Genomic DNA, 143,109 nt, shown 5'->3' with positions numbered 1-143,109 from the left:
GCAATTTGTTATGTGACTTGTTATTTATTTAGGCTTGCCATAACAAAGGGGTTGAATACTTACTGACTCAAGACATTTCAGTTTTTAATTCTTAATTAATTTGTAAAAATGTATAGAAAAAAATGGCACTTTGACATTATAGGCCAGTGACCAAAACATCTCAATTTAATCAATTTTAAATTCAGGCTGTAACATAAAAAAATGTGGAAAAAGTAAAGGGGTGTGAATACTTTCTGGAAGCACTATATGTATTGTAGCCTATTCTGCAGTGAATGCAGTGAGTAGCCAACACAAGAACTGGCATGAGAACTGAATAGCGCACAGATGACTTACCATGAATATTCGAACGCGATTGGGAATTCTAACTGACCTAATTGGCTTTTGTTTATCCAGCAAGTTTAGTTAATCTCTGTTATGGTAGGTACATGGTTTGGTAGCTCTGCCATGTGAGATCATTGGTCATTTTGCATGATCGTTAGGAAGTTGAAGCACTTTTAGCAAATGTTGCGTAATACAAGCCACTACATTGTCTTAATGGCCCAGGGCTGTGTGTCGATACTATAGGCTTTGGAAGAAGACGTCAATGATTTCTTGTATAAAGCGATGTAGTGTTGCTTAGTGTTCATTTTGGTTTCAAAATCATTTGCTTGTTTCAGATTTTTTTTAGACTTTGAAATGCACACAAATGGTGGGTTGCTGATCTATCAGTTTGAGCCTACGCACAACCTTGTCTTGAGTCAAGGGAATGCAGGAAAGATAAGCCATGCTATTTGTTTCAAGGGAAATTAAGACTATAATGCAAACTAGACCAAACAAAACTTCCAATCAGCAGATGAGCTACAGTAACTTGACCTGACCTCCATATATCTATACACCTCAAACCTCCAACATAAACGTCCAGCACCACACCCCCTACCCACATCCAAAACCCCCATCGGAAACCCCAACACACCCAGCGCCCGATCCCCAACCCCTTATACCCCCGATGCCAAGCACCGTTGTCTAATTAAACAGCTAAATTGGAGCATTCACTGTGAACATGCCCACGGGGCAAGCCAAACTGGGGGGTTGGGACAGGCAGGGGGATGGGGAGGATGGCAAGGTGAGGGGGGGCAGGATGGGTAAACTTATGGGGTCTCTGTAGTAGGGCAGATGAGGGCTGGAAGGGGGAGAGGGTTTGGCTGGGGGGGGGGGGGGCTGATAGTCACATAAGAGGACATCGCTCCAGCAGACGTGAAGAGAGTGCAGTCACGCGTGAGCGCCAACTGGGCCGCTGCTGCCTACGTCTATCAAATACACATGGGAATGAGAGATATGCAGAGCACACGGGATAAACTGCTTAGTAGTATACACAGGACAGATACACACGCACGCACGCACACAAACAGATAAAAGGAACCACATAGGACTGAACACAGGAACACATGGGTACGCACGCGTCAATGTTGTAGGGTTCAGGCCATAGCAAACATTCTAATAACCACTATTGCTCATCCCCACTCCTCCAATTACTATCGCCATAATATAAGTTGATTATGAATAAGAATTTGATCTTAACTAACTTACCTAGTTAAATAAAGGTTAAATAAATAAAATACAAATGATGATGAGCAATAGATGGTAAACAAGACAGAAGACTGATTGAATAATAGGAGCATCGTATTAAGAAAAGGGGGCTATACTATCAGTGGTAGACATTTTACAATAAATTAGGTACACATTGGATTTGATTGTGACCACATTGAGTATGATAAAATGGTTTAATATAGCTCATATTTACAGTATATGGCTATGTCGTGCGGGTGCGGGGACAACAGAAAGGCCCTGGCATATGCTGTCTGGGGAAGTCAACGTGATTCATTGGGAACCCCAGAGCACACAGCCATGCACAGACTGATGCTACAGGGCTGCCTGAAGTCATTACATCAAGATAGCTCTGGATAGAGAAATCGAACAGCAATGTCATGACTGAGGTTCACTTCTATGATGTCCTATGTGATCATCGAAGCGCTGCTTTATTTCTCTAATAAATACAAAAATAATAATTGTCACATGCGTCGAATACAACCGTTGTATACCTTACAATGAAATGCTTACTTACAAGCCCTTAACCAACAATGCAGTTTGAAGAAAAATAAGAGTTGAGAAAAATATTTACTGAATAAACTAAAGTAAAAAAGAAAAGAGCAACAATAAAATAACAATAACGAGGCTATATACGGGGGTTGGTACCAAATCAATAGGGGGTTACGCGTCTGTGTGTTCCTGTTTTATAAACCGGGGATGTTAAATTGGTCTAGAGAAACAGATCTGCGCGCGTGCATACAAACATCAAAAATACAAATAAACACAGTCCCCCCTCCTAGCTCTATCGAGTCTGTGTTTTAGAGTCCCGTTTCTACACCCCCACGGGACAGGAATTATGACCGTCACAGTGGCCGCAGCAGCGCTCGCTCAGAGCGAGGCAGAGGGAGGCTTTGTGCGTCTGTGTGTCACTGGGTGCAGATAGCCCATCTGTAATCATGCAGCATAGCTCTGAATCCCCTCCCTCACCCCGTCTCTCTCCGTGCGGTGTCTTGATAGAGGCGTTGTGTGCGTGCGTGCGTGTGTGCCACGTTTGATAGATTATGTACTTATTTGGTAACGAGCATCACTGCAGATCGGCCATTTTCCCCGTCTAATAGTTGAACAACCATAGCTCCTCAAGAGGATTTCAGACCAGTTGGGCAGAACTCTTCCCCTAAATCACCCTCTCTCCGCTCCTAATTCCCCCCTGCCAGCTCCCCCACCTCGGCTAACCCCTCACCGCCCCCCACCAACCTTCGCCTCTCGAAGAGAAAATGTCCCTTTGTCAAGACTTCATAGACCAGTTGCTGAAACATCCAGCCAATCCCTTTGTTTTATATTACTGTATATATATATGATCATTGTCATATACAGCTCTATTTGTTACAATGCATCCATCCATTCACAATAGCTGGGAATTTTTTTAATAAATTGCATATTTATGTCATGATGTCTGGGCCTTTCGCCAATGCTAATGACAGGTTTCAGAAATGTGCTAGATTCTTTTTTTTAATCAAACAGGTTTATTTATGTTACGATATTTTGTCATCATGTTTGGCTTTGTACTCATGAGTCTTATCCAGAAATACAATGCAAATTCCTTATTTACGGCTCCTAACCAACTGTGCTATTTAAAAAAATGTTTTCGCATTGTTTGGAACTTATTTTGTACATAAAGTTTCTGCTAGCGTCTCTTATGACCGAAAATAGCTTCTGGACACCAGAACAGCGATTACTCACCTCAAACTGGACAAATAATTTTTTTCTTTAATGAGTCCGGAGCAAAGGATATGCTGCTTTCCGGAGACCAGGCCCAAATCACAGTCATTTGCGTGAAGAAAAGGCGGAGATACAGAGGGAGAAGGTCGGGGTGCCTTGTGAGGATTCGGAAGCGAGTGAGTAAATCGCCACTACCATCAGTTCTATTGGCCAACGTGCAATCACTGGAAAACAAACTCGATGATCTACGGTCGAGACTATCCTACCAACGGGACATTAAAAACTGTAATATCTTATGTTTCACCGAGTCGTGGCTGAACGACGACACAGGTAATATAGAGCTGGATGGGTTTTCCGTGCATTGGCAGGACAGAGCAGCTACGTCTGTAAAGACGAGGAGCGGGGGTGTATGTCTATTTGTCAATAACTGCTGGTACGCAATGTCTAATATTAAAAAAGTCTAGAGGTATTGCTCGCCTGAGGTAGAGTACCTCATGATAAGCTGTAGACCACACTATCAACCAAGCGAGTTCTCATCTGTATTATTCGTAGCCATCTATTTACCACCACAAACCGATGCTGGCACTAAGACCCCACTCAACGAGCTGTATAAGGCCGTAAGCAAAAAAGAAAATGCTTTTTGACATTTTTTTTTGTTGTTGACATTTTAGTCATTTTTAGCAGATGCTCTTATCCAGAGCGACTTACAGTAGTGAATGCATACATTTCATACATTTTTCATACATTTCATACATTTCTTATTTTTAATACATTTTTTTTTTCCCGTACTGCGGGAAAAATGCTAATCCAGAAGTGGTGTTCCTAGTGTCTGGGGATTTTAATGCAGGCAAACTTAAATCTGTTTTACCTCATTTCTACCAGCATGTCATATGTACAACCAGAGGGAAAAATTTGCCCTCAATTTGGCAAATCTGACCATAATTCTATCCTCCTGATTCCTGCTTACAAGGAAAAACTAAAGCAGGAAGTACCAGTGACTCGCTCAATACGGAAGTGGCCAGATGACGCGGATGCTACGCTACAGGACTCTTTTGCTAGCACAGACTGGAATATGTTCCGTGATTCATCCAATGGCATTGAGGAGTATATCACCTCACCTCAGCTTCATCAATAAGTGCATGGACGACGTCATCCCCATGTTGACCGTACGTACATATCCCAACCAGAAGACTGTGCACTGACTTGTTATTGTTGTGTAATTTTATTCTATTACTTTTTATAAAAAATGTACTTTAGTTTATTTATCAAATATTTTCTTAACTCTATTTCTTGAACTGCATTGTTGGTTAATGGCTTGTAAGTAAGTATTTCACGGTAAGGTCTACACCTGTTGTATTTGGCGGATGTGACAAATACAATTTCATTTGATTTGAATAAATCACGAGGCAGATCCCTTCTGGGAACTTCTTCAACACCCAATTAGAGGTACTGTATTTGGATCCAAACATTTTATACAACAATTAACAACTGTGAAAACAAAATGTCCTCCTTATTAAACGGCTGCAGTCTATGGCAGAAGAGCTTCCATCAATTCACCATATGCATGGCCTGGAGCAACCTGCCACAGCTCACTGGCTAAATGAACATGCTGTGTCTGGCCAGATGTTTGCCTAATTTGCCAGGACTTCTATATGCTAGGCATTTTTTCCAACCCTGTGTGTGTGTGTGTGTGTGTGTGTGTGTGTGTGTGTGTGTGTGTGTGTGTGTGTGTGTGTGCGTGCGTGCGTGCGTGCGTGCGTGCGTGCGTGCGTGCGTGCGTGTGTGTGTGCATGCATGTGTGCTTTTGTGTGTGCATGCGTGCATGCATTATAATGAGTGCTAGGCCTATGTACTGCATATACTCTAGAAAGAGACAGATAGACATCAAATCAAATCAAATCAAAGTTTATTTGTCATGTGCGCCGAATACTTACAGTGAAATGCTTACTTACAGGCTCTAACCAATAGTGCAAAAAAGGTGTTAGGTGAACAATAGGTAAGTAAAGAAATAAAACAACAGTAAAAAGACAGGCTATATACAGTAGCGAGGCTATAAAAGTAGCGAGGCTACATACAGACACCAGTTAGTCAGGCTGATTGAGGTAGTATGTACATGTAGATATGGTTAAAGTGACTATGCATATATGATGAACAGAGAGTAGCAGTAGCGTAAAAGAGGGGTTGGCGGGTGGTGGGTGGCGGGACACAATACAGATAGCCCGGTTGGTCTGCCCAATTGAGGTAGTATGTACATGAATGTATAGTTAAAGTGACTATGCATATATGATAAACAGAGAATGTAGCAGCAGTGTAAAAAGAAGGGCTTGGGGGGGCACACAATGCAAATAGTCTGGGTAGCCATTTGATTACCTGTTCAGGAGTCTTATGGCTTGGGGATAAAAACTGTTGAGAAGCCTTTTTGTCCTAGACTGGGCACTCCGGTACTGCTTGCCATGCGGTAGTAGAGAGAACAGTCTATGACTGGGGTGGCTGGGGTCTTTGACAATTTTTAGGGTCTTCCTCTGACACCGCGTGGTGTAGAGGTCCTGGTTGGCAGGCAGCTTAGCCCCAGTGATGTACTGGGCCGTACGCACTACCCTCTGTAGTGCCTTGCGGTCAGAGGCCGAGCAATTGCCATACCACGCAGTGATGCAACCAGTCAGAATGCTCTCGATGTTGCAGCTGTAGAACCTTTTGAGGATCTCAGGACCCATGCCAAATCTTTTTAGTTTCCTGAGGGGGAATAGGCTTTGTCGTGCCCTCTTCACGACTGTCTTGGTGTGTTTGGACCGTTCTAGTTTGTTGGTGATGTGGACACCAAGGAACTTGAAGCTCTCAACCTGCTCCACTACAGCCCCGTCGATGAGAATGGGGGCGTGCTCGGTCCTCCTATTCCTGTAGTCCACAATCATCTCCTTAGTCTTGGTTACGTTGAGGGATAGGTTGTTATTCTGGCACCACCCGGCCAGGTCTCTGACCTCCTCCCTATAGGCTGTCTCGTCGTTGTCAGTGATCAGGCCTACCACTGTTGTGTCGTCTGCAAACTTAATGATGGTTTTGGAGTCGTACCTGGCCATGCAGTCGTGGGTGAACAGGGAGTACAGGAGGGGACTGAGCACGCACCCCTGTGGAGCTCCAGTGTTGAGGATCAGCGTGGCAGATGTGTTGCTACCTACCCTCACCACCTGGGGGCAGCCCATCAGGAAGTCCAGGATCCAGTTGCAGAGGGAGGTGTTTAGTCCCAGGATCCTTAGCTAGTGATGAGCTTTGAGGGTACTATGGTGTTGAACGCCGAGCTGTAGTCAATGAATAGTATTCTCACATAAGTGTTCCTTTTGTCCAGGGGGGAAAGGGCAGTGTGGAGTGCAATAGAGATTGCATCATCTGTGTATCTGTTTGGGCGGTATGCAAATTGGAGTGGGTCTAGGGTTTCTGGAATAATGGAGTTGATGTGAGCCATTACCAACCTTTCAAAGCACTTCATGGCTACGGACGTGAGTGCTATGGGTCTGTAGTCATTTAGGCAGGTTGCCTTTGTGTTCTTGGGCACAGGGACTATGGTGGTCTGCTTGAAACATGTTGGTATTACAGACTCAATCAGGGATATGTTGAAAATGTCAGTGAAGGCACCTGGTCAGCACATGCCCGGAGGACACGTCCTGGTAATCCGTCTGGCCCCTCAGCCTTGTGTATGTTGACCTGTTTAAATCTTTGGTGAATCACCACAAACGTTCTATTTTCACCACTCTGCCCATTAGCACTGAGGTAAATTGTAACGTAAAGAGTAAAAAAAAAAACTTGCAGGTGACTATCATGCTGTACAGGCTCTTCAGAAAGTATTCAGAACCCTTGACTTTTTCCACATTTTGTTACGTTACAGCCTTATTCTAGAATGAATTAAATATTTTTTCTTCCTCAGCAATCTACAGACAATAACCTATAATGACAAAGTGTGCACAGGTTTTTAGAAATGTTCGCAAATAAACAGAAATACCTTATTTACATAAGTATTCAGACCCTCTACTATGAGACTCAAAATTGGCCTCAGGTGCATCCTGTTTCCATTGATCATCCTTGAGACGTTTCTACAACTTGATTGGAGTCCACCTGTGGTAAATTCAATTGATTGGACAAGATTTGGAAAGGCACACACCTGTCTATCTAAGGTGCCACAAGTTGACAGCTCATGTCAGAGCAAAAACACAGCCATGAGGTCCAGGGAATTGTACACAGAGCTCCGAGACAGATCTGGGGAAGGGTCAAAAAGATGTCTGCAGCATTGATGGTCCCCAAAAACACAGTGGCCTCCATCATTCTTAAATGGAAGAAGTTTGGAACAACCAAGACTCTTCCTAGAGCTAGCCTCCCAGCCAAACTGAGCAATCGGGGGAAAAGGGCCTTGGTCAGGGAGGTGACCAAGAACCTGATGGCTACTCTGACAGAGCTCTAGAGTTCTTCTGTGGTGATGGGAGAACCATCCAGAAAGACAACCGTCTCTGCAACGCTCCACCAATCAGGCCTTTATGGTAAAATGGCCAGATGGAAGCCACTCCTCAGTAAAAGTCACATGACACCCCACTTGGAGTTTTCCAAAAGGCATCTAATGATTCTCAAACCATCAGAAACAAGATTATCTGGTCTGATGAAACCAAGATTGGCCTTTGGCCTGAATGCCAAGAGTCACGTCTGGAGGAAACCTGGCACCATCCCTACGGTGAAGCATGGTAGTGGCAGCATCATGCTGTGGGAATGTTTAGTCAGGATTGAGGCAAAGATGAACGGAGCAAAGTACAGAGAGATCCTTGATGAAAACCTGCTCCAGAGTGCTCAGGACCTCAGACTGGGGGCGAAGGTTCACCTTCGAACAGGACAACGACACAAAGCACACAGCCAAGACAAAACCAGAAGAGGCTTCGGGACAAGTCTCTGAATGTCTTTGAGTGGCCCAGCCAAAGCCTGGACTTGAACCCAATCAAACATCTCTGGAGAGACCTGAAAATAGCTGTGCAGCGATGCTCCCCATCCAACCTGACAGAGCTTGAGAGGATCTGCAGAGAGGAATGAGAGAAACTCCCCAAATACAGGTGTGCCAAGCTTGTAGCGTCATACCCAAGAAGACTCGATGCTGTAATCGGTGCTAAAGGTGCTTCAACAAAGTACTGAGTAAAGGGTCTGAATACTTATGTAAATGTGATATTTAAGTTTTTTATATTTAATAGATTTGCAAAAATCTCTAAAAACCTGTTTTTGCTTTGTCATTATGGAGTATTGTGTGTAGATTGATGAGGGGAAAAACCGATTTAATCAATTTTAGAATAAGTTTGTAATGTAACAAAATGTGGAAAAAGTCAAGGGGTCTGAATGATTTCCGAAGGCACTGTATATCTAGTGGGCAACATACAGTTGGAGATGCAACAGCTGTCCCCTGATCCACTGATCCAAGGATCATTGGCAGGATCTGGCAGAAGAGGAGATCTGTTGTAGATTGGTATCAGCAGAGTGTGTTCCCACCTCGGCCACTTTCTGCTGGCTTTCCCTGTGTCTCAGACACCCCCACAAGCACAGACACCACCCCAGCCCAGATGCTCTCTGAGCCTGGACAGATGTGCCCCTGCCACTCTGTCACTGTCAAGGAGATGGAAAAATGTGTGTTTGTTTGTACGTCTACGTGTATGCGAGATGTGTGTGTGTGTGTGTGTGTGTGTGTGTGTGTGTGTGTGTGTGTGTGTGTGTGTGTGTGTGTGTGTGTGTGTGTGTGTGTGTGTGTGTGTGTCACAAGATAAGGAATCCCAAACTTTCCTCTGCTCCTATGTGTCCATCATGGCACAGAGAGTGACAACAGGTCACAGACCGAGACACAGCGAAGTACAAAGATCATTAGAAGGAAATATATAAATACAGAGGGGGAGAAGGACAGCTTTAAGGGAAAAAGGGTGAGAGGAGGGAGCGACAGAGAGAGAAAGAGAGAGGCGAGAGTGAGCGAGAGAGTGAGAATGTGTGTGTGAGAATAAGAGAGAGGAGAGAGAGAGAGAGAGAGAGAGAGAGAGGAGAGAGAGAGGAGGAGAGAGAGAGAGAGAGAGAGAGAGAGAGAGAGAGAGAGAGAGAGAGAGAGAAGAGAGAGAGAGTGTGTGTTACTGAGGTCGGACACTGACCAGGGCAGTTCAGAGATGCTTGGATGTTTTTTAGTGCCGGGTTTGCCCAATAGGTCACTTCTGCAGTGAGCATTACCACAGGGTAATGGTACATGACTAAAATACTCACCGTGTGTGTGCGCGTGTGTGTGTTTTGGGGGAGGGGTGGCACCAAGGCCATATGAGCTATACACATTTTGGTTACATTTAGTTTCCACCATTTCAATGTTCAAATAATCTCAATATTATTTCATATCAGTAGACGCAGAGGCCAAACATACAGCAGCAGACTATTGAACCCTGGAACCAGGGATAAAACAACCATGTCACTCTTCTTTGAAGACAAAACACACAAATAGCTGTATCACTATCTATCCTACATTCCTTCACTGTAAGAACCTTGAAGTAAGCTTAGTTGACCCAACACCACTTTAATGAATATGGTTAAGACACACAAGGATTAATTGCAATTGATTTACCCTACATCATAGCTCAAAGTAAAGCTGAAATACAATGCATCGATATACTTTCCTATTTACCAAACCGCATAATGTTATGAAGCTGCGATCTTACTTCGGGCAACTTGTGTCTGCCGTCACAGTATAGTAGAGCATGAAGTGTCTGAAGTGGTTTCTCTACTGGTGGATGTGATGCATTAACGCAATAGCCCTGTTAGCACTCTAAGAGCCAAAATGATGTCCTTCTGAGCTGCAGTGTGAGGATCATTCATATAATTACAGCTCTCAGTGTCACCGGTGCTCATGTTGTTTTTCGGTTAAAGATGATCAAATTGGGCATTTCATGTGGACTAAATTACAACACCCCTCAGCAATTTGATCACTTATGCCCTGGTGCTATTAGGCTGATCCTTCTAGTCCTAGCACGTGGGTATCATATCCATTAACAACTCAAAGTATGCCCAAAGGTAAGAGGCAATTAGTTATATTTGTGAATGGCTCTTAACTCTCATGTTATTCTAATAGGGCTCACGTTTTACTGCAACGTCTTCATTAACTTCAAGGACGTGATTTTAGCCAAAGACTCCTCAACAGAAGTAAGACGAGATGTTGACGAGCCCGAAAGGGCTGCTAGTGCCCGAGAGTCTTCCTCATCACAGGGAGTGTGATGGTGCCTTTGAGGGTGTAGCTACCTGTTCAAGTGTCATACTGTATGTTATGTTGATAACACTTTACTTATGGCACCACCATCACATGTTATAATGCCTCATAAACATTCAGACCAACTTTATAGATGTTGCTTTCCCCCATACGGCCCACCAAACCTTATAACCCCACAAAAACTCTGAAATGTCTGAGAGTATGACGAACGAAAGCAAACTTTATTCAGAACCCGACAGAAAAAGGATGGACCGAAATCTCAGTGTCCGTTCAAATAAAAAAAATTCCAAAATAAAATGACAACATTGAGCAATACAGTATTTCATTAATAAGTGAAGGTCAAGCCATTTTACATATCCCAAACGGTTTGTTTCGTTTCAACAACATTCTTTTTGGAGCTTTCAAATGGCATATAAAGCAGGATACGGACAACCAGACATGGTGTGTTCTTAGTAAAGGAGTGGGAGCAGACCCCACTGTAACATGAAGGCTGGGTGTTCAGTCAAATTGACTTTTGTTTGAACAGTGTATCAGTAACCCCAGGCAAATTTGGAGCTTCGTCACTCCCTGCTAAAAAAATTGTGTTTTGTTTGGAACTCAGTTTGGAAAGGTACTCACATTGCTTTTTGAAAATCCCTGTGTTGTTCTTACACCTGCCACTGAGCTGCCACTGAGCTGTCACTGAGTTTGGAGGCTTCAAATGAGGTTTTTCAGAAGTGTACTACTGACTGAAGTGTCCAGCCGTCACCTTAGCAGTGGCCTCTGTCTGGTGCTACTAATTAATGGTGAAGAGCCCAGTTGAAAAGCCATCTTTCTTTTCTCCCAGAGACCGGAACTGCATCCCAGTCACCGCAGCCCTGCTCACGCCTGCCCCCTGCTCGCACTGTTGCTAAGCAACACATTCAATTCCAGTGTTCCGTATGTCCAAACAAGTCAGAGCTCCTGTCAGCGCAAACAAATCATGAAGTCCTCCGTTAGCTGAGCCGTAGACAGCTCCTAATACAAGACGACGTCAGTAAGTACAACAACAAAAACAACAAAAACAGCAGAGACAACAATAAACAGTTATAAAAGGACTGGGCAGAAAGCAGATTTCAAATGAGAAGAAAACAAAACAATTTAAATCAACTTATACTTAAAAGATTTGAATACAAAGCAGAAAAAAATGGGAAAATAACTTTCTTCAGACAGGACCAGCCTGTTAGTTCTGTTTCGGCTCATCCCAACCCATCCCACCCCCACCCCTTACCACACCCAGGACCCTTTACCCAATCTACATTTCTTAAGCTCTTCCTCACACAGTATGAATGAGATAGCCAGCTTTGTAAAGGCCTTGATCCTGTACTATCATGACTAGCCACACTACAAGAATGACGACTCCAGAGAGTCTCATCTCAGGTGACCAATCGCGGAGCAAGGAGACTTCTCTTTAAGCCCAGTGTTGACAATGACATGATCAGCTTATCCCTGCCACCGGTAAGCTTCTTGAGGCGTAGTGAGTAAGCTCTTGACTCTTTCAATGCTACGGTTAAAAGCTCATAGTGAAGGATGATTTACCTTTTATGTGTTACGTAAACGCAAGGTCAGAGGATTTAAGAATGATCAAAATGAGGCTTAGAGGAACCAGGGGGACTCTTCTCCTTCGGGTAAATGAAATATCAAAGACTATTGGACAGTATAAGCGGCCTTATAAATATCACCCCACTCAATCAACGTCTGAAGTTAAACACCTTGAGATGAAGAAGAGAGTGGTTGACTAAAGAAGGAAGAAAAAGTCTCTCATCCTCTATCATCCTCTCTATCATCCTCTATCATCCTCTCTATCATCCTCTAACATCCTCTCCATCATCCTCTCAGCACAGCATGTCCTCCGTCTTACTGTTAATGGCCCGTGTGAATGTTGAGTCACATAGCACTCCTTCGCTCAGTCTATCCTCCCCACTACCTCTTTTAAGAGCGGTGTGCTTGCCATATCCCTCCCCCAGGACCCTGTTTCATTGCTGACAGATTCAATGTCCTAAAAGAAATACTGTGGAGGTCGCCATGGAAATAATTCATTTAAGGCCCACTCTCTCAACCCCCCCCCCCCAGTTGCGTTACACTGGGTACTCTGGGTACTCTGGGTACCGTTCCCTCTCATTGCCAGGAATGTAGAGGTGGTCACCTAATCCTTTTTTTTTATAGCAAAGATCCCATTTTACCGTTAACATCTTCAAGTTTAATTAAGGGCGAGGATGATGGATGGATGGTACACACGTCAACATTACAAAGAGGTGAGATGCTGTGTTTACAATTGATATTTTCTTATATCATTTCGCTCTCACTGTCATTATAAAAGGAAGTCTGCACTAACCTATGCTGGTGAGGTGTGTGTGTGTCTGTGTGCGTGTGTGGGTCTGTTGTGTATGTGTTTGTGGGGGATGGGGGGGGGGGGGGGTCATGAAGAAGACCAGTATATACTACACAGAGTAAACCATGGAGGGGTAGCAGTCTTCTTTAAAGAGGGCTGTCAGTGGGGGTGGGGAGGATGTTTGGGGAGGCCAGAGGGATTAAAGAGAAACCCCTTCCTTCCCCCTTACTTTCCCTTCCCTTCCCCACCCCGCACCCCCCTTTATCCGCTGGACCGGTCAATGGAGTGCCTCTCTGGCCACCACTGTCTGGGTTCTACTCCCTTCCTCACATGATGGAGCAGCCCTTGGCCTTGTCCTTGCCGAAGGTGGAGGAGAGGAGGTCAGACTTGCCGGGCAGAAAGAGGAGTCTCTTGGAGAGGCGTCGGGCGGGGCTGGGCTTGGTGGAGGGCTGCAGCTTGTTGATGCAGGCCAGGGCTGCAGTACGGAACACACTGTGGATGCTCTTCTCTGAGGTGAAGGCTGAACACTCCAGGTAGGCCTCCGCACCTAGTTGCTTGGCCATGGAGGACCCCTGCAACACGATGGGAAAGAACAGGAGTGAGATGGAGGGGGAGAGAGAGAGAGAGAGAGAGAGAGAGAGAGAGAGAGAGAGAGAGAGAGAGAGAAAGGGAGAAAGACTCACTTGCTCATGTGAGATGGGTGTCTGCTTCTGATTGGACAGCTCCATAAGCGTGCATACGTCTGTGCGCAGGTCTGTTTTACAGCCTATCAGGAGGATGCGTGTGCTGGGGCAGAAATCCAGGATCTCTGTCTTCCACTGCAATGAAAAGGACATATGACTGTTAAAAGGTTGTTATAATGTATCATAACCACAGCTGTAATGTACATGGTACACAGAGAGAATGATCACGATGATTGTGATGATGACAAGGAGGAGGAGGAAGAATAAATTGACAACAGCAACGATGATGATGACGATCACAATGACAAGATCCTTACCTTTTTCAGTGCACCGTCAAATGAGTCTGGACGGCTGATGTCGAAACAGAGGAGCACAGCGTCTGAGTCGCTGTAGCACAGGGGTCTGACGTTATCGTAGTATGGAGAGCCTGTAGGGTCAAACAGATCGGCTGGGGTCAGTCACAGGGCTTTCAAAAGGACGGTACCAAACGAATGAGATTCCATTAGTTGCAATAAGAATGATTTGTACCAGAACAGTATAAAGACTAGTGATGGGAAAAGAAAAAAAATTGATACAGTTACATATTGGGATATTATTTTTGACTAAATATCGTACCATTTTGACAATATTGCAATATTATTTTTGTGCTAGTTTGCTGTACCTGCACCAAAACTCAAGTATTTTTCCTTCATAGCTTGTTCTTCATCTTCTTTGTAAATAGGGAGCCAATTTGTTTTCAGCACTTTCCGTGACTGATCGTTTTCTCATGGATCTCTTGTCCCTCTGCAGCAGACATATGGTGTGCAATATATTTGGAACATCGAATCGCAATAAAATCAGTGTATCGAATTGCAATACACAAAGAATTGTGAGAATCGCAGTAAGCATCGTGTCCGGCACTTAAGTACCATGATAATATCGTATCGTGAGGTCCCTGGGGCAATTTTCATCCCTACTAAAGACCAAGAATGAGGAGTGTTAGGTGCTTGGTGTATTGTAGGGTTGGGTGCTGGGATGCTATAGTAAAGGCCAGGGCTGGGTGCATGGATGCTATAGGCTAACGATGGCTGCTGGGTGCTGTCAGACAAAGATGCTTGAGCACTGCTCTCAGACTATTAACACAAGGAGTCTGTCCCCCCACACAGCACAGGACACCACCCACTCCCCCCCGGTAACTACGGCAACAGCCTTGGTAGATAATGTTTGAATCCAACCCTCTATTATACCCCCCCTGCACCCGAACCATTCTCCGCACACACACACTCCAATTTTCTTCCTCCCTCACCCTCGGATCTACAGTAAGTCATTTCACTAAAGCCCCACGCCTTCCCACTCAGTAGAAGAACTCGCCAATAAATCAAATGAACACACAAGTAGACAAACACACACACACACACACACACACACAGAGAAAGAGTAAGAGAGAGCCACAGTACACTATAACTGGATCCCAATCCCACCCCTGCGTTACCCAAAGGGGTTTATATTGAACTCTTTGTCTGTGCAGAAATCCCACTTGAAATCAGATAGAAGAAACAAAGATCTCTCTATCAAGGGAGACACTTTCATAGATTGTTGTTCTAAGAGTGTATCATGTATGAAGCAACACACTGACATGATTCCTAACACATACCGTATGTATGTGCAGCGTCGTTAGAATTATTATTATTTTTATTAATTAATTAAAAGCAACAACAACAAAAAAGGTAAAAGTGTTATAAATTGAAGACAATTGCGAAGAAAATCTGTGTGTGAGCGTTGGGTGTGTGTGCGTGCGCGCGCGTGTGTGCATGTGTGTGTGCGTATATGCTTGCGGGCCTATACGCCGAAGTGTAAAAGTATGTTAGTATGTTAGTGTTGCAAAGGGAGGCCCCTGTGCTAAAAACAGACTCTGACTGAATGTCCGTCCTCTGTCGTGTTCCCTCTTGGCTTACCACACCAGCAACAGATTCCGTTTCCTCTCCCTGCTTCTCAACCTACTCCGGAAACGTATTAAACGCGAACTCAACCAGGTAATAATGAATTAAGAAAAGCTTCATCTGTGGACGTATGACCTAGGTACGCCTCTATGGGTAGTGCCAAATGCATTTGGATGACACTAGGATTCCCTCCTGCTACTGCAAGCGTGACACCGTCTTCAGATCCAATCCGTTATTAAAAGCCTAACAAATGGTCTCCTGTGAGGGAGACAACTGTCAGACGTTCACAGGGAATGGCTGTATAAACAGTCAAGTGTGTAAAGGCAAGAAACGAGGCAACTGAATAGTAGCGATTTGACTTGTTTTTCCAGTAGGTGACAATGCCAGCATTTGGCAGAGAGGAGCCCAGGGTGATGTAACACTGGGGAAACAGACATGATGATGGCTCTGAGCCCTGGAGCTGAGAGAGGATACAAGCCATGATACACCTCCAACACACACACCTCACCTCCCTGGATGTGGACTCACACACACACACACACACACACACACACACACACACACACACACACACACACACACACACACACACACACACACACACACATACACACACACACAATACTGGGAGAAGGAGGAGTATAAGAACCTAATGATAAACTATTTGCTTGTTGATGGAGGCTGGAGAGGCAACGGAAAAGAGAACTAACGGAGCATCTCACTTTGAGTCCGCTCACTGTGAGAGAGATGGTGAGAGCTTGATCATGAACTCAGAGAGGAGCGGCAGGGGGAATCGTTAGGCACAGCAACTCTGTTACACAACACAACACAGCACAGCCCACTCCACAGCAAAGCACAGACAGCAGCCTGACCCTAAGGAACCCTCTGCCTCTCTTCACACACCCTCAGCCAAGGAAGATAAAGAAATAACATGAGAATAAGATCTCAGAGAAAATTAAAAAAATCTCAGAGAAAATAATTACATGGCTGATCATCAACAGCAAGTCTCTCTCTCTCTCTCTCTCTCTCTCTCTCTCTAACTTTAGTGATAGTACAATCAGAGAAAACCATGATATGGCCATGAACGACAAGAGCACTGCCAGGATAGGACGTTAGAGAGATAGATTCAGAGCTCAGAAAGATAGAAGCGACTAGACTGTTTTGTGGAAAAAAATAAAGGTGGGAAGAGCTGGGCAGAGCTTTAAAACAAGGTGTGAAAAATGTAAATGGTACTTATGTAATGGGACTTTCGCTATGGAGTGGACGAGCATCCAATTTGGTCCATCTCTTTTGAAGTGAAACAGACAAAATGAAAGAATGAAATCCTGTGATGTTTTCTATTATATACGGCATTTTGTACACGCTTCCCACTGGGCACAGACGTCAATTCAACGTCTATTCCACATTGGTTCGACATCAGCCGCCCAGACTCATTAGACGGTGCACTGAAAAAGGTAAGGACCTTGTCATTGTGATTGCATCATCATCATCATTGTTGCACGCACGCACGCACGCACACACACACACACACACACACACACACACACTATTCCCACCACTCATGCAGAGGCAATCCCCTGGCCAATGAACCCCCCCCCCCGGCAGGTCAATTGCCACGACTGAACTCCACGGAGCCCAATCAGAAATCCCCGTGATAGAGGTTAATCATAGCAGCCCAACAACATGGAACTGGTCGTGTTCTGTTGATCACGTTCACCGGTTTCAAGATGTCAGTAGGTCACCACAACACTGTGTGTGTGTGTGTGGGCGCGACCGCTATAGGTGTCATATTTTATGTAGAGCCGACAAGTTATTAGACATTCCTCTAGTAAGGGGGTAGGTGGCGAGAGGGGGATATATTTGTCTCCCGGGAATGAGATCACTGTAGTGTCAAAATGAATTAGGCCTACATCATTCTATGCCTTCTAAACATAAATCGAAGGGAGAGGAGACCGAAACAGAGAACAGGCAGGCACGCAAATGGTCATTTGCATTAAAATGTTGTGTCACCTCTGTCTGAGAAAAAGGCCTTCCTCCACAAACTTCTCAGACCTCAGCAGCCTACCACATCACTACCTGTGATAGGCAGCAGGACAACAGTACTGTATAAAAGGTTCAACAGATCGCTATCTTAAAGGAAAACAATAAACAACTAACAACCATCCAGTATACACTACGATGCTAAATAAGACCACGAGACAATGGGCCTTTAGTTAGCCTACTGTTGTTTACGCAAACTCTCTGATTGCATTGTTTTCAGGGCGGGTGGGAAAGGAACTGTTACACTGGAAAGAAAATACAAGTCAGGTTTTACAGTACAATTAGTCTGAGAACTTGAATGTTGAGACAAATTTCAAATGGCGTGGTTTTGGACTTAATTTCACGCAGCATGAACCTCCTACACTATATCTACAGGTAGAGCATCTTGTATAGAGAGACAAGACAAACTATAACCTTTGTTATAAGACATTATTAAGGCATATTATACCTGGATATGCTCAAATCCATGCTTCAATTGCTGTAAGGGTATATTGGATGTATGCACGGAGAGCGCAGAGTGTAACACTCACCTGACGTGTCCCAGAGACTGAGCTCTACGCGCTGCTCCTCCAGCTCCAGACACGCTGTGTAGTTCTCAAATACCGTTGGAACGTATGTCTGTGGACACAGAAAGGCGCGAGTTCATTAGCGATGCATTATAATACGGTCAGTCATTGTGAAACAGTCACCCCTGTAATCATCAGCCGTATTAGATTGACACATAATGAGCATCCCAGTCTGTGGCTACTGCGCCATCTGTCTGACCGAATAAGGCATCTGAACAGTTTTACTGTTTAGAAAGGAAAGCATTTTATACATCTGGTCCTGCCCCTTGGTATTTTGGACCTATTCATTTATATGTGTATTGAAGTAGTCTAAAGCGTAGTATTTGGTCCCCATATTCCTAGCACTACATTAAGCAGGTGACTCTACAAACTTGTTGGATGCATTTTCAGTTGGTTTTGGTTGTGTTTAAGATTGTGTTGTTCCCAATAGAAATGAATGGTGATCAAATGATGCATTGTGTCATTTTGGAGTCACTTTTACTGTAAATAAGAATAGAATATGTTTCTGAACACTTCTACATTCATGTGGATGGTACCATTATTACGAATAATAATGAATGAATCGCGAATAATGCTTTCATGACTCCAACATGACACAATACATTATTTAATCACCATTCATTTCTATTGGGAACAACATAATCTGAAACACAGCCAAAGCAAACTGCAAATGCTTCCAACAACTTTGTGGAGTGAGCTCTACGCGCTAAGCACTCCATTGGAAATGAAGCACTCAATTTGAAATTTCTCTCAACATTGAAGTTCTCAGAGGAATTGTATTGACTTGCATTTCCTTTCCAGTTTACTCAATCTTTCCACAAGCCCAGAAAACAATGCAATATTAAACTTCTATTCGTTATTATCATAGAATTTGAATGACATTTCTATGGCTATTGTCATCTCTTTATAGTCTGTGTGGGTGTTATAATCCAGTCAAATGTGCAAGGTGTAGACATTGCATACCTCAGGATAGGAATCCTTGGCCAGGACTTGCAACATCGCCGTTTTTCCGCATTGAACATCCCCAACCAACACTAGTTTACATCTCGCCACCAGAGGCTGGGTAAGTCTCCTTTCCTTCATTGTAAATACGATTTGGTTGACGAACACAATAAATTGATATGCGAAAGAAAAACACGTGTAAATCCTCTGTCAGTTATCAGTGCATTCCGCCGGGATGCTGTACAGTACACCTTCGTTGAAGCTTGCTGCCAGCGGTATGCGCTGAGTTATGACACTGCTGAACTTTACATTGTCGCGCCAACCAATGAAAATGAGCGTTCTGCTCATTGTTGCGCAGAATGCGTTTCGACCGCATAGGCTACGCAAGATCAGGGTTGGTAGTCAGTCAACTTTGTTCTAAAGTATACAATTGCGTATAGTCTATCCCTGTCCAGTGCATGATGTGTAACAATGTTACTTCACCGCTTTACCAGCTTCAGTTCCATTTTATAGATTTCATTGACACCTTTATTTCACCCTAGCTCTCTATCTCTCTCTCACACACACACACACACACACACACACACACGCACGCACGCACACACACACACACACACACACACACACACACACACACACACACACACACACACACACACACACACACACACACACCCACACACACACACACACACACACACACACACAGACCAAATCATCTGAAGGAACCCTTCCATGAATAAATCAATGGAAAGTACTTGCTCACTTCTTCATGTCAAGTGGTAGCTTTTTCTGCATAGATTTATACGAAAAATGCTGTTGTGTGGATTTCGGAAACAATGTTTCCTGACAGTAAAACGCTTATCTGAACTCAAAGTTCAAGGGATCACAGCCTTGGCAAGCAACTTTGGAAAGTGTTGCCTACCCACAGACATGTGGCCCCAATGTGTGGACCCAACTCCACTATTTATATTTCACCCCGATCTTGAACAGGATTTAAAAAATGAAGAAGAATTACACTTATTTGTCTTCTCATCAACTTCTATGCATTTGGCAGGAAACCAATCATCAGAACAGAGAAAATGCCCTATGTAACAGAGATGGAGTATGCAATGACTGACTGGGTGCAATGTGCAGGTGCAGCCAGTGTGTTGAAAAACATGTTTGTGTGGGAGTGTGTCATCAGTGTGTGTGTGTGTGGCATGCTAGTGTGCCTGTGAGTGAGCATATGGTCATGTAAGAGTTAGCGTGTGGTGACCGTAACACAGACAATCAGAGCACACTGACTGCCAAGCCCGAATAGATAAAAGATGGCTTCATGACTCTGAAACACCACAGAACCTGCAAAGTCTGCCATTTGGGGAGGAAGTGGAGCATGCCAAGTTATACAGAACATCAATGGATATACACACAAACAGCCACATACTGTTATGGCATGAAATGCCATAGTATAAATCAGCACATTATAGCAACGAGGATGCTCTTGTGCGCATGGAAATTTACAGCACAGCTCGAAAGACTGGGCTGCAGAGAACCATTTACATTTTAGTCAATGAGCGGACGCTCTTATCCAGAGCGACTTACAGTGCATACATGTACATATTTATTTTGTACTGGTCCCCCGTGGAAATCAAACCTACAACCCTGGCGTTGCAAGCGCCATGCTCTACCAACTGAGCTACACGGTAATAACCCACCTTCAAAAAAGGATACTCCGGAAATAGTGGACTGTGATAGAATAACACATAGCCAAACATGTTCTTAAATTGTCCCTGTTTTGATGTATACATTCTTATCATGTTGACTGTTTCTTTTAAACTTTAACACTGTACTTTCAACCTGACCTCTTTTATCCATCCCTTTGCACCTCTCTCTGCGTGTCAGCGGGCTGCCCAGGAGGGGGTTGTCACAGGCTGGTGTGAAGCTGGTTTTAGCCTGGCCAAGTGTCACCAATGTCAGGCAGAATGTGTAGTGCTCCCCCTGGTAAGGCTGCAGGACCAAGAGGTAATTATGGAGCCCAGAAATCTCCTTCCACCAGGGATACAAACCCACACTGGGGCTCAGGCAGACTCCCAGGATTTTAGGAGACAGAAAGAAAGATTAAAGGGGGAGAGGGAGCGAGAGAAGGAGATGGAGTGGGAAGGGAGGAAAGGAATGCCCCCTTTTTCAGAATTTGAAATGTTCCAAGTGACTAGGTGAAGTAAGGACAGCACACAGGCACATTAGCTAGTGACACCTTTTCTCTTCTTCCCAATTATTCCTGTCAGTGGCCGGTAGCGTAGCGAATAAGAGCGTTGGGCTCTGTCGATGTGCCCTTGAGCAAGGCACTTAAACCTAATAACTCTGGATAAGAGCATTTGCGAAATGAGTAAAATGTAAAAAAATAAAATGCTTATATGCTGTTGCCAAGGCAATCAATTTAGGTTGGCAAATCCTCGAACATACACTACATGACCAAACGTATGGGGACACCTGGTCGTCGAACATCTCATTCCAAAATCATGGGCATGCTGCGGAGACTTGCTTCTATTCAGCCACAAGAGCATTAGTGAGGTCAGGCACTGATGTTGGGCGATTAGGCCTGGCACGCAGTAGGCATTCCAATTCATCCCAAATGTGTCCAATGGGGTTGAGGTCAGTGCTTTGTGCAGGCCAGTCAAGTTCTTCCACACCAATCTCGACAAACCATTTCTGTATGGACCTCGCTTTGTGCACGGGGGCATTGTCATGCTGAAACAGGAAAGGGCCTTCCAAACTGTTGCCACAAAGTTGGAAGCAAAGAATAATCTAGAATGCCATTGTATGCTGTAGCATTAAGATTTCCCTTCACTGGAACTAAGTGGCCTAGCCCAAACCATAACAAACAGCCCTAGACCATTATACCTCTTCCACCAAACTTTACAGTTGATACTATGCATTGGGGCAGGTAGCGTTCACCTGGCATTTGCCAAACCCAGATTCATCTGTCAGACTGCCAGATGGTGACGCGTGATTCATCACTCCAGAGAACGCATTTCCACTGCTCCAGTCCAATGGTGGTGAGCTTTACACCAGTCCAGCCAACGCTTGGCATTGTGCATGGTGATCTTAGGCGTTTTTGCGGCTGCTCGGCCATGGAAACCCATTTAATGAAGCTCCAGACAAACAGTTATTGTGCTGACTTTGCTTCCAGAGGCTGTTTGGAACTGGGCAGTGAGTGTTGCAACCGAGGATAGACGATTTTTATGCGCTACGCACTTCAGCACTCAGCGGTACCGTTCTGGGAGCTTGTGTGGCCTACCACTTCGTGGCTGAGCTGTTGTTGCTCCTAGATGTTTCCACTTTACCATAACAGCATGTACAGTTCACTTGGGCAGCTCTAGCATGGCATACATTTGAAGAACTGACTTGTTGGAAAGGTGGCATCCTATGACAATTGAAAGTCACTGAGCTCGACTTTATACACCTATCAGCGGCAGGTAGCCTAGTGGTTAGAGATTTGGGCCAGTAACCGAAAGGTTGCTAGATTGAATCCCTGAGCTGACAAGGTAAAAATCTGTTGTTCTGCCCCTGAACAAGGCAGTTAACCCACTGTTCCTAGGCTGTCATTGTAAATAAGAATTTGTTCTTTTAACTGACTTGCCTAGTTAAATAAAAATAATTTGAAAAAATCAGCAACAGGTGTGACTGAAATAGCTGAGTTCACTCATTTGAAGGGGTGTCCAGTACTTTTGTATATAGAGTGCCTTATTGCCCTTGCCTTTTATTTTCCCTATTGTTCTTTTTCTTCCTCCCTGACACACTTGCTGACAACGCATGCACGCGCACCAGGGCACCGGAAAACGTGTGGCGAGGCGGAATTTTGCCACATCCCTTTTGATTTCGTTTAATAAAATATATCGACGCAATGTGTTAAAAAGTGGGGCAAAGTGCAGGTAAATTTTTTCTTTTCTTTGATATGTCTAATGACTTGTCAACTCGCGCACAATTTCTCTGTCCTTCACATCCGGAGTGCTCCTGCAGATGCTTTGCGTATTTTGACCAATCAGATTCACGGAAATCGCAGGTCGGGCACAATGCACAAAGCTCAAGGCTTCACTTCCCTCCGGTATTAAGAAATTGTGATAACAACAATCACTCCCGACTAACAAAAACAAAAACTCTATGTGCCTAAAGCAATAGCTACCTGACATGCTGTATCGCATAGAAACGAGACCATTTTTTTCAGTCTGATCAATTGTAGGCTACTACAGTTTTTTTAATCGCTTTGATACTATTTTCACAAGTTTGAGGTGAATTTTCAAAACTCTTAGTACAAAACTCCAAACTGGTAACGTGAGCACACTTTCATTGTGCGTTCGTTTTGTTTGTAGACATCTTTCACCACACAACCATTGATCCAAAATATAAGTTTACTGTAAACTATAATGACTACATTGGTTTAATCACCAAAACACAACATAATATCTTCTCAATTTAGTTATTTAACAACCAATTGCAAAAAAATTTAAGATACATGTTTCAAAATTGCTCTTTGAATGTAGTATGCTACAGTACTGTAAATCACAGTACATTACACTGTTTTCACATTAGGCAATACACTTGCACTACCCATTAAAATTGACAGATCACATTTCCATAATTTCTATCCCATGTGTGATCAAAGGTGTGATCATTGAAGAAATCTTTCACAATGTAATCAAATTAAATAAACTGTCTTGAGCATTTGGCCATAGGTTCTCATCGAAATCACAGTAAATATCATATAATTGTTCATGCACCTGGAGAAAAACCTTTTGGTATGACGAATCCAAGCCTGACATCGATCTGTATTGAAATCATTGCATTCCTCATACATGGCCAAAAGGAGGGTGATACACTCATGAGGATGGCAGTCATATAGTGCATTTGGAAAGTATTCAGACCTCTTGACTTTTTCCACATTTTGTTACATTACAGCCTTATTCAAAAATGGATAAAATAGATTTGCCCTCTTATCAATCTGCACACGATACACCATAATGACAGTTCCTTTGGGAAAGTATTCAGGCCCCTTGACTTTTTCCACATTTTGTAACATTCCAGCCTTTTTCTAAAATGGATTAAATAAATACAAATTCCTCAGCAATCTGCACACAATACCCCACAATGACAAAGTGAAAACAGGTTTTTAGAAATGTTTGCAAATTTATAAAACCTAAAAAACAGAAATACCTTATTTACATAAGTATTCAGACCCTTTGCTATGAGACTCGAAATTGAGCTCAGGTGCATCCTGTTTCCATTGATCATCCTTGAGATGTTTCTACATCTTGATTGGAGTCCACCTGTGGTAAATTCAATTGATTGGACATGATTTGGAAAGGCACACACCTGTCTATATAAGGTCCTACAGTTGACAGTGCATGTCAGAGCAAAAACCCAGCCATGAGGTCAAAGGAATTGTCCGTAGAGCTCCGAGACAGGATGGTGACGAGGCACAGATCTGGGGAAGGGTAGCAAAACAATTCTGCAGCATTGAAGGTCCACAAGAACACATTGGCCTCCATCATTCTTCAATGGAAGAAGTTTGGAACCACCAAGACTGGTCAGGGGGGTGACCAAGAACCCGATGGTCACTCTGACAGAGCTCTAGAGTTCCTCTTTGGAGATGGGAGAACCTTCCAGAAGAACAACCATCTCTGCAGCACTCCACCAATCAGGCCTTTATGGTAGAGTGGCCAGCCGGAAGCCACTCCTCAGTAAAAGGCACAAGACAGCCTGCTTGAAGTTTGTCAAAAGGCACCTAAAGGACTCTCAGACCATGACAAATAAGATTCTCTGGTCTGATGAAACCAAGATTGAACTCTTTGGCCTGAATTCCAAGCGTCACGTCTGGAGGAAACCTGGCACCATCCCTACGGTGAAGCATGGTGGTGGCAGCATCATGCTGTGGGGATGGTTTTCAGTGACAGGGACTGAGAGACTAGTCAGGATCGAGGCAAAGATGAACGGAGCAAAGTACAGAGAGATCCTTGATGAAAACCTGCTTCAGAGCGCTCAGGACCTCAGACTGGAGCGAAGGTTCACCTTCCAACAGGACAACGACCCAAAGCACACAGCCAAAACAATGCAGGAGTGGCTTCCGGACTCTGGAGAGAGCTGAAAATAGCTGTGCAGCAACGCTCCCCATCCAACCTGACCGAGCTTTAGAGGATCTGCAGAGAAGATGGGAGAAACTTCCTAAATACAGGTGTGCCAAGCTTGTAGCATCATACCCAGGAAGACTTGAAGCTGTAATCACTGCCAAAGGTGCTTCAATAAAGTACTGAATAAAGGGTTTGAATACTTATCTAAATGTGGTATTTCCGTATTTTTTTGTTTAGAATTGTGTAAAAATGTATAAAAAACTTTTTTGCTTTGTCATTATGGGGTATTGTGTGTAGATTGATGAGTGGAAAAAACCAATTTTATCAATTTCAGAATAAGGCTGTAACCTAACAAAATGTGGACAAAGTCAAGGGGTCTGAAAACTTTCCAAAGGCACTGTATATATATATCATACTTTTTATGTTTCTACTTTACAGACGAGGTTCTCAAAATCTGTAGTAAACAAACCAGTGTACATGTAAAATCCTCAATTAAGAGCAGTCGGATTAAGTAATAGTAAAATGGATTTTAACAAAAGAGAAGAGAGTCATATCTAAAGTAATGTGAGCAGTGCATTGTGAAAGGCAATTACTTTATATGAACATGCATTGCAATGTGAAACTGATTAAGTTTGGTGAAAATGTGACTGTATGATTTTGTGTTGTACTTAGTCAGTGTAAAATGTACTCACTGTTTTGAAACAGCTGCCTTTTTGATTATCTGTTTTGAGTTTTCTACTAAGAGTTGTGAAAATGTATCATATACTTTATCACCAAAATTATTAAAAAAATCTGTAACAACAGCAGCTGCGTAGTCTAGCCTACTATGCTCCCTGTCCCTCTGGTCACTGGACAGGGTAAACAAAGCAGTAACGTTGTGTATTCAGAGCCCATTTATTTGTGAGAAAATTTGAATGGGATCAAATTTGGTTATATTCAAACTACTGACTAGGCGATCTAGACTTTTTCAATCCAAAATGATTAACTGGATTAATCAATAAACACAATATCTGACATAGACTGTGAGTAAATTTTTTATTGGGCCTGCAGTTGCATATGGCAGGACTACACGATGCAAACCTGCATAAAGCAATCTCAGCCCTGTGAATTTTATTGTCCAATCATGTTGCTTTCTCTGTGTCTGTGTATAGGAACCCCCCCTAATACTTTAAAACATAATTCAGATGAACAAGTATAAGGTTGCTGCAGTTTGGCAGCGTTTTCATCCTCCCCATGGCCAGGAGTTTTTCCAGGATTCTTTTAAAAGCATGTGACCTGATTAAAAAAACTCTGGTCCCATCATAGTCCATAATAAGCCTTTTTACAACAGATTAGTCACGTCATCACCTTATAATGTCTAGAGTTTTTCCTGGTTAGGTTACCAGGTCAGGAAAAAGTACAGGTCCCCCAGACACACACACACACACACACACACACACACACACACACACACACACACACACACACACACACACACACACACACACACACAGCTCTTTCCCTGTCTCTTCATAGCCTTGGGCACCTCTGTGTGTTTGTTTCATAATGATGTGTTGCATAACCTAGTCTGTTTCAGGCATGATGTGGGGAAGATGTTCACTGTCCCTCCTTCTGAGCCTGTTTTATTAATCATTTTCAGAGAAGATTTCTTCTTTATTCTTTTCCCACTAAACAGATTAGATGTACCATAGTCATTTTTTGCAGCCAGTAGTACTATACTTCTAATGCTATAGTAATAGTGGGGTGCACCTCTGCGGTAAGGCTTACACTATGATGGTTTGACCAGTTGTGGTCGTGGTCAACCCATTCTCTGGAACGCTTAAAGCTCTTTGACCGGGTATGTCCCATTAGATAACACAAAGTGAAGGGGCTGTATACATAGCCCAGTGGGTGAACATGTCACTGCTATCTTACTTATCAGACCCCACTGTCGTGTGTGTGTGAGAGAGAGCGATACACTAGTATACTCAGGGAGCGAACATGTATGAAATAAAGCATACAGTGCATTAAGAAAGATTTAATATGTGAGAAACGTAGTATGCTTTACACGACATCGTCCATGAAGGGCTGTAGATACTGATACTGTAGATCAAGACGCCAAAGAGATAAGCAAAGTTTAGGTTTTCCTGAATCTAAAAAAAATACTGTGGTCTCTAACATTGGTAAGTGCTTATTTCTTCAAAATAGCCACCACCACAATAAACTGTGTCGCAAGAAAATGATATTCCATCAGTCGCGCAGTAGGATGGGCACGACCAATAAGCAGAAGAAATCACATCCAGCATGCCTTGCAGCCACGGAATTTGCATAATTTAAACAAGACGTGGTTGAGGGGGTTGCATTATGCAAATAAGGTATTGATTAAATTATATTCTATACACAAATGTCATCATAAAAAGGAAATTCGGAGGAAATGTTTAGCGTTTATTAATTGCCTTTGAACATGCTACAGTTTTTACAGTAATTAAAACCTGTTATGAATAAAACAACAAGTCTATTCGCATTATGTTAGATTACTTCAAATATTGTAAAAACGATGGACTGCACTACCTATTTGATGTGAAGTGGAATCTTTATCACTTTCCAAACTCAGACCTCGTGAAAATTGTCACTTGTTCAACAAACAAGTCACAATTGTTCAGATTAGCAAATACGAATCAGTTTAGTGGATACTTCTTTGCACAGGCAGATTTCCAAGGCAGAAATTATAATTGTTTCCATTTTAGAAGATCTATCCAAGATTCACTTCAGAGTGAAGAACAGCAATCTAATCCTGGTCACAGGGAGCCACTGAACCTGTTAGATAATTGTTTTAGTTCACTGCTTAAAGAATCAATTGAATACTTAAGTGGCCTACTTACATTACTATGTGGGTGTGTTTCTCTAATAAATACATGGCTCTCCAAGAGCAGGGCTGTAAACCACAGTATTGGAGTATGAACATCAAACTAGGCTGTAGCGTACCCAACACCTGGGTTGCATTCATTAGTCGGATTCCGTTGCAAAATGTTTTGTCCGTTGCAAAACGTTTTGCGATGGGAACCGTTTGCCGTTTACTCTAGGAACCAAACGGAAGCAAACAGAGCAAACGGAACGAAATGGGGACCTGACTTTGTCCAATAGAAACCTGCGTTTTCGCTGCAAAACATTTTTTTGGTTTGGAGTAAACGGTTTCTGTTGCAAAAGGTTTGCAACAGACAAAACATCTTGCAACAGAATCCGACTAATGAATACATCCCTGCTTTTTAGGGGTTGGGTAGGTTGTTGTTAGTGATGACTGGGGTTATGTGGAAGTCATTATGGATCACTTTTAGAATCCCAGGGAGGAAGGAAGCTTTCTGCGCACACTAGTGCCAAGGGCAGGGACAGGAAGTCATCCAAACAATGGAGTTGCACTTGCTGATGTTAGGCTCTGTGCTGTCTGTCTCGCTGTCTGAGGGGAGGAAAGTCCCACATCACCTCTTTAAAACACCACTCCCATTTCCTCACAATGCCACCCCCTCCATCCTCCTTTCAAAACTATAAACCATTGTTTTTGGCAAAACAGAGCATGCCTATTTTTTTGGAGGTTCTGTCAAGTAAACAGGCTGTGGCAATTCTTACATTTACATTTTAGTCATTTAGCAGATGCTCTTTTCCAAAGTGATTTACAGGAGCAATTAGGGTTAAGTGCATTGCTCAAGGGCACATCAAAATATTTGTATCCTAATCCGCTCAGGGATTTAAACCAGCAACCTTTCGGTTACTGGCCCAACACATTCATAATTTATAAATACTGTGTGTGTTCTTTTAACCCATAAAAATCACACCCCCCCCTAAAAATTGCCCACTTCAGACCTTTATGGGCGGCAGGTAGCCTAGCTGTTAGAGCGTTGGTCCAGCAACAGAAAGGTTGCTGGTTTGAATACCCGAACCGACAAGCTGAAAGAAGTCGGTCTACGTGCCCTTGAGCGTGGCACGTAAACCTAGGGGCGCCGTACTACTATGGCTGACCCTGTAAAACAACACATTACACTGCACCTATCCGGTGTACGTGACAATCAAACATATTTGTTTCCTTTTTTTTTATGCAGAAGTCTACTTTTAACAATTGCCACAAAAAATTGCATGAGGAACAATGCAGATGCAAAGTTTGGTAACAGAACGACAGTAAATGCTCCCTCAGTTTTTTGTGACCACGTTAAATATCTACTCCGAATGAACATTCAAAGATGACTGAAGAAAGAATGGGGTGTCAGCTATGATACGACACCTTGAGTTTGAAAAAATCTCTTTTGGTTATCGAACTACAGTAAGTGAAGTGGATGGTAAAAGAATGACATCATGGGTCCTTGATCTGTACTATACAGAAATGCATAATTATGAATGTCATTATCTTCACGGTGATGTATCCTGAATAGGTACACAAAGGTAGAAATATGTAATATCCACCGTTGCATGTTTGGGTATTATTAAAAAAACTGGCTATTATTCTAATGAGCTCTGCCACCAAACAAGACCACATTTGGTTGGTCCAGACCGGACCAAATCTGTACCAATCATAGACATCTATATTTCACAAGTTTAAACATCACAGTACAGCACCGTAGACCACAGTACAGTACAGCACAGAACAGTAGAATTCAGTACAGTACAGTAGAGCATAGTACAGTACAGTAGAGTACAGTCAAGTAAAGTAGAGCAGAGTATAGTTCAGTACAGTAGCATACAGAAGCAATTAAAGCAATTAAAACCTGTTATGAATAAAACAGCAAGTCTATTAGCATGATGTTAGATTAGTACAGAAGAGTATAGTACAGTAAAGTAAAGTAAAGTAAAGTAGAGTATAGTTCAGTACAGTACAATACAGCACAGTCAAGTACAGTAGTAGAGTATATTACATTATATCAAATCAAATCAAATTTATTTATATAGCCCTTCTTACATCAGCTGATATCACAAAGTGCTGTACAGAAACCCAGCCTAAAACCCCAAACAGCAAGCAATGCAGGTGTAGAAGCACGGTGGCTAGGAAAAACTCCCTAGAAAGGCCAAAACCTAGGAAGAAACCTAGAGAGGAACCAGGCTATGAGGGGTGGCCAGTCCTCTTCTGGCTGTGCCGGGTGGAGATTATAACAGCACATGGCCTAGATGTTCAAATGTTCATAAATGACCAGCATTGTCAAATAATAATAATCATAGTAGTTGTCGAGGGTGCAACAAGTCAGTAACACAAGAGTAAGTGTCAGTTGGCTTTTTCATAGCCGATCTTTAAGAGTATCTCTACCGCTCCTGCTGTCTCTAGAGAGTTGAAAACAGCAGGTCTGGGACAGGTAGCACGTCCGGTGAATAGGTCAGGGTTCCAGCAGGTCTGGGACAACAAGTCTGGGACAGGTAGCACGTCCGGTGAACAGGTCAGGGTTCCATAGCTGCAGGCAGAACAGTTGGAACTGGAGCAGCAGCACGGCCAGGTGAACTGGGGACAGCAAGGAGTCATCAAGTCAGGTAGTCCTGAGGCATGGTCCTAGGGCTCAGGTCCTCCGAGAGAGAGAAAGAAAGAAAGAAAAAGAGAGAATTAGAGAGAGCATATTTAAATTCACACAGTTGCCGATCTTACTTTGCTACCTGACTACCTCACAGTTTTTACTTTTTCATTACCGTATATTTTTAGTTTTTCCCTCACTCAACTTTTTTCATTCAACTTTTTCACCCCGGAGGTTTTATCTGGACATGGTTCGTCAGGACTTCAAACAGCCGAAGCTAAGTAACATTAACATGATGCCTTCTAATTGCAGTCGTTGTACTTATAATATACAGGAGAACGATCGCCTTACGGCAAGGATAGCTGTGCTGCAAGCCCAGCTTCAGACGCAATCGTTAGGCAAGGGTAATTTCAGTGTAGGAAAGGATGAAACAGCGTCTGTGCCACCAGTAAGTACAGATAGTAACATTAGTATAAACCCCCTCGCACGGTCCCCGCAGCCGGACAACTTTCTCATGGCTTCTGGAGGGAAATGCTGTAGGAATGTTCAACCGGTGTCGCTTATTCAGCCGACAGAAACTTTCAACCGGTTCTCCCCATTAAGCGAGTCGGAGTCGGAGGCCGAATCTTCTCTGGTCTCTACTCATCCCGTTGTGGGGTCTGAGACGCCGAAGGCTCCCACCATTAGCTCTGACAAATTGAAAACCCTAGTCATTGGCGACTCCATACACTGTTTACCAGGGGGCAGGGCTACCGACGTTAAGGCTAATCTAAAGACGGTGCTGGCTAAAGCTAAAACTGGCGAGTGTAGAGAGTATAGAGATATTGTTATCCACGTCGGCACCAACGATGTTAGGATGAAACAGTCAGAGGTCACCAAGCGCAACATAGCTTCAGCGTGTAAATCAGCTAGAAAGATGTGTCGGCATCGATTAATTGTCTCTGGCCCCCTCCCAGTTAGGGGGAGTGATGAGCTCTACAGCAGAGTCTCACAACTCAATCGCTGGTTGAAAACTGTGTTCTGCCCCTCCCAAAAGAGAATTTGTAGATAATTGGCCCTCTTTCTGGGACTCGCCCACAAACAGGACCAAGCCTGGCCTGTTGAGGAGTGACGGACTCCATCCTAGCTGGAGGGGTGCTCTCATCTTATCTACGAACATAGACAGGGCTCTAACTCCTCTAGCTCCACAATGAAATAGGGTGCAGGCCAGGCAGCAGGCTGTTAGCCAGCCTGCTAGTTTAGTGGAGTCTGCCACTAGCACAGTCAGCGTAGTCAGCTCAGCTTTCCCCATTGAGACCGTGTCTGTGCCTCGATCTAGGTTGGGCAAAATTAAAGATGGCGGTGTTCGCTTTAGCAATCTCACTAGTATAAAGACCTCCTCCATTCCTGCCATTATTGAAAGAGATTGTGATACCTCACATCTCAAAATTGGGTTACTTAATGTTAGATCCCTCACTTCCAAGGCAGTTATAGTCAATGAACTAATCACTGATCATAATCTTGATGTGATTGGCCTGACTGAAACATGGCTTAAGCCTGATGAATTTACTGTGTTAAATGAGGCCTCACCCCCTGGTTACACTAGTGACCATACCCCCCGTGCATCCGGCAAAGGCGGAGGTGTTGCTAACATTTACGATAGCAAATTTCAATTTACAAAAAAAAAACAATGACGTTTTCGTCTTTTGAGCTTCTAGTCATGAAATCTATGCAGCCTACTCACTCACTTTTTATAGCTACTGTTTACAGGCCTCCTGGGCCATATGCAGTGTTCCTCGCTGAGTTCCCTGAATTCCTATCGGATCTTGTAGTCATAGCAGATAATATTCTAATTTTTGGTGACTTTAACATTCACATGGAAAAGTCCACAGACCCACTCCAAAAGGCTTTCGGAGCCATCATCGACTCAGTGGGTTTTGTCCAACATGTCTCTGGACCTACTCACTGCCACAGTCATACTCTGGACCTAGTTTTGTCCCATGGAATAAATGTTGTGGATCTTAATGTTTTTCCTCATAATCCTGGATTATCGGACCACCATTTTATTGCGTTTGCAATTGCAACAAATAATCTGCTCAGACCCCAACCAAGGAGCATTAAAAGTTGTGCTATAAATTCTCAGACAACCCAAAGATTCCTTGATGCCCTTCCAGACTCCCTCTGCCTACCCAAGGATGTCAGAGGACAAAAATCAGTTAACCACCTAACCGAGGAACTCAATTTAACCTTGCGCAATACCCTAGATGCAGTTGCACCCCTAAAAACTAAAAACATCTGTCATAAGAAACTAGCTCCCTGGTATACAGAAAATACACGAGCTCTGAAGCAAGCTTCCAGAAAATTGGAACGGAAATGGCGCCACACCAAACTGGAAGTCTTCCGACTAGCTTGGAAAGACAGTACCGTGCAGTATCAAAGAGCCTTCACTGCTGCTCGATCATCCTATTTTTCCAACTTAATTGAGGAAAATAAGAACAATCCCAAATTTATTTTTGATACTGTCGCAAAGCTAACTAAAAAGCAGCATTCGCAAATGGAGGATGGCTTTCACTTCAGCAGTAATACATTTATGAACTTCTTTGAGGAAAAGATCATGAGCATTAGAAAGCAAATTACGGACTCCTCTTTAAATCTGCGTATTCCTCCAAAGCTCCATTGTCCTGAGTCTGCACAACTCTGCCAGGACCTAGGATCAAGGGAGATACTAAAGTGTTTTAGTACTATATCTCTTGACACAATGATGAAAATAATCATGGCCTCTAAACCCTCAAGCTGCATACTGGACCCTATTCCAACTAAACTACTGAAAGAGCTGCTTCCTGTGCTTGGCCCTCCTATGTTGAACATAATAAATGGCTCTCTATCCACCGGATGTGTACCAAGCTCACTAAAAGTGGCAGTAATAAAGCCTCTCTTGAAAAAGCCGAATCTTGACCCAGAAATTATAAAAAACTATCGGCCTATATCGAATCTTCCATTGCTCTCAAAAAAAATTGAAAAAGCTGTTGCGCAGCAACTCACTGCCTTCCTGAAGACAAACAATGTATACAAAACGCTTCAATCTGGTTTTAGACCCCATCATAGCACTGAGACTGCACTTGTGAAGGTGGTAAATGACCTTTTAATGACGTCAGACCGAGGCTCTGCATCTGTCCTCGTGCTCCTAGATCTTAGTGCCGCTTTTGATACCATCGATCACCACATTCTTTTGGAGAGATTGGAAACCCAAATTGGTCTACATGGACAAGTTCTGGCCTGGTTTAGATCTTATCTGTCGGAAAGATATCAGTTTGTCTCTGTGAATGGTTTGTCCTCTGACAAATCAATTGTAAATTTCGGTGTTCCTCAAGGTTCCGTTTTAGGACCACTATTGTTTTCACTATATATTTTACCTCTTGGGGATGTCATTCGAAAACATAATGTTAAATTTCACTGCTATGCGGCCAACACACAGCTGTACATTTCAATGAAACATGGTGAAGCCCCAAAATTGCCCTCGCTAGAAGCCTGTGTTTCAGACATAAAGAAGTGGATGGCTGCAAACTTTCTACTTTTAAACTCGGACAAAACAGAGATGCTTGTTCTAGGTCCCAAGAAACAAAGAGATCTTCTGTTGAATCTGACAATTAATCTGGATGGTTGTACAGTCGTCTCAAATAAAACTGTGAAGGACCTCGGCGTTACTCTGGACCCTGATCTCTCTTTTGAAGAACATATCAAGACTGTTTCAAGGACAGCTTTTTTCCATCTACGTAACATTGCAAAAATCAGAAACTTTCTGTCCAAAAATGATGCAGATAAATGAATCCATGCTTTTGTTACTTCTAGGCTGGACTACTGCAATGCTCTACTTTCCGGCTACCCGGATAAAGCACTAAACAAACTTCAGTTAGTGCTAAATACGGCTGCTAGAATCCTGACTAGAACCAAAAAATGTGATCATATTACTCCAGTGCTAGCCTCCCTACACTGGCTTCCTGTTAAGGCAAGGGCTGATTTCAAGGTTTTACTGCGAACCTACAACGCATTACATGGGCTTGCTCCTACCTATCTTTCCGATTTGGTCCTGCCGTACATACCTACACGTACGCTACGGTCACAAGACGCAGGCCTCCTAATTGTCCCTAGAATTTCTAAGCAAACGGCTGGAGGTAGGGCTTTCTCCTATAGAGCTCCATTTTTATGGAATGGTCTGCCTACCCATGTGAGAGACGCAGACTCAGTCTCAACCTTTAAGTCTTTACTGAAGACTTATCTCTTCAGTAGGTCCTATGATTAAGTATAGTCTGGCCCAGGAGTGTGAAGGTGAACGGAAAGGCTGGAGCAACGAACCGCCCTTGCTGTCTCTGCCTTGCCGGTTCCCCTCTCTCCACTGGGATTCTCTGCCTCTAACCCTATTACAGGGGCTGAGTCACTGGCTTACTGGTGTTCTTCCATGCCGTCCATGGGAGGGGTGTGTCACTTGAGTGGGTTGAGTCACTGATGTGGTCTTCCTGTCTGGGTTGGCGCCCCCCCCTTGGGTTGTGCCGTGGCGGAGATCTTTGTGGGCTATACTCGGCCTTGTCTTAGGACGGTAAGTTGGTGGTTGGAGACATCCCTCTAGTGGTGTGGGGGCTGTGCTTTGGCAAAGTGGGTGGGGTTATATCCTGCCTGTTTGGCCCTGTCCGGGGGTATCATCGGATGGGGCCACAGTGTCTTCTGATCCCTCCTGTCTCAGCCTCCAGTATTTATGCTGCAGTAGTTTATGTGTCGGGGGGCTAGGGTCAGTCTGTTACATCTGGAGTATTTCTCTTGTCTTATCCGGTGTCCTGTGTGAATTTAAATATGCTCTCTCTAATTCTCTCTTTCTCTCTTTCTTTCTTTCTCTCGGAGGACCTGAGCCCTAGGACCATGCCTCAGGACTACCTGGCATGATGACTCCTTGCTGTCCCCAGTCCACCTGGCCGTGCTGCTGCTCCAGTTTCAACTGTTCTGCCTCCGGCTATGGAACCCTGACCTGTTCACCGGACGTGCTTGTTGCACCCTCGACAACTACTATGATTATTATTATTTGACCATGCTGGTCATTTATGAACATTTTAACATCTTGACCATGTTCTGTTATAATATCCACCCGGCACATCCAGAAGAGGACTGGCCACCCCTCATAGCCTGGTTCCTCTCTAGGTTTCTTCCTAGGTTTTGGCCTTTCTAGGGAGTTTTTCCTAGGGAGTTTTTCCTAGCCACCGTGCTTCTTTCACATGCATTGCTTGCTGTTTGGGGTTTTAGGCTGGGTTTCTGTACTGCACTTTGAGATATCAGCTGATGTACGAAGGGCTATATAAATACATTTGATTTGATTTGATTTAACACCGGAAAAGACAAGAGAAATACTCCAGATGTGACAGACTGACCCTAGCCCCCCGACACATAAACTACTGCAGCATAAATACTGGGGCTGAGACAGGAGGGGTCAGGAGACACTGTGGCCCCATCCGATGAAACCCCCGGAGAGGGCCAAACAGGTAGGATATAACCCCACCCACTTTGCCAAAGCACAGCCTCCACACCACTGGAGGGATATCTCCAACCACCAACATACCATCCCGGGACAAGGCCGAGTATAGCCCACAAAGATCTCCGCCACGGCACAGCCCAAGGGGGGGCGCCAACCCAGACAGGAAGACCACGTCAGTGACTCAACCCACTCAAGTGACGCACCCCTCCCAGGGACGGCATGGAAGAACACCAGTAAGCCAGTGACTCAGCCCCCGTAATAGGGGTAGAGGCAGAGAATCCCAGTGGAAAGAGGGGAAACCGGCCAGGCAGAGACAGCAAGGGCGGTTCGTTGCTCCAGCCTTTCCGTTCACCTTCACACCCCTGGGCCAGACTACACTTAATCATAGGACCTACTGAAGAGATATGTCTTCAGTAAAGACTTGAGACTGAGTCTGCGTCTCTCACATGGGTAGGCAGACTATTCCATAAAAATGGAGCTCTATAGGAGAAAGCCCTGCCTCCAGCTGTTTGCTTAGAAATTCTAGGAACAATTAGGAGGCCCGCGTCTTGTGACCGTAGCGTACGTGTAGGTATGTACGGCAGGACCAAATCGGAAAGATAGGTAGGAGCAAGCCCATGTAATGCTTTGTAGGTTAGCAGTAAAACCTTGAAATCAGCCCTTGCCTTAACAGGAAGCCAGTGTAGGGAGGCTAGCACTGGAGTAATATGATCACATTTTTTGGTTCTAGTCAGGACTCTAGCAGCCGTATTTAGCACTAACTGAAGTTTATTTAGTGCTTTATCCGGGTAGCCGGAAAGTAGAGCATTGCAGTAGTCCAACCTAGAAGTAACAAAGGCATGGATAAATTTTTCTGCGTCATTTTTGGACAGAAAGTTTCTGATTTTTGCAATGTTACGTAGATGGAAAAAAGCTGTCCTTGAAACAGTCTTGATATGTTCTTCAAAAGAGAGATCAGGGTCCAGAGTAACGCCGAGGTCCTTCACAGTTTTATTTGAGACGACTGTACAACCATCCAGATTAATTGTCAGATTCAACAGAAGATCTCTGATTATACTGTACTCTACTCATGTGTCATCTACTGTACTGTACTCTACTCCATCGTACTGAACTATATTCTACTCTAATTTCTTTACTATAATTTACTGTGCTCTACTGTACTGTGCTCTACTGTACTGTACTGTGGTCAATTGCAGCTGTGGTTTCTGACTACTATGATTTCCCATTGTGGACAATTCAATTGCAGTCAAATCAAATCAAATCACATTTTATTTGTCACATCCGCCGAATACAACAGGTGTAGACCTTACCGTGAAAGGAGTCTTATGGCTTGGGGGTAGAAGCTGTTAAGAAGTCTTTTGGACCTAGACTTGGCGCTCCAGTACCGCTTGCCGTGCGGTAGCAGAGAGAACAGTCTATGACTAGGGTGGCTAGAGTCTTTGGCAATTTTTAGGGCTTTCCTCTGACACCGCCTGGTATAGAGGTCCTGGATGGCAGGAAGCTCGGCCTAGTGATGTACTGGGCCGTATTCACTACCCTCTGTAGTGCCTTGCGGTCGGAGGCAGAGCAGTTGCCTTACCAGGCGGTGATGCAACCAGTTAGGACGATATCGATGGTGCAGGTGTAAAACTTTTTGAGGATCTGAAGACCCATGCCAAATCTTTTTAGTCTCCTGAGAGGTAATAGGCATTACCGTGCCTTCTTCACGACTGTCTTGGTGTATTTGTACCATGATAGTTTGTTGGTGATGTGGACACCAAGGAACTTGAAGTTCTCAACCTGCTCTACTACAGCCCCATCGATGAGAATGGGGGCGTGCTCGCCCCTTCTTTCTCTGTAGTCCACGATCATCTCCTTTGTCTTGATCACGTTCAGGGAGAGGTTGTTGTCCTGGCACCACACTTCCGGGTCTCTGACCTCCTCCCTATAGGCTGTCTCATTGTTGTCAGTGATCAGGCCTACCACCGCTGTGTCATCGGCAAACATAATGATGGTGTTGGAGTCATGCTTGGCCACGCAGTCGTAAGTGAACAGGGAATACAGGAGGGGACTAAGTACACACCCCTGAGGGGCCCCAGTGTTAAGGATCAGCGTGGCAGACGTGTTGTTGCCTACCTTTACAACCTGGGGGCGGCCCATCAGGAAGTCCAGGATCCAGTTGCAGAGAGAGGTGTTTAGTCCCAGGGTCCTTAGCTTATTGATGAGACTTGAGGGCACTACGGTGTTGATTGCTGAGCTGTAGCCAATGAAAAACATTCTCACATAGGTGTTCCTTTTGTCCAGGTGGGAAAGGGCAGTGTTGAGTGCAAAAGAGATTGTGTCATCTGTGGATCTGTTGGGGCAGTATGCAAATTGGAGTGGGTCTAGGGTTTCTGGGATGATGATGTTGATGTGAGCCATGACCAGCCTTTCAAAGCACTTCATGGCTACAGACGTGAGTGCTATGGGTTGGTAGTCATGTCGTGTAGCCATAGACACTGTTATTCTGTACTAGACACTGTTATTATGTTATGTATCCTGGCTAAAAGCAGATTTCTGAATAACTGGAGCCATGAAATAGTTTGTAATGGAACTGTGCAACATTGTATGGTAACATCGTGTACTGTACACTATGTGACATGTGCCCTCTCTCCCACTCTCACTCTCTTTTTCCCACTCTCTTATCCTTTTCATGTGCATATCAAAATCCCACTATTTTACCATGCCTGCTTTTTTATACCAGCTTTTTTATATATCTGAAAGGGTTAGGGGGTAAAAAAACAAGAAAAAAAAGCCACCTAAAGACCTAGCCACAATTCCTGCATTTTCACAGACCCTGTAAGCAAAATACAGGAGTCGGGTCTGTGTGAATGGTTCTCTGCTTTTTTGCAGGTAAAACCATTGACACTTATATTGTTTAACACCCCCCTAATTTGAAATGCAAACAGACCCCATGGTTTTACAACACCCCCCCCCCCCAACTCCCACCCCTCCCAATTAGCCAGTTTCTACTCACTGATGGGTGTAAAAGGGCAAAACCTGCAAGAAAGTGGTAAATAAGGTGCTGTTTTAAATAAACATTGCCATTATTATTATTATTTTTTACAGGTAATATACCACATCTTCTGTCTGCAATGTGTATCTCTGTCTGATTCCATCTGGTTGTAAAGATCCTGCTAGATGGTCTAGAAGATAACCCTCAACACAAGCCCACCTTCTCACATGGATTCCATAGACCTGCACAGCTTCGATGCATCAAAGGTGGGAAAGGTGCAGTAATGGGAAATCAACCAAGGTCCACTTCTAAGACAGCCTAGGTAGAATGGCTGTTCCAGAGCAGCAGTGCTCGAACAGAAGCACACTCACATTAGAGGAGAGAGCACTCAACGCTGCAGAGCAGAGAGGGATGGACAGTGAGTGGAACAAGTCTGTGTTGTGATGTGATAACTCAACTCTCACTCTGCTGCTCTCAACCTTCAGCACATCAGCACCACTTCAGTCAGGTGCAGTCTACGACATGTACACCTGAATGACAACATACTCAAGGTATAGCAAACAAACATGATCCACGCTCACATGCACGAGCACATCAACAATGCATGGGGGGCTATAGATAAGGGAGTAACAGTTACTTGGCTAGGTTCAGAATGCAGATGCCTGTTGGGTTCTGAGGAACCCCTGAGAAACACGAGTCGTTCCGGTAACAGGGGCATGTCTACCCAATCGATCTCCTCTGCTGAGAAACTGCAGTGTGGTGGGCATGGAGGAGGGGGGGTGTACAGAGGGCAATCCTGCAGGGAGAGATTATCTGATGTTGCATCGCCATCTGATGGTCATAGAGGAAAAATGCAATCCAGCACCACTTAGGCCTGTGTCAATGCCAATGCACAGCATCAACAGCACCATTTTATAAACAGAAAGTAATGTATCAATCCAGAGCATATTAAAGTGAATTGTGAATCTGTCAATCCATGCAGAGTTAAATAAAATTGAAGTCACTTTGCACCATATGTGGGCTCCCAAGTGGTGCAGTGGTCTAAGGCACTGCATCTCAGTGCTAGAGCCGTCACTACTGACACCCTGGTTCGAATCCAGGCTGTATCACAACTGACCGTGATTGGGAGTCCCATAGGGCGACGCACAATTGGCCCAGCGTCGTCCGGGTTTGGCCGGTGTAGGCTGTCCTTACTTACAAGTCCTTAACCAACAATGCAGTTTTAAGAAAACACCTAAAAAATGTAAGAGATAAGAATAACAAATAATTAAAGAGCAGCAGTAAATAACAATAGCGAGGATATTGTCACAAATTAGGAGATAATGAAACACATGCAAAAAAAATGTACTTTGACATTTTGGAAAGCTCTCAATTTGAGCTGCTGTGAATGACCACTGAACAGACTACAAATGCTAAGCTAACATATCCCATGAGCCTGTTCTGTGATGTTTCCCGGAATTTCCGGTCTAATTTCAGAGTTTAACGCGCGCTCAAACGTCAGTGAAACAACTGCGGTGTACAGTCGGTTATCAACATTTTTTACATTGGCATAATAGCTTAAGAAATGGCAGCTGCTGATTACGACCAAGCCTCTCTACCGGACCTAATTGCCCCTCTACTACCACCGACTTTTCCCTTTCTCAATGTTACCGGTGGCTGAACTATGGAGGAGGTGAGTAGTTAGCTAGCTAACGTTAGCCTGCTCTTTAACTTGAATATGGCGATTCTCCAAGCCCAGGAAGCAGCCATTCAATTTACCATTCACCAGCTTTTCAAGCTTAATAATGTCAAAATTCGTTCGATACTTACCAAAGAATGGCGTTTTGCTCAGCAACTATCGTCACTACTGACGTGACCGGTAAGTTATGAACTGTATTTCCAAAAAAGGTCGAATTAAAAAGATGTATGTATCAGAAAAATGGAAATAATCAAAGTATTGTTTTTGACCAAGTGAGCATGCATCTTCTGCAATTAATCATTACTGCCATGCACGGGTCGGCTGCACTTGGTAAAATAAACTATACTTAGATTCACCAAAAAGTATTGTATTCTTCACGCAACACACTAAAACATTATCCAATTCAACAGTCTTTTGGGGGTCGTTCCAATTAAGAAAACACAAGAAAGTGGGTTTTCACACCAACCATCTCAGCTTGTTCTAAAATCATTTCTGTAGTTAGAAACACAAGATTAGCATTCCTGCAACATTCTTTTGTTTTAATATAATTTGATCTCTGAGAAATTAATTTCATTGGCCATTTTAATTTATAGGATTCAATAAATATAGTACACAACAACCGATATGGACAACTTCTTTCTAACAGTGAGTTAGACATGAGCCCCCCACGGACCCCCCCCCCCCCCCCCCCCCCCCGGCAATCTCAAACGAGTATATAGTATCAGTTCTCTGTCTGACAAGTAGTATGGAGCTGAGTATTGTTTTCTTCATCTTATGTAATGTAGTCCCAGTGAATTTGGTGGTTTCTCCCCGTACAGAGAAATTATTAATTGAAGTTGTTAGGTTTATGTCCTGTCCTACATCCAGATATTTCCATGTTCTGACCACTAGATGGTGTTGTTCCATTGCCCCCCCCCCCCCCCCCCCCCCCCCCAATGTTAAAAGGGATAATTACATTCATTTCCTTACCCTGTAAGCAGTTTATGGACAAGATATGACAGTAACCCATGATTTGGTTTTGTTTACCAGGACACTGTAAAGTCCATTATGCCTCTGAAGAGTATGAATCCTTAGCAACTGAGTCTCTGTAAAATAAATGATCAATAGTAACTTCAGGTTTTTCGGGAATACTTTGAAAAATAACTTGACACTATTAATCAGTCGGATCTGCTGGCTAGGAGCACTCCAATGAAAAAATTGCCAAAACTTGTAAATGATGGTTATGAAATAAACCAAAACTTGTTTCTCACAAGTGTAGCAGGTTGTGAACTCTGCAAACAATGTTTCCAGTCTGAGAATGAGAACGGTAAATTACTGTAATTAATACATGCATTAACAGAAATGTATGTAACCAAATTATGCGGATTAATGGTATATTTACTACTAGGGACAAATGTAATGGGGAATTGATGATAAAAAAACAATAAAAAAACAAACAAATGGCAAACAATTCACACAAATAAATTATGAATGTGTGAAAATTTCCTGGAGAATGCTGAGCACATTCTGGAGAGCTGAGCACATGCATTCTGGAGAGAGACACCCAATTTCTTCGCCACACACCGATTCCCTTGTTGTCTCAACGTTGAAATACATACTCAAGACACATGATCTAAACACACATTTTGGATGCTTTTCACTGACAGCCGCAACTCAATCAGCTAGGCCTATTGCCACGTGCTCTGCCCAAATAGAGCTTTCCAGCTTGTAGTCCTAAACCCGAAATGAGTTACCTGGTTCGTTCAGCCATTCCTATGAAGAAAGAATTGGGTTTTGGATTAAATGCCAAAAATAAGGTTTGAGGTTAACACAGGCTTTGAAGATTTTATACGTTTTGTTCTATTACTTACGATAAGTACCATGGGATCTTTATTGACCACAGTCAGAATACCCGTTTAACGTCCCATCCAAAAGACAGAACCCTACACAGGGCAATGTCCCCAATCACTGTCCTGGGGCATTGTAATATTTATTTTTTTAGACCGGAGTAAAGAGTGTCTCCTAATGGCCCTCCAACACCACTTCCAGCATCATCTGGTCTCCCATCCAGGGACTGACCAGGACCAACCCTGCTTAGCTTCAGACGCAAGCCAGCAGAGGGATGTAGGGTGGTATGCTGATGAATTATGAAGCTTTTGTGCTTTTTATTACATAAATGCTTCAGAATTCAGTGACATTAGCTGATGATTCTCAGAACAAAACGTATAAAATAGCTTTTTCCCAACGAACCATGGCAGAGTTGGTGCCTACAAAAATATGCCATTACTATTGCTCTCAATTGCTGGCTTCCCAAATAGGCATTTGCCTATGCACTTGTGATTTGAAACAATCCACAGCTAATGATCCTCAGTGGCTAACTCGTGCTCTCTGAAGTATTTTTGAATGATTTGATCTTATATTTTGTACAGACAGGAGTAAATCTATAATTTTGGTACATTTATTTCAATTTACTTTAAGCCTATTTGATGTGCTGCCTATTCAAAAAGTGAGTTCCCTTCGCAAATAATTCCAACATCCGAACAGTGCACTATGCACCCGCCAATTCGCATGGCTGAAACTATCTCACTGGAGAAAGCATCCGAGCCATACTCTTTTAGCCCAGACAGCCTCAGATACATGGGCTACACATACTGAGACGGGAGTGCTATTTCGCTCGTCAGGCTGCTTTATCTGAGATTGATGAATATTTCTCTCGGTGTGCGTCTTGGTCAAATAAATGATCAATATTTAAATGTTTTATTTGGATGGGCAATGAGGTAGGTAGGGCGGGCCAGGCCAACTAAGGCCTGCCCATAACGTTGTCCCTGTATCCTACTCTAAATAAAAAGTTGGGGGAAAACATCATGCGCTATACAAAAATACACATTTAGAAACCCCATCCCACACATTCAGTCATAGTCCAAATCAAATCCCTACAGGTTCAGACGTGTGGGGGCAGAACATTCTTCGACAGGATTCCCTGCAAGGCCTCGGCTGTAAAAAGGCGTTTAGCCGCACCCAATTTTCTGATTTCTACGCTGTTTGTGCTGTGCCGTTTATGACCGTGTCCAAAGCTACAGCCATAATTGGTAGACGGTTCCGATTGGATAATCGCTGTTTGTATCACCGAGCAGTGAACCAAACTATTAAATCCAGTTTTTAGATGCTAACCCTGTCTCTTCAAATCAAAACCAAACCGATTCCATGTTGTTCTCACTTTGCGCGCACACCTGTCTGTGTTAAAAAACCTGATGTGGAAGATGAGCCCGTACAAGATTGACATTGGAGCAGTGTACAGTCATAGGGTGGGGCTTCGTTACTCACCGTCTTTATCTGACCACCTGTTACACACAATCTTGCTTTCTTCTCCATCTGCCTAACTCAATCACTTGCCTCTGTCCCTCAAGTGTCCATTTAAAAAAATAAAAATAATCCTTCTTCTTCTGCCACCCTCAGCCCAATCAGCATAACACAGTCAAGTCTGGATCCTTCCAGGCTCTTGAGAAGGAGCTGGTGTTTGATATTGATATGACCGACTATGATGATGTCAGAAGCTGTTGGATCACCTGTACTTGGATCACAGCCAGAAAGTGCATTTGTAGTTCCACCATGATGTAGAGTATGTTTGAATGTACAACAGACTAATTCAGGGACGGTGCCTTTTGACGTTTTGTTGGGGGGTGTGTGGGACTGTTGTCTCGTTTTGCAGTGCTGCAGACATCTGCCAAAGTGCTGGACTCTGATGTCTATTGCTATCTGTATCCTGGACAGGGCCCTTTGATGTGAGTCAACATTTTTTTTTACATTTAATTGCCATTTAGCAGACGCTTTCATCCAAAGCCAGCCATGAATGCATACATTTCTTTTATGTATGGGTGATCCCAGGGATCCAACCCACTATCCTGGCTTTGCAACCAACTGAGCGACAGAGGACCAGGATCTTTCTATCGGTAATTTTGGAACGTTATCTGAATGTGACTCGTTTTCATTGTTACCTGTGTTTGTTGCCTCTTTTTCTGGGGTGCTCCAGATGACTTTGGTTTCCTGCACCGCCTGTGGATGTACTCGGGCAGGAGAGGGATGCTTTGCTGGGTGTGTGACGAGGCCGCCCGGAAGCTCTCTGGCGGCGCGCTCCACTGTGTCTGAGTACCTGAGTCTGGTCAAGGTAAGACCACCTCTCATAACATAACCCACACAAGGCTAAAAGAGGTTTACAACAATCAAGGGTTCTACTCTTCTTGGATGTATTTTAATGGAGCAGTAGACTCAATCACATGCAATATTTGCTAGTGGTAATCCGGGAGCACGTTTCTCGATTTTTGTTCATTTGAGTTAAGTGCTGAGCGTAAAGCAATGCCTCAGTGATTACATCAACACTGTAGAAAGGGTTTCACACTAAATTTAAGCAAACTTGCACTGTGTTCATGTAAATCAGCCTGGTCATTGAATATTTTTTTCCTGTTCTTCAGGGTGGAGAAGAGACGGTGAGGAAAGTAGTGCTGTCAGACCCAATTCATCAAGTAAGATTATGATGCACTTTAAAAGCCTTCCAAATTAGCTACAACCTTCTTTTTCACAAGTCACTGAGCCATACATGGCGTTTCCTTGTTAGACGTTGTGGGTTCTAACAGCTGAGAAAAATACCATTAGTTTGAGGCGTTGTCTAACCATTAGAGGGCAGCGTCATGTTCAATCTAGAATGACGAGTTGACCTCTGACCCCTGTTTTCCCTCCAGAGAATCCCTGAGTGTGGTGGAGCAATACTTTCCCCAGTGTGCTCTAGTAGGACAGGACATACTGGGCAGAAAAGAGGCTGCGGACAAAGTGCTGGCCCTCGTGCCTGAAGATATCCTTTTCCTCTGCCAATTTTTATTATATGACACAATATGAAATGTGACATGTCTACAGTACATGCATGGCTACACATACACACACACAGCGTTCCGTATGTTACCGTTTAGCAGGTTTTTGATAAAATGCCTATCCTTAACGGAAACCACATGTCAGAAAGGAGCTGCTGCAGTGCTTCCAGACTGAAAAAAAACCCTGAGAAGCTCTGGTGTGTACTTAAGACTCTGGTCCAAAACGAACGTGTAGGTGGCCATGCCCACACAACAGTGAAGACTGACATACGCCTTGTTATAACACAATACAACAATGTGGTGATGTCATAAGCGCATGCTTGGCTGTCATTACAACTCTACTTTCTACCACCAGACGACTGCCAAGGGCCACTACTTTGAGAAGGTCATGCTGCAGTACTGTTACCCTCGGCTTGATGTGAAATGTCAGTAAAGGAGTCAACCACTTGCTGAAGAGCCCCTTCAGCGTCCATCCCAAAACGGGTAAGGGAAAAACGAATGAAGTGCAAGAGTAATGGATGAAAGGTGACCGACGTTTAACCCAAATGTTGCCTGTGAGAGAGATGGTCAAAAGACACTCTCATCCAACTGAAGGAGATACTCTCAGGATGTCATTAGCTCAACAACACCTTTTCTCAATGATCCTTACTTCTCCGAAGGGTGGATCTCTGTTCCTATTGACCGGAGAGAACTGGATCGCTTTGACCCCTTTGATGTGCCCACTATCAGGTAAGCCCTCAGTCAATTTGTCATAACAAGAACTTTGTAAAGAGTTTTACAAATTCAAAATGTATTCCCAAAAGCCTTAAACACACAGTTTGTATGTGTGGCGCCCCTAGGGTTCTTCTCAGTTGGTACACTCACCGGTCCTGTTATTGTTTCTCCTTGTAGTCTGATCTGTGTGGAGCTGGATCAGCCCAAGACAGCAGAGAAGGAAGAACCCTTGGAGAATGAGAGAGAAGCAGGAGAGCGACAGAAGAGAGGTATTCAAAAAATACGAGTGCAATTAATCACTAAGGAATCTAATATTATTTTGTTCATTGCATGTTGATTTGACTAACAGACGTTCTGGTTCCATAGACTACAAACGAACAAGCTTGGGGAAGTATGTGAAACTGTTTGATCATTTCCTGGAAGGGATGGCTCGCTCAAGGAAAGGGGAGCATCTTAAAAAGAGTGGTGGGTGTAATTTCAAGTCCTTAGTGGAAGAATACAATTGTTAGTATAAATATTCAGATCTAAAAGAGTTGATGATCATTGATTTTTATTTTATTTTTCTTCTCAATTTCTTTTCACAGATCTTCAAAAGGACTTCTATCCTGTAGCAGTGTCCAACGGAATACTGTCTGATGCTGGGATTGGTACCTACATTGGTTGGCTAATCTTTAACCATCCCATCATATCAGTTGTAATCTGACAGTTAAAGATGGAGAACACACATTACAGATACACTGTAAACAAATGGTCTGTTTGAGAATTGTCATGCAAATATTTTACTATATCAACAATTGAAAAATCAGTTGTGCAAAACTTTTATATAGCCTATTGTTTTCTAATTAAATGACTTTATACTACAGTTTGTGTCAATCTATGTTGTGTGTCATGAGAGTCAATGATAGAGCAGGCACAATCAAGTCACACAACAGTACATGCCAGGGTAAAAATGTTCCATCATAGGATCTTCACTTTTCCAATAATTGGGTTGAAAATGCATAAAGTAACTATCTAACAAGAAAAACTAATGCAAGGATACACCAGAGATGTATTTTTGTTGTTGTGTAAAGCCACCACTGGGAAACAAGAGAACGACCCGGAAGAAGTTAGTGCAAAAATGTGATACTGCGAGACCGAGGTCAGAAATTCTCTCTCACAACCATCTTGGATATAGAATCCTAACTCGGTGAGTGTCTGCCGCGAATCTAACTTCATCTAACCATTTATCGTAGTTTAAATCATTTGAAACGGGGCTCTGAAAGTACATGAAGTGTGGCATACCCCTTATGTGGATATTTATTCATATCATTATCTGTACACAGAAATATTCACTGTTTATATTATCGATCTCTGGTACAAAATGGGGGAACACGACTTTGCCCACATTTGCGAACTGGTACAGGCTTGGTTTCTTCATGTGACACGACAGTTGAGAACACAGGACGAATTAGACATTTTACTAATGGGGCAACTTGTGTAGTGTTAAGTGGAAGTTGTCAGTGAGCCAACCTATGAACATATCTTTGACAGCGCACATCCAGCTAGCAAGATTCAAGCGAAGCTTGTTCGAAAGTGAGAGTACCGTTAGCTAACCATCTACCTAATCTTTTACGGGTTTCTTTGTAGACTATACAAGTTGGTAGCTATGATTGTTATTGCAGTGACGTTATATTAAACAGCGTTTTAGTCCAGTGTCCATTTGTTCCTGATTTGCAGCTTGCCAATATTAACTAGCTAGGTAACGTTAATACCTTTAAAGTGGCTAGTTAGCATGCTATCATTACATTAGGAACACGTGAAACAAGTTAACGCTTGAGTTCTAAATTAAAATGGCTTGTTGGCTAACCACTCATTTATCCAGTCACCCTCACTGTCAGTAAGTACCTAACCAATGTTTGACAGTATGAGTCGGTCACATTGAGTATAATTTGCTGTTCTAGAATTTCGCTACATCCGCAATAAAATTAGATTTGAGTTAGTATTTAGCTCGGAATGATTTGAACACAGTGGGAGAACCTCAATTTCATACTTTTCGCGTCCTCTTTCTCAAAACCAATTGGATGAGAGAGCCAGAGGTCCCTCCCATCTGACTTCTTTCAATGGGTTTTAAGGAGGAGAGGACTCGGAAGTGTGCAGGTGATGATTTCCCTGAGACATTGAGTACGTTTACATGCACACAATAATGCTATTATTGTGGATAGATTAATATAATACTAAGATTAAAACGTGTACATGCTTTGCAAGAAGAATGATTCCCTTTAATAGTAATGTTTTACATAGACACATCTGAAATCGGGGCTACCTGATGGCACTCTGATAAATGCAGAAAATCGCCGAACAAAATAAACGTTCTACCACAGCGAACATTGTTATTTTTTGGAAGCATATTTGATTTTGAGATCGGACATATAAAGTTTGTGAACTACTTCTATGCATTCATTCAGTTGTTCTGAACGCACTTCACTCAGCACTAAAGAGGGAGGCTAGCTCAGCTGGTGTTAACACGCATACACCGGTCAAATACAGCACTGGGAATGCCAATTAAGGTGTTTACATGTGCAAATAATTTGAAAGATTGCGCAGAAAACCAGGTGCATTAATCGGTGTATGTTTACTTTGACTTTAAGATGAACAGAGTAAGGTGTTTACATGATTGCATAATCTGCCTACTGCCATAATCAGTTTAATATCGAATTACTACTGTGCTGGTTAATGTACTCATTGAATCCAGTTCCTACTACTACATTTTTTTTTGTCATCTGCTCTCTATGGATTTACCTAGTCAATGGGAGACGTGTAAAAGTATCTTGTAAGTTATTCTGTGTTTTATTCATGCCTTGGCAGTTATTCCTGGTGAGTCATTCCTTGATTTCTCATTTCAGACACAAGCATGCCTGGTGAAGCTACAGAGACTGTCCCGGTCACTGAGCAGGAGATGCAGCAGCCACAAGTTGAGACTGGTTTGTATAGCATTATTACATCACACTTGCATGCTAAGATACTAAACTGCAAGGCTAATGGGGTCCTGGAACTCAAACACTGCAGTAGCTAATTCAACAGCAGCAGTGCTTGTTGGATGTAGTGACTGAAGTCATATTCCCCCAGTGGAGTGGTGGCTGTTATTTGAGGGCTTTATATTAATTGACCTCCTTCAGGAAATGTAGCACTCACCAGTTGACACTTAGATAATCAAGCAGGTGACAGTGCTGTAGAATGACACACTGTTGGTGACATTCACTTGGAACCGTTTTCTCTGGGAACCGTTCCCCCCCCCCCCCCCCCTCCCCCCCCCCCAAAAAAGAAAGTCTACATTCGAATGGATGGTACCATGGTTACAGATAATCTTGAATTAATCATGATGAGTGAGATAGAGGTACAAAGATCATACCCCCAAAACATGCTTACCTCTCACCATTACCAATAACAGGGGAGGTTAGCATTTTATATCATAACCCCAAAACATGCTTACCTCTCACCATTACCAATAACAGGGGAGGTTAGCATTTTATATCATAACCCCAAAACATGCTTACCTCTCACCATTACCAATAACAGGGGAGGTTAGCATTTTATATCATAACCCCAAAACATGCTTACCTCTCACCATTACCAATAACAGGGGAGGTTAGCATTTTATATCATAACCCCAAAACATGCTTACCTCTCACCATTACCAATAACAGGGGAGGTTAGCATTTTATATCATAACCCCAAAACATGCTTACCTCTCACCATGACCAATAACAGGGGAGGTTAGCATTTTATATCATAACCCCAAAACATGCTTACCTCTCACCATTACCAATAACAGGGGAGGTTAGCATTTTATATCATAACCCCAAAACATGCTTACCTCTCACCATGACCAATAACAGGGGAGGTTAGCATTTTATATCATAACCCCAAAACATGCTTACCTCTCACCATGACCAATAACGGGAGGTTAGCATTTTATATCATAACCCCAAAACATGCTTACCTCTCACCATTACCAATAACAGGGGAGGTTAGCATTTTATATCATAACCCCAAAACATGCTTACCTCTCACCATTACCAATAACAGGGGAGGTTAGCATTTTATATCATAACCCCAAAACATGCTTACCTCTCACCATTACCAATAACAGGGGAGGTTAGCATTTTATATCATAACCCCAAAACATGCTTACCTCTCACCATTACCAATAACAGGGGAGGTTAGCATTTTATATCATAACCCCAAAACATGCTTACCTCTCACCATTACCAATGACAGGGGAGGTTAGCATTTTTTTGGGGGGGGGGGGGGTGATATTTATGCCTCTAACTTTCTCTCAACATTATAAACAATTCATTCATGTTTATCTGTAATCATGGTCGCATCCACATGAATGTAGAAGTGTTTAGAAAACATTTACAGTAAAAGTGACTCAAATGACACTATTTACCATTCATTTCTATTGGGCACAAAGTCATCTGAAATGCAACCAAACCGAACTGCAAATGCATCCAACAGGTTTGATGTAGTCATTGCGAGCTAGGAATATGGGACCAAATACTAAACTTTTGACTATAATACATATTTTAGGGAATTTGTCCAAATAATTTTGGTTCCCTAAAATGGGGGGACTATGTACAAAGTGCTGTGATTTCTAAACGGTTCAACCAATATGGATGAAAATACCCCCAAATTATAGTTGCCAGTCTGCACTTTAACCTCGTGGTCTTTGTGTCATTTCAAGTACAGGGCCAAAACAACAAAATGTGTCACTGTCCAAATACTTTTGGACCTCCCTGTATAAACCATGGCCTGTAGATTATAATCCTGGGGGGCGACTCTCTTTCCTTTTTTACTTTGAAGTGAGTAGCCCTCAAGGATTATATTTGGCCAGTCATCGACTCACTTTGCATTAATGTTGAAAAAAGGGTGTGGGAACAATTTTAGGGATTTGAGATGGCTTAAAAAAATGTGTGGTTGTCTTGAATTTCACTGCAGGTCAAATGGGTTATCCAGGACCCCTTATTTACTGAAAACCACTCACTCACAACCGCATGTGTTGAATGTTACTGCACCGACAACTGTGTTGTGAAACACTTTGTAATGCACGGGTATTGATGTAGTGGCATGTGCATGGATATTTTTTTAAAGAAACACCCTGCACGCATTAATTATACTGAACAAAAATATAAATGCAACATGCAACAATTTCAACCATTTTACTGAGTTATAGTTCAGTCAATTGAAATCAATTCAATAGGCCCTAATCTATGGATTTCACATGACTTGGCCTGGGAGGGCATAAGCCCACCCACTGGTGAGCCAGACCCAGCCAATCAGGAGTTTTTCCCAACAAAAGGGCTTTATTACAGACAGAAATAGTCCTCAGTTTCATCAGCTGTCTGGGTGACTGGTTTCAGATAATCCCGCAGGTGAAGAAGCCAGATGTGGAGGTCCTGGGCTGGTGTGGTTACACAAGGCCTGCGGTTGTGAGACCTGTTGGACGTACTGCCAAATTCTCTAAAATGACGTTGGAGGCGGTAGAGAAATGAACATTAAATTCTCTGGCAATAGCTCTGGTGGACATTCCTGCAGTCAGCGTTCCAAATGCACGCTCCCTGAACTTGAGAAATCTCTGGCGTTGTGTTGTGTGTCTCAACTGCACATTTTAGTGTCTTTTTGTCCCCAGCACAAATGATCGTGCTGTTTAATCATCTTGATATTCCACACCTGTCAGGTTGATGGATTATCTTGGCGAAGGAGAAATGCTCACTAACAGGGATGTAAACACATTTTTGAACACAATTTGAGAGAAATAAGCTTTTGTGCACATGGAACATTTCAGGGATCTTTTATTTCAGCTCATGAAACATGAGACCTGCACTTTACATGTTTCATTTTATATTTTTGTTCGGTATACGTGATACTCTTTAAAAAAAAAAAAAACACTGACTTGTCATGCAGCAGTAGGAATTCCTTATGCTTCTGGAAATATATATTTCGTTTTTAGACCAGCTTTGTTTTTTTTAAATATTCACACCTACATTCTCTTTGACCATGTTAGTGATATGGTTGGTAAAGTTATGCTCACAATTTGCGGGCCTTTTTATGGCATTGATTTGACTAAATGTTTGATGGCAAAGGTAAGCTGCTTCTGCGAAGTAGCTTATGGAGCTTTCTTTTCAAGTAATTTAAGAAACATTGGTTTTGAATGGAATTAGTATTGATGGTTTTCTTAAAGCATTTTCTCATTTCATGTTCATGCTGCAGCAAACCAAATTCTGATTAGTATAACAAAGATGCGTCAATATGCAAGTGGAGATAATTGGTGACACTTTTATGGATTTCCTCACTACCAAGCCCTGAACCGGAAGAGTGAAGTGTTGAAAACCATGAAGGTTCTAAGCAGCTGGTGAAAGGCCACAGATTGCTTTTGAAGACCACTGGTCATGATGGCAGCCGAAGAAGGTGCTGAACAAGTGAAGACTACTAATGTTGATTGGAGAAGATCCTGGATGTTCAGTACAACAGGTGCCTGTTAATGAGACACTACAGTACAGGGTTTATGGAGAGAGCCCACGTAGTTTTGCAGGTAATTACTTAGTGTTGCTAGTGGAAACACCGTAGGTGTTGGCTGATGAATTGGAACTGTTAGCTATGACCACAGGGGAAGACTTTAGGAATTAAAGTTGGACTGTTGGAAAAGCGGTAAATAGTTTTTGTTCAGCAAGGAAGACTGCGTTGTTCCAGAAAAGTGTTGAAAATCCACTTGGGGATTTGGGATAAATCGCATGAAGTGGATGGGAAAATGTTTAGATTTTGCTTTTCAGTTATAGTTATTTGACTGTAATTCAGGTAAGGTTATCAAATTGCCTCATCCACATCAAACAGCATAGCAACCTAATTAAATCTCAATTTTCGAATTCAACCGCTTTCACTAGTGGCTCAGTGTGCATGATTCTCTCGTAAGATTCTTTTCACTCTGAAATATTGTGTCATTAGGGTTTGTAGATGTATTGAATGCTGCTCGCTCTTCAGAGGGTTTCTACCCACTTTCGGTCTCAAGGTTTTTCGAATCACAATCTTGTGCATTTAGGCACTGCATGGTAACTGGGACATGGGCTCAAGTTTGGTTTTGTGGGTACACACAACATTCACCCATTCTTGGTTCACTTGTAGCAAACGGAAGGCTGATGTCTGCATCCTTGAACAACCTCACAAACACCTTGGTTCAACTGAATTGCTACACTACATGACCAAAAGTATGTGGACACCTGCTTGTCGAACATCTCGTCCCAAAATCATGGGCATTAATATGGAGTTGGTCCCTGCACTTCTGGCAAGGCATTCCACTAGATGTTGGAACATTGCTGCGTGGACTTGATTCCATTCAGCCACAAGAGCATTAGTGAGGTCGGGCATTGATGTTGGGCGATTAGGCCTGGCTCGCAGTTGGCATTCCACTTCATCCCAAAGGTGTACATTTGGGGTTGAGGTCAGTGCTCTGTGCAGGCCAGTCAAGATCTTCCACACCGATCTCGACCAACTATTTCTGTATGGACCTCGCTTTTTGTTCGGGGGCGTTGTCATACTGAACAGGAAAAGGCCTTCCCCAAACTGTTGCCACAAAGTTGGAAGCACAGAATCGTCTAGAATGTCATTGTATGCTGTAGCATTAAGATTTCCCTTCACTGGCCAAGCCCAAACCATAAAAAACCGCCCAGACCATTATTCCTCCTCCACCAAACTTTACAGTTGGCACTATGCATTGGGGCAGGTAGCGTTCTCCTGGAATCCGCCAAACCCAGATTCGTCCGTCGGACTGCCAGATGATGAAGCGTGATTCATCACTCCAGAGAAAATACAGCCACTGCTCCAGAGTACATTGGCGGCAAGCTTAACACCACTCCAGTTGACACTTGGTATTTTGCATGGTGGTCTTAGGCTTGTGTGCTGCTGCTCGGCCAAGGAACCCATTTCATGAAGCTCCAGCCGAACAGTTTTTATGCTGACGTTGCTTCCATAGACAGTTTGGAACTCGGTAGTGAGTGTCGTAACTGAGGACAGGCGATTTTTACAGGCTCCAGCACTCGGCGGTCCCGTTCTGTGAGCTTGTGTGGCGTACCACTTCGTGGCTGAGCCGTTGTTGCTCCTAGACGTTTCCACTTCACAATAACAGCACTTACAGTTGACCAGGCAGCTCTAGCAGGGCAGAATTTTGTCTATTGAGATTGTATGGCTGTGTGCTCGATATTATACACCTTGTCAGCAACGGTTGTGGCTGAAATAGCCGAATCCACTCATTTGAAGGGGTGTCCACATACTTTTGTGTATATATAGTGTAGATCTAGATCACAACCCCAGTTCTAAAAAGTTATTCATTCTATTGTTTCCTCTTAATATTTTGTGTCATATAATCAAAACATTTGGACCCCAACTTCCTCATGTTGGTAAAAGTATCTGGTATAGGAGAATACCATTACTGTAGGTAGATTTTATTAAACGAGGGGTTAAATCATTTTGATCATATGCTTCAAAAAAACGTTATTGTAAGCTTATCAACCGCTCCTCACACTTGCTGTGACTACCCCCTGCTGCTCCTTCCGCTCCTCCTTTCCTTCCTATCAACTCCAGGGGTGTTGAGTTCCTCTGCTCCCCCTGAGATGGCTGTGTCTGACGTGACCAAGGCAGCCGCTTTGGAGAGTCCTGTGCCTCTAGGACCCGCCACTGTTCTTCCAGAGGTCGAATCCCAACCGGTGTCAGAAATGGCTTTAGAAGAGGCATCTAGTGGACAACTTAATGGTGTAGAAGCAACACCTGAAGTTGACGCAACCATTGTTGAAGAACGTAAAGAAACTGCTGAACAACAGGTCACCCAAGCACCAGAAGAGGTCATCATTCAAGATTCAGCTGAAGTTATAGAGGCTACCGTGGCACCCACTCAAGATGCAGTGGCTGCTGAACCCGCGGCAGTGGCTAAAGAGACTCCGGTCCAAGAACCAGCACCTGCTGCTAAAGAGCCAATCGCAGACACTATTGATGGGATGGCACGTGTAACTCCAAGAGACACCCCCGAGCCTGCAGTCGATATGATCACTGAAGAGTTGGAGACTGTGAGTCTGGATCCAGCTTTTGATGATGCCGTACTATGCACTGAAGTGGCCAGCTCGGACACTGGGGCCCCAGAACCTGAACCACTGCCTGCTGATATGACCAGTGACACGCTAAACGAAACTCCTGTTGAGAAAGAACCAATTGCAGCCTTCTCTGAGGCCGTCCAGACGAAGGTGATGTCAAATCGTGCAGGCCCGACCGTCTCCACCTGTCTCCTGTCAGGTGGGTCATTCTGTGTGCAAAGTTAGTTGCTTTTCCCCTCTTACAGCAGCTCCCCCTTTTCAGACATTTTGTCTTTTTTTTTTTTAATACTTGCAAACTTCTGCGGCAAAGCTGTGCCTATATTTGCCCTTTCAAAGGTTATGTTTTGCCCCCAAAAACAGTAAAATGTTATTATACTTGATGAAAAGGGCTTATGTTGAGAGAAATGAAGCGATTTTCAATATTACATTTTCTTTTTTAGGGCTTGTTGTTATCTCATGGGTATCCATTGGCTCTCAATTTTCTCTTGCGTCACTGTTTAAACTCAGTGTTTCACCTTGAAACAGGCCAGTCCATTTAGACACTTAATGTAAAGAACTGACTTCCAGCAACTTCTTGGTCTTTTGTCATCAGATGTGGACTGTCCTTTGACTGTTCTATTTCAGTCTCTCTAACTTTCTCTGGGCTTATTGGTGTTTATCAGGAAGAATGCCACCTAGCCAACTGTGCTCTAACTGCAGTATCTGTTTTTTAACACTGGTATTTGTAGCCAGTGGGGGTGGTTAGGGAGTGGTAATAGTTCCAGTTATGGCTTTTTTGGTCATTGCGGTACACCTTTTTACTACTCACTAGCCACATTTAATCCATTGTGGGTTGTTTTAATTTAACATATGAAATTGGTCATGTTTCAATTAAATAACATTTGCATGTATTTGTCTATACTGTAGCCCGACTTTTAAACTTGGTCGTAAACCACAATTTATATTTTTACCTCAAATGAACAACATCGCACCTCATCACTGCAACAAAAAAAAGTGTCATTCATTACACTCTCATTCAGTCTATTAAATAATTTCAGGTAATGGATGTTAGTGGGCTGAATTTGCCTTTAAGTGTGAACCCATTAGGGAGCAAAGGTCAAACAATGCATAGCATTGTTTATAACCGCTACAGTTCCTTAGAATTTGACCTGTCACAAATGTATTTTAGTGTAAATGGTGCCACACTTTCCTCTGCGCTGAGTAGGTCCTCACATTTAATCTCTGGTTATGAAATTGGACTAACGCTGTAGAAAATGTTATGTGTGGGTCTGTGCTTGGACCAAGTAGATGTTGGTGTTTTAACTTTAGGTTGTCAGTTGTGGTTTTGCCTGAATATTTGAATTGTAGTGTGCATTGAGTTTGCTGCCCTGCAACAAATCCTTCCATTTCGGAAATAAGGTTGGTGTGGTGTTCATTTTCCTAACCCTGGAGTTCTGAGGTAACATTGTCTTGTGTGTTCTGATCTTTTAACCCGCATGGTTCAGGCTTTGACTTCCTTCCAAATTTTTAACAAACATATTTGTTTCATTCAGCCGTTCCCTCTGCCCCTGCAAGTGTGGCTACCTCCCAGGAACCCCAGGCTGCTTCTGGCCCTGCCAAGCCCAAAGGCAAAGAGGCCAAGGGTGGCTCTACCCCAAAGGCTGTCCCTGGCAGAAGAAAAAAGTCCTCGATGTCTGCCTCCTCCTCTTCTCCTACCTCCCCAAAGCCAACCTCCTCAACACCCCGTTCCCCCTTAGCTACCTCACCTGGGGCGTCTGGAGCTCCCAGCCAGGGCAACCGTGCTGTCCCAAAGGTTGTAAAGGCTGGCAAACAAGGAAAGGCTAAGAAAGGAGAGGCTTTCAAGCCTGCTGCTGATCTGCCAGCCCCAGCCAAGGCTCCTGCCCCCACAGAGGCCAAACCGGTTCCTATTGAGGTTAAAGCTGCTCCTGCACCAGTACTGGCCATGCCAGCACCTGTTGCTGCAGATCCTGCACCTGCCTCACCCATCTCTCCCAAGCCTGAGGCCTTCAAAGTGACTTCAAAGCCTGCTGTATCAGCCCCTATGTCATTTGCTGACGCTGTTGCCTCTAGCCCACATAAAGCTGCCCCTGAAATGCCCAAGGCCAAGCCTAAGCCTGTGCCCAAAGCTGAGGTGAAAGAGGTCAAGGCAGCCCCTGCACCAGCTAAGCCTGCTCTGGAGGATGATGACCTTCCACCTCTCATTCCACCAGAGGAGCCAGTAAAGATGCCAGTCTTCTCACCCCCTACAGTAGTAGAGGCTCCTAAGCCTGCCCCAGTTGCTTCTCCAGCTCCCCCTAAACCAGCTCCAGTTGAGCCCGTTGTAGCTGCATCAGCTCCGCCCAGGCCTGCGCCAACTAAGCCCGTTGTAGCTACACCAGCTCCGCCCAAGCCTGCGCCAACTGAGCCCGTTGTAGCTACACCAGCTCCGCCCAAGCCTGCGCCAATTGAGCCCGTTGTAGCTGCACCAGCTCCACCCAAGCCTGTGCCAACTAAGCCCGTTGTAGCTGCACCAGCTCCGCTCAAGCCTGTGCCAACTAAGCCCGTTGTAGCTACACCAGCTCCGCCCAAGCCTGCGCCAATTGAGCCTGTTGTAGCTACACCAGCTCCGCCCAAGCCTGCGCCAATTGAGCCCGTTGTAGCTACACCAGCTCCGCCCAAGCCTGCGCCAATTGAGCCCGTTGTAGCTGCACCGGCTCCACCCAAGCCTGCGCCAATTGAGCCCGTTGTAGCTACACCAGCTCCGCCCAAGCCTGCGCCAATTGAGCCCGTTGTAGCTGCACCGGCTCCACCCAAGCCTGCGCCAATTGAGCCCGTTGTAGCTGCACCGGCTCCACCCAAGCCTGCGCCAATTGAGCCCGTTGTAGCTACACCAGCTCTGCCTAAGCCTGCGCCAACTAAGCCCGTTGTAGCTACACCAGCTCCGCCCAAGCCTGCGCCAATTGAGCCCGTTGTAGCTGCACCAGCTCCACCCAAGCCTGCGCCAATTGAGCCCGTTGTAGCTTCCCCTAAGCCTGTTGAAGTAGCCGTTGTACCACCTCCAGTTTCAAAACCTGCCCCCACCCCTGCTAAAACCCCAACCATACCGGAGCCTGTGACCAAGAATGAGGGTATTTCTTCTTCCTCTCTCTGTCTCCTGTGTCCCCTCTGTTTGCCTGCCAATGTTGAGTTCTGTGGCCCATTCACTGGCTTGCCCAAGTGTCTCTTCCCTTTTTCTTCAGGTTTGAGTTGAAGAAAGTAGATTGTAGTAGTCGGTGTATTAGATTTGCTTCAAATGTAACCTCAACTGGCCTGTTTCAAAGATTACATGTAATTATTGGAGCTATTGATTGGTGAAATCAGTGCTCCCACTTTAGTGCCCTTTTTTTATTTATTTTTTGGATTATAATTTAAAGCGGCAATCAGCAGTAGAAACGATAACAGTGGCCTCCATGCCCCTGGTTTGGTAAAAAGGTGTCTGGAGAAATGTAATCACTCTCAAATTCATAGACTGGGCTTATGGATGCAAGGATTTGACAGTCCATGATATCAAAATTATACTTCTAACCATGTTGAGGCCATATAGTGTATATTTACATTTTCTTTGTTTACAAATATTGGAGTAAAACAAGCTTATTTTGGGTTCCGATGGGGTACGACAGTTGAACTAAGCTCATGTAGCATTTATAAGTTATGTTCTTTATAAGTCAAATTGATGTAGCAACTGCTGATTTCCCCTTTAACTGTGTACTTTCAAACCAACCAAAAGGTTCCAGTTGGCATGTTTTGCCTCCCATCAACATGCATGTTGAAAGTTCAAATTATGGAAATGTTCTCAAATTCCCTACTATTTTTAGACACTGGTGGATTTTTTTCCCCACAATGATAGTTAATTGGGCCATAGTATGGAACTCTATAAAATATCATTGGGGGGGGTCATGTCATTCTGAAGTTGGGAGATCCATCTTTAAATCTGTATGACTAGGGCAACATATTACCATAAGATTCTTTTAACATTTATTTATAAGCAGGTCTGTTAATTTGTACACTGACATGTTTTTTTTACCTCATTCACATATAACCATTATTCTTTCAGTGCCGCAAATTACTAGGTTAAATTCACTTACCACCAACAAATGTTGGGCTTATTCAACATCTCAATTTGTATTGGTCTCGGTGCCTTAAACAGAATTTGCTCAGTTAAATGACCCATACAATTACAATTCTCCGGTCTTACACAGGTGCTATTGTAAGATAACTGGTTATCTGCTGCTCAGGCATCTGCCTGTGACAGCCTGTATAATGTGACTAATGCTTGTTTCTCTGTGGGGTGCTTACAGGGTCTGGCACTGAATCGGACAGCGACGAGTCTGTACCAGATCTGGAGGAACAGGACTCCGCACAGACACAGCATGCACAGGTAAGACCACCTGAGTGATCAAGTGCACAGGTAAGACCACCTGAGTGATCAAGTGCCCAGGTAAGACCACCTGAGTGATCAAGTGCCCAGGTAAGACCACCTGAGTGATCAAGTGCCCAGGTAAGACTGCCTGAACAGGGGTCTGGTAGGGCACAGATTGGATTAACTGCTTATATATTGTGTATACTGATACAGAAACAGTCCCTCCAGGATTCTGCAATCACAATTTTATTTAGCAAAATCAACAACTTCCCGCATATTGTGAGGGCTTTCAAATTTGACCAATTGCCACAATATTTCAGCGTTAAGAGTCAAATCGTCGCAATATTATCGCATAACTTCAATACAAAAAGAGGACTCGCAATTTCAACCAATCACTGCTAAGGATGCACCGATATTACATTTTTGGGCAATACCAATATCTGGTATTTTCCTTGCCAAAAACCTGATACTGATGTTTAAAATTTTAGCAGCATTTTAAGCATCCTAGTACAGTTAAATAGTTGAAACACACACACTGACCAAGATGTTATTTTGGTGGCGTTTACCTATGTCCCCATTACCAGTAAAAAACCATAATCAAAACCTATTTCTTTCACTTACTTGCTGTGCTGTTCAGTCGTTTCATTCTGAGGATTTCATCATACATGTTGAGCAGTGAAGTTTCAGCTCTGTCGGTCCGTGGCCTCTTCTGTCTTGGTCCTCTTCATCGGCGCTCACTGTGTCCGTTTCTATCTTGTCCAGCTGTGTCTAACATTTCACGTAAACCCTATTTCTTGTCTGCATCAAAGTAGCGGTCCTTGTACCTAGCATCGAGCATGGTGGCAACACAGTAAAGTGGCTCAGAGAGAATGCCACCAAATCACTTGTTTACAGCATCTAGCAGAGTACTTTTACAAGTTTTAACCCCACGGTCTGTTTTGGAAATTTTGTTGAGCAGGTGTTTCAATGCCATGATAAAGGGTATCACATCTGCTGCAGACGCAGTTGAAGAGCTTATTTCTCGAGTCAGTTGTTCGAATGGAGCTAGGAGTGTGTTCATGTTTCAAACATGTTCTCAAATGCCATTGAAATGGCAGCAGCGGTGTGAGAACCAGCACATTCTTGAGCATGCAATACGGCTTTCCTCAGTACGAAATCCTCGTCGACCCGCTGTGCTGTCAGACTCAGCATGCTCATGGGGCTGACATCGCTGGTCCAAATGTCAGTCATGAAGCTAATAGCAGTGACGCCCATTGCAAGTAGTTAATCATTGCACTTATGGTTCAATCTGTTAGGTTCTTATTTTTCAGAGTAAATAACTCACGGACACTAGAGAAGCTTTAACCAAGTTTAATCATTCCCTAAAGGTTCTGTACAGCTGAAAACAGACAGCAAAAGATTTCAGACTTCACAGCTTTTATATGCATCCTACTTAACACTCCCCTTTCTCTCCAATCCTTACATTTTCTGGCTCTACAGGAAGCTAATAAAGAGGGTAACAGGATTCCAAACATTTATTACTCTCTTAAGAGAATCTGTCCTCACCTCCTGTCCTCAACCCCTCTTTCATCTAATACACATTCCAAAGCCGCCGCCTTTCTTCTGAGAACCGTTAACTCCTAACATAACCCAGTCTCTTTCATTTCCTACCTCAATTATCAAAGTTTAGCACATTCCAACAAATCAAACGTCAACAATATTTTTCCCTCGTCAGCTCATTTTCGCCACAGTGGACAACCATTACATATTGCCATGCAAATATCACAAAGAAATCCCAGCGACATCCTGGAGGGACTGAGTAAACACTTGACCTGCACTCACAACATGATTAGAACCCCTGAGTATCTGTTTAAGAATAGATCCTTGACTCTTCGGTGATGATTGATACAGTGACTTTCGTTCTTCTGAGTCTACTGAAGCCAACCTTTCTGTCCTGAGAAGAGCAAAGGCCAAAGAGATACTTTCATTTGTTTTATTTTCACCATTCATGCCATATTCTTACATATGGGTGGAATTTTTGCTCTCACTCTGAAACCTTGACTGCCATTAAAGGAGGATAAATGTGTTTTTTTCCACAGCTTGCAGCTGCTGCAGAAATAGATGAGGAACCCGTTAGCAAAGCCAAACAGAGCCGTAGTGAAAAGAAGGCACGAAAGGTAACTAGCTTTTTTTTAAAAACTATCTGGACTTCATCATATTTTCATTAGACATTCCCATCTTAAAAGTGTATGTTGAATAATTTAAATTACTATGGCACCTTTAACTATCCATTGTATAGTATAAACAATGGATAGTTAAGGAGTATGGTTCCAGTCAAAATATAACCCATGATTGTTTGCTTTTCTTCAGGCAATGTCTAAGCTGGGTCTCAGGCAGGTGACGGGAGTCACCAGGGTTACCATTCGCAAGTCTAAGAACATCCTATTCGTCATCACCAAACCAGATGTCTACAAGAGCCCTGCATCAGACACTTACATTGTCTTTGGTGAGGCTAAGGTAAGATTGATCCAGGATACCATTATAATTGTATTTTCTGGTCCCCTTTTAAATCTGAAATGCTATTGGCATTGTTCCATCTAGTCTAGACTGTTCTTTCATGATACCCTTGTAGTATGTGATTCTGGTTATCAGTCAAATATGCAGTGTGATGTCCTTCGACCAAGGTGTTGGTGTTCTTGCTAAAGGACACGCACTGATATCTCTGCCCGTTTCTCTCCCTTTGTGTCTCAGATCGAGGATCTCTCACAGCAAGCCCAGTTAGCAGCGGCAGAGAAGTTCAAGGTACAGGGAGAAGCTGTGTCGAACATCCAGGAAAACACACAGACGCCCACCGTACAGGAGGAGAGCGAAGAGGAAGAGGTGAGGGCATTGAGGGGTGCAAAAGTTACCATGTAACCAGCAGGAGTTCATTTCTCTTCGGTGATGATTGATACAGTGACTTTCGTTCTTCTGAGTCTACTGAAGCCAACCTTTCTGTCCTGAGAAGAGCACTGTTAACTATGATAGGGCTTAGTTTGTACATTGTCAAAAACCCGGCACCGTATGTTTTGTTGTCCATTAGATTGTATAGCTCTGTTTGCCACAAATCATTTCCATGTAGTTTTGATTGTAGTAGTCTCCCATGCTTAATGGGGTAATTTATGGGCCCAATTCCCCTGGAGATGTCGGTGAATTGCAGTGCGAGTTGACTGTCAAATGTATATGTACTAATGTTTTGTCTCAATGTATAGGTTGACGAGACCGGGGTCGAGGTGAAGGACATTGAACTTGTGATGTCACAAGCCAACGTGTCGCGAGCGAAGGCCGTACGCGCCTTGAAAAACAACAACAACGACATTGTCAACGCAATTATGGTAAGTCATTTTTACCACACAATTAATTCCCCTTGTCGCCAGACAAAATGATATCTGGCACAGGGTCCCTTCACTCCAAATATTTGTAGATTTGAATTGTGACCTGTGTCCAAGTTACCGTGGGATCTACCAGCAGGAGATCCTTTCTCTTCATTGATGATTGATACAGTGACTTTCGTTCTTCTGAGTCTACTGAAGCCAACCTTTCTGTCCTGAGAAGAGCAAAGCAGTGTTAACTCTGATGGGGCTTAGTTTGTACATGCATCAACACATTGCGTTCTTATATTCACAGGAATTGACGATGTAGGCTGCTGGAGTCGAAGGGGTTCTGAAAGGTTGCTGATTTTAATCTATCGTTGGTACAATTTCTACCCAAGATGGAAATAAAGTTGTGGCTTGGTAAATCGATGCGGTTTCCCGCTATTGTCCTTCATTTTGTGAAATGATGCATCTGACACGTCTCCAAGGAACACTTGTCTCCAAGGGATTTCTCTGAACAGGGATGTTGAGTCCTTTATAGGTGTAAACTCTGCTCTGTTTTACTGAACTTTCAGAAGTCCCTCGTCTTAAATAATATTGTAGGACTGGATATCTTATCATTGCTGGCAGTTCAATATACATTCTACACAGAGGAGTGTACCACAGATTTAAGTCGGAACGGTGGAGTTTTCATGAGCTGGTGCTGGAAATGTATCTACTGTTACTGTGACTCATCGGAAGACGTTAAGTGAATACTGCCCTTCTGAGTTACTGATGGATCAAGGAAGCTGTGGCATGCACTCGGGAAAGGTGTGGAAGGTTGCTAATGGGAATACAAAGTGTAGTGTCTGATATTTTGGGCACCAAACCATTTCATGCATTCGTATGCAATTAATTTGATATCCTAGAAATACCTGATTGATGCCTATGATAATACACCAGGCATCAACCCAGAGGTTTTCAAAGAGTAGGTATGTTAACCCCTGATACAGGGTGTTTCCCCATCCCCCTAATGATAAAGGCTAGGAATAGAGTAACCGTAGATCTGTGGTCAGGCCAGGTCAACCACTTATTTTTTTTAAATTAAACTAGGCAAGTCAGTTATGAACAAATTCTTATTTACAATGACGGCCTAGGAACAGTGGCTTAACTGCCTTGTTCGGGGGCAGAATGACAGATTTCTACCTTGTCGGCTCTGGGATTTGAGCAAGCAACCTTTCGGTTACTGGCCCAACGCTCTAACCACTAGGCTACCTGGGGTCAAGTATGCTGCTATCTAGGGTTTGGCATTTTTCTTTATATATATTTATTTATTTCACTGACCTGCTGTTATCAGGCAGTGAGGCAGAGTGAGTGAGATTTCAGACACAAAGAATTCAAAAACAAATCCAATGTTAATAAACTCACATATATTGGGGGAAATACCACAGTGTGCCATCAAAGCAGCAATATTTGTGACCTGTTGCCACAAGAGATGGGCAACCAGTGTAAAACCCATATTTATGTTCCCTTTTGTGCTTTAACTATTTGCACATCATTATATAGCCATATGACATTTGAAATGTCTATTCCTTTGGAACTTTGTAATGTTTACTGTGCATTTTTTGTTCACCTATTTCACTTGCTTTGGCAATGTAAAAACATATGGCAGCTGAGTCACGTGAGTGAAGAGGAGGCTTTTTATCTAACTAGGCAAGTAAGTTAAGAACAAACTCTTATTTACAATGACTGTATACTCCGGCCAAACCCTCCCCTGACCCGGACGACGCTGGACCAGTTGTGCGCTACCCTATGGGACTCCCGATCACGGCCGGTTGTGATACAACCCAGGATCGAACCCGGGTCTGTAGTGACGCCTCTAGCACTGTATCGCAGCGCCACTCAGGATCCCAAAGACAGAAGCACGTGCACGTCATGACAACTTCTTAGCAGTTGAAGGTATGCTATTTAGGTTGTCATTATGGAGACACCTATTTCCTTCCCCTTTTCCATAAAATATTAACACGCTGATGTGAGTCAAGAAATACGGCGCCAAAGCACAGGAAAACGACATTAGGCGCTATAGAGCGCATGAGATAAAATAGGTTTAAACTGCCTTCTAATGTCGACATGGCTTATGGAAAACCATATCAAGCGAAACATGAAGTTATGGGGAGAAGTCCACAATGAAACTGACATTACATGTTGAGAAGGATACATATGTTGGCCATTAAGTAGCCTATTCATTTCTATGCCTATGTAGGTTACTGTAACCTACCATTTCATTCAATAAAGATGTTGAAATGACGCTATCACTGGAGGCATTGCAAATAAACGTGTGCCACTTGTGTAGCTGGTACTGGTACTGTACCTGGTACTGGCAAACTATTTAACAAATAGCCTATAACTTCAGCTTATTGTTGTTGTAGCCTTGTTCGTATTAAGTTATTAATGGCCATGTTTAGTTAATGAAATGTTAAATTAGCAATCGTGATCATGGTCACAGTTCTATTGCGATCAGCTGTTGGACTGCATTAGATTGAAGGTAAATCAGACTAGGCTGCAGGTAAAACATTTTTAAATACACTAGCTCTTGTTGACAAGCATAGGCCAATGCAGTTCATTTCCATATGATTAATATATGATTCAGTGATTGCCCCATCAACCCCATCCTCAGTAGCCTATTCCAGCAGGCGTTTGGGCAACAGGAGCACTTCTTACCTCAATCGCCTCATTTATGTTAAATGAGTCTCAATTTGAACTAAGCAAGCACCTAAATCTTCAATTTTACATATTGCCTAGGCTACTGTAGGCTATCGGGGAAATGTAATTAGCCTATGCCTATTGAAATGACAAGTCAATCTCGCAAATACGTCATATAACGGTTTGTAGTTTTAACATCTGGCACAATTGACAGAGAATAGCCTAACTTTTTTTTTAAATTCGTCCAAGTTTCTTGCACAGAGATTTTGAGATCCTCTGTCGAATTTTCACCCCTCAAACTCTACTGTTGGATTTGTCTATCGTTGTGCATTTAAGGGATTTATTGACAATCATAGCAGTCAAACGAGTTAACGTCCATTGATGGAAAATGATCTGGCGAGTTTAATAAAGGCGAATTCTATTATCTTGCAACCTATTCAAATTCCTTTAGTCACGTTAGCTCACAATTATTATTTTGATGTAAAACAGATTTTTTTCGTCATTACAAATTACGTCAATAATCCTTAATTCGCTCGATAACGTTATGTCAAAATATTTTTGGGGCTAAATGTGGCAACTCCTCTCTTGCTGCTGAAAACAAACATTTGGGCTAGTTTTCAGGCCTTGTCGTAGATGTTGAGTTGTCACTGAGCTAGAAAATGTGGCTGGACCTGGCAACCCTGCTGGGGAAGGCTCTAGAAACGTCGAAGGCGCGGTAGCTGCGTCACAGCGTCAGGTCCGATTCAGAGTCCGCGAGGAGTAGACGGGGTGGCCTTGCAGTGTGTGGATATACAATACACAGTTTTGTAGTTCGCGCACACTTTTCTACAGCCCATTGAAACGAATTCCCCACAAGGACAGTATTCTAAATTTAATTGTGTATCCCCAAGGAGACGGCGATCACAACGGTATTTGACATACAACAAGACATGTAAGTTTGTGAGGAATGGCGAGCGCGTGCTTCTGTACAATTTAGCTAGCGCCAGTAGCTAGCTAACGTCGTTGGTTTCTTTATGCCGCTAGCTACCTAGCATACCAACATGCTTTTGCGAAAGACGGGAGGAACACCTAGCGATGATAGGCCTTATTTCATAGCTATCTGTTAACTACCAAGCTAATTTACAATGCAAGTTAATGAGTGCCAATGTCCATAATTTGATAACTAGCGCTAACTACTAACGTTAGCCAACTTAACATTGACTAGTTTTCTGTTTACTCAGTCCCTTTTGGCTAATGGGAATTTTTCCCATTAGTAGAAACTATCTAGCTACAGTAACGAAAGTTGGCTGGCTAGTTAACGTGTTAGTGTGGTCAAGTGCATGGCTCCGCATGGCATGTGTGGTGTGCTTTCCTGTCCATGTTTCAGTGAGCTAACGCTAGCCAGGTAGCTACAACTGATTAACGTTATCTAGCTAGATTAGTTAGCATATCGATCAATCACCATGGGTTGGCCTTACCTACCTTGCTAGTTAGCTTACGTTAGCCACAGAACAGAAATCCCTTCACGAGATGTAGCGTTAACGTTCAAAGAGTTCTATCTAGCCTAAGTAGCTAGCCAGATTAAGAGGATTTATAGAAATAACGAACGATGCATAGTTTTGCTGTAACGAAATGTTTATTCATACCGTGCAAATGGCTAGATAATGTCCAGTTGCTCTCAACAAAATGAGACTGTTTATCCTACTGCTGACTAGCTGTAAGGAAGCCAAGCGAGATGGCTAACTTAGTTGGCTAATGATACAGAATGCTCATTGTTGACTAATGTCCTTAATAGTAGCTAACGTTAAGTGTATTCGGGAAAGTATTTAGACACGTTGACTTTTTCCACATTTTATGTTACAGCCTTATTCTAAAATGGCTTAAACATTTTTTCCCCCTCACCTGTACACACAGTACCCCTTAATGACAGCTAAAACTTGTTTGTAGAAATGTTAGCAAATGTATTAAAAATAAAAACTGAAATAGCATATTTACATAAGTATTCCAACCCTTTGCTATGAGACTGGAAATTGAGTTCAGCTGCATACTGTTTCCATTGATGATTCTTGAGCTGATTTTACAACTTCATTGGTGTTCACCTGTGGTTAATTCAATTGATTGGACATGATTTGGAAAAGCACACCCCTGTCTATATAAGGTCTCACAGTTGACAATGCCTATCAGAGCTTAAACCCAGCCACGAGGCTGAAGGAATTGTCCATAGAGCTCCGAGACAAGATTGTGTCAAGGCACAGATCTGTAGGAGGGTCCCCAAAAAATGTTTGCAGCATTGATGGTCCCCAAGAACACAGTGGCCTCCATCATTTTTAAATGAAAGAAGTTTGGAACCACCAAGATGCTTCCTACAGCTGCCCCCCCAGCCAAACTGAGCAATCGGGAGAAGGACTTTGGTCAAAGAACCCGATGGTCACTCTGACAGAGCTCCAATGAACCTTCCAGAAGGACAACCATCTCTGCAGCACTCTACCAATCAGGCCTTTATGGTACTGTCCAGACAGAAGCTACTCCTCAGTAAAAGGCACATGACAGCCCGCTTGTAGTTTGCCAAAAGGCACCAAATGACTCTTAGACCATGTGAAACAAGTTACTCTGGTTGGATGAAATTAGAGGTCGACCGATTTAATTAGGGCCGATTTCAAGTTTTCATAACAATCAGCATTTTTGGACACCTATTACATTGCACTCCACGAGGAGACTGCGTGGCAGGCTGACTACCTGTTATGCGAGTGGAGCCAAGGTAAGGTGCTAGCTAGCATTACATTTCTTATAAAAAAACAATCAATCTTAACATAATCACTAGTTAACAACTACACATGGTTGATGATATTACTAGTTTATCTAGCTTGTCCAGCGTTGCATATAATCGATGCGGTGCCTGTTAATTTATCATTGCATCACAGCCTACTTTGCCAAACGGGTGATTTAACAAGTGCATTTGTGAAAAAAGCACTGTCGTTGCACCAATGTGTACCTAACCATAAACATCAATGCCTTTCTTAAAATCAATACACAAGTATATGTTTTTAAACCTGCATATTTAGTTAATATTGCCTGCTAACCTGAATTTCTTTTAACTAGGGCAATTGTGTCACTTCTCTTGCGTTCTGTGCAAGCAGAGTCAGGGTATATGCAACAGTTTGGGCCACCTGGCTTGTTGCGAACTGTGTGAAGACCATTTCTTCCTAACAAAGACCGCAATTAATTTGCCAGAATTGTACATAATTATGACATAACATTGATGATTGTGCAATGTAACAGCAATATTTAGACTCAGGGATGCCACCCGTTAGATAAAATACGGAACGGTTCTGTATTTCACTGAAAGAATAAATGTTTTGTTTTCGAAATGATAGTTTCCCGATTTGACCATATTAATGACCTAAGGCTCATATTTCTGTGTGTTATTATATTATAATTAAGTCTATGATTTGATAGAGCAGTCTGACTGAGCGGTGGTAGGCAGCAGCAGGCCCGTAAGCATTCATTCAAACAGCACTTTCCTGCATTTGCCAGCAGCTCTTCGCTGTGCTTCAAGCATTGTGCTGTTTATGACTTCAAGCCTGTCAACTCCTGAGATTAGGCTGGCAATACTAAAGTACCTATTAGAACATCCAATAGTCAAAGGTATATGAAATACAAATGGTATAGAGAGAAATAGTCCTATAATAACTACAACCTAAAACTTCTTACCTGGGAATATTGAAGACTCGTGTTAAAAGGAACCACCAGCTTTCATATGTTCTGAGCAAGAAACATAAACGTTAGCTTTTTTACATGTCACATATTCCACTTTTACTTTCTTCTCTAACACTTTGTTTTTGCATTATTTAAACCAAATTGATGTTTCATTATTTATTTGAGATGTATTATATTAAGTTAAAAGAAGTGTTTATTCAGTATTGTTGTAATTGTCATTAATACAAATATATAAAAATCGACAGATTAATTGGCATCAGTTTTTTTGGGCCCTCCAATAATCGGTGTTGAAAAATCATAATCGGTTGACCTCTAGTTGAAACCAAGATTGAACTCTTTGGCCTGAATGCCAAGTGTCACATCTGGAGGTAACCTGGCACCATCCTTAAGGTGAAGCATGGTGGTGGCAGCATCATGCTGTGGGGATGTTTTTCAGCGGCAGGGACTGGGAGACTAATCAGGATCGAGGCAAAGATGAACGAAGCAATGTACAGAGAGATCCTTGATGAAAACCTGCTCCAGAGCTCTCAGGACCTCTGACCAGGGATGAAGGTTCAGCTTCCAACAGGACAACGCAGGACTGGCTTTGGGACAAGTCTCCAATGTCCTTGAGTGGCCCAGCCAGAGCCCGGACTGGTCGAACATCTTTGGATAGACGTGAAAATGATACTCGCAACTGTGTCACACCTGCTCCATGCAGATGCTTCACAGCCGTTTGTCCCCGCCTCCCACTGTTAGTAGCACTGGGGTAGAAGTTACCTTTGGGTACAGCTGTAGGATCAGTGTAATGATTAGGGTGATGTGCATGCAGTTTGTGATCCAAGACAACATTGCTGGAAAATACCAGCAGGAGATCCTTCCTCTTCAGTGATAATAGATACAGTAGCTTTTGCTCTTCTGATTCTACTGAAGCCAACCATTCTATCCTGTGGGGGGGTGCTTAATTCACTAAATATTATGTAGAACGCTGTCATTCATTGAGTTTCTTGATCTGTGTTTCCAGGCATCCAGCGACTGCTAAGTGGTATGACAGACGGGACTCCGTCTACATCGAGTTCTGCGTAGCGGACAGCAAGGATGTCAAGATCAATTTCGAGAAAGCAAAGTTTGCTTTCAGGTGAGCTATGACATCTGTCAATGGAGTTTTAAAGAAAAAGTTTGCTCGAACTGCTCTAGGCATTTTAAAATCCCTCTAATTCAGTTTAAATATGTGCTCTGGGACTTAAGCAACTACTAAGTAGATTTTTAACCCTCCCACTTTGGGCTAGATGTGTCACTGTGTAGTTCATACATGCAGAATTTATGAGCGGAATTAGTGTCTTACTTCAATTGACCACAAACTGCCGAAATAAACTGTTTTTCTGGAAGTTGTGCTGCACTATTTTCCCTACATTTACCACCCACTTGGGCCAGCCCCCTAGCAATTTGAGGTCAACCAATGAGCTTCAGCCCCACAGCATATGAGTGACAGCTAGCATGATGCATACACAGCAGAGAGAGAGCAAGAGAGCAATGATGTGGTGCACATATCTGCACGTGATGTAGTATGCAATTTTCGTGGACCACTTTGGCTTGTGAGTGCTACTTTCGGAACTACTGGTTAAAAAGTATACATAAGTACCGGAGAATCCATTTAAGCCAAATTCATGCTGAATTCTTTTCTCCCCTCCCTTTACCAGTTGTCTTGGAGGAACTGACCAAGTCAAACACGAGAATGAAGTAGACCTTTTCGAAGCCATTGATCAAAATGTGAGTCACTCAATCACTTCATTACATTGTCATCCTGTCCTCAGGACGAGGTACAGATTGCATGATGTGTAACTAATGGAACTTAATTTTGCATAATGAAAGTGTTCATGTATCTCTTGTACACACACACACACAGGAATCCATGCACAAACGCACAGATCGGTCAGTGTTGTGCTGTTTGCGAAAAGCTGAACCTGGGAAGCCGTGGCTGAGGCTAACAAAAGAGAAGGCTAAGGTCAGTTCTAGTGTGTAATATATTTGCCATATATAGTTAAATAAAAATGATGTGCTTACGTATTGGTTGATAATTGATTTCGGAACACGCTGAATTCTAACTGCATGTAAGGAGCCAGGAAGATGACCTCCAGATGAGCATCTGCAAGCCTTTTTGTCATACATACTATTCCTCAACAGCTAACTTGGCTCAGCGTCGACTTTAACAACTGGAAAGACTGGGAGGATGATTCGGACGAGGAGCTAGGCAACTTCGATCGTTTCTCAGAGGTAGGAGATGGGGATATGGCGTTCAACACACAAGAAGCAATGGCTAAAGTAAGGGCCCTAGGGTAACTGGTGAACTTGCTCTTGATTGCTGTATGAACGGTTGGGCCAAGACTGTACAAATGAGTACATGGCAGCATGATGATATTTGGCTCAGGCTGTTCTTTGTGATTCTGATTGCAGATGATGAACAACATGGGGGGGGAAGATGACCTACCTGATCTAGATGGTGCTGATGATGTAAGAGCTACTCTGTGGAGTTCATCCTCTTTTTCTCAGTTTCACTTTACTTGACTTTGTACAGTAACACGATGTCACGCTCTAGTCATGTGCCTCTATTGTACTGGCTTGCTAATGACTGATCAGTCTCTTTAGAAGAATGTGTGGGGCACAATATGTTCAAACCTTAATTGCGATGGTCATATCAGCGAGTCACACTAAAATTTCCCCTGGTGGTACTGTTGCCACTAGGTTTCTCCAGTTGGTTGCATCAGTCCATGATTTGGTTGCACCAGTTTTTCCTACGGCGGCATGCAATATAGAACATTAGTAATTGTCTTATAAAGATATTCAGTGCTTTATTAACCCTTCTCCTACAATTTCCGTGGTCCTGTGGAAATCAAATTAACGTAAACAAAATCCATCATAATCAGTGTTTAAGATATGTTTTTTGTATGGGCTGCGTCTCAATCCGCCGATACCGCTCTTCCGCATCTGCCATGGTTGACACTGCGAAAATTGTTCTCACAAAGCGTCTAAATCGTCCAGTTTGACCAACAAACTACTATGATCCCTCTGTGGATGGATGACTCTCACTGAGTCACAGGTGCATCCTGTTTCCATTGATCATCCTTGATGTTTCTACAACTTGATTGGAGTCCATCTGTGGTAAATTCAATTGATTGGACATGATTTGGAAAGACACACATCTGTCCTATATAAGGTCCCACAGTTGACAGTCCATGTCAGAGCAGAAACCAAGCCATGAGGTTGAAGGAATTGTCCGTAGAGCTCTGAGACAGGATTGTGTTGAGGCACAGATCTGGGGAAGGTTACCAAAAAATTCTGCAACATTGAAGGTCCCCACGAACACATTAGCCTCCATCATTCTTAAATGGAAGGCGTTTGGAACCCACCAAGACTCATCCGAGAGCTGGCTGCCCGGCCAAACTGAGCAATCGGAGAAGGGCCTTGGTCAGGGAGGTGACCAAGAACCTGATGTTAACTCTGACAGAGCTCTAAAGTTCCTATGTGGAGATGGGAGAACCTTCCAGAAGGACACCATCTCTGCAGCACTCCACCAATAGGCCTTTATGGTAGTGGCCAGACGGAAGCCACTCCTCAGTAAAAGGCACATGACAACCCGCTTGGAGTTTGCCAGACGGTACCTAAGACTCTCAGACCATGAGAAACAAGACTCTGGTCTGCTGAAACCAAGATTGAACTATTTGGCCTGAATGCCAAGTCTCATGTCTGGAGGAAACCTGGCACCATCCCTACGGTGAAGCATGGTGGTGGAAGCATTATGCTCTGTGCATGTTTTTCAGCGGCAGGGACTGAGAGACTAGTCAGGATCAAGGCGAAGATGAATGGAGCAAAGTACAGTGAGATCTTTGATGAAAACCTGCTCAGGACCTCAGACTGGGGCGAAGGTTCACCTTCCAACAGGACAATGACCCTAAGCACACAGCCAAGCAACGCAGGAGTTGCTTCGGAACAAGTCTCTGAATGTCCACATGTTAGCTTAGTAGAACCCCCCCCCCCCCCCGGCTTAGACTAGATGGTTAGGAGGTGTAAAAACACTACTCGGATGGTTTCATCTAACATGTTATCATTCAAAATGTTATGATCCAGCCATTGTAATGAATTTTGGGTTGACAACTAGGCTATTGTAGTTTTTTATATTTAACTGTTAAAATAGAGCTCAAGAATTCACATTTATTTTGTTCAGTAGAGCTTTATTTGCCAATCTTTATATGCACTAATCTAGGCTTATTTAGGTTCAATTCACCACCTGAGTAAGTAGAAACTCAAACGCTAGATTGCTAACTAATACCCGATGCTAGTATCCATGTATTAATCTAACAGTAAATGTAATGTCCTAAAAAGCTTTGCAGTTGTAGCCTACTTCCCAGTGAGACTTATGCAATCACAATGGCGGATGCGCATGTCGCGCGCTCCATATCTCAAAAGCCATAGGCCTATAAAATATCTTTGTTTTAAAATGGTGCTATTGAGAGTTTAGAAATGAATAAGAAAGCTGAGAAATGCCTCTTCAATAGTGACAACCGTATAACACAGGATAGCTGTTTTCCCCGCAATTGGATTTTGAAATGTTATACAATCAGAAGAGATTCTATGAGAGCATTTTTTTTCTTCCCGGGAAAGGCGGTGAGTGGCCCACTTGTCACCGCAGCAGTCCCCAGCCAAACGGGCACTGGGCCATGGCAGATACTTTCATAGCAGGAATCATGAAGATAATGCTCTTAACTGTTTTTGAGCAAATCATGGTTTTAGCCTCTTTGAAAAATAGGAAGTTTTGCATGAGGTGACCATGTAGAATGTGCAGCTCGCATCCATACGACCAATTACAAATTGAACTTCCACAGCCAAGTCAAAGGGTTGCAAAATGCAACTAAATTGTCAGTCAGGCCTTTCATATGCATCTTCTCATGCTTATTTCTATTCCTGTTTAGGATGAGTCTGCAGATAGTGACGATGAAAGTAAGTTAAAGGTTTTCTCATCACACTGAGATTTCTAATAATTTGTATACCCTGACATACCTTAACCCAGAAATGTTTTGGCGCAGAAGTGCTATCCGAAGTATATTGTTGTTTTTATCACATGTCCATTTGTTTACTTTCCAATATTAATGATTTTTCCCCCCAGAAATGCCTGATTTGGAATGAAAACCCTCAAACCTGGAAGAGGGATGGAAGGAAGAATCAAACTATCTTGAAATTGAAGACTGGGGGAAAGAATCTGTACAGATATGAGTCGGTAGCCATGTTTAAATCCATAGCCTCTGCTCCAGAGCTAATTTCCAATCAGTCCACTTAAGGTTGATATGCATAGTGTTGTACAGAGTAGCAGTCTCCACTTCCATTTGCAGTGCTGCACTCTTGGCGTGTCCTGTTTTACTATTATTAGATTAAGCATTCATGATTTGTTTCGGATGTACTGTATAGTCATCCTCAACCTAGAAAGCAATACATGTAAAGAGATTGTCAAATGTAATGAAAAGTAATTAAATGTCTGTTTTACCCTCCCCCACAAGGTTCTGTGGTAAGTTAGTTGAGCAGTGTATCAGAACAGTTGAACATTTTCTGTTTGGTTCCTACTTGTGAGCCTCCCCTGTGGCATATAGGTAGTGATCAGAGAAACCGTTCCATGTTTCAGTAGCTTAGCCTTTAAGCTTACCCGTTTCCCTTTTCTTCCCCACCTGTTATGTCGCAAACAGTTTATCAATGTTATGTTCATTTAGATTTTAAATGTTCTGGAATTCATTACAGGCATCTGACTTGACATGTTGCTCACCGCTATCAATTTTTTTATTTGACTAATCCTGTATTACTATTTGCGATCCAACAGCAGTTTAGTTATTCATCACACATCTACACAGGAATAGAGCATACTCATTCCTATCTGTTTAGGCCTTTAACATCTGGATTTGTCTTGTACCCTAAAGAATATTCCATCTGTTTTAGAGTTATGGCAGTTAAAAATACCCCTTGTGTGTGGGGAGGGGGTTGTTGATATGAAATGGTAAACTTGTATAATGACCAAATTATATTTGCACTGTCAAGAACATGTACGTCAGGGGAGATGAATATAAGTGTCGTTATTGGTGTGTATGTCAACTTGTCAGGTTATCACAGGCTGAAGAACTTAAATTGATGTTGAATTGCAGTGGATTTTTTTTTATTGTCTACGTCTTTTTAATAAACTAAGACTCATGGTTCACACGGTGTGTGTTTGAAGACTGTCTATGCGTGTCAAAGCAGTTTTAGAGTACAGCGTTCAGTGGGGTGCGACATGGCTACTGAACTGCATTAATCACCGTTTTTCCAAAACAATTTACCAAGAACAGGCTCCTGTATGAACCTGTATGCCTCAACCTCCAGACATATTTGGACAGCTGCTCGTTGAAGAAGGAAAATAAATATCCTAGAAATAATTCTGCTCCCCGTTCAATATCTATCACCAATAACGTTATGAGCGCTTGGGCGGCCATACACCACCTTGCACTTTTAAATAGGCTACAATAGCCTGGACTAATTAAGCAAAAAGGCACAAGGGGGTGTGGTATATTGGTGATATACCATGGTTAAGGGCTGTTCTTATGCACAACGTGGAGTGCCTGGAAATAGCCCTTAACCATGGTATATTGGCCATTTATAGATGCCTTATTGCTATTATAAACTACTTACCAATGTAATTAGAGCAGTAAAAATAAATGTTTTGTCAATCAGCAATCGGGGCTCGAAACACCCAGTTTATAATCAACATTTGAGGATATATTGTATCGTTGGTTATCATCCGTTCTTTCAGGGTGAAAACGTGAAATGATGGAGAGGAGAGTGACATGTCCGAGCAGCGGATGACCACCAGGTATAGGGGATGGAGAGGCTGAACGATGGCCACCGAGAACTATTTTTATCTGCACAACAAGCATTAAATGTCAAAGTACATATAGAATCAGTATCTGTCTAATTAATTACACTAAAATGAGAATAGGGCTATATAAAAAAAGCATACTGCGTTCAGTTCCAGTGTGATGGGTGAAGTGTCACTAAAAATATATAAATGTACATAGTTATTTCAATTTATGTAGGTATTTTTGTAATTGTTTATTAAAGCTGCAATATGTAACTTTAGGGATGACTAAATTCATGTGAGTTGTATATATGTAATTCTCATTGAAAACAAGTCTAAGTGTGTGTTAGTAAATTCACTCTGGCTATCTAATCAGATTTCAGAGCAATCAATCATCAAGTTTGTAGTTGGCTTGATTACCAAACGACGATGAGACAGCCTACAGGGAGGAGGTGTGGGCACTCGGAGTGTGGTTTGAGATAAACAACCTCTCACTCAAAGTCAACAAAACAAAGGAGATGATTGTGGACTTCAGGAAACAGCAGAGTGAGCACCCCCCCCCCCCTATCCACATCAAAGGGACAGCAGTGGAGAAGGTGGAAAGTTTTAAGTTCCTAGGCGAACACATCACAAACTATAATGGTCCACCCACAGACAGTGTGGTGAAGAAGGAGCAACAGCGCCTCTTCAACCTCAGGAGGCTGAAGAAATGTGGCTTGTCACCCAAAACCCTGACAAACTTTTACAAGTGCACAATCGAGAGCATCCTGTCGGGCTGTATCACAGCCTTGTACGGCAACTTCACCGCACTCAACCGCAAGGCTTTCCAGAGGGTGGTGCGGTCTGCACAACGCATCACCGGGGGCAAACTACCTGCCTTCCATGACACCTACAGCACCCGATGTCACAGGAAGGCCAAAAAGATCAAGTAGGGTTGCAGAGGGTCGGAATCTTTCCGGAAAATGGGAAATAAAGCCCGAGAATTTGGGGAATTTTGCTTAAATTCATCTGAAAAGTTAGCTTATAACAGTGAACCTTTTTTGTGGGATACACATAAGGCAATTCTAGGTCTTGTGGCATATTTTGGTTAAACTATCCCCAATTCAATGGAATTGCAACCCTCTGCTTGCACAGTGAATTCTTCCATCATGTGCAATGCACTCTTCCATCTCATGTACAGCTGATTCTCAAGATCTTGTACACTAATGAGATGCTAATTGAGCCCTCACATGTACAGCTGATTCTCAAGATCTTGTACACTAATGAGATGCTAATTGAGCCCTCATATGTACAGCTGATTCTCAAGATCTTGCACGCTAATGAGATGCTATTGAGCCCACACTACTACACTGTCTGAGCCAAGGACAACATGCTTTCTGGTAAGTTTTGATTACAATACTGGGTGGGGTGAATATATTTTATATGACATACATGATTTTTTGTTAACTAGTAAATAGTAGCCTACAGCAACGTGTGTTTCAATCATTTCTAACTTAACAATTTCTGCAAGTTAATTTTTGCTACCGTGTGGGTTTTAGCTTACTTGAGCCTGCTAACTGAGGAGTGCTAATTCACCTGTTCCCATACATGTTTCATTTTAAAAAATGTATCTTACAAAGGAGTTGTTTAATCTAACTGCTTAACTATTTATCTGTACATGGAATTGTATCTGGGGTTTTCTTCTAACTTTTCCCCCCTAATCTTTACAGGAAATTGCCACGGGCACTATCTGATGTGTGGAGACATTTCGCTGCATCTAATGTATAAGGAAAGGCTGTGTACATTTGCAAATACTGTGCCAAATCATATGTGAAGAATGCAACAAAGATGCAGAATCATCTGGCCAAGTGCATAAAGTTCCCTCAGCGCTCACAACAAGCAACCTCTGACAAAAGTCTCTCTACCTCTATTCGAGGTGTAAATGATGAATCATCTAGAAGAAAAAGAAACGCACACCTATTAAGGCGAGGTGCTGGCTAGCGGAGTAGAAAACTTGAAAATAAGGGAGAGCCGCACACCCTAGGAGCTCAGATGCAAACATTACATTTTTGCATCTGAGCTCCTAGGGTGTGCGGCTTTCCCTTATTTTCAAGTAAATGATGAATCAGACACCTTACCGATAGCAACAGCTCATGGTCCTCCTGGAATTATACGTTTTTTTGACTCATTGGAGGAACGTAGTCAGAGAAATGCTGATGAATGTCTTGCTCGAGCTGTGTATGCAACTGGTTCATCTCTGATGCTCACAGGCAATGTGCATTGGAAGAGATTTCTGAATGTTCTTCGCCCAGCATACACCCCTCCAACCAGACATGCTTTATCTACTCATTTGCTGGATGCAGAGTTCAACAGAGTTCAAGTGAAGGTCAAGCAAATCATAGAGAAACCAGACTATTGCAATCATCTTTGATCGGTGGTCGAATGTTCGTGGGCAAGGAATAATTATCTATATCATCTCCACCCCTCAACCAGTATTCTACAAGAGCACAGACACAAGGGACAACAGACACACCGGTCTCTACATTGCAGATGAGCTGAAGGCAGTCATCAATGACCTTGGACCACAGAAGGTATTTGCACTGGTGACAGACAATGCTGCGAACATGCAGGCTGCTTGGTCTAAAGTGGAGGAGTCCTACCCTCACATCACACCCATTGGCTGTGCTGCTCATGCATTGAATCTGCTCCTCGAGGACATCATGGCACTGAAAACAATGGATACACTCTACAAGCGAGCCAAGGAAATGGTTAGGTATGTGAAGGGTCATCAAGTTATAGCAGCAATCTACCTCACCAAGCAAAGTGAGAAGAATAAGAGAACCACATTGAAGCTGCCCAGCAACACACGTTGGGGTGGTGTTGTCATGTTTGACAGTCTCCTGGCGGGGAAGGAGTCTCTCCAAGAAATGGCCATATCACAGTCTGCCGATATGGACAGCCCCATCAAGAGGATCCTCCTGGATGATGTATTTTGGGAGAGAGTGGTAAGCAGCCTGAAACTCCTGAAACCTATAGCAGTAGCCAATGCATGGATTGAGGGAGACAATGCCATCCTGTGTGATGTTCAGACTCTGCTTGCAGATGTAAGAGAAGAAATCCATACTGCCCTGCCCACTTCACTGTTGCTACAAGCAGAGGAAACTGCAGTTCTGAAATACATCAAAAAGCGTGAAGACTTCTGCCTGAAGCCCAGGTTACATGTTGGACCCCAAGTATGCTGGCAAGAGCATCCTGTCTGGTGCAGAGATCAACAAGGCCTATGGTGTCATCAATACCGTTTCTCGCCACCTTGGCCTGGATGAGGGCAAGGTTCTTGACAGTCTGGTGAAGTACACTTCCAAGCATAGGCTTTGGGATGGAGATGCAATATAGCAGTCGTGCCAACATATCTCATCAGCCACCCGGTGGAAGGGACTTTGTGGATCTGAGGCTCTTTCCCCTGTTGCCTCCATCATCCTCCAAATCCCACCAAAATCAGCCGCCTCAGAGCGCAAATGGTCCTTGTTTGGGAACACACACACCAAAGCACGCAACAGGCTGACCAATACAAGGGTTGAAGAATTGGTGGCCATCCGGGCAAATTTGAGCCTGACAACAAGCCATCCTCAACAAGGTTGGAAAGTGACAGTGAAGATGAGGCCTCAGAGTCTGATGTTCAAGAGGTGGACATTGAACAGGTCCAGGGAGAAGACATGGAATCCTGAGAGGAAGACAACCAAAGCTTTAGTTTCTGGACTATCATTTTACAGATGTATGTTGAAAACGTTTTTGGAGATGCGATGGATCATTGGGGAGCATTCAATATTCCTTTTTGTTGTTCAGTGAAATCATCCCATGTGAAGAGTTAACTCATTTAATTAAAGTTCAATTCGTAACTAAATTGTTGTTTTTATTTCTATTGGATGGATTTAATAATTTGCAATTATGTCTAATTTATTATAAGGTTAAAGGTTTCGGTCTCCATATGATATGGTAAATATATCCAATGCAAAAAACATCTACATTTAAATTATGTTAATATTAATTTGCATATATATCCATATATTCCCACAGAATGTTTCCACCTCTGAATATTCCCCAAACTGTGCAACCCTATCAAGGACAACCACCTGAGCCACTGCCTGTTCTCACCGCTACCATCCAGAAGGCGAGGTCAGTACAGGTGCATCAAAGCCGGGACCGAGAGACTGAAAAACAGCTTCTGCCATCACACTGCTAAACAGCAATCACTAACTCAGAGAGGCTACATTGAGACCCAATCACTGGCCACTTGAATAAATGGATCACTAGTCACTTTAAATAATGCCACTTTAATGTTTACATATCTTACATTACTCATATCATATGTACATACTGTATTTTATACCATTTATTGCACCTCGCTTATGCCACTCATCCATATACTTATATGTTCATATTCTCATTAACCCCTTTAGATATGTGTGTATTAGGTAGTTGTTGGGGAATTGTTAGATTACTTGTTAGATGTTACTGCACTGTCGGAACTAGAAGCACAAGCATTTCGCTACACTCTCATTAACATCTGCTAACCATGTGTATGTGACCAATAAAAATGTGATTTGATTTGCGAACACGCTACATCTGTTGAATATGACAGGTGTCAGTAAAAGTCGGCAAGTAAACGTAATTGAATTGTTGCCAGCAGCAGTTAGTCACCATTGCTCTAGATAACATGAAAACAGCCTAACCGGCTCTGCTAGGGCAAGTAAAATGGTCATAGTTGGGTGTTCTCTCATTTGTATCATTTAAATGTAGATGTGTTTTGCAACTTAGTTTGGGTGCTCGACTGCTGTTGTGAGGTCAGAATGCTCGGATCAAACCTACAACCCTACTCCTCAGACAAAAGAGAGTGTGATCTGAAAGCTCTGGGACCGAAACACTCTGAATTTACGAATGGACAATCTGACAGCACTCTGAATTTACGAACGCCCAGAGCACTCTTGTACTCCAGAGTGAATATACAAACACCCTATGAAGCGGTTGATGTGTTCAATGTGAGCTATTTTTATGCTTCACTTGCTTAAGTTTCGTTTTAGCTTATTTTACTTTCGGTTTTCTACACCTGCTGAAAATACTCAACTTTTTTGGTTATGGAAAATATATTTCACTGCGGTTTAGATGGTATAATGATTCTCTACACTATACTTCCTTGTTTTGTCACATTAACGGAAATTAGGCGAACTATTAGAATTTTAGCAACCAGGAAATGGCGGATTGATTTCTGCATAGTGCATCTTTAAACGACAACCTCCCATCTCAATTCTAACCAGACACCCTTTGCGCTCTAATGATTCCGAGGGAGATATCCCGTCAGGTCCTAGAGCCGCTTTTTGTTTTCGGTATTGAATGAGAGTAATTAAATAGTGATGCCATGAAAGCTGTGGAAGACGATTAGGAAGTGTGAGACGAGAGGAAGTAGTGCGTTGAAAAGGGTTCAACAATAAAGGGGATAATGTGAAATGGCAATAGACAGCAATAGTTATCGATTCAAAATCATATTCTTGAGTACAATCTTTTTATTTTGCGTAAACAATATTATGGTATTTGTTTTATTATGCTTTTCTTGAATGTGCCCATTTTGTTGTGAAATGAAACTCTGGCAAAACTGAAGAAGATTAAATACGGTGCATTTGGAAAATATTTAGACCCCTTGACTTTTTTCACATTGTTATGTTACAGCCTAGTTCTAAAACGGATTATTTTTGTATCCCTCAATCTACACACAATACCCCATAATGACAAAATCAAAAAAGTTTTTTAACATTTTTTGCAAATGTATTAAAAACTAAATATCACATTTTCATAAGTTTTCAGACCCTTTACTCAGTACTTGGTTGAATCACATTTGGCAGCGATAACAGTCTTGCGTCTTCTTGGGTATGACACTACAAGCTTGGGACACCTGTATTTGGGGAGTTTCTCCCTATTCTTCTCTGCAGATCCTCTCAAGCTCTGTCAGGTTGGATGAGGAGCGTCGCTGCACAGCTATTTTCAGGTGTCTACAGAGATGTTCGATCGGGTTCAAGTCCGGGCTCTGGCTGGGCGACTCAAGGACATTCAGAGACTTGTCCCGAAGCCACTACTGTGTTGTCTTGTGTGCTTAGGGTCATTGTCCTGTTGGAAGGTGAACCTTCGCCCCCAGTCTGAGGTCCTGAGCGCTCTGGAGCAGGTTTTCATCAAGGATCTCTGTACTTTGCACCGTTCATCTTTTCCTCGATCCTGATTAATCTCCCAGTCCCTGCCACTGGAAAACATCCCCACAGCATGCTGCTGCCACCACCACCATGCTTCACCGTAGGGATGTGCCAGGTTTCCTCCAGACGTGACGCGTGGCATTCAGGCCAAGGAGTTCAATATCTTTGTTTCATCCGACCAGGGAATCTTGTTTCACATGGTCTGAGAGTCCTTTAGGTGCCTTTTTGCAAATTACAAGCAGGCTGTCATGTGCCTCTACTGAGGAGTGGCTTCCGTCTGGCCACACTACCATAAAGGCCTGATTGGTGGAGTGCTGCAGAGATGGTTGTCCTTCTGGAAGGTTCTCCCATCTCCATAGAGGAACTCTGGAGCTCTGTCAGAGTGACCATTGGGTTCTTTGTGACCTCCCTGACCAAGGCCCTTCTTCCCCGATTGCACAGTTTGGACAGGTAGCTAGCTCTAGGAAGAGTCTTGGTGGTTCCAAACTTCTTCTATTTAAGAATGATGGAGGCCAATGTGTTCTTGAGGATGTTCAATGCTGCAGAAATGTTTTGGTACCCTTCCCCAGATCTGTGCCTCGACACAATCCTGTCACGGAGCTATAAGAACAATTCCTTCTACCTCATGGCTTGGTGTTTGCTCTGAAATGCACTGTCAGCTGTGGGACCTTATATAGACAGGTGTGTGCCTTTCCAAATCATGTCCAATCAATTGATTTTACCACAGACAGACTCCAATCAAGTCATAGAAACATCAAGGATGATCAATGGAAACAGGATACACCTGAGCTCAATTTTGAGTCTCACAGCAAAGGGTCTGAATACTTAGGTATTTCTGTTTTATTTTTATACATTTGCAAAAAAAATCTAAAAACCTGTTTTTGCTTTGACATTATGTGGTATTGTGTGTAGATTGATGATCATTTTTTTATTTAATCAATTTTAGAATAAGGCTGTAACGTAACAAAATGTGGAAAATGTCAAGTGGTCTGAATACTTTCCAAATGCACTGTATATTATGTGGTGTAACCTGTGTCCTAAAGAGCAGGTTTTTGCTGCAGGATTGGATATTCTTTATAAAGTTCAATGATGTTTAGCACAATGATAAAGTGTGTGTGTCTGTTCAAAAGTAGGCCACTGTAGAACGCACTTCCAAGAATTAGACAGGTGCAGGGTTCAACAAATGTCATATGAAATGAATAGAAACACCTGCATGCAGTTATGTTACCATGAATTTTATCGCACTAAAATAAATTCATGAAAGCCTAGAATGTAGGTTGTTCTATTCCTTTAATATAATCTATGTTCTCATTCTGGAAATTTGCCTAATTCATTATAGGAGATGTAGTAGCCTATACCACAATATTGCAAAATTAAAACATTCATTTAATTAAAAGGGATTTACTTTCGGGGTTTTGGCAATTAAGCCCTGTATCTTCCCAATAGTCAGATGAACTCATGGATACCATTATGTCTCTGCATCCAGTATGAAGGAAGTTAGAGGTACTTTCGTGAGCCAATGCTAACTAGCGTTAACGCAACCACTGAAGTCTATGGCATCTACTAGCATGCTAGCTGATACCATAGACCTCCAGTCATTGCGCTAATGCTAGTTAGCAACTTCCTTCAAACTGCACGAAGATACATAAAAAATGTTATTCATGAGTTCATCTGTTCCTGGTGAAGTAGATAATAGTCTTCATTGCCAAAATCCCTTAGTAATCCATTAACAGAATCGTTTACCATGAAATGTTAGACGTTTAACAATGTAACAGGAAATGAATAGGATAAAATTGTGGCACTGTATAAGTATATTAAAAGTAGCAGAGCAGCACACATATGCACTACACTGAATTTGCAGGCCTTCAACACAAGAACCATATGGTGTGAGAGACCATATCCCTACTTTGTAGTGGGCTATCTTTATAAAAAATGGCACAAACTTTTATCGTGATGTCTATACTCGAGACATTCAAGTTTCAACTTTATTTCTCCCAGAGGGCAATTTGTTTTGAAGCAGGTGAGCACTAGACATAAAAAACATAAAATCCACATGGATCTGAATGATGGTAAAATGAAGATGTCACAGCGGTCCACCCCTTAAATTCATGCAAAGGAAGCTTCAATCCAGTTGTCGGAGTAACATGTTTCTCCAGACAAAAATTGAAAATGTAGATGGTTTGAGTGCTGCTGAAATTTGTTTTGCATGTAGCTGAACATTTCATTTACACCACTTTTAGCTTGGAAAATGCTCAATATGGTCACTGATGACAGAAATGTGGGGAGATGTGTGAGATGACAGGCCAAATACATTTGTAATCTGAAATAACATTGTGATAACTCACCTCATATTTTCAGTACCAGTAGGTTATGTCTAGTATTAGACCAAATATACTTATCTAACTCGGTTTCCCATACTCATTTGTGTTTGTACTCAAATTCATACGTACTTTTAATTACACTGTATACATCCATACCTTCATATTTGTGTGTAGCCTAAATACATCAGATGAGTGTAATGTTATGATGGTTCGGCGGTAGGACCCAGAGCTCACCAGGCTACACGTAGTGTGTACCCATTCACTTCCTCTTGCGGCTCGATTTCTTTCTCTTCTGTAATCATGGCTGCGCTCAAACACCAGCCATGTTTCCTAATTTGAAACCCAAAGGTTAGCGAAAACCTGTTTATTATTTACATCGCCTGTACCGTCTTCAACTATATTTGTTCAATCGGAGGATCAAAGGCATCGGTGCCTTTGAAATCCAAGGATTACAAGGTTAGACAGTTTTAATTACATTTTATGGCGAAAACTTTTGTGTGTGAGGATGATACTGTCCCACAATTTAAGGCAACTAACGTTAACGTTACGGCAAAAACAACGAGTGTATTACCTTGCTAACAAAAGAGCATCCAAAATGTTCAGTAACGTAAACAAGAATGAGACTCTTAAGACGACCCACTGTTTCGATTCTCCTTAAGTTGTATTAGCTAATGTAGCTAACTACCCGCTGTGACTGTTATTAGCGACCTAGTTTTACACTACGGTGTAACTTCAGTTGCTGATTATTGTAAATAAGCGCTATCTAATAAGGGTCTCGATGTGTCGAATGTTGAAACAACCAGCAAATTCTATCATGTAAACCCGATTGTATTAAATGTAACTAGCTAGCTATATCTCACCTCACGACATCCTTGGAGGATTGTTTTTGTTGCAGAGAAAGACATGGAATCAATGTTAACTGCGCCCGGTGTTGCTAACCAGATAGGCCTATCTCGCTAGTTGGAAATGACGTTATTTAATTAGCTTTAGCCACTTATCTACTAGCGAGTTTTGAATGAAAGTCCATTTGAAAATATGTAGATACTGTTGTACACAAATTAACAAACGTTAGTTAGTCAATATATCGACAATACCAAAACGAAACATGCTTAATGCAACTGCTCGAGCAATTCTGTTATTGAATTTCACTAACATTACAAGCCCTACGAAGCCCTTTTTGTTTTCGTTATTGACCGTTTGATAAGCAACTGGATAACGTTAGCTACTGTAGCTAGATGGTTTAGCTATATTGACCTAGCTAGCTAACAAGCGAACATTACATTAGTCAACTTCAACTGGACACGTTAAAAAGCTAACGTTAGTAGCCATGTTATCATGAACTAAATGTACAACAATCATTATTTTTTATTAAACATAGCCATAGTGAGAAACAAAAATGTCGGCTTTTTATCAGGGGGCTACATTTCGATTTATGTCGATGAACACTTAGCTAGCTACACAGATAATCTAGGTAGCTAGTTGATCTGTGGAGGAGAGAAATCCAGGTCCATCCAGGGGGTGATATCCGCGAGCGCATGGTCACGTGTGGTAGTTAGCCTTAGCCAGTGTGAGATGGTAAGCAGAATTATGTACAATCGAATAACATTTTATGTCTTTCGAAAGTAACTAATAAATTACTAACTGCTGTTTTGGTTATTGCATTACCATATATTTGTGATACGGCCCAAACATGTAGGTTGCAGCGAGCTACGGTAGTATAGAACGCCAATGTTTTCAGCTAGCTACTAGTGTTAGTTAGCTCTTCGTGCTAATATTACTGTTTATCGTGGGATGGATGTTGAAAAACGCAGTTAAACATTGGGTTTACGAATGGTTTGACGTTCCATACAATATGTACTTGTTGTAAACTACGATATACCTTTTTTTGTCAACTTGTAGTTATCTTGAAAACATATTTCTCAGACCAAAATATTGTTTTCCCGTTATCAAAACGGGTCCGTTGTGCTTTAGCTACCGTGGATCATTCCGTGGCGTTCATTGTCCATTATTTTGTTGGCCAGGGCATCCCCTTCGCTGCTCTAACTGCGACATTTTTAGGGAGCTATGGGAGGGCAATGTTTGATCATTAATTCCACACCGTGTCATCATTCATAATAGTCCATCTCAGGCTTGCCGACGCCTGCAGTTCTAACCAAGTAATGTTAGTGTATGGATCTAGCTAGCTACATTGTTTTTAAAATAACACATACTATTTTCTATTTATTTTATACTACACACATTTTATTTATGAAAACCATCCATTGCATGTGTATTCTGCTTGTAAAAATAGCCTATTATGAGACAGCTGCATGGAAGTTTGGTGTGATTTTTTATTTTATTTTACTTGATATGCAGGTAAAATATTTTTTCTGGTTTCTTTGTTTCTCTTCATGATTTGTGGTCTGTGCTCCCTGTTTTTTTTCAGATGGAGTCGAACAACCATTTCAACTATGGCAGCCACTCCTCTGTGTCTGCTAACTCAGGACTGAAACTCTCCTCAGGGGATTCTCTCTATTCTAACAGATCCTCCATGAGTTTCCCTCCACAGGGGAAGAGTGAGTACAGCCCCCTCTAACCACATTTGCTGTGGTTACTCTCTGCCTCACTATTTTCTATATCAATAACTGATTTATATTTAATCTCTCTCTGCCCTAGTCTCTTGGCCCCTTCTAATGAGCAAAATATTGTAACTCTAGACCAGGTGTTCGGTGCATAAACAATCAATATCATGATCATACCACAACAAATTGATGTTCGCTGGACATTTTATGATTGCAGGATGCATGACCTGTGGATGCTGTGTGAATTGAACACACTGAACAATTAGTAATCTGACTCATCCCTGACCACCTTTGCAGATATGAATGGCGAAATGAATGTGAATGGCGTCACTACTGTAATTGGGCCTAGTGTGCCTGGCTCCCACCTTCCAACAGCCTCATACCCCCACATGAGCAACCAGCACCAGAGTAGCATGGGCTACGACTACCTGTGGGGAGGACAGCCACAGTACAGCCCAGCCATGGGCTCGTCTCCTGGGCACGGCATGCACCAGAAGCAGCCTCCACCTGGGGGGATGCAGCAAGAGAGCCAGCACCACTTCCAGGGTCATGGACAGTACCAACTGAACGGGGGCATGCCTGGGTCCCGTCAGCCACCTGTGGCGGCCCCACCAAACGTGACTCTTACAGGGGGCCAGTACTGGAACAGGGGTAACCCGGGGCAACAGCAGAGCAGCGCAGCCATGGCAATGGGGTATAACTCACAAGGTGTGTACGGGTCCTACCAGAGTCAGGTGCACCCTGGGATTGCGCCCTCACAGCATCACCAGCAGCAGCCTCCACAGTCATCCCCTCACCAACAGACACAGCAGCACCTCCACCCGCACCACCACCCACACCACCAGCAGCAACACCAGCAGCAACCTCAGCACTACAGCATGGTACCCAATGGGATTCCCTACTACCAGCCCCAGCACCCACCTCTTCCCGCTCCACAACCCCAGCCCCCGTCCCAATCTCAGTCCCAGGCTCAGATGATGCCCCCAACCTCCCAAAATTTCACCCCTCCACGGGGCAGCCCACAGCACCACCACATTGGTCGGGGAGGCACTGGCAGCCCCCTCCCCCTGGGGGTGTCCTCTGTCCCAATGATGTCACCCTCGACAATGGCGGATAGTGGATCGCCCCAGAGCCAGACCAGGGAGAGGAGTCCCCATGGAGGTTCTGTGGGGATGCCTGCTATCATGCAAGGTAAGATTTAAATATTTACACAGGTGGCAAGTTTTCAGAGTAACCTAGTCTTTTTTTTTATGGCACTGAAGAAGTAAGTATCTGTTCCCCTGTTTCCTTTTCATATGGTCACTAGAGCCAGTGTCTGTGGAAACGGCACCATATATCACTGCAGTTCGAAATACCTATTTCAAAGCGATTTTTCTTTCCAAACGATGACTCAATTACATTCAATTAGGCCTAATCAGTGTCTCAGCTGTCAGTAATTTAATTCGCTAAGCAGATTTAATAAAAACACTGTTTCCATGACAGAACTGAAAACCTTTGCCGATATGAAAACATATATTTCAGTGTATTCTCAAAGCGTCTACTTTTTCCACTTCATAAGTTAACTAGGCTTCTTTTCATTTAGGGGAGAGTGGGGTAAGTTGAGCCGCTCCTTGTTTCTAGGAAACCATACACAAAGTTAATAATGCATCGAAATATTTAGGAAGCATTCATCATTTCATGGTCTGTGAAGGAAAAAACACATGGGAAAAGTGTTCTATTTATTTGACAATTTTTAAAACACAATTACACAATACATTGGCCTCGTGAGTGGCACAGCGGTCTAAGGCACTGCATTGCAGTGCTAGAGGCGTCACTACATACCCTGGTTCGTTCCCAGGCTGTGTCACAACCGGCCGTGATCGGGAGCCCCATAGGGGGGCCCAGCGTCGTCCGGGTTAGGGGGGGGGGTTTCCCGGGGGTAGGCCGTCATTGTAAATAAGAATTTGATCTTAACTGACTTGCCTAGTTAAATAAAGGTTAAATTAAAATAATGTAAAATTATTGGGGATTACACAAAGTTAAACGTATTTCCATTTTGGTCCTCTTAAATAAATGCTAAACATTCTTTTACAAACAGGCTACGCACTAGATCTAGCCTACACAGTATTTTATTTTTTTATTTCACCATTATTTAACCAGGTAGGCTAGTTGAGAACAAGTTCTCATTTACAACTGTGACCTGGCCAAGATAAAGCAAAGAAGAGCGACACAAACAACAACCCAGAGTTACACATGGAATAAACAAACATACAGTCAATAACACAATATAAAAAGTCTATATGCAGTGTGTGCAAATTAGGTAAGGTAAGGGAGGTAAGGCAATAAAATGGCCATAGTGGCGAAATAATTACAATTTAGCAATTAAACGCTGGAGTGATAGATGTGCAGAAGATGAATGTGCAAGTAGAGATACTGGGGTGCAAAGGAGAAGAAAAGAAAACGGTATGGAGATGAGGTAGTTGGATGGGCTATTTACAGATGAGCTATGTGCAGTGATCTGTGAGCTACTCTGACAGGTGGTTCTTAAAGTTAGTGAGGGAGATATGAGTCTCCAGCTTCAGTGATTTTTGCAATTCGTTCCAGTCATTGGCAGCAGAGAACTGGAGGGAAAGGTGGCCAAAGGAGGAATTGGCTTTGGGGGTGACCAGTGAAATATACCTGCTGGAGCGCGTGCTACGGGTGGGTGCTGCTATGGTGACCAGTGAGCTGAGATAAGGTGGGGCTTTACCTAGCAAAGATTTAAAGGTGACCAGTGGGTGGGTTTGGCCAGTGGGTTTGGCGACGAATATGAAGCGAGGGCCAGCCAACGAGAGCATACAGGTCGCAGTGGTGGGTAGTATATGGGGCTTTGGTGACAAAACGGATGGCACTGGGATAGACTGCATCCAATTTGCTGAGTAGTGTTGGAGGCTATTTTGTAAATGACATCTCCAAAGTCAAGGATCGGTAGGATAGTCAGTTTTACAAGCGTATGTTTTAGAGGTCGGCCATGCCGATTTTAATTAGGCCCGATTTCAAGTTTTCATAACAATCGCTAATCGGCATTTTTGGATGCCTACACGGCCTACTTCGCCAAACAGGTGATGATTTAACAAAAGCGCATTTGTGAAAAAAGCACTGTCGTTGCACCAATGTACCTAACCATAAACATCAATGCCTTTCTTAAAATCAATACACAAGTATATTTTTTTAAACTTGCATATTTAGTTAAACGAAATTCATGTTAGCAGGCAATATTAACTAGGGAAATTGTGTCAATTCGCTTGCGTTCAGTGTAAGCAGAGTCAGGGTATATGCAGCAGTTTGGGCCGCCTGGCTCGTTGCGAACTGTGTGAAGACCTTTTCTTCCTAGCAAAGACCGTAATTAATTTGCCAGAATTTTACATAATTATGACATAACATTGAAGATTGTGCAATGTAACAGCAATATTTAGACTTAGGGTTGCCACCCGTTTGATAAAATACGGAACGGTTCCGTATTTCACTGAAAGAACAAATGTTTTGTGTTCGAAATGATAGTTTCCGGATTTGACCATATTAATGACCAGAGGCTCGTATTTCTGTGTGTTTATTATATTATACTTAAGTCTATGATTTGATATTTGATAGAGCAGTCTGACTGAGCGGTGGTAGGCAGCAGCAAGCTCGTAAGCATTCATTCAAACAGCACTTTCCTGCATTTGCCAGCAGCTCTTCGCAATGCTTGAAGCATAGTGCTGTTTATGACTTCAAGCCTATCAACTCCCGAGATTAGGCTGGCAATACTATAAGAACATTCAATAGTCAAAGGTATATGAAATACAAATGGTATAGAGAAATAGTCCTATAAATTCATATAATAACCACAACCTAAAACTAGGAATATTGAAGACTCTGTGTTAAAAGGAACTTAAATGTTAGCTTTTTTACATGGAACATATTGCACTTTTACTTTCTGTTACACTTTGTGTTTGCATTATTTAAACCAAATTGAACATGTTTCATTATTTATTTGAGACTAAATTGATTTTATTGATGTATTATATTAAGTTAAAATAAGTGTTCATTCAGTATTGTTGTAATTGTCATTATTACAAATATTTAATCGGCACCGGATTTTGTTGATCCTCCAATAATTGGTATCGTTTTTCTTTGGATCCTCCAATAATCGGTATCGGCGTTGAAAAATCATAATCAGTCGACCTCTAATATGTTTGGCAGCATGAGTGAAGGATGCTTTGTTGCGAAATAGGAAGCCGATTCTAGATTTAATTTTGGATTGGAGATGCTTAATGTGAGTCTGGAAGTCAGAACCGTCCTGAGTAGTGATGCTGGACGGGCGGGCAAGTGCTAGTAGCGATCGGTTGAAGAGCATGCATTTAGTTTTACTTGCATTTAAGAGCAGTTGGAGGCCACGGAAGGAAAGTTGTATGGCGTTGAAGCTCGTCTGGAGTTTAGTTAAGTGTCCAACGAAGGGCCAGAAGTATACAGAATGGTATTGTCTGCGTGGAGGTGGATCAGAGAATCACCAGCAGCAAGAGCGACATCATTGATGTATACAGAGAAAAGAGTTGGCCCGAGAACTGAACCCTGTGGCACCCCTATAGACTGCCAGAGGTCCGGACAACAGGCCCTCCGATTTGACACACTGAACTCTATCTGTGAAGTAGTTGGTGAACTAGGCGAGGCAGTCGTTTGAGAAACCAAGGCTGTTGAGTCTGCCGATAAGAATGTGGTGATTGACAGAGTCGAAAACCTTCGACCTAGCCTACACAGTAGACCTAGCCTACACAGTAGACCTAGCCTACACAGTAGACCTAGCCTACACAGTAGACCTAGCCTACACAGTAGACCTAGCCTACACAGTAGACCTAGTCTACACAGTAGACCTAGCCTACTAGGCATAGTTGGGTTACATATACAGTGCATTCGTAAAGTATTCAGACCCCTTGACTTTTTCCGAAATTTGTTTACGTTACAGCCTTGTTCTAAAACTGATTAAATAAAAATGTTAATCCTCATCGATCTACACACAATAACATGTTTTTGCTTTGTCATTATGGGGTATTGTGTGTAGATCGATGAGGATGAACATTTTTATTTAATCAGTTTTAGAACAAGGCTGTAACGTAACAATGTGGAAAAAGTCAAGGGGTCTGAATATTTTACGAACGCACTGTATACATTATATACTGTAAACTTAACAAAACAAACGGCAGGATGACATCATCATAGCCATAAAGCTGGATTCCTTACGTAGATCAGCGATCTCAGGCTCCTAAACTGAGTTAGATGGTCGTTTGATGGGGACGCCAGATGATGGTGATGCAGTTGGCATGCTGACTCTGACGTTATCCTCAGCCTCTCTGTAGCCTGTGATGCAAGGTAGTGATGGAGTTGGCATTCTAGTCCTGATGTCGTCCTCAGCTCAGCCTCTCTGTAGCCTGTGATGCCAGGTAGTGATGGAGTTGGCATTCTAGTCCTGATGTCATTCTCAGCTCAGCCTCTCTGTAGCCTGTGATGCCAGGTAGTGATGGAGTTGGCATTCTAGTCCTGATGTTATTCTCAGCTCAGCCTCTCTGTAGCCTGGACTGCGTACTTCTCCACAACTAACGTGTAGCACCCATTTAGCTTGGTGGCAGTTGAACTAAATTCATTTGCCGTATAGCTAACTATTTAATCTACACTACTTTTTTTTTCTCAAAAAGAAAACATGTGTGAAGTAAACAATTTTAATAACCTCATTTTTTTGGCATCAGACTTGCCTAGTTATTGTTTTTGTGTTTAATAGGAGAAATTACACATTCTTAACATATGACTGCCATGGTGATTTGTTCTTTTTGTGACATTTTAGATTTAAATATGACTATTTTTCACAGCAGTTTGGATGTAGTAAAATACTTTTTCAAAGTAACTTTAGTTACTTTTTCTAAAATGGATAAAATACCCCCATCAATCTACACACAATACCCCATAATGACAAAGCGAAAACAAGTAATTGTTGCTAACAGAAATACCTTATTTACATAAGTATTCAGACCGTTTGCTATGAGTCTCAAAATTGAACTCGGGTGCATCCTGTTTCCATTGATCATCCTTGATATGTTTCTACAACTTGATTGGAGTCCACCTGTGGTAAATTAAATTGATTGGACATGATTTGTAAAGGCACACAAAATCAAATCAAATTTTATCGGTCACATACACATGGTTAGTAGATGTTATTGCGAGTGTAGCGAAATGCTTGTGCTTCTAGTTCCGACTGTGCAGCAATATCAAATAAGTAATCTAACAATTCCACCACAACTACCTAATACACACATATCTAAAGGGGTGAATGAGAATATGAACATATAAGTATATGGATGAGTGGCATAAGCAAGGTGCAATAGATGGTATAAAATACACTATGTACATATGACTAATGTAAGATAAGTAAACATTAAAGTGGCATTATTTAAAGTGACTAGTGATCCATTTATTCAAGTGGCCAAGGATCTGAAGTTTGTGGGCAGCAGCCTCTCTGTGTTAGTGATGGCTGTTTAACAGTCTGATGGCCTTGAGATAGAAGATATTTTTCTATCTCTTGGTCCAAGCTTTGATGCACCTGTACTGACCTTGCGTTCTGGATGGTAGCGGGGTGAACAAGCAGTGGCTCGGGTGGATGTTGTCCTTGATGATCTTTTTGGCCTTGCTGTGACATCAGGGGCCGTAGGTGTACTGGAGTGCAGGTAGTTTGTCCCCGGTGATGCGTTGTGCAGACCGCACCACCCTCTGGAGAGCCCTGCGGTTGTGAGCGGTGCATTTGCCGTACCAGGAGGCGATACAGCCCGACAGGAGGCTCGCAATTGTGCATCTGTAAAAGTTTGAGGGTTTTGGGTGACAAGCCAAATTTCTTCAGCTTCCTGAGGGTGAAGAGGCGCTATTGACAATAACCGATGAGAATTCTCTTGGGAGATAATGCAGTCGGCATTTGATTGTGAGGAATTCTAGGTCAGGTGAACCAAGGGACTTGAGTTCTTGTATGCTGTTACAATTACACCATGAGTCGTTAATTAATCATGAAACATACACCCCCGCCCTTCTTCTTCCCAGAGACATGTTTATTTCTGTTGGCGTGACACAAAAAAATCCGGGTGACTGTATAGACTCCGACAGCATATCCCGAGAGCCATGTTTCTGTGAAACAGAGTATGTTACAATCCCTGATGTTGCTCTGGAAAGCAACCCCTGTCCTAATTTCGTCAACCTTGTAATCTAGAGACTGGACATTAGTGAGTAATATACTTGGAAGCGGTGGGTGGTGTGCGCGCCGCCGAAGTCTGACCAGAAGGCCGCTCCGTCTTCCTCTTCTGTGGCGACGTTGTTTTGGGTCAGCCTCTGGAATCAGTTCAAATTTGGACAAAAGATCCGCTTCGGGAAAGTCGTATTCCTGGTCGTGGTGCTGGTAAGTTGACGTCGCTCTGATATCCAATAGTTCTTCCTGACTGTATGTATTAACACTTTGGAAACAGTTTTATTTTTTCCCTTAAGGACTAGAGGTGAGGCAGCCCTCTCTGTCGGCGCCATCTTGCCAATCTACTGTCAATCCTGTCTGTATAAGGTCCCACAGTTGACAGTGCATGTCAGAGCAAAAAACACGCCATGAGGTCGAAGGAATTGTCAGTAGAGCTCCGAGACAGGATTGTGTTAGGCATAGATCTGGAGAGGGGACCAAACCATTTCTGCAGCAGTGAAGGTCCCCAAGAACACATTGGCCTCCATCATTCTTAAATGGACCTAGTTTGGAACCACCAAGAGTCTTCCTAGAGCTGGCTTCCCTGCCAATCTGAGCAATCGGGGGATAACGGCCTTGGTCAGGGAGGTGACCAAGAACCTGATGCTCATTCTGACAGAGCTCCAGAGTTCCTCTGTGGAGATGGGAAAACCTTGGAGAAGGACAACCATCTCTGCATCACTCCAATCAGGCCTTTATGGTAGTGGCCAAATGGAAGCCACTCCTCTGTAAAAGGCACATGAAAGCCTGCTTGTAATTTGCAGAAAGGCATTTAAAGGACTCTCAGACCATGAGAAACAAGATTCTCTGGTCGGATGAAACCAAGATATTGAACTCTTTGGCCTGAATGTCACGCGTCACTTCTAGAGGAAACCTGGCACCATCCCTATGGTGAAGCATGGTGTTGGCAGCATCATGCAGTGGGGATGTTTTTCAGTGGCAGGGACTGGGAGACTAGTCAGGATCGAGGGAAAGATGAACGGTGCAAAGTACACTGGACAATTTACATCGACCCCCCCCCTACTCACATGTACAGATTACCTCAACTAGCCTGTATCCCTGCACACTGACTCGGTACCGGTTCCCCCTGTATATAGGGGCGGCAGGTAGCCTAGTGGTTAGAGCGTTGGGCCAGTAACCATATGGTTGCTAGATTGAATCCCTGAGCTGACAAGGTAAAAATCTGTCGTTCTTCCCCTGAACAAGGCAGTTAATCCACTGTTCCTAGGCTGTCATTGTAAATAAGAATTTGTTCTTAACTGACTTGCCTAGTTAAATAAAATAAAAAATATTGCCTCGTTATTCTTATTGTGTTACTTTTTATTATTACTTTATTTTAGCCTAGTTGGTAAATATTTTCTTCTTCTTGAACTGCACTTTTGGTTAAGGGCTTGGAAGTAAGCATTTCATGGTAAAGTCTACACTTGTTGTATTCGGCGCATGTGGCAAATAAAGTTTGATTTGATTTGTGGCGAAGGTTCACCTTCCAACAGGACAATGACCCTAAGCATAAAGCGAAGACAACGCAGGAGTGGCTTCGGGACAAGTCTCTGAATGTCCTTGAGTGGTCTAGCTAGAGCCCGGACTGGAGAGAGCTGAAAATAGCTGTGTAGCGACCCTCCCAATCCAACTTGACAGAACTTGAGAGGATCTGCAGAGAAGAATGGGAGAAACTCCCCAAATACAGGTGTGCCATGCATGTAGCGTCTTACCAATGAAGACTCGAGGCTGTAATCGATGCCCAAGGTTCTTCAACAAAGTACTAAGTAAAGGGTCTGAAAGGAAAATTGCATAACAATAACGAGGCTATATACAGGGGGTACTGGTACCGAGACAATGTGTGGGGGTGCAGGTTAGTCAGTAATTTGTAAAGTGACTATATATATAGATAATAAACAGCAAGTAGCAGCAGTGTAAAAACAAAGTAATGTAAATAGTCCGTGTGGACATTTTGATGAATTGTTCAGCAGTCTTATGGCTTGGGGGTAGAAGCTGTTAAGGAGCCTTTTGGTCCTAGACTTGGCTCTGCGGTACCGCTTGCCGTACTGTAGTAGAACGAATAGTCTGACTTGAGTGACTGGAGTCTTCAACATTTTTTTGGGCCTTCCTGTGACACCGCCTAGTATATAGGTCCTAGATGTCAGGAAGCTTGGCCCCATGTACTGGGCCGTACGCACTACTCTCTGTAGAGCCTTACAGTCAGATGCCGAGCAGGTGCCATACCAGGCGGTGACACAACCAGTCAGGATGTTCTCTATGGTGCAGCTGTAGACCCTTTTGAGGGTCTGGGGACCCATGCCAAATCTCTTCAGTCTCACATTGATGAGTCTCTCATGGCTTGGAAAGGGAGGCTTGCGTTCTGCCAAAACATCCCATCAAAGTGCCACAGATTTGGAGTCAAGTTCTTTGTTTTATGTGACTGTCTGACAGGATACATACAGGACCTGATCATCTACACCGGCTCCACCACAGATATAATAGATGTTGGGGGTCTTGCCATATCTGGATCAGTAGTGATCACCATGTTGCAGCCAGACTTGGAAAAGGGGCACGCTGTATTTGTGGACAGATGTCTTACCCTTTTCTAGTACCATTTTTGAGGGAGAACACGGGTCTGTGGCATAGTGAGATTCAACAGGAAGGGGATACCGATATTCTAAAAGTAAATGAGCAAGGGGGAGCTGGAGTGAAGGCAGTGAATACATTTACATTTTAGTCATTTAGCAGACGCTCTTATCCAGAGCGACTTACAGTAGTGAATGTATACGTTTCATACATTTCATTTCATGCATTTTTTTGTACTGGCCCCCCGTGGGAATTGAACCCACAACTCTGGCGTTGCACACACCATGCTGGCGTTGCAAACACCATGTTCTACCAACTGAGCCACAGGGAATAGCACAACAACAAAAAATGCAGTGCACATGTTCTGGCCACTGTGGACACCTATAAAGTCCCTCAAATTGTACAATAAGTACATTTTCCACCTGACAGACATAGCTGTCGTCAACGGCCACGTTGTCCACTGGCAGGTCACAGGACAGGTGAATAAAAAGTATTTAGGATGCCAGCGTTTCCCTTAGCCATGGTCGCCATATGTAATATGCCCATACCCCGCTCTCACTTTGTTTGTACGCCACTATTGTATCAAAGACACCGGACTTTGCACCTCAGGTTTCCCGCCCTGTCTCACACGCAGAGCCCCTCACAGGCTAATAACAAAGCCTCTTTCAAATAATAAATGTAATATAGATCGTCTTATGAAGCCTCATATGAAGCTGACAATGCGGTCTTGATGCAGTGAGGGGTGCAGAGAATTGCGGGAAAATGGAACAATTTACATTCTAGAACAGCAGCATATAATTCTATCCTTTTTTTTCTAAATGAACAGCTGACCGAATAACCACAATGCTGCAGCAGCACACATAGAAATAGAACAGGCTTGGATCCTCTAACCCTGGCAATTTGACTGGTAAACTCATGGGTACACTCGCAATGGCTGCTTGGTATTGCGATGCAATATTTCCATGGTAATGTAGAATGTTCATTCAAATTATCAATGGAATGTATTTTTTGTAATGTCAGTTGATTCAACAAATCACAGCTGATATTTTAGTACATATTTTACTTCCTGCTTTGCTCCTATGGGTACACTCACAATGGCCACCAGTCCACCCATTATGTTATCGTTAACTTGAATGGGTGACACCCGTTCTATTCATTTTATTTCTATGGCAGCACATGCAGTCAGGAGCGGAGGAGAAGAGAGAATGTGTCAAATGTACTGTCATCCAAAATTGTATATCTCACCTACACATATCCTTATTCTCCACCGCCACCCATAGGGTGTGGCTTACCTCCAATCTAATGTGCACCACAATGCATAATGAAAAACTCCTTGGCCCTTGCAATGATACAGACACTATTTATATTGCCGCCTTTGCTGTCTTACTGAGGTGGCATGCTGGCATGCAGCAGATTGTCCCCAAGGTGTTTTTTAAAAGCGCCATCTGCTCTCCAGATTCCCTCTTAGAGTTACCTTGTGGCTGCTGTGTTGTGTTTGTGTCGTTTCTAATGGTCTGACTGTTGTTTGTGTTCCTGTTCCTTAGGGCGGATGAGTGAAGTGTTTAAGGATGTGGATAAAGGCTATAATGGGATGGAGAGGGCGTCTGTCACCCAGCTGCTGCCAAAAAGCGACAGCTACCCTCCCACGCCCCCTGGACCCCCGATGGGGCCTACCAGTGACTACTGCCAGCGCTCCGAGCAGCCAATGGCCCAGCACCATGAAATGGCAACCTCAGCGAGGGAGTCTGCGCTACCTGCGCCTCCACACTCGATGTCGTCCCATCCTCCGGCTGTGTCTGCGCCTTCCACCCATTCTAGGCTCTCTGCACCTCCTGCAATGTCTACGCCTCCAATGGGTACATTAGGACCTCCTGTCGTTTCATCCTTCTCTGTTAGTTCTGCGCCTCCCCGAAACTCAGCGGCTCCCATGTCCTCTTCTCCTTCTCTCCCTGTGCTTGGACCTCCTCCCAGGCTGTCTTCGCCTCCTCTGATGAGCATAAGACCTTCTCCAGTGTCTTTGTCCACACCTCCATCAGTGGCATCTCCACCATCAGTGTCTGTACCTCTTCCCAAGCCACCTGCACCACCTCTTCTCCTGGACAAATCCTCTATACCTCCAGCTGTGTCTGCTCCCCATCCAGTCAGTGCTCCTCCCCCAGTGTCTGTGGCACATCAGACTGCTCCCATGACATCTGCACCTCCTGCGATGGTCTCTACTCCTACCATGGTGTGTACTCCCCCGCGCTCCATGTCTGCGCCCATCTCTGCACTTCAGCAGATGGTTCAAGGATCCAGACCACCGCCTTTGACTTCCTCTCCCCCAGCTTTATCTGGAGCTCCTCGAGAAAAGTTTTGGACTCCATCAATATCTGCAGTTGCACCTCCCCCAACGGTTTCTGTGTCCCCCCCAGCTGTGTCTACTCCCTCGGTGGCAGTCAGGCAAGCTTCCTCAGCAGTGCCCAGGCCTCCTTGGGCAGTCAGTGCACCTTCTATATCAGTGTCCTCACCTCCTCGATCTGTGTCTACTCCTCCCCCAGCAGTTTCTGCTCTCTCCACAGAGTCTGCGTCTGCAGTGTCCTCTTCTCCAAAGGAGGTATCTATGCCTCCTTTAACAGTCCAAGGCCCTAAAGCTCAAGCCTCCAGAGTTTCTTCAATGTCTGAGCCTCCTGCCTTGGTGTCTGTGCCTCCTGCAGTGATGACTGCTCTTCATATGGTCCCCTCAACCCCTCCTGCTGTCTCTGCGCCTTCCCTATCCGTTCCTGCTTCTCCACAAGCCCCTAAACGCATGTTTTCCCCTGAGCCAGAGGAGCGAGACATGGGGAACAAGAAGGCCATGGGCAACAAGAAGGAACCCTCTGTAGAACCACCTGGAAAACCAGAGGGGAGTTCTCCACAGCCTAAAGTCGACCCAGTTAGAACACCATCAAAGATGGATGCCCCCAAGTCTCGTCAATCTGAAAAACACTCACACAAACCCCTCACAGATATTTCTGGGACTCCTCCGCCTCCCAAGGACCAAGAGAACTCCTTTGGCGACAAAATGCATGCGGAGAGAATGGACACCGCCCCCCTGAGACACTCATACTCTCCCCTGGAGAGAAGAGGTCTGGATGACACCTGTGAGACGGACGAGTCAGTGGATGAGGAGTCTGCGGACGAGTCGTCGCAGGTGTCCATGTGCCTCGACAGCACCAGGATGGAGAACACCAGCTTTACTGAAGAGGATGACGACTGTAACGACTCGTCACTCAACGACTCATCTCAGTTTGGTGACACTTCTAGACTTGGCGCTAACTCTCGCATGGATGACACGTCTCGATTGGATGACAGCTTCCGTGTAGATGGTGAAACCTCTCGGTTTAATGATACCTCTCGCATGGATGAAGACTGCTCTCGATTGGATGTCACCTCTCAATTGGATGACAGCTCTCGCATAGATGGCGGCAAATCTCGATTTGACGATACCTCTTGTTTGGATGACAGCTCTCGCATGGATCACCCCTCTCGTGAGGATGAATTATCACATGTTGCTGACACTACAATAGATAGCAGCTTCTCCTCTGTGGAGGACTCCAGGGACTTGACGCTGGATGATACCCAAACAGAGGACTCTTCCCAGGCAGAGGAGACCATTGACAGCTGCCTGAGCACCGGGGTGTCCATGCTGGATTCCTCTCTGAACAACACCTCTCAGATGGAGGACTCCTGTGTTGAATCCTCCCAGAATGACGTCTCCCGGTCAAGCTCAAATGGCCCTGCCAAACCACCCCCAGCCTACAAAGGTAAGATCCTTGCCATACTTGATATGACAACCTATGTTTGTATTTAATTAGCTTAAAGGGTTATTTCACCCAAATTACAAAATGACACATTGGTTTCCTTACTCTGTAAGCTGTTTATGGACAAGGTATGAAAGCAATCCAAACGTTTTAAAATTTGTGGCACAAATCTGAATCAAGTTATGGGACCGATTTTTATTTAATTACATTTTTTACATTTATTTTTAATTGTAGGTTTTTAAATAATTTTCCAAATGATCTCAAATGTATTGTGAATCCCAACATAGTCACTTCTAGATGTTTTGAACATGTGTGAAAAATGCCAATATCGGTCGCATCTAAATCGCGGTTAAATTATTTTGTCAATAACAAAGCATATGGTTTTTACAGCTGTTTGAAGTTGGTGGACCAAAACTGAAAGTTATTGACAATATAATTTCACGGTGATTTAGATGGTACATTGATTCCCTAAACCAAGTGCTTGTTTTCTCACTTAAACTGAAATTGATTGTAGAATTCTTGCAACCAGGAAATGACAGAGCGATTTCCACTAGATACAGCCACAAAGTCAGAACAGCTTTCCCATTTTGACAACAGATGCCTCTCCAGCGGGAGAAATCAGGAAGCAAAATCACAGCCAATCACAACGCTGATAATTTGAGGTTGTTAACCATTAACCCTTAATCTTATGACCTCTTGACAGGGTTTGAAGGTGCATGTGAGTCGGAGGGCCAGGATATACCCGACTCTGCTGGCACCACCAAGTCCAGTGCCGTTAGTATCATGGCTCCCCCTGTTATGGACAAAGGCAAGCACACAGCGGCGCTCAGTGTCCTGGTAGGGAACCTGGTTGCAGCCCCACTCCTGCCCTTAGCCGCCCCAGCCGTACCCACCACCAGCCAAAAGACACCAAGGAAACCCAGGAAGCCACGCACTCCAGCAGCCTCCACTCCCGGTAAACCAACTTCTTTGTCCCTTTTTTCCTTTATGATATTTCTGTGCAACTCCAATTCATTTTGATCAAACAAAGTTGTGTACAATGGCCAAGCAAGGATTTCTGACTTTCTGTTGTCATTCTCTCCAGTTCCCCAGGTCCCCGGGCAAGCACAGCGGAAGTCTGCTGTTAAAACTCCAAAGGTGGATAAGATAAAGGTGGAGAGGAAGAAGAAGAAGCTTGAGAAAGGAGAGGTAGTAGAGAAAAAGGAGAAGGGACCACCAAGAAAGAGAAAGAAGACAGAATCAGTAGCAGTCTCATTAGAGGCCGACCGTTCTGCTGAAGGCTTACTTTCTGGTCAAAGTGGACCAGTCACTACCATCAATGAACCATGTCTGACCAGTGGCGAGACCCCGCCGGCCATCAAACCCAAGAAGGTTAGGGTCAAGAATCTGGAACCGATGCCACCCAAAATAGCGAAAATTGATGTTGACACTAAACCCAATGATGGCAATAACGACAATGACGGAGATGACAGTTCGACTGCTGGTAATGAACACGCTAACTATTTTGATTCTGGAAATTATAGAAATTATTGTATATATTTTTTCATTGTTTCTCTAGATGTAAACTGAACAAAAATATAAACGCAACATGTAAAGTGTTGGTCCCATGTTTCATGAGCTGAAATAAAATATCCCATAAATGTTTCATACGCACAAAAAGCTTATTTCTCTAAAATGTTGTGCACAAATTTTACAACCCTGTCAGTAAGCATTTCTCATTTGCCAAGATAATCCATCCACCTGACAGGTGTGGCATATCAAGAAGCTGATTAAACAGCGTGATCATTACACAGGTGCACCTTGTGCTGGGGACAATATGGCTACTCTAAAATGTGCAGTTTTCTCACAACACAATGCCACAGATGTCTCAAGTTGAGGGAGCGTGCAATTGGCTTGCTGACTGCAATAATGTCCCAGAGCTGTTGCCAGAGAATTGAATGTTCATTTCTCTACCATAAGCCGCCTCCAACATCGTTTTAGAGAATTTGACAGTACGTCCAACTCGCCTAACAACTGCAGACCACGTCTAACCATGCCAACCCTTGACCTCTACATCCGGCTTCTTCACCTGCGGGATCTTCTGAGACCAGCCTCCCAGACAGCTGATGAAACTGTGGGTGTGCACAACCAAAGAACTTCTGCACAAACTGTCTGAGACCGTCTCAGGTAAGCTCATCTGCATGCTTGTCATCCTCACCAGGGTCTTGACCTGACTGCAGTTCGGCGTCGTAACCAACTTCAATGGGCAAATGCTCACCTTTGATGGCCGCTGGCACGCTGGAGAAGTGTGCTCTTCACAGATGAATCACTGGTTCAACTGTACTAGGCAAACGGCGTATGTGTGGGTGAGCTATTTGCTGATGTCAACGTTGTGAATAGAGTGCCCCATGGTGGTGATGGGGTTACAGTATGGGCAGGCATAAGCTATGGACAACGAACACAATAGGATTTCATCGATGGCAATTTGAATGCACAAAGATACCATGACGAGATCCTGAGGCCCATTGTCGTGCCATTCATCCGCCGCCATCACCTCATGTTTCAGAATGATAATGCGCAGGCTCATGTCGCAAGGATCTGTACACAATTCCTGGAAACTGAAAATGGCCCAGTTTTTCCATGGCCTGTATACTCACCAGACATGTCACCCATTGAGCATGTTTGGGATGCTCTGGACCGACGTGTACGACAGCATGTTCCAGTTCCCGCCAAGATCCAGTAACTTCGCACAACCATTGAAGAGTGGGACAACATTCCACAGGCCACAATCAACAGCCTGATCAACTCTATGCAAAGGAGATGTCGCGCTACATTAGGCAAATCGTGGTCACATGCCAGATACTGGTTTTCTTATCCACGCCCCCACTTTTTTTTTTAAGGTATCTGTAACCAACAGATGCATATCTGTATTCCCAGTCATGTGAAATCCGTAGATTAGGGTCTAATGAATTTATTTAAATTGACCAATTACCTTCTATGAATTGTAACTCAGTAAAATATTTTAAATTGTTGCATGTTGCATTTATATTTTATAAACTCTAAACCAGGGATCATCAACTAGATTCATCTGCGGGACAATTTTTTTTCAGGTGGTCAGGTGGCTGGAACATAATTACAAATAATTTGTAGACTGCAAATTGAACGCAAGAAGCCCAAACAGATATTTGAAAACATAATTTCATACCGTGCTTAGGTTTTTCTCTCTGCGTTGTTGTGAAGGACCTGTAAGTAAGCATTTCATTCTTGGCCTACACCTGTTTACGAAGCATGTGACAAAACGTTTTGATTTGATTTGTATGTGACCACATATACAGTATCTCCCTATTATGCATGGGAATACTTTTTTGGAACGGATTTCCAAAATTAAACTCACTTGGTGTGACAGGTGTTGCTTGCTCACTTGATATATATATATATATATATTTTTTAAATTAATTAATACATTTTTTTGGCTCTGAAAACTTGGGGGAACCAGTTGGGGAACCATGCTCTAAACCGATGTTGATGGATGAGAGTAATTCTGTACAAATTTAATTCTCCTCTCTTTGTTCCTTGTACAGGTGACACCCCCAGGAGGAGGATAGCAACAGAGGAGCAGGTCCACTTCCCTCTGCTCCATGGGTAATGATATATATACACTTGCGAATAGCTCCCCTAATTAGTGTGTCTCTGGGCCAAATACTTCAAATGTGTGGAAAGTGCAGGTTAGTGTTCACCCATAAATAAAATACTCCTCGGTTTCATCCTTCTTTTCTAGGCTGACTACAGGGATACTATGATACTTCTACTGTGTGTTGAATGTGGCTCTTAACGTGACTTTTTATTGATCTGTGCTTTAGCTGGAGGAGGGAAATCCGAGTCAAGAAGACTGAGGACCGGCTGAAGGGGGAGACCTGGTACTATAGCCCCTGTGGGAGGAGGATGAAGCAGTTTCCAGAAGTCATCAAGGTAAATGGCCCTGAGCTAGAGTAAAACATTTTTGTCACAGAAGGTCAGCAGCTACAAATATCTCTTGATACAGTGGGATATCTTTCCCGCAGGGCATTTACCACGTCACACAGAAATGACAAGAGGACATGTTTTTAGTATACAAACAGCAGTTGCATTTGATCTTATTAAATTAAACCATCAGTTGCTCATACAGTGCGTGGATGACATGTGACTTGGTGACCTATGACCTGGCTTTCTCCCATGTTCCCCGGCTCTGTCACTGACCCATGGTCTTGTTCTCCCTCAGTACCTGAACAGGCATAAGGACACCGCTGTGACCAGGGAACACTTCAGCTTCAGCCCCCGCATGCCCGTAGGAGATTTCTACGAGGAGATGGACTCCGCTGAGGTGTGTGTAGATCTGTTGTCTGTGCTGACACATCTGTCATCATAAATAGCTGTAGTAATAGCCCTATTCGGACGGGATTAGTTTTACCGGGGGAGATTGGGTAATGTAATTATGTGCACGAGCACAAAACTAATCTGTATTTTAAGTCCTGTCCGAATCTGCCATGTCAGTCATTTTTACATGGCAGGAGAGTAACAATTCCAACCTGAATAACCTACAGTTTTTTTGGTTAACTCCAAAATCCCTGCGAATTGACATCCCCTGTGTTTTGAGAGAAATGTGTAAGTTTGACAGGTGTTGCTCACGGTTTGAGCAAGAAAGTGCTGCCCGTAGCCTATATATGAAGGGCCTACACTTTCAGTGAATGCTTTTGTTTATCAGCTTTTTGCGATTGAATTGAACATCGCCAAATGCATCTTTAAAAGATATTGTGCCTATTTAATGCAACCCTTGCTGTTAATAAATCGCAAAGCAGCATACAACTGACCTCAACGTTTGGAAATGACAGTTCACTTTCTCATCCATAGCCTAAAAACGCGTATCAAGTGCGCTGTTTAGCTGACATCTGAAGGCAGGGGGGCATTTAGGACGTCTTCTACTGCGGATCGCTAAAATATCCTAATGATTATGATCACACTTCCGCAATGCAAATATTAGGGCGACACTATACCATAGATGGTTTAGAAACTTGTGAACCATTCTCGAGATATCAGTGTAGCCTATTATCGCTTGGACTTGATGAAATATCTTCACGCTTAGAAAAAAAAACTCCAGGCTTCTGTCATAACTGTCAATAAAAAATAAAAATACAATTAGGAAAAAACTAATCCTGTGGAATAGTATACATAACCAACTTTCTCTAGTAGTACAAGTCCCATGCAGATAGGGCTATAGTGTAATAATATAAAGAAGACACATTTCCTATAAATCTTTTCATATGATCTCCTCCAGGGAGTTAAATGGTGCCTCCTGGCCAATGAGGAGGTGCCCTCCATGATCATGGCCATCACGGGCCGACGTGGCCGACCTCCGAACCCTGACAAAGAGAAGCCCCGCCCCCGAGCTCGGCGCACCAAGGGTGGGCTAGTCCGAAAGCCCGGCAGGCCGCCTAAACCGAAGATGGTGGACCTGCTTAGCAAGGTTGACGCCAGAATGCTGGAGAGGCTGGAGGCCAAGGGTGAGTGGACATAGCTCTGGCGAAATGAGTCTGTTCACTGGTTGGAATGTAGGCCAATATACAGACTGATTCAATGGCAAGACGAGATCAGAAACGTATTGTAGAATATGTCTGCATCAAAAAGCTTGTATTAGGTTGGGGTTTTGACGTCTTGAATGTCGCTGTCTGATCTCTATTTTTAGAAGCTCTGACTGAGGAGGACAAGGAGAAACTTGTCAAAATCAAGAAGAAAATGAAGAGAAAGGTATGGTATACCAAGTATCAAAATCTGAAGACTAAAATTGCATCTTTGTGGTGTTTTCAGGTTGCCTCCAACACACTAAGTCAAATGGTTACTCTCTTCTAGGCAAGGATGAAAAGAAAGGAGAATAACAAGAATAAGAAGATCCGACAGGAGAAAAAGCAAGCAAAGGTAAGGATTGATTTACTTTATGACCAAAATACAAATCGGTCTCCCTCTTTATCTAATAAATCCGTCGCCTTCTGTGTTTCCTGTGCTCAGCTTGACAAAGCCAAGGAGACCAAGGACCAGGAGGAGGTGAAGGCTGAACCAGTTGACCAAGAGCCCCCACAGCCTGCCCCCCCACAGCTGCCCGCCCCAGAGCCCAAAAAGCGTGGCCCTAGGAAGAAGAAAGCTGAGGTGCCTTTACCGGTCGTGGAGACGGACCAGGAGAGAGTAGCCCAGGGAAAGAGAGTGCTGGGAGCCAGGAGTAAGGCCAAGGCCCTGGCTAAGGCTCAGGCAGAGGCGGAGGCTGCGGCCCAGGCGGCCCTGGCAGCTAAGAAGCAGGTGGAAAGGAGAGCCCAGTCCCAGAGACGGCTGGAGGAGAGGAAAAGACAGCAGATGATCCTGGAGCAGCTGAAGAAGCCCACTGAGGACATGCGTCTCACAGACCACCAGCCCCTTCCGGAGCTGTCTCGGATCCCTGGCGTGGTTCTCTCTGGCGTGGCCTTCTCCCATTGCCTGGCTGTGGTGGAGTTCCTGCACAGCTATGGCAAGGTGCTGGGCCTCCACATCCCCAGGGACGTGCCTAGCCTCAGCACACTGCAGGAGAGCCTCCTGGGCCTGGGAGACAGCCAAGGCGAGGTCCAGGATCTGCTCATCAGGCTGGTGGAGGCCGCACTACACGACCCAGGCCTGCCACCGTACTACCAGGTGTGTTGTGGACTCTATGGCGATAGTATTGGAGATGGGTGTTCGTGTTTTAATTATTATTTATTTTTTTAAGTTCTGTCTTCATGTTGACATTTTACTGTTAGCAATAGTTTACCATTTAAAAAATGTAGTTGTACGTTGCATGTAAACCCTAGTTCAACAGATTAACCAGTTCCCTTCTCCCTCCAGTCGGTGAAGATCCTAGGGGAGAAGCTGGTGGATCTGGAGCTGACTCGCAGCACAGTGTCCGAGGGCCTGAGAATCTTCCTGGAGTCCCACGGCTTTGACATGGAGGTGTGCAACGTGCTGCGGACCAAGACCTTCCATGCCCTCGGCCCCGACACAAAGGCTGCCATCCTGGGCTTCCTGGTGGAGGAACTCAACGGTAGCAACATCGTCATTAGGTCAGGGTGACAATACAGATAAACTAAGGAGCTACTATCAACCTTCATGCCCTCACTACTATTACTGCTCATATTTGTTTAATGAAGTATCCTAAGTATGATGCAAATATCTTTCACAATGGAAATGTGTCAAAAGAAACCCCTTCTGGAAAGAATCTCCCACATTTAAGTGATACCTGTTTGTATGTTTTTGCATTGCAGTGAGATTGACAACACACTGGAAAACATGGCTACTTACAGGAAGAACAAGTGGATCATCGAGGGGAAATTGCGCAAGTAAGGCCGGTCACGGCTCCTTTAATTTAGCTTTGTCTTAGTTGGTGGATGGAGAGTGTGTGATACCACTGATGTTGTGTGCGTTTTGATATCTGACGTGTATGTGCTCCCCCAGACTGAAGGCAGCTCTCGCACGGCGTACAGGGCGGTCTGAGGAGGAGCTGTGTCTAGAGGAGAGGAGGCGCAGTGCCAGGGTGGCAGAGGAGGAGAATCTCATTCTACAAGGGAGCAGCTCCATGGAGAGGGGCCGCCGCGCGCCCAAGGAGGAGCCCAAACTCGACGACGTACGTGTGTGTGTGTGTGTGTGTCAAACCCAAATTCGGCGGTGATGATATACTGTATATTCTACTCACCAAATGCCCTTTCCACAGACTGACAGCCCCACCAATGACAGCGTTCCAGAGTTGGAGAGGCAGATCGATAAGCTAACGAAGGTAAGGCTAACATACTCTGCAGTCCATCTTCCGCATTCGTTTTTTCTTTCGTGTCTATTCAAACTACATTGTGTGCGCATCTCTGGTTTGTTTTGTATTTGCAAAATGTTGCCCTAAGTATTTCCTCTCCTCCACAGCGGCAGGTGTTTTTCCGTAAGAAGCTGCTCCAGTCGTCCCACTCCCTGCGTGCGGTCTCTCTGGGCCAGGACCGGTTCCGCCGGAGATACTGGGTCCTGCCCCACCTGGGAGGGGTGCTGGTGGAGGGGCCTGAGGAGATCCTAGGTGAGTCACAGAGCAACTGCCCTCAACCCTCTGCTAGCCAACAAAAAAAGATCTTTAGAATATTTTTATTGACTCTAAACATATCTCTCCTCTGTCTGGTAGCGTCAGAAGATATCCTGGTGAAGGAGGTGCCTATCACTCTTCTGAAGAGGGAACCTAAAGTGGAGGAGACGCTCACTCCTACTACCCCTCCTGCCCCCCTCCCCTCCTCTCTCCCTCCCAAGTCTCAGACTTCCTTCCCCCCTGAGGAGGACCCCCTCCCCGGCACCGCATCTCTCATGAGCAGCCCCAGGGCCCGGGGTCGCCCACGCAAAATCAAACCAGAGGTGGAGCTACACCTCCGCACTGCCAAGTGTCGCCGCCGTCGCCGTAGCAGCAAGTCCGGCGGGGAGGAGACTGGGCCAAGCGTTGCCCCAGAGGCCACCACTAACGGCTCACAAGACCTCACGCAGTCCGCCTTCCACAACTGGCTCAGCCAATCGCAGGGCGCTATAACTAACGGGACGGAGCCAGCAACAGGCAGCCAACCAGAGGACAGTGTGAAGGAGATGGCGGAGAAACAGGGGCAGTGGTTCAACTTGCTGCCCAAACAGCCCTGTGACAAAACCTCTCTAACAGAACCCCAGACCCCCCCAAGCACACCCCCCAAACGCCTCCCTCTGACCCCCAGCACCCTGCCCGCCCTCGCCGCTCCACTGCTGCAGGTGAGTCCCAACCACAGCCCCCCTCAGCCCCCTGCACACTCTCCAGGACCCTCATGGGAGAGAACACTCTACATACATTTTCATATGATCTCTTATTAAACAAGCACTCTTTCTCCCTTTCCCTCTCCAGTCTGTCCCAGCCTCCTCGGACTCCCCACCCCAGGTGGCCCCTACCCAGACCCCCACCCCAGCCAAACCGGGGCGCAGGCGGAGGAGGGGCAGCAGAGGCAGCAGTCCCGCTCGTAGGGTTGGAGCTAGAGGGGCTGCAGCTAAGCGTCGTGGCCGCCCTCCTTCCACGCTCTTCCAAGAGATAGAGCAGCAATACTTCACTCAGCTCGTGGTCAAGCCCATTCCAGCATGTAAGCCTTGGAATCAATCCATTCAGTTCAAGCCCATTCCAAAACTACTGTGGTTACATGTATCAAATTTCCTCACTGCGGTTTCTGATGAGACTTGTCAGCAATGCAAACATGCTGCAATTTGAGCTGTTGATTTGGCTTACATGATTGTGCATGGTTAGCCGAAGATACTAGCATGTTCAACAAGATGTAATCAGTAGTGGATGACATGTTTGTGTGTGGTTAGCCGATATGGCTAACACGGTTAGCTAACATGATATGCTAGACGCGATGTGGGTGTCTAATGTGTGTGCTGCTGCTGTTGCGTTAGCGATGGTGCGCGGCTGGTGGTGGATCAAGGAGCCTGAGGAGCTGACGGCTACCCTGCAGGCCCTGCACCCGCGAGGCATACGGGAGAAGGTGCTCCACAAACACCTGGCCAAACACATGGAGTACCTGGCTGAGGTCTGCACACGGCCCATCAACGGTGAGGCAGTGAACACTGGTCACTCAGTCAGCTATAGAGGAAGATGTGGATAATAAAAGGTGTACCGTGTTTCAGATTGCTTGTGTTTTATATTGAAGTTGCTTTTGACATCAATGGGACTTGGTTTAAATAAAGTTTTAAAAAGGACGGTTTTGTAATGAATGGAAACTGGATGACGACACGTCTTTCCGTTCCCTTTCTCTCTTGACCATCTCTCCTTCTCTGACCCTCTCTATCCCCTTGCCTCTTCCCCTCTCCTCCACCCTGTCTTCTCACCAGACACTATATTCCAGGTGAAGGTGGAGGTGGGCGAGGCCCTGCTGGAGGCTCTGCAGCAGCCGTGGCAGGTCCAGGAGCGGGCCCTGGAGACAGACGTCAGCGCCCTCCGCTGGGTGGAGGACCTGGAGCGGAGGGTCATCGCCGCTGACCTGCACCTCAAGGTGAGGCGCCAAGGGGACAGTGGGGCTGTGTTGCAGTAGTCTAAAGTGAATTCCTGTGTTTGGTTCAATGCCTTTCCCTACACAGACCTGGAAATACAATTGGGGGAGAGGAGATTCCCAAATAAGTCACCCCCACGTTTACAGAGTTTTTAGATCTGTGCTGACAAAGGCGAGGAAGACACTTTAGACTGTGGAGATGCACCCAGGGCGGCGTGGGTAGAGTGGGTGGTTGTTAGATATGCCAGAGTTGAATCGTTTTGTCAGTTTTAATATGGCTGCAGTTGCACTGAATGTCCAGAGGGTGGCTTATTGGGCCTGTGCTGCTACAGTTTGTACTGAGTGACTGTCCCCCTCCCATGTCATAGTGTCATGCAAAAAGAGTTCACACTCATCACATCACATGTCCATGACTTATATTTCAAGATGGCTCCCCAGAATGGAAGGAGTGACACTGACAATAGCGCGGAAACGCCAGGCGCAGGATTCCAGGTACAAACCAGGTTTCAGATCTAATGTTCACTCATCGTCACCCTGTTTTAAGATCTACACTCGTTCACAAGTCTTCATGTTTCCCCTTTTCCTTTAGAATTGTATCTGTCACAATTCCTCTTTTCCTACACCTCTTAAAATGACATGGAGATGTCCCAAATATCAGAATGTGTAGAATTCTCACTTGAACACCCTTGCTCCTTACTGTTAGAAATACGAGCTGTTTGTCTCTCTGATCCTTCTGTTCACCCTGCCTCTGTCCTTTTTTAGGGGCCTGCTGTTATGTTAATTAGTTTACGTCGTTAAAAAAATGTATTATTTGATGTCTACACTTGATGTCGCTTACCTTTCCTCACAACCCTTTTGAGTCTTTCTCTAGCTTCAAAGTCCTTTGCTAACTGCTTTTTGGTTGTCGAGAACTATAATATTCTCTTTTCTGTTATTCTCCATCCTCCCCTCAGCCCTACACGGTCCCAGAGGCAGACTCCACACGTGACGACCTGCAGTACTACGAGCATGACACGGACCCCCGGGACGACTGGCTCGTGCGGACCAAGAAGGAGTGGTCGGACCTGCCCCGCGTGGCCAGTCACCCGCTGGACCTGGCAGTGCTGCGCCTGGCCAACCTGGAGAGGAACATCGACCGGCGCTACCTGAAGGAGCCCCTCTGGAACCTGGCCGAGGTGGTACGTCTCGCCCCGCTCACCCCCGAGGAGAGCCAGATGGGCCAGATGGACGTCATGAGGTGAGAGAGAGGAAGGGACATGGGTCAAAGTCAGACTAGGGGTTGGAAAGGATGGAGTGGATGGAAGCCTGATTTAATCGTAATAGGATGGATTGGATTTGTGTAGCATTTGGTCAATTTGCTTAAAACACTTGAGTGACTTATGCTTTTTTTCTCACTTAACCTGTTGAGGACAGACGTTCCGCCTGCGGAACCCCTAGGCAACAGCCAATGGCATCGCACGGCGCGAAATACAAAACCAACTAAAACACCACAATTCAATTTTCTCAAACAATCAACTATTTTACACCATTTTAAAGATAACTCTCGTTAATCTAACCACATTGTCCGATTTCAAAAAGGCTTTACAGCGAAAGCAAAACATTAGATTATGTTAGGAGAGTACATAGACACAAATAATCACACAGCCATTTTCCAAGCAAGCATATATGTCACATAAACCCAAACCACAGCTAAATGCAGCACTAACCTTTGATGATCTTCATCAGATGACACTCCTAGGACATTATGTTATACAATACATGCATGTTTTGTTCAATCAAGTTCATATTTATATCAAAAACCAGCTTTAACATTAGCATGTGATGTTCAGAACTAGCATACCCACCGAAAACTTCCGGTGAATTTACTAAATTACTCATGATAAACGTTGACAAAATACATAATTATTTTAAGAATTATACATACAAAACTCCTTTATGCAATCGCTATGTCCGATTTTAAAATAGCTTTTCGGCGAAAGCACATTTTGCAATATTCTGAGTACATAGCTCGGCCATCACGGCTAGCTATTTTGACATCCGCCAAGTTTGGGGCTCACTAAACTCAGAATTACTATTAGAAAAATTGGATTACCTTTGCTGTTCTTCGTCAGAATGCACCCCCAGGACTTCTACTTCAACAACAAATGTTGTTTTGGTTCCAAATAATGCATAGTTATATTCAAATAGCTCCGTTTTGTTCGTGCGTTCAGGTCACTATCTGAAGGGTGACGCGCGAGGGCATTTCGTGACAAAAATGTCAAAATATTCCATTACCGTACTTAGAAGCATGTTAAACGCTGTTTAAAATCAATTTTTATGCTATTTTTCTCGTAAAATAGCGATAATATTCCAACCAGGCAACGTTGTATTCATTCAAAGGCTGAATTCATTCACTGTCCCCAGGCTGACCACTTACAAATTCTGCTGCTGTTCTTTGTCCAGAGACAGCAGACACCATTCCACTTTCTGGCAGCTTTAGAGAGCCAATGGAAGCCTTAGAAAATGTCACGTTACAGCACAGATGCTGTATTTTCGATAGAGATGCAACAGAAGGACAACAAATTGTCAGACAGGGCACTTCCTGTATGGAATCTTCTCAGGTTTTTGCCTGCCATATGAGTTCTGTTATACTCAGACACCATTCAAACAGTTTTAGAAACTTTAGAGTGTTTTCTATCCAAATCTACTAGTTATATGCATATTCTAGTTTCTGGGCAGGAGTAGTAACCAGATTAAATCGGGTACGTTTTTTATCCAGCCGTGAAAATACTGCCCCCTATCCCAAAGAAGTTAAGCTCTTAACTGTTTCTGTAATCTCTTCCTTCCCCTCTCTCGCTCCTGCCCCCCCCAGTCTGGAGAGTGAGATAACCTCCAGGTTGCGGACATGGCGTCAGGCCCTGGACCGTTGTCGGAGCGCCCCCCAGCTGTGTCTGTGTCTGCTGCAGCTGGAGAAGGCCATTGCCTGGGAGAGATCCGTGGTCAAAGTGGTGAGGACAAACCCACTAGCAATGCTCAATATGTACACTGAGAATAGAAACCATTGTTATAAAGGGAGGGGGATGGATGTAGGCGAAATGAGTAATATAGAACATTAGTAGAGATCGCAGACACTTTGATCCAAAGCAGCTTCCAGTAAACACATGTAGTATATTATCATAGTCTGAAAGACAGCACCAGAAATGTTGTCTTCAAGACTCTACCTGTGTGTCTGTTGTAGACGTGTCAAGTGTGCAGGAAGGGGGATAATGATGAGTACCTGCTGCTGTGTGACTGCTGTGACCGCGGCTGCCACATGTACTGCCTGAGGCCAAAGGTCACCCAGGTGCCAGAGGGGGACTGGTTCTGCCCCACCTGTTTCTCCAAGGTGAGGACTGACTGGGGCTCTGCTCGGCTACCCTTATGGATTACAGCAGTGGTCACTGTTCACCTAAAGGTCGATCCACAGCTTACTCAGTCGTTATGGATACGTGGGACGGTAGTGTCCCACCTGGCCAACATCCGGTGAAATGGCAGAGCGCCAAATTCAAATTAAATTACTATAAATATTTAACTTTCATGAAATCACAAGTGCAATACATCAAAATAAAGCTTTACTTGTTGTTAATCCAGCCAAGGTGTCATATTTCAAAAAGGCTTTACTGCGAAAGCAAAATATGCGGTTTTCTGAGGACTGCGTCCAGCACACAAATGCATAAATCATTTTCAACTAGGGAGTTGCGACACGAAAGTCAGAAGTAGCGATATAATATATGCCTTACCTTTGAAGATCTTTTTCTGTTGGCACTCCAAAATGTCCCAGTTACATTACAAATGGTCCTTTTGTTTGATAAATTCCTTCTTTATATCCATAAAAACTCAGTTTAGCTGGCGCGCTTCAGTCAATAACCCACTCGGTTTCCCTCCTTCAAAATGCATACAAAATGAATCCCAAACGTTACCAATAAACTTATCCAAACAAGTCAATCAACGTTTATAATCAAACCTTAGGTACCCTAATACACAAATAAACAATAACATTTAACCTCTATGGGCTAGGTGGGACGCTAGCGTGCCACCCGTGGTGCACTCCATCAACAGCAGGTGCATTTCAAGAGCGGCAAATTTGAATCCAAATAAATGTCAAAATTCAAATTTTTCAAACATACAACTATTTTACACCCTTTGAAAGATAAACATCTCCTTAATCTAACCACGTTTTACGATTTCAAAAAGGTTTTACGGCGAAAGCATAAATTTAGAGTATGTTAGGACAGTACATTTACAAGAGTTGTGTGTAATGTTTTGTCAATTCAAAGACTGGGTCACCAAAACCATAAAACCAGCTAAAATGATGCACTAACCTTTTACAATCTCCATCAGATGACACTCCTAGGACATTATGTTAGACAAAGCATGCATTTTTAGTTCTATCAAGTTCATATTTATATCCAAAAACAGCGTTTTACTATGGCATTGATGTTGAGGAAATCGTTTCCCTCCAATAACCGGCAGTCAAGTCAGCGTTACAAATTAAATAATTAAAATTAGAAAACATTGGTAAAATATTATATTGTCATTTAAAGAATTATAGATTTACATCTCTTGAACGCAATCAACTTGCCAGATTTAAAAATAACCTTACTGGGAAATCACACTTTGCAATAATCTGAGCACTGCGCCCAGAAAAATACGCGTTGCGATACAGACTAGACGTCATGTTGGGGAGATCTAAAATCGAAAATACTATGTAAATAATCCATTACCTTTGATTCTCTTCATCAGATGTCACTTCCAGGTATCACAGGTCCATAACGAATGTAGTTTTGTTCAAAAAAGCTCATCATTTATGTCCAAAAATCTCCGTCTTGTTAGCACATGATCTAAGCCAGCCGGACTTCTCGTCATGAACGAGGGGAAAAAATATATTTACGTTCGTTCAAACATGTCAAACGTTGTATAGCATAAATCATTAGGGCCTTTTTTAACCAGAACATGAATAATATTCAAGGTGGACTAATGCATACTCTTTTATAACGTATTGGAACGAGGGTACCCAACATGAACTCGCGCGCCAGGTGTCTAATGGGACATCATCGTTCCATGGCTCTTGTTCGGTCAGATCTCCCTCCAGAAGACTCAAAACACTTTGTAAAGGCTGGTGACATCTAGTGGAAGCAATAGGAAGTGCCAAAATATTCCTCAGCCCCTGTGTTTTTCAATGGGATAGGTTTAAAGGCAATACAACACATCAGGTATCCACTTCCTGTCAGAAAATGTCTCAGGGTTTTGCCTGCCAAATGAGTTCTGTTATACTCACAGACACCATTCAAACAGTTTTAGAAAATTTAGGGTGTTTTCTATCCATATGTAATAAGTATATGCATATTCTAGTTACTGGGTAGGAGTGGTAACCAGATTAAATCGGGTATGTTTTTTTTATCCAGCCGTGTCAATACTGCCCCCTAGCCCTAACAGGTTAAGACAGAGAATTGTTATTGTCTTTACCGGAGATAAACAAAAAGAACGTGCCCTCTCGGCCATGCGTTTGGAAACACTACAGCCAAAATGGAGCCACTAGAAAAACTACAACTTCTCCCTAATTTTTCCAAAAACCAGCCTGAAACTCTTTCTAAAGACTGTTGACATCTAGTGGAAGCCCTAGGAACTGCAATCGGGGACGATTTCGCCCTATTATAAAAGTGCCAGGCATTGAAATCAGTGGTATGCAGATTTTTTTTATTTTTTATGGTTTGACCTCGGGGTTTTGCCTGCGATTTCAGTTCTGTTATACTCACAGACATTATTTTAACAGTTTTAGAAACTTCAGTGTTTTCTATCCAAATCTACCAATTATATGCATATCCTAGCTTCTGGGCCTGAGTAGCAGGCAGTTTACTTTGGGCATGCTTTTCATCCGGACGTCAAAATACCGCCCCCTATCCCAAAGAAGTTAAAGGGCGTGCGTTTGCTGGAGTCTGATTTTTTTGGGGATCAATGTATACCTTTTGGTAGCATGATACTTTGCCGATCCTTGCGTTCCTAGACTCCCAAATAGCAACATTCAGACCGGCGATAGCAGTGATTTTCTTGTCTTCCCTTGCTAGCTTGCTGGCTAAAAACAGCAAGCTAGCTAGCTTTTTAGCGTCCCACATGTCCATGTGAAATAATCTGATTTATAATAAAAAATGATGCCTTGGCTAACCTAAAATATTGTAACCTACAACATTATACCACTTTGATACGCTGCTTGGAATGTATTCACTCCCATATCGGCTAAAAATAGAATGTAATCGTTTTTGCTCATGTAGTAAAAGCACATGGCTAACACCTGTTTTTACCATTTTAAAATAGACTGGAATCACATAGTTTTAGTTTGCACCAAAGAAAACAAGTGATAGACAATAATACAGATAAAATAATAATTTAAAAAACAACGTGCAGGTGTGGTTGGAAGTCCAAGGGCTTATATGAAAACCACACCACAAAAAAACTATATACAATACATACGTACAAAAATGAAAATCGATAACAAAACCTACTAAGTATAAATGAATTGATCAGTATTCACACACAAAATATATATATTTGTTTTGTTTAAATGTGTGTGCATGTGAGTGTGAGAGAGTTGGGCCATATGGAGGAGATTACTGAGTAGTTTGGTTCATCAGGCTGACCCCCAGTCTTCGCTTGAAGTTATTGAGGGAGGATGTTATGTGAAGATAATTGCATTGATGTATTTCAGTATTAACCAGGAAGAATCCATTGAAGGGTTTAGGTAAACTGTCTGGGTGGTGCATAATTGGCGTACATTGTCGTAAATAGACAAGATATTGAGTTTCTTAAACAAAGGTATAGATGCAGCCAGGTAATTAGTCGAGGTGGCTAGTCTTGCAAATGTATTTTGTATGTGTAGGTATGAGGCGTATGTACTGGCCAGTAAATGAGATATGGGTAAATGAAGCTATATTATAGAGTTAGGAAGCAAGCCTGATGAACCAAACCGTTCATCTTTCTGATGATATCAACAGATTTCATCACTTTGCTGCAGACAAATTGAATATGATCTTTCCAGGATAACTTTTCATCAATTAAAACTCAGAGGAACCTAGTGGATGTAACGTGTTCCTTTTCATTCCCACCAATTGAGATTCTGGCTCTTTTTTTTAACAATATTTCTTATTCTTACTAGTGAATACAATAAAGCTGGATTTTTTTTTTGCATTTAAAGATCATTTGTTTTTCTGGAACTATTCAGAAAATGTGGCGATGCCTGAGTTGGCTTCATTAATTTGTGAATCAAAATTCTTGTGTGATAAAGTCAAATTGATATCATCAGCAAAGAGAATGGGAAGTACGATAGACACAGCAGCAAGGTCATTTATATAGATTAGGAATAATAAAGGTGCAATTGTCATACCCTGTGGCATGCCACAAGATGTCTTGGCCCTGGTAGATCTGTATCATAAACATAACTATATAGCCAATTATACAGTTGAAGTTGGAAGTTTACATACACTTAGGTTGGAGTCATTAAACTCGTTTTTCAACCACTCCACAAATTTCTTGTTAACCAGCAATAGTTTTGGCAAGTCGTTTAGGACATCTACTTTGTGCATGACACAAGTAATTTTTCCAATAATTGTTTACAGACAGATTATTTCACTTATAATTCACTGTATCACAATTCCAGTGGGTCAGACTGTGCCTTTAAACAGCTTGGAAAATTCCAGAAAATTATGTCATGACTTCAGAAGCTTCTGATAGGCTAATTGATTTAATTTGATGCAATTGGAGGTGTGCCTGTGGATGTATTTCAAGGCCTACCTTCAAACACCGTGCCTCTTTGCTTGATATCATGGGAAAATCAAAAGAAATCAGCCAAGACCTCAGAAAATAATTGTAGACCTCCACAAGTCTGGTTCATCCTTGGGAGCAATTTCCAAACGCCTGAAGGTACCACGTTCATCTGTACAAACAATAGGACGCAAGTATAAACATCATGGGACCACGCAGCTGGCATACCGCTCAGGAAGGAGACGCGTTCTGTCTCCTAGAGATGAACGTACTTTGGTGCGAAAAGTGCAAATCAATCCCTGAACAACAGCAAAGGACCTTGTGAAGATGCTGGAGGAAACGGGTACAAAAGTATATATATCCACAGTAAAACGAGTCCTATATTGACATAACCTGAAAGGCCGCTCAGCAAGGAAGAAGCCACTGCTCCAAAACCGCCATAAAAAAGCCAGACTACAGTTTGCATGGGGACGAAGACTTTTTGGAGAAATGTCCTCTGGTCTGATGAAACAAAAATAGAACTGTTTGGCCATAATGACCATCGTTATGTTTGGAGAAAAAATGGGGAGGCTTGCATGCCGAAGAACACCATCCCAAACGTGAAGCACGGTGGGGCAGCATCATGTTGTGGGGGTGCTTTGCTGCGTGAGGAACTGGTGCACTTCACAAAATAGATGGCATCATGAGGTAGGAAAATTATGTGGATATATTGAAGCACCATCTCAAGACATCAGTCAGGAAGTTAAAGCTTGGTTGCGAATGGGTCTTCCAAATGGACAATGACCCCATGTATACTTCCAAAGTTGTGGCAAAATGGCTTAAGGACAACAAAGTCAAGGTATTGGAGTGGCCATAAAGCCCTGACCTCAATCCTATTGACAATTTGTGGGCAGAACTGAAAAGCGTGTGCGAGCAAGGAGGCCTACAAACCTGACTCATTTACACCAGCTCTGTCAGGAGGAATGGGTCTAAATTCACCCAACTTGTTCTGACACACTGGGAATGTGAAAGAAATAAAAGCTGAAATAAATCATTCTCTCTACTATTATTCTGACATTTCACATTCTTAAAATAAAGTGGTGATCCTAACTGACTGAAGACAGGGAATTTCTACTCTGATTAAATGTCAGGAATTGTGAAAAACTGAGTTTAAATGTATTTGGCTAAGGTGTATGTAAACTTCCGACTTCAACTGAATATGTGTAATAGAAATAGCTTTGTTTTTAAGGAAATAAAAATAAGAGTAGGAGATGAGTGAGAATACATTTTTCAGTTAATCTTACTTGTCATATTAGAAGAAATAGTGTATATATTGCCGTAGAGGCATTTTAGTTCATCTTAACTGTATTGGAGTCAAATCATAAAGGTTAAAGCTAAATGTAATTGTGTTTACTTGAGTGTAGTCATTGTTCGTTCAGTGGGAAGGGTAGAGACAACTGCAGAGGACCTAATTTTCATAAAGGTCTTTGAAGCTTATCAAGGCTTTGTTTTTCCACATAAAATAGGCAGAATCCAAAGACGAAGGGGGAGAAAATGGTTGTTGCAAATGGATCCCAGTACAGAGGGGCCTTTAAAACCAAAATGGTTCCCGAAACTTTGTCCAGATTTTAAGAGAAGAAACTACAACCGGATTAGAAGTAAATTTGGATGCAGTAACGGGTCTAGTGGAGCTAACAAGGGAAGTGAGAGAGGAAAGGACCAAGCTTCTAGAAGGCACCAGTCTGTCCCAGGGGTATGAAGCCAAAATGTGAGTTTCTGAATGTTAGCAGCCCAATAATAGAATATGAAATTAGGTAAAGCTGAACCACTTTCAGAGTGGTTTATTTGAAGCATTTAAAAAAAAAAAATTTTGGAAGGTTTGCTATTCCAGATGAAGGTAGATATCGTCTGCTCCAGAGATTTGAAAAAGGTTTTTATTCAAAATTTGAGAGGAGCAAAACTGAGTTGAAAGCAAGGTAGGCAGGCCTACGTACTACAAAGAGCCCCCTATTTTGTGACGAAAAACGACATTCATGTACTGCGTTGAGTTTTGTTCCAATACCTAAAGTCTGCCGAGCCTCTAACCAGAGGGCATGGGTTCATAACGTCGCAGATAGAAATGTCCTGCCTTTTCAACCTGGGTTAGATTGAGAAACTGATTTACTTTTTGAAAATTCAACCAAAAAGTCACATTGATGCAATGTGATTACAATTATCTGCCCTGTTGTTTTGGCGAATTTAATTTGAAACTGAACCGTTATTAAACCATAATACTGTCAGTAGCATTGAGCCCCTTAGGCCTAGTCATGCTAACACCAGCCTCTACCCACAGCTCGCTGTGTAGTCACGTGGGTCACGCGTCACCCAGGCTACCGTACGCCCTCCTCCTTCAAAACCTGCTACTCTGTAAAGTGGCCCTGAGTCCTTAACCTTTCCCCAGGGCTGTTATTTACTCTCTGTCTCACTGTGTCCTGTTGTTTATAAGGCGAGTGACGGTGAGTCACCACATAGCAACCAGCGCTCCTCCAAGCAGAGGACCCGGGTGAAGAAGAGGAGGTACGAAGACGACAGTTCTGAGGAGGAGACGGTGCCCAGCAGACGTAGTGGCGGTGGTGATGGCATGGCAATGCGACAGAAGGACGGCGGCCCCGCCTCATCCTCCTCCTCCCGTTACTCGGGAGACGGGGGATGCACGACTGGCTTCTCGCCCGCCAAGCGCCGCCGCATGACCACCCGCAACCAGCCCGACCTCACCTACTGCGAGTGAGTCTGAACTTAGATGAGTTATCTCCTCAGTGTTAGTCGTTATAGGCCCACGAGCTTCCATTACTGACTTCAGATCACTTCTTGTTACACAGGTTTCTGTAGGACCACTTCTAACGTGTGTGTGTGTGTGTGTGTGTGTGTGTGTGTAGAATCATCCTTATGGAGATGGAGTCTCACGCTGACGCCTGGCCCTTCCTGGAGCCGGTCAACCCCCGCATGGTGCCTGGCTACCGACGCATCATCAAGAACCCCATGGACTTCCTCACCATGAGGGAGAGGCTGCTACAGGGAGGGTACGGGGCACTACTTCACTCTGTCTGTCTGTGTGTCAATCTACAACATGACCCCAACTTCCATAAGGAGGCCGGTTTCTCTCGTTTTCCATAATGTTACTGAAAACTTGTCACCTTTTTATATTTGACCTGTCTTTCTCCCCTCTCCTCCCCTGCTCCCAGGTACTGCAGCTGTGAGGAGTTTGCAGCGGACGCCCATCTGGTGTTCAACAACTGCGAGCAGTTCAACGAGGACACGTCCGAGGTGGGCATGGCTGGACACTCCATGAAGCGCTTCTTCGAGAACCGCTGGGTGGAGTTCTACGAGAGCAAGGACAAATAGGAGCCCAGGGCGCTGGGGGTGGGGCCAAGGACAGCGCCCTAACCCCATTGCCTGACGCTTATGCTCTCCATTACTACTAAGACTGTCTTGGCTGGAGTCTCCTCCAGCCCTGTATAGATATGTATAGGTTTGGTTATTTGTATGTCGTTCTTGTTTTTCCTTTATAAAACCTCGACCCAGTTGGGTTGAAATTCTCTGGATGACAGAGAGGGGGATGTTTGAGCTCTCCACCTCTCTTCCTTCCCTCCCGCCCTCCCACTGCACCCTCACATCTGCACCTGATCAGCTGCTTGGAATTCTGCTGTCGTCACGTTCTCTCCTAAGCCTCACCCCTCGTCTCATAACAAGGCCACGATATTGGTCCATCCCTTGCTCTGGGGGGCGGGAGGAGGGTCTGAGGCCCTGAGTTGATTGGTTCTCTAATTCTGCCCTGTGTCATGGTCCCAGTCAAGAGGTCTGCCAGACCAATGCGACCGCTTCGCTTCAGACCTGACATGCTCTGACCTCGTTTCGACCCCAAGTGGATCAAAACCCTACCGTTCTCTCTAAACTCAAACACTTTGGGATTGGATCCTCTCTTAACTGTTCAATGGAAATGTCATGTGTGGTCTTATGCCTAGAAGCAATTTTTCTCAATATATTTTTATTATATATTCTATATATATATATATATATATAAAGAGTACAATAGCTGGGATTATTTAATAGCAATAGCTTGTAGTGAATATGTACAGACTCCTTAGTTGAGATGTTTAGACGATTTATGAAAAGGCCAGTAAAACAAAGTGGAAAGGATCGTTTTTTTTCTCTCTAAAGACTGTCACATCACACGTAACCAACCCCTAACACACACACACACACACACACACACACACGACCACCCTGCTGCTGTGTGAAGGACACTGGTTTCAGAAACTGGAGGCTTTTAAAAATATTTTAATTTTTTTTACTGTTTTGTGTTTTCACTGCTTCGTAATCACAACGAAGACCGGTAGTCACAGCGATGTGAATTTTCAGCTGAGGTGTGCCTATAGACTGTGTGAATAGGACTAATAAGACGCTACCGCCATTTTAAACCTCTGTTTAAAACACTGTTCGCTTTGTGTTGTAGCTTACCATATTGGTCAAATTGTGTGGAAAACTAGCAAGCTGCTGAAATATTATCGGTTGACTGTTCTGTAGCAATATGTCTCATGTTTTTACCGACATCTTTTCGTTGGAAGAATTGTTTTGATATTATGGAAAAATGTCACTCAATATTTCTTAGTGCTAAAAAAATATATCTGCATTCTAAGTTTAAAGGATCTTAACAGGTATTTGAGAAACACTGAAAATGTTGAATTGTCAATTTGATATTAACGTAGAAACATTGGCCTGTGCTTCTAAAACAAGAAATCATAACCCCCCCCCCCCCCCCCAAAAAAAGAAATACAAGCTTAACTTTCAAGTTGGGGAGATGCTATTACTCTTCTCTTTCTGAATACTGCAGAATAACAGGAAATGTGCATTGAGAGGTTTTTGTGTGTAGGTTTCTGCAGCTTGGCAGTAGAGAACAGGGATAGCTTGTGTGTTATGAGAAACATTTTGTTCTTGACCCGTATTGAAAAAAGGCTTCTATACAAGTCTGTGCACATTTAGCTAACCTCACGTTCTTATTATGAATGCATTGTTTTCTCTGTAAAGGGGCCACTGCACTCCATGGCGTGGCATGGTTGGTGGGTTATGGGAAAGGTATGAAGGCGGCAGGGCGATACTCCACAATCCGGGTTTTATTTAAAGCTTCTTACACTGAACTGAAACCAGTCGATAGGAAATGCATTGTTGTGTTCCTTGCTACACAAAAGGGACGTTCTTTTTTCTATATTTAAAAAGAAATGACATGAAAATAAAAGCAAATGTGGTGTTAAGTGAATTTTTAATAATGTACAGTTTTTGTGACTTTAAATTTGTTCCTTTCTATATTTTTAGGACCAATCTATCATTTTTAAGAGGACGTATTACGAGACCATGTTGTATCGAGGTGATGTAACACGTGTGCATCTGTAGAATGTACTGTGAGTTGAATAAAAAAACATCTAGTAGAGAGACGACACTCCAAATGTCCCTGGGTCCTCATTTCACTCCTGTTTTGTGTTTTATTAAATCACAGTAGCAGTCTCGTACAGTAGCCTCCGCTTGAATGGAGGTGTAAGAGCGGCGCCTATGCACACCTCAGTACCCTGGTGAGCCCTGTCTGGAGCACATGCTGCAGGGAAGGCCCTCCAGTCGGCGCCAGCTGGACTTCCTCTTCTTAAATGGGACCGAGGGGAAGAGGTCTCATTTACACCTTTCACACAGAAACCAAAATGGGTGAGTGTGCTGATCGTTTAGAAGTTGATGCTATGGAAGAGGGAGATAACAGCGTAACCCTTCAAATACTTTCTTCTGACACTATCCATGCACACTCTGTTCTGGGATTGATGGATGGTCTCTATCTCCCTTGTATCCCTTAGCTGGCACTTTGCGAGGGGTTTTAGTGGCAATCAGTTAGAGGTCTGAGTGGGGTTTTGTGTGTGTGTGTGAGTGGTTGTGTCAGCACTCTGGGTGGAGGGGACTGAAAACTCCCCAGCCAGCGGGTTCCACTGCTCGGCCCCACCCATCCTGCCCACACAGAGGGGCTTAACTCCACAAAAGGGGCATAACAACGCCAGTGGAGGGGGGTAATCCACCCCATAATGGGGCACGCTACCGTTCCCCCCCCAACCAGTTAATTCTGGACCGGGTCTTGTACGGAGTGGGCCCCTGAAGCCTAGGGGGCTTCTCTTGGCCATTGACCTCGTCCGGTCCCTTCTTGTCCCCCAAACACCACTTTATCAGCCAGGTTCCCTCCACTCCACTGGGTGGAGGTGTTATGTAGTGTAATCATCTTTACACTTTTTTTTAAGCCTGATCTGTTTGATTAATCAGTTCTAATCAAAACTATCACAAAGCCTGTCGAACAACATGTCACAACTTGAGACTCATGGACATGCAATTTGGCTCATATCTTGACTTTATTGCAAGGATAATGTTTGTAAAATGGTTATCAAATACCTCAAAAAAGTAAATACATTGTGAATGTTAAAACACAACTCTTTGTGTTTTTTTTTAGGGTGGATCTTCACAGGGGTGTTTGTTTCCTATCAAAGATGATGACAAAAAGCATCCATTGAGCCAGCATCACAATAGGCGCCATGGCAACTGCATCATGAAAGAGACTGTCTCCATGGCGATTCGAATGGTACCTCACAAGTAGGTTGATGAAAGAGAGAAAAAGGAGGAGGGGCGGAGGGAGATGCCATGGTGCGTGGGAGATGAACAGTTACGTATTAGATCATTGAAGATAAACTTTAGATTAGATAGAAACCTTTGGCCCTTTTTCAATCCCAGTGAAGTGTTCAGTTATTTTCCGTGTGGAAGGATCATGACGTCATGGTCAACCTTTTACTGTTCTTCAGACACTCCTGTACTCATCCCACGATCACTGCAGCCTCCACTTTTTTGTCTCTGCCTCTGTTTCTCTATGCCAACATAACGTTGTTACAGCTATCAATCATTCAAAAAAAAGTATTGATTACAATATGTGGGATAGATTGACCTTGTGGTTGGATCCAGTCAAACTGTACCCGTATACAGTTGCTGATCAGTCCATCCCATAATGTGGATGCTGTAATTGTGTTTGGTAATGATATGGCCTGTTCATGATATGTCTCTAGCTCTCTCCATCTCTACTCAGTAATGGGCCTCTCCTCAGTGTCATTGATATGAAAATGAGTCCGAGGGAGCTATGATGTGTGCCAGGTGCTCAGGACACTCCAGCTGAGCTCAGCCCAGGAGGAGAAGCCCTCGCCTGGGGAACATAGCCTCATACTGGGGGAGGGGGAATGGTGACCAAACACACTTGGACAATCATTCCACCTAATTCATAACACACAGGTAGGAGGGGGAGGAGGCAAAACGGAGAGGAAGGGGGTCAGTAAAAAGAGGGGTGAGAGAGGGGGGGGGGCAGTCCTCTTGTGTTGTGGTTGGGCCACTCAGACGCTCCTCCAGGGAAAGACCAGTCACACAGACAGAACACACGAACAAAAGGCGAGACAGTCAGACCGAGAAAAGGATCCCGCAGATCGACAGGACAGAAGGACAGAAACGGACAGAGAGGAAAAACAAGACAGATAATTACGCACTCAACCTGTTCAACATGACACTGCGTGAGGTGAGTTAAAAAAAACATTTTTTTTACTTCCTACACAACTTATAAAGGCTTTATCGAACATTCATAAAGTTTCCATAAGCCCAATGAAGATGCTTACTTTTCCTTTATCTTACTTCACCTGTAATTAACTAATGTTGGTCCAAGACAACGAATTATGATTTACAATGACAGCCTTGTGTGTGTGTGTGTGTGTGTGTGTGTGTGTGTGAGTGTGTGTGTGTGTGTAAAAAAAAGCTATTTTTATTTTTTTAGTGAAGTTATTTTAATAACCTGAACCTTTGATCAACGTGGCGGTACGGCCTCTTCAGACATTGATAATGATCATTCCACAGATTAGTTCCATAACTTCATTATAACTTGCTAGGCCATTTGATTTGGATTGTGCCCACATCTACCATAATCTAATGATAAGTGTTCAGGATAACCCGATATGGAAGTATCAGAGTGGCATGGGTCGGTTAGCATGCTAACACAACTCATGTTTTTATATTCAAGACACTGGGTTTGGTATGGTATTTACAATGGTAGTTTAATGCTATATCCTCCTGAGACCCGAAAAAAAAAAAAAAAAATTGGGATTGACATTTTTTTTGTGGGGGTATAGTACATAAAAAAACACAGTTGCGGTATCCTGGTGTCCACTACAGAGGACATTTCTTGATAATCTCTTATTTAGCTCTTATTTAATGTGAACAAATTATTACAGTCTTGACAACTCACTTAATTATTCCTGATATATTTACTTACTAGAAACAGTTTGAATATCAAACACACAAAAATGATAATTAATAATTACACACACTACTTTTCAAATTTCCATAAAATGTGCACATTTTGACAGGAGACATTTTTTTAAGAACCAGGGCTCAGATTCACAAAAAACTTCTTACGCAGAAAATATGTAAGATAAAGAACTTCATAAGATAGTTCGTAAGTGCAATTCCTCAATAATATCTTAAGATTTAATGATTTTCTTATGTACTTCTCAAATATCTTCTTACGAATCTTCTTAAGATGTTTCTTGCTAGGCAACCAATTTAGCTAGCTATCTAGCTAGCAATTAGCATATTTCTTGCTGAGATTACGTTTCTAAAACCTGTTCTTGGGTTTAAAATAATTAATACTGAAACTTTCAGATGAAGTTTTTGAGTGAATTAAACATGTCAATTGCTTTCATGAGCTTTTTCTCTCACTGGCCTGAATTAAGACATGGGTTTAGCTATCTTGGAATTAAGAACAAGGCCATTAACTTTATTTTCAAGAATCAAATTTCTTCTTGACTTTCTGCCTAAGAACATTTCCAATAACCTTTTTAAGGAATAGCAACTTTGCTTAACTTTCTTAAGTCTATAGTTAAGGAGAAAATTGCATTTAAGAAGAAACTTCTTCTTAAAAAGGTTTTGTGAATCTGGCCCCAGGAAGATAAAGTTGTCAAGGTCACAACCCACATATGTGATATGATTGAAAAGCCCAGAATGTCTTCTTAAAAGGACAACAGGACTTAATACAGGGGCTTGTATGGCCTCAGAGATATGCACTAAGAACTGATGTCCATTAGAGAGGACAAAAATGAATTGCTTTGTCTCCGGAGGATTAAAACGTGCCTCTGTTCCCTCTCCCTGAGGAGTTGCGTAGTCGTGAGTTCTGGCGTGCCATGCTGGCCGAGCTGCTGGGTTCCCTGGTGTTTGTGAGTGCTGTTCTGGGGGCCTCTGTGCCGGGCCCTGGAGAGACCTCCACGGGGCCCCTCTACCCAGCCCTGGCTGCAGGCATGGTGGCTGTTGCCCTGGGACACTGTTTTGGAGAGATCAGCGGAGCACAGGTGAACCTGCCTTTCTGGACTTATGGTTGTGTGTCTGTATGCATGTGTGTGTCTCTAACCTTTCGGCACAGAATGACTTGTAAATTGATCACTATGATTGATTGTCAATTTTAACTCTGCCTCTCTCTATCATGGTGCAGGTGAACCCAGCAGTTACCCTGTCTCTGTTGGCCACGCGGAGGCTGGACCTGATGAGGGCCCTGGTGTACGTGGGAGCCCAGTGTCTGGGGGCTTCCCTGGGGGCCGGGGCTCTCTACTTCGCCCTGCCCCTCAAAACCACTGCAGACTGCTTCGTTAGCAGGGTCAGTGTGTGTGGAGGGGGGGGGGGGGGGGGGTCTAAATCTAATCATAGACCTGTACTGTTACTCTTTTAGACTTTTTGTTTCATTTGGAACTCTGCCCCCCCCCTTCCTCCAATTCTAGGTTCCTCTCGAGGTGAATGCAGCCCAGGCTCTAGGGATGGAGCTTCTGTCAACGTTCCAGCTGGTCTTCACTGTGTTCTCCGTGGAGGACCACCGTCGGAGGGAGAACACAGAACCAGGGAACCTGGCCATCGGCTTCTCTCTCAGCGCAGGCGTGCTCATCGGGGTCAGAACTGTTCACGTCTGATTCCTCTTGTCTCTAATTTTATTTAGTTCAATAGTTTAGTGTAGTTGAGGGTAGTTTAGTTTAATAGTGTTGTTTTGTGTAGTTTAGTTCAGTTTACTTTACTTACTTTACTATGTTTTAATCTTTGGGTATGTGTGTGTTGTGGTCCTCTTAGGGTCGGTTCTCTGGAGGCAGTATGAACCCGGCACGTTCCCTGGGTCCAGCCATCATCACTGGCTTCTGGGAAAACCACTGGGTAAGACCCTCCACATCTATTACAGTCACAATATCACCTTGAACTGCATACCGAACAAATTCTCTCTCTCTCTCTTGCTCTCTCTCTCTTGCTCTCTCTCTCTTGCTCTCTCTCTCTTGCTCTCTCTCTCTTGCTCTCTCTCTCTTGCTCTCTCTCTCTCTCTTGCTCTCTCTCTCTTGCTCTCTCTCTTGCTCTCTCTCTTGCTCTCTCTCTTGCTCTCTCTCTCTCTCTTGCTCTCTCTCTCTCTCTTGCTCTCTCTCTCTTGCTTGCTCTCTCTCTCTTGCTTGCTCGCTCGCTCTCTCTCTCTTGCTCGCTCTCTCTCTCTCTCTTGCTCGCTCTCTCTCTCTCTCTTGCTCGCTCTCTCTCTCTCTCTTGCTCGCTCGCTCTCTCTCTCTCTCTTGCTCGCTCTCTCTCTCTTGCTCGCTCTCTCTCTCTTGCTCGCTCTCTCTCTCTTGCTCGCTCTCTCTCTCTTGCTCGCTCTCTTGCTCTCTCTCTCTTGCTCGCTCTCTTGCTCTCTCTCTCTTGCTCTCTCTCTTGCTCACTCTCTCTTTTTCTCCCCCTCTCGCCCTCCCTCCCTCCCTTCAGCTCTTTCCCTCTCTTTCCCTCTTTCTTCTATCCATGTCTCCATCAGTCCTAACCACTCTCTCTCCCCTTCCACACCCCTCCCCCTCCACCAGGTGTACTGGATTGGACCGGTGCTGGGTGCAGTGCTGGCCGGGGTGTCCCATGAGTTCTTCTTTGCCCCCAGTGCATCGAGGCAGAAGCTGGTTGCGTGTCTGACCTGTAAGGACATAGAGATGGTGGAGGCAACCAGCGTATCCCGGTCCTCCCTGTCCACCGTCACCCAGACCGCCATGAGGGCTAAGCAGGTCAACAAACAGGAGCAAAACTAGAAAGGGACACATCATGCTACACAACAATATATAGTGGGGTCTGAAATTATTGACACCCTTGATAAAGATGAGCAATAATGACTGTATAAAATAAATGATTCAAATAATGAGCTAAATTGACTTCAGAAAGTATTCATACCAGTGGCGGTTCTAGACCATTTCAACTGGGGGGGGGCCAGTTGTACTGTTAGAGGGTCCAGTTACATTAGACATTATTGTTGTCATATCGTTTTCTTCACTGCATTGCAGGCATTAGCAGGCAAAAGACCATGTTCATAATCATTAGTGTTCCGCGTTGCCACTGTCTAATAACGGATGTAAAAAAAAAGAAGGATAGCAAAAATTAGTTATGTAAAAATGATTTCATACTCCACATTTAGGGGGGCCACAAGGGGGTCCAAAATTGTTGTCACAGGGGCACTGGCCCCCCCTGCCCCCCCAGAACCACTAGTGTTTCATACCCATTGACTTATTCCACATTTTACAGCCTGAATTAAAAATGGATTCAGTAGATGTTTTTCTTACCTATCTACATACAATACCCCATAATGACAAAGTGAAAACCTGTTTTTAGAATTTTTTTGCTAATTTATTGAAAATGAAATACATAAATATCTCATTTACATAAGTAAATAGTATAGCTATTTAGTATAGCCTTCCCTGTAGCTCAGTTGGTAGAGCATGGTGTTTGCAACGCCAGGGGTTGTGGGTTCGATTCCCACGGGGGGCCAGCACAGGAAAATAATTCTATGAAATGTATGCATTCACTACTGTAAGTCGCTCTGGATAAGAGCGTCTGCTAAATGACAAAAATGTAAATGTAAGTATTCAGACCCTTTGCTATGACACTCCAAATTGAGCTCAGGTGCATTCAATTTACTTTGATCATCCTTGAGATGTTTCTATATAAGGTCCCACAGTTGACAGTGCATGTCAGAGGAAAAACCAAGCCATGAGGTCAAAGGAACTGTCCGTAGATCTCCGAGATAGAATTGATGATGAGACATATATCTGGGGAAGGGTATAAAACAATTTCTAGAGTGTTGAAAGTTTCCAAGAGCACAGTGGTCTCCATCATTGGGAAATTGGAAAAAATATGGAACTACCCAGACTCTGCTTAGAGCTGTCAGTCTGACCAAACAGGACCTTGTTAGGGAGGTGATCAAGAACACAATGACCACTCTGACAGAACTACAGAGTTCCTTGGCTGAGATGGGAGAACCTGCCAGATCGCTAAGTCTCTACAGCACTTCATCAAGTTGGGCTTTACGGGAGAGTGGCCAGACAGAAGTCACTCCTGACAAAAAGGCACATGACAGCACACAAAACGGTTAGCAAAAAGGCAAAAGAATCTGTCATCTGAAGAGACAAAAATGTTACTCTTTGGCCTGAATGCACAGCGCTGTGTCCGGAGAAAACCAGGCACAGCTCATCACCCATCTAACATCATCCCTACCGTGAAGCATGGTGGTGACAGAATCATGCTATGGGGATGCCTTTTCAGCGGCAGGGACTGGGAGACTGGTAAGGATAGAGGGAACAATGAATGAAGCCAAACAGGCAACTCCGTAATGAGAACCTGCTTCAGAGTTCAAAAGACCTTAGACTGGGGCAACGCTGGAATGGCTTCAGAACAAGAATATGAAAGTCCTTGAGTGGCCCAGCCAAAGCCTAGACTTGAATCCTATTGAAAATCTGTGGAAAGATTGCTGTTCACCGCCACTCCTCATCCAATTTAACAAAGCTTGAAAAAAGAATGGGTGAAAATCCCCAAATTCAGATGTGCAAAGCTGATACAGACATACCCAAGACGACTCAAAACTAATCACCGCCAAAGGTGCTTTTACAAAGTATTGACTCAGGGGTGTGAATAGTTATGTAAATGAGATATTTCTGTATTTCATTTTCAATACATTTGCAAAAATGTATAAAAACATGTATTTTACTTTGTCATTATGGAGCATTGTGTGCAGATCGGTGAGAAAAAAAATCTGTTTAATGAACTGTCACAACAAAATGTGGAATAAGTCAAGGGGTATGAATACTTTCTGAAGTACGCATGAAAAAAAAAAGGAAAATTATATTATTTTATATTAACACAATTGCACAGAGAAAGAGATTTAGTATAGCAAGTAATATTTTTTTCCCTCAAAAAGGTAGGGGTAAAAGTGATTGACTCCTCTAAAGACTCTTAGAAATAAAGTAGTCAAAAGTTCAGTATTTTGTCCCATATTCCTACCACGCAATGATTACATCAAGCTTTTGACTTTACAAACTTGTTGGATGTATTTGCAGTTTGTTTTGGTTGTGTTTCAGATTATTTGTGCCCTATAGAAATTCATGGTAAATAATGTTTTGTGTCGTTTTGGAGTCACTTTTATTGTAAATAAGAATATATGTTTCTAAACACTTCTACATTAATGTGGATGCTACCATGATCACGGATAATTCTTAATGAATCGTGAATAATGATGAGTGAGAAAGTTACATAGGGTCAAAGATCATACCCCAAAGACACGCTAACCTCTCACCTTTACCAATAACAGGGACGTTAGCATTCCTTGGGGGTATGATATTTGACCCTATAACTTTTTCACTCATCATTATTCTACAATTCACTCGAAAGACAAGGCACTCTGGGAAATATGCAAATAACACTTTACACTAAGCAGTGTGTTAATATAACACTGAAAAGTGTGGACCTGTATAGACACTGGACCAGTGTTTAATTTAACACTGGATAATTTTCTGTGGACATTAGCATAAGATAAATGCAATATTATAAACTGGGCGGTTCGAGCCCTGAATGCTGATTGGCTGACAGTTGTGGTATATCAGACCGTTTACCATAGGTATGACAAAACATTTATTTTTACGTTGGTAACCAGTTTATAATAGCAATTAGGCACCTTGTGGGTTTGTGGTATATGGCCAATATACCACGGCTAAGGACTGTATCTAGCCACTCCACGTTGCGTCGTGGGTAACAACAGCCCTTAGCCGTGGTATAATGGCCATATACCACACCCCCCCGGGCCTTATTGCTTAAATATACAATATGATCATATAATGATGAAGACAACATAGTTATAATTTCTAATTACATATGAATGTGTAGCCTTCACACTTAGCCACAACATGTAAAATTGTACATACGTTATATATCTATTACACAATTTTATCAATATTCAGTGTATCAGTGATGTTATACTAATTTACGCAGAAATGTGAAATATAACCCATCAACCACTCAAAGAAATGTCCGTTTCGTAACACGGAATCCTTTTATTTTAGCATTACTCACCCTGTCTGTGAATGCTTTGAAATGCTAAAGAGTTTAGCGGTCTGTACTCTGATCGCTGACATAGGCCACCATCTCTGTCATCTTCCTAAGGCTCTCTCACCTCAAAGCTCTGTTATTCTGCTGTTCACTGTCAAATCAGTCCTCAGACCAGAGCCCTCTAACGGCCCAGGTCTAAACAGGGTGTAGGATCAGCTTTTCACAGACGCGCTCCCTACCCTCTTCTAAAATATTCTTGGGTTTGTAATTAGCAATTGTAGGAGGAAAACATTTTGAGGGATGATAAACCCTGAAAATGTTTTTGTTTTTGTTACCTGAATTGTTATGGATGTCTCGTTGCAAATGTTACTTTTTGAAATGTTTTTTGTTAACTGTATAAAGCTATGGATGTTTAAGAATAAAAACTGGTCAATCGTTATTGAAACCATAATGATATTCCTTACACACACTCAAGAGTTGCGCAAGCACACACACACGCTCTCACTCAAATGTGTGTGCGCAGACATCGTCTAACATGCACACTCATACGAATGCACCTTCAGTTTCTAACACACATGGATCTGCTTTCTAATCTACACACGCACACATAACACTCTCACTCCCCATAACAGACAATAGGAAATAACTGCCTTGTGCCGCCAGCATTTTGCATTGTGTGTGTTTTTAGAGAGTTGAAATGCTGAGCTCAGCGTTCTCCATTTAAAGCCCACTCTGCCCAGTGATGGCTCTGGACTGGTCAGCTCAATGCTTCGGTGTAGGAGCTCAATAACCCCTGTTTCCCCTGTCCCCCACTCCTGTCCTGCCCTGTCCCTCCCCCTTTCCCCAGCCCCATACAGGGATTTTTCAGGGCTTTGGCTGCTAGCGGGCCACCCTGCCTCTCACCCCTCCTGCCTGGCACACACCCTCATACACAATACAAACCTCTGCCTAATCAATTCTCCACTGAACATCCCAGCACCTCCTAGAGAGAGGGAGAGCGAGGAAGAGAGAGTGAGAAAGAGAGAAAACAGCTACATGTGTCTAAATTATACCTGACTGTTTTGGAAGGGCTGATATTTACAGTTAGACTCATTTTGTTCGTTTTTTTTAAATGTATTTGTTTCCAACCACTTTGCAGCAGTAGTCAACGTTTATATGTTCATATGTTCATATGCATGCCTCTGTCCTGTGCTTTGGGTGTCAATGTCAAGTTCATTACCTCTAAGAAGTGCCCTATGATTGTACATTATATGCAGAGACATTTAAGGTCCCAATGTCGCGCTCCCAACCCCAATGTTACGCTCACAGCCCCTAAGTATTTCTTATAACTACTAACGTATGCTTAATACCTCTGTTAGCAACGCCGTTAGGATTTGAGGTCAGTGATTAAATGCACTGGTTTGTGAGGGTGCATTCACCTCTACCCAGTAGATGTTACAGATCCAGACTGACATAGACATGATACTAATCCACAGCTGATCATGTTAACTTCATTTGTTTTCCCTCCCCTTCTGTGCACAACACGCGTTGTCTCCTTGACATCTTATCAGTTACGAATGATGTCTACAAACACAATTTCGAACAACCAAGCAGCTCCGCTGTTCACATGCGGCGTACATGCTCGATGCTAAGACAATGGTTTCACAAGGTCAGGCATTTCAGTCTACATGTTAATTCCGCACACTGTTGGCTTTAGGCTCTTCCGTCTGCCCCCCCCCCCCATGGATCACTGTATTATCTGTGTGTGTGTGTGTCCGTTCTCTGCCATCAGCACTTGTCCCCAGCACTTCTTATCATGGTTATAACATGTCAACAGATGACGTACTGTACCACTATGCCAACTAGACAAACTCCCCTCATCACTTCTGTGGGGTCAATTTCCATACCTAGTTCTTACTCACCCAGTCACTTGCTCTCTCTTGATTCCCTCCTCCCTCTCATGTCGCTCTCACTCTCACTATTTTCTCTTCCTCTCTTACTCTCTCACCCCCCTCCCTTCCTTCTCTCCTCACAACCACCCTCTCCCCTGATAGTCCCCCTCTCATTCCCGCTCTGTCTATTGTGGGGGGGCGACAGAGGGGTTAAGTTTGTTTGATTTCGGGCCGTCCTGTATGTCCGTCCCCCCCACCCCTGGCCCAGAGGGGGGATTATGGCGTCACTCGGGGCCCCTGGGGGGGTGTTATAAAGCCCCCGGCGGGCCCTCTCCCCTCCGTCAGAGAGGCTAAAACGTCCACAGGACACTCCGTCTATCCCTGTCTCTATTCTAGAACCACTCCTCTAGCATCAATGCACACCTCTTGACAACTATTCCCGAGACACACACTCCCCCCACACACACACACACACCCCTATGTCTCTACGACAGGCGGCTAGTGGAGGCAAGCAAAGCTGAGTTGATGTTTGACTGCCTGCGCACCAACTCCAGATCGTTCGTAGATTAGAAATCGATCTGTCGGTGGATTCCTCTGTCGACTTTTTAAACTGTTTGTCTTCCAACTGATTGGCTCAGTGAGACAACGTTTAGGTCAGCCCAGCTAGCTGACTGCCAAAGGGAAATCACTTTTTTTTTTTTTTTTTTGCATCTGAAACAGTGCAAAAAAATCACCTAGACTTTTAGAAGGTACAAGCTTTTTCTAGATTCACCCCAACAACTTTTTTCCCAAGAACATTTTCCGTTCTGAGGAGCGTCCAGTAAACGGCCAGCATGTGGGAGTTCCGGTCCATGGCGTTTTGGCGGGCGGTCTTCGCTGAATTCTTCGGTACCATGTTCTTTGTGTTTTTCGGCATAGGCGCTGCGCTGCGCTGGACCACTGGGCCTCACCACATCCTGCACGTGGCGCTGTGCTTCGGCTTGGCGGCTGCCACCATCATCCAGTCCATCGGCCACATCAGCGGCGGCCACATTAACCCGGCCGTCACCTTCGCCTATCTGGTAGGCTCCCAGATGTCCCTGTTCCGCGCTTTTTTCTACTGGGCTGCCCAGTTTCTGGGGGCCATGGCCGGGGCCGCCGTGCTCTATGGGGTCACCCCAAAAAACATGAGGGGTAACATGGCTCTCAACATGGTAAGATACCACTCACCCACATCTCTAAAAGTACTGGGCCTATTCCCTATATTCCCTTTATGGTGCACTGCAAAATATGTGCACTATATAGGGAATAGGGTGCCATTTTGGACCCTTGTCAGCTCAAATCAGCAAAATAATCTTATATATATCAACAACAGTCAACAATGTTGATAGGGTTTGATAATTGTTTAGGTTCGGTAGGCTTCTTGAATGTAATTGGGGATTTAGAAAGGGTGGAGATGAACAGGGATTAGGGAATCATCACGGAACCTTCTGGTAACTACAGTTGCTACTGTACAATGAGAACAATCCAAGCCATCAGTGTTATGTAAAACTGAGGCTATAGCGGTGAGGCCACTGAAAGAATTGATAAAAAAAACGTTTGGGTTGATTTGTGTTACATCTTTGATTGAGTCATTAATGACATGTCCTGTTACAAACCTAACTTGAAGACCACATCTAATTGCGCAAACAATACACACTTTATTAGAAAGAGGACAGACTTATTTTACAAAAATGACTTGTCCACAAAGGTCCTCAAGTTTGATTGATATATTTCTCCTCTGGCCGTCTCCAGCTGCAGCCTGGCATCAGCCTGGGCATGGGCACCACAGTAGAGGTGTTTCTGACCATGCAGCTGGTGATTTGTATCTTTGCCGTGACGGATGAGAGGAGGAACGGCCGCATGGGCTCTGCTGCCCTGTCCATCGGCTTCGCTGTCACCGTCGGACACCTCATGGGGGTGAGCAACACACTGACACAAACACACACTCAGAGTAACACATACTCAGAGTAACTCACACACACACAGATAGGGGAACACACACGCAATGACCAAAAAGTACTCATAGTGGAATACACACAAAAAACAGCATTGTGTACAACAGAAATACGTACTTCATTCTGAGCGCCCGGTTGTCCTTCTCTGCTATAGATGTACTACACTGGTGCTGGAATGAACCCTGCTAGGTCTTTCGCCCCCGCTGTACTCTTCAGGAACTTTGTCAACCACTGGGTGAGAAACACACAGTCATACACCATAATGCAGCATCTGAAATATTCGTAGAATAGATCAAATAATCAAATGACAATGGTGGATTCTATGATCTTATAGTATTTAAGAGTATAGATAATACCAAAACTATATCAGCGACAACAATACAAGTTGCCCGTGCCATATCTTCATGATAACCTTTGCGTGCGTGTGTGTGTTGTGTCAGGTGTACTGGGTGGGTCCCATGATAGGAGGTGCTATGGGTGCTCTTCTGTACGATTTCATGCTGTTTCCCCGCATGCGCGGTCTGTCTGAGCGCCTGGCCACACTGAAGGGCAGCCGACCCCCCGAGACGGAGACCCAGCAGGACACCCGCGGGGAGCCCATCGAGCTCAAGACACAAGCCCTATAAGCCTGTCCCTATCTGGGGACGAGGGATGAGGGACAGGCCCTGTGTCGACCAACCCCCGTGCTGCCCCCAACCCATCACCACACATACACTCACTCACACAGACTCACTAACTAACACACACACACACACACACACACACTCACATTGAGACACACTGACTAAACATGCAGATTCAGACATGTATTTATACATAAACTGTACACACACCCATACACACACATACACAGACAGGTTCACAACCTTCAACCTCAACATGCAACGAGACTCCTCTCCCTCCAACCTCACTCTGTATACTGAATTGGACATTGTGTTTGATAGAGGCGAACAGGGCCTGCTCCAACAGTCCCACTAATCTCCCCTCTCCTCCTCCTCAGCCACACCAAGTCTTCCCTTCACACATCCACATAGACACAAGGACCAGACCTATCACCACAGAAGCATGTGGGTGAGGTGTAGGTGGGCACCCACTGGGCACAGACGTCAATTCAACTTCTATTCCCACATTGGTTTCACGCCATTTCATTGAAATGACGTGGAAACAACGTTGATTCAACCAGTGTTTGCCCAGTGGGGATGTAGGTATGGCTGGGGTAAGAGGTAAGGGCATGGGTGGGCTTTGGGCAGGTAAGGGTATAGGATAGAGGGTAGGGGGTTGGGGTGTAGATGGGGTAAAGGGGTTGGGGTGAGGATAGGGGGGCAACACTCCAGGTTTTTAGTCGGATAGGGTTGTGTTAGATCAGTGAAGATGGGCATGCTTTTTCATTATGCATCTGATTTATCGCTCTCAATTTTTTTCAGTTGTTTTCTGCACTTCAGACACAAGATGTGGATGTATGATACCATTAGATTTTACCAGGGTTTCATTTTTCAAATCACTTCATTTTTATCTCTGTGTGTGTGTGTGTGTGTGTGTGTGTGTGTGTGTGTGGGTGCTTCTACAGTATGTGTGTGTGTGAGAGTGAGTGCGTGTGTGCCTGTTTGTGAGTGTGTTTGCCAGTGAGTGTGTGTCTGTATGTGAATTCGTGTTTAATCGAGTTCGCAGAAACAGTACTTTTCATTTTGTTTTCTTTTCATGACCACTCTCCTGTTTGTATCACGATGATCTTTCATTACGTTATCAATTTTTAAGACATATAACTTATCCTCCCCTCACTGTGGTATTTGCTATGATATTCATTTTTACATAAACCATCTACTTTTTTGTTCAGAAAAAAAAGAAGAATTTGAAAGGAAATGTATCCCAAACTGGACTGATTCCTTTCACTACAGAATGGCTGCATAAGCTTTTCATGAAGTCTCCTTTTATGATTTGATCCTTAATGTCAGCATAAGGCAGTTTAAACCACATTTAAATGAAAATAAACCAAAAAAACTTGATAAAAAATCTGTGTCATCGTGTTTTGTTTACTCCATTATACCAGTATGGCATTTTAATGCCTTGTGTTGCGTTGGCTTGCAGTAAGTGGGAATGACCACAAGATGATGCTCCCCACATGTTTCTGGCTCCCCTTCCCCCAACTTCAGACTGTTGGAGAAAAAAAAAAGTGTTTAACCTTGTCTGCCTTGATGTTCATAGAACTCCACTGACCTGCTGTTGCGTAGTTGAACCAAGAACGATATGTGATCACTTGGTTATAGCATTTACATTTAAGTCATTTAGCAGACGCTCTTATCCAGAGCGACTTACAAATTGGTGCATTCACCTTATGACACCGTTCTCCCAAGGACACTAATACCAGAGTGGCCACCGCAAAGCCCAAGAGCCTGAGCCGATCTGGAAATTGCTGTCGCCCTGCTTGGGATATTTAGCCTATATTGGCTATTGGGTGAGACGCAGGGCCCGTTCTAGCTTGATAGGCTATGTCAGAGTGGGGAATTGGACATGTAAATTGGGCCAAGTTGAAGTTAATAATGTATTTAGGTTCTAGCTTAATGAGATGCATGAATACATCGCACCAAAAGCTTGATTTCGATGGCTGTTTTAAAACGAATTCCCTGCAATTCTATGTACTAATGATTTACGTTCACCATTTGGTCAATTTATTTGATGATTACATCTATGCAAATAAATTAGATGAATTAGTTCACACCTCTTTATTTTATTCTGTAACAGGGTATATTGTAACCAGCTTACCTTAAGAAGCACTCCAATCATTTAAAATAACACTCATACAGATCTGTTATCTATACACCTAATAGTCCTACTCATCACGTGTTATTATTACAAATAGATTATCACTTCTCGCAATAGTGCTCGTTTAGTCAAGTTATATCAAAGCTGTGTCCATTTCTCCTCTATCTCTCTTTCCTCAATTCTGTTTCCCCCCGTCTCTCCCTGTATTCTATGAACTCACTGGTCACGGACGTCGATTCAACGTCGGTTCAATGTAATTTCCTTGAAAGGACGTGGAAACGACGTTGATTCAACCAGTGTGTAACCTGTGGGAAAGGGTTCTAACTATAAACATGTCCAGACCATTATGAGAATACAACAATAGCAACATAGTTTCCTATGGGGACAGAGAGGAGTGAGCGATTGTTTTTAGCGCCTGCCGGCTACAGCTTCTCTGTGTCCCTCGAGGGTTTCTCTGGAACTGAAAGAGTACATTTGTTCTATGCTGTTGGTGCTGTACCAACCAGGGCACCATCAGTAGGTGCATCTTGTTAGTCTGAACTGGCTTCCTCTCTCACCCTCCTCTCGGTATTCAGCACTGATCAAAAACAGATGGTGTGTGTTTATTGTAGCCAGTGCTGTGTCCCAATAAGTCTGTGTGTGTGATGATGACTAAGTATGGCCATGAGACTTCTCCAGTTGACTTTGTTCCAGCTCTCACCAGCCTCCGGTGTTTGAGCAATACTCTCTGTGTGCTGGAGTAGGGAGGGTTAAGGCTATGGGTGTTTCCCACATCGATAGACAACAGCATTTCCCCCCAGATATAACCGAATTATTGTTATTGGCTGAATAAAAGGGAAGAATCAAAGGAGTTGGTGTAGAAATGACTGTCTGTGTGTGTGTGGTGGGAGTATCCGTTTTTAAAAAGACATTTCCAGAAAATATTCAAAGTGAAGAAAGACATACACTTGGATTACACACAGACTTCAACACAGATGTCCAGCACAGATGGTAATGGTAAGCCACCCAAACAGTCCAGACCTCCAGTGTCCACACACGTGCAAACACATCGTCTGTGAATTAACCAGAGCATGTAGACCAACACTTATGCACACGTCATGACATCTTGGTTTTCAAAAAACAGTCATGTCATTTTGTTTAATTACAAATTATTTTTATTATGCATATTTTCTTGTGGTTGTATGGCTTCATCATACATGTGAATAAGGTGGTTATGTAGACAGAGACTCCTGCAGCAGCTCTGTACCCTAAAATGCAGCTGGCCCAGGGACAATGGCACAACGCTGACTCTCATAATGGTTTACAATGGGGGCTGACACTGAAGCTAACAAAAACACACACTCATGCTAATGCGTACTCAATGACACACACACACACACACACACACACACACACACACACACACACACACACACACACACACACACACACACACCACACACACACACACACACACACACACACACACACACACACACACACACACACACACACACACACACACACACACACACACACACGTTCTAGCAGAGATAATTTCACTGTCCCTGATAGACAACTATTGTATCGTTATAACATTATGCTACTATTCCAATACCAAATAGTACAGCCTACATTGGCCTGTATTTTTTTCCTGCATCTGCTCATGTTAAAAAATACTGAGATAGTCAGTTACCCCAGTTGCTGCAGGTCTCTAATGACGATGAATATGGAAATACATACTTCCCTAAAAATTCTGCTTTGACATGAATATGTTAGGGTAGCAATTATATAAAAAGCATATATTACAGTGTTGTCTACCTTATACATATGCATCCCATACTCCATTAGAATAATAATAATGGCATATTCAGTGAAATTCTGATTATCTCAATCTGCAATAATTTACTCACAAATATGGAGGACATGGAAAATGGAAATAGAGCAGATAGACAGATGGACGGACAAGCAGAGACAGAGAGTGCATAAACATTTTCCACTGGAGCAATATGAATCTTGTAAAAATGGACATAGAACAAAATTCTGAAATAGAGAATAGAATGTACAGAGGTGATAAGGCCACATACAGAAAGGTATTCCTGAAGAATGTCAAGAAGAGGATGCTGCTCATATACAGTGTCTTCAGAAAGTATTCACCTGGACTTTTTCCACATTTTGTTGCGTTACAGCCTGAGTTTAAAAAGGATTCAATTGAGAATTTGTCACTGGCCTACACACAATATGGGGATAATGTCAAACTTATGTTTTTCAACATTTTTCTAAATGATTACAAAATGAAAGCTGAAATGCCGTGAGTCAAGAAGTATTCAACCCCTTTGTTATTGCAAGCCTAAATAAATTCATGAGTAAACAAGTCCCATTATAATTTGCATGGACTCACTCAGTGTGCAATACTAGTGTTTAACATCATTTAAGCGTGACTACCTCATCTCTGTACCCCACACATACAATTATCTGGAAGTTTCCTCAGTTGAGTAGTGAAGTTCAAACACAGATTCAACCACAAACACCAGGGAGGTTTTTTTTAAAAGCCGACATTGAATATCCCTTTTAGCATGGTTAAGTTATTAATCACACTTTGGAAGATGTATCAATACATCCAGTCATTACAAAGATAACACCGTTGCCGGAGAAGAAGGAAACCACTCAGGGATTTCACCATGAGGCCAAGGGTGAGTTTGTGATTATAGAGTTTGTGATAGGAGAAAACTGAGGATGGATCAACAGCATTGTAGTTACTCCACAATAGTACCCAATTGACAGAGTTAAAAGAAGGAAGCCTGTACAGAATAAAAAAATATTCCAAAATATGCATCCTGTTTGCAACAAGGTGCTGCAAAAAATGTTGCAAAAAATGTGGCAAAGCAATTAATTTTATGTCCAGAATACAAAGTGCTACGTTTGGGGCAAATCAAATACAACACATTGCTAAGTACCACTCTACATAATTTGAAGCATAGTGGTTGCTGCATCATGTTATGGGTATGCTTGTAATCATTAAGGACTGGGGAGTTTTTCAGGATAAAATAAAAACAGAATTGAGCTAAGCATAGGCAAAATCTTGGTTTAGTCTGCTTTCCACCAGACACTGGGAGATTAATTCACCTTTCAGCAGGACAATAACCTAAGACACAAGGCCACATCTACACTGGAGTTGCTTACCAAGAAGACAGTGAATGTTCCTGAGTGGCAGAGTTACAGTTTTGACTTCAATCTA

At 43.4% G+C, this 143,109-nt stretch overlaps 7 protein-coding genes, 1 long non-coding RNA gene, 3 other non-coding genes and 1 pseudogene across 19 annotated transcripts in view; 9 read left to right on the top strand and 3 right to left on the bottom strand.

Moving 5' to 3' along the window:
* Nucleotides 1-10,728: 10,728 nt before the first annotated feature.
* LOC106571943 (rho-related GTP-binding protein Rho6) lies at nucleotides 10,729-19,500 on the bottom strand. Its single transcript, XM_014145535.3, has 5 exons — nucleotides 19,056-19,500; nucleotides 18,057-18,144; nucleotides 13,885-13,994; nucleotides 13,568-13,702; nucleotides 10,729-13,456 (listed from the first exon to the last, which is right to left on the bottom strand). Exons 1-5 carry the CDS (start codon nucleotides 19,173-19,175, stop codon nucleotides 13,211-13,213), a joined length of 699 nt encoding a protein of 232 aa, XP_014001010.1. The 5' UTR covers nucleotides 19,176-19,500; the 3' UTR covers nucleotides 10,729-13,210.
* Nucleotides 19,501-27,552: 8,052 nt separating this feature from the next.
* Nucleotides 27,553-60,539, bottom strand: LOC123727293 (uncharacterized). The gene is made up of 2 exons (XR_014380660.1): nucleotides 60,423-60,539; nucleotides 27,553-30,658 (listed from the first exon to the last, which is right to left on the bottom strand). It is a non-coding gene; the product is annotated as an uncharacterized LOC123727293 (long non-coding RNA).
* Nucleotides 43,992-47,169, top strand: LOC106571942 (DNA primase small subunit-like; annotated as a pseudogene). Its single transcript, XR_014380569.1, has 10 exons — nucleotides 43,992-44,036; nucleotides 44,188-44,277; nucleotides 44,762-44,896; nucleotides 45,468-45,478; nucleotides 45,739-45,824; nucleotides 45,949-46,076; nucleotides 46,253-46,322; nucleotides 46,485-46,576; nucleotides 46,674-46,772; nucleotides 46,892-47,169. The product of XR_014380569.1 is annotated as a DNA primase small subunit-like (transcript).
* On the top strand, nucleotides 47,352-63,562 carry LOC106571941 (nascent polypeptide-associated complex subunit alpha). Of its 3 annotated transcripts, none has more exons than XM_045695943.1 (9): nucleotides 47,352-47,493; nucleotides 49,190-49,267; nucleotides 56,956-58,530; nucleotides 59,740-59,819; nucleotides 61,880-61,957; nucleotides 62,151-62,297; nucleotides 62,532-62,660; nucleotides 63,032-63,154; nucleotides 63,447-63,562. In XM_045695943.1, the coding sequence occupies exons 2-9, from the start codon at nucleotides 49,198-49,200 to the stop codon at nucleotides 63,459-63,461; spliced, it is 2,217 nt and encodes a 738-aa protein (XP_045551899.1). In that variant the 5' UTR covers nucleotides 47,352-47,493; nucleotides 49,190-49,197; the 3' UTR covers nucleotides 63,462-63,562. The 3 variants fall into 3 exon arrangements, with proteins under 3 accessions (XP_045551899.1, XP_045551900.1, XP_045551901.1); XM_045695944.1 differs by lacking the exon at nucleotides 56,956-58,530 and adding an exon at nucleotides 54,921-55,622 and having other exon boundaries at nucleotides 47,353-47,493; XM_045695945.1 differs by lacking the exon at nucleotides 56,956-58,530 and having other exon boundaries at nucleotides 47,355-47,493.
* Nucleotides 61,670-61,743, top strand: LOC123727589 (small nucleolar RNA SNORD59). The gene has a single exon (XR_006759583.1). It is a non-coding gene; the product is annotated as a small nucleolar RNA SNORD59 (small nucleolar RNA).
* LOC123727587 (small nucleolar RNA SNORD59) lies at nucleotides 62,715-62,788 on the top strand. The gene has a single exon (XR_006759581.1). It is a non-coding gene; the product is annotated as a small nucleolar RNA SNORD59 (small nucleolar RNA).
* Nucleotides 63,302-63,375, top strand: LOC123727586 (small nucleolar RNA SNORD59). The gene has a single exon (XR_006759580.1). It is a non-coding gene; the product is annotated as a small nucleolar RNA SNORD59 (small nucleolar RNA).
* A 2,960-nt stretch (nucleotides 63,563-66,522) lies between the features above and the next one.
* LOC106571940 (prostaglandin E synthase 3) lies at nucleotides 66,523-75,723 on the top strand. Of its 2 annotated transcripts, none has more exons than XM_014145529.3 (8): nucleotides 66,523-66,746; nucleotides 70,515-70,628; nucleotides 71,191-71,260; nucleotides 71,397-71,495; nucleotides 71,675-71,812; nucleotides 71,945-72,001; nucleotides 74,458-74,485; nucleotides 74,652-75,723. In XM_014145529.3, coding segments are annotated over exons 1-8 (528 nt in total). In that variant the 5' UTR covers nucleotides 66,523-66,744; the 3' UTR covers nucleotides 74,672-75,723. The 2 variants fall into 2 exon arrangements, with proteins under 2 accessions (XP_014001004.1, XP_014001005.1); XM_014145530.3 differs by having other exon boundaries at nucleotides 66,529-66,746; nucleotides 71,675-71,764.
* Nucleotides 75,724-85,151: 9,428 nt separating this feature from the next.
* Nucleotides 85,152-124,310, top strand: LOC106571938 (uncharacterized). Of its 5 annotated transcripts, none has more exons than XM_082962001.1 (29): nucleotides 85,152-85,350; nucleotides 87,320-87,449; nucleotides 87,753-88,646; nucleotides 98,820-101,057; nucleotides 101,758-102,009; nucleotides 102,139-102,537; nucleotides 104,615-104,675; nucleotides 104,894-105,002; nucleotides 105,292-105,393; nucleotides 106,345-106,570; nucleotides 106,753-106,814; nucleotides 106,917-106,982; nucleotides 107,073-107,723; nucleotides 107,913-108,127; nucleotides 108,329-108,403; nucleotides 108,519-108,687; nucleotides 108,775-108,837; nucleotides 108,975-109,119; nucleotides 109,222-109,823; nucleotides 109,954-110,182; nucleotides 110,493-110,648; nucleotides 110,928-111,088; nucleotides 111,512-111,577; nucleotides 112,039-112,322; nucleotides 113,937-114,072; nucleotides 114,303-114,449; nucleotides 121,323-121,600; nucleotides 121,753-121,896; nucleotides 122,059-124,310. In XM_082962001.1, the coding sequence occupies exons 2-29, from the start codon at nucleotides 87,320-87,322 to the stop codon at nucleotides 122,216-122,218; spliced, it is 8,220 nt and encodes a 2,739-aa protein (XP_082818127.1). In that variant the 5' UTR covers nucleotides 85,152-85,350; the 3' UTR covers nucleotides 122,219-124,310. The 5 variants fall into 5 exon arrangements, with proteins under 5 accessions (XP_082818127.1, XP_082818128.1, XP_082818129.1 ...); XM_082962002.1 differs by having other exon boundaries at nucleotides 85,219-85,242; XM_082962000.1 differs by lacking the exon at nucleotides 85,152-85,350 and adding an exon at nucleotides 86,364-86,469.
* A 3,766-nt stretch (nucleotides 124,311-128,076) lies between these two features.
* On the top strand, nucleotides 128,077-133,716 carry LOC106571939 (aquaporin-4). The gene is made up of 5 exons (XM_082962007.1): nucleotides 128,077-128,268; nucleotides 128,409-128,570; nucleotides 128,692-128,856; nucleotides 129,032-129,112; nucleotides 129,790-133,716. The coding sequence occupies exons 1-5, from the start codon at nucleotides 128,104-128,106 to the stop codon at nucleotides 130,003-130,005; spliced, it is 789 nt and encodes a 262-aa protein (XP_082818133.1). The 5' UTR covers nucleotides 128,077-128,103; the 3' UTR covers nucleotides 130,006-133,716.
* Nucleotides 133,717-135,486: 1,770 nt separating this feature from the next.
* Nucleotides 135,487-137,758, top strand: LOC106571935 (lens fiber major intrinsic protein). The gene is made up of 4 exons (XM_014145518.3): nucleotides 135,487-136,349; nucleotides 136,930-137,094; nucleotides 137,287-137,367; nucleotides 137,573-137,758. The coding sequence occupies exons 1-4, from the start codon at nucleotides 135,990-135,992 to the stop codon at nucleotides 137,756-137,758; spliced, it is 792 nt and encodes a 263-aa protein (XP_014000993.1). The 5' UTR covers nucleotides 135,487-135,989.
* Nucleotides 137,759-141,023: 3,265 nt separating this feature from the next.
* Nucleotides 141,024-143,109, bottom strand: part of LOC106571937 (RNA-binding protein 38) — a 16,502-nt gene continuing 14,416 nt past the window's right edge. Inside the window, exon 4 of the mRNA XM_014145519.3 lies at nucleotides 141,024-143,109. This exon is cut by the window's right edge and continues 1,750 nt beyond it. The gene's annotated coding sequence lies outside the window, so the exon portion shown is untranslated.

Source organism: Salmo salar, chromosome 15 (genome assembly GCF_965601325.2).
Source record: "Salmo salar chromosome 15, fSalSal1, whole genome shotgun sequence".
Taxonomy (NCBI): domain Eukaryota; kingdom Metazoa; phylum Chordata; class Actinopteri; order Salmoniformes; family Salmonidae; genus Salmo; species Salmo salar.
Note: the sequence above shows the minus strand (reverse complement) of the source record. Positions and strands in the feature narration are given on the sequence as shown.

Excerpts from the sequence above, each read along its gene's own strand:
- LOC106571943 (XM_014145535.3), bottom strand. The coding sequence starts at position 19,175 with ATGAAGGAAAGGAGACTTACCCAGCCTCTGGTGGCGAGATGTAAACTA. Across the intron at positions 13,995-18,056 it reads CAGTCTCTGGGACACGTCAG|GCTCTCCATACTACGATAAC; the intron begins GTGAGTGTTACA and ends TTGACCCTACAG. Across the intron at positions 13,703-13,884 it reads TTGACGGTGCACTGAAAAAG|TGGAAGACAGAGATCCTGGA; the intron begins GTAAGGATCTTG and ends TTTTCATTGCAG.
- LOC106571941 (XM_045695943.1), top strand. The coding sequence starts at position 49,198 with ATGCCTGGTGAAGCTACAGAGACTGTCCCGGTCACTGAGCAGGAGATG. Across the intron at positions 58,531-59,739 it reads GCCTGTGACCAAGAATGAGG|GGTCTGGCACTGAATCGGAC; the intron begins GTATTTCTTCTT and ends GGGTGCTTACAG. Across the intron at positions 62,661-63,031 it reads AGGAGAGCGAAGAGGAAGAG|GTTGACGAGACCGGGGTCGA; the intron begins GTGAGGGCATTG and ends CTCAATGTATAG.
- LOC106571940 (XM_014145529.3), top strand. Across the intron at positions 72,002-74,457 it reads ATCTAGATGGTGCTGATGAT|GATGAGTCTGCAGATAGTGA; the intron begins GTAAGAGCTACT and ends ATTCCTGTTTAG. Across the intron at positions 74,486-74,651 it reads TGCAGATAGTGACGATGAAA|AAATGCCTGATTTGGAATGA; the intron begins GTAAGTTAAAGG and ends TTTTCCCCCCAG.
- LOC106571938 (XM_082962000.1), top strand. Across the intron at positions 88,647-98,819 it reads GATGCCTGCTATCATGCAAG|GGCGGATGAGTGAAGTGTTT; the intron begins GTAAGATTTAAA and ends CCTGTTCCTTAG. Across the intron at positions 106,983-107,072 it reads AGGAGAAAAAGCAAGCAAAG|CTTGACAAAGCCAAGGAGAC; the intron begins GTAAGGATTGAT and ends TCCTGTGCTCAG.
- LOC106571939 (XM_082962007.1), top strand. The coding sequence starts at position 128,104 with ATGCTGGCCGAGCTGCTGGGTTCCCTGGTGTTTGTGAGTGCTGTTCTG. Across the intron at positions 128,269-128,408 it reads GAGAGATCAGCGGAGCACAG|GTGAACCCAGCAGTTACCCT; the intron begins GTGAACCTGCCT and ends ATCATGGTGCAG. Across the intron at positions 128,857-129,031 it reads GCGCAGGCGTGCTCATCGGG|GGTCGGTTCTCTGGAGGCAG; the intron begins GTCAGAACTGTT and ends TGGTCCTCTTAG.
- LOC106571935 (XM_014145518.3), top strand. The coding sequence starts at position 135,990 with ATGTGGGAGTTCCGGTCCATGGCGTTTTGGCGGGCGGTCTTCGCTGAA. Across the intron at positions 136,350-136,929 it reads GTAACATGGCTCTCAACATG|CTGCAGCCTGGCATCAGCCT; the intron begins GTAAGATACCAC and ends GGCCGTCTCCAG. Across the intron at positions 137,095-137,286 it reads CCGTCGGACACCTCATGGGG|ATGTACTACACTGGTGCTGG; the intron begins GTGAGCAACACA and ends TCTCTGCTATAG.